Source organism: Mytilus californianus, unplaced genomic scaffold, assembly GCF_021869535.1.
Source record: "Mytilus californianus isolate M0D057914Y unplaced genomic scaffold, xbMytCali1.0.p SCAF_4, whole genome shotgun sequence".
In the NCBI taxonomy this organism is placed as follows: domain Eukaryota; kingdom Metazoa; phylum Mollusca; class Bivalvia; order Mytilida; family Mytilidae; genus Mytilus; species Mytilus californianus.
In genome coordinates this window covers 56,503,917-56,627,198 of record NW_026262690.1, presented here as the reverse complement: position 1 = coordinate 56,627,198, position 123,282 = coordinate 56,503,917, and the positions used below count along the sequence as shown (strand labels likewise).

Genomic DNA, 123,282 nt, shown 5'->3' with positions numbered 1-123,282 from the left:
CTGCTCAAACCAGTGCTAGGTGCGGTCTTGGAATTGCAAATGGGTGTTAGAGTTTGCTCCATGTTGGAAGGCCTCAGTGACTGAGATAAAGAACAACAATAAAAGTAATGTTAACTTGCTTTTTGTTGTGTCAAGTGTGTGCAGTAATTTTGTGTCATATGAAACTGTGGCAAGATATTCACCTAACAAAAACATGTAAACCCAAGCTACATTTGCATGAAATTGTTGTAAGAAAGGGGCTTTCAGGAACACGTCACGCTCCACTTGCATTAAAAATGATATTGTATATCTACTAAAACTTGTCAGAAAAAGGACTTATGATTCTATAATAGCAAAACAATGAAGACTTTTGAAAAAAATAATTGTCTTCCAAGGAAGATATGTGTCTTCTGCTGACTCCAAATAATATAAGAAGAAATGGCAAAAGTCTGGTTTTGGTATGGAAAATTCCCAAAACCACAACAAATCAAAATTCGAAATAGCAGGTGCACAACTTTGTGTCCTGTAGAAAAAACTGTGATAGTTTTGTTAAATTCTGTCCAGCTGTATTACAAGTGTATAGTGGACAATAATGCAAGACGACAGAAGTAATCCCTATGTGTCGCCCATGCTCAATGCTTTTAGGTGTAGATACAATCTACATAGCCTAAATGACTCAAAAAACTGCAAATAAACAATGATTTCAAAAATAGTTTGAGTACCCCATGTGCAGTCTGATTAAAATCAAACCTCTCTATGCTCCCTTTTTATGATATGTCCTGTGGTACGACATATAAATAAACAATAGCAAGTGAGAGGTATGATTTTAATCAGACTGACCCATGTATTGCTGGAATAAGAACAAAGCAAAATATCAACAGCAAAGCAAAAGAATAGCATCATATTAGAATAAGAGTTTATATAGCCCTTAATGTTTTTTTTTATACGAAAAAGGTTTTTTTTTATCCATCAAGTTCATCTAGGCAAAAGCTTCAAGAAGCATAATCATGAATTTTGCTCTGAATACTGTATTTTGGTCTTAACTAAGCTTCTGTCCAAATTTCATAAAATTCCATGAAGGTTTGATAAAGTTCTTGATAAATGAAAAAACTTTAACCACAGACTGAACCTTAATGTTGACGCCGACATCTAGGATCGCTATGTCCCACTTTCGTGACATAAATGTTGCAGGCTCAACAACTAGAGGCTCTCAAGAGCCTGTGTCGCTCACCTGTATTTACTGATGCTTTGGAAATCATGTAAAATAAGGTTAAAATCATAATTAATAGTATTAGATATTAGATATTATAATGATATCTAAGATAATAACAATAAACTGCAAAATTTTTGTAAAATTACTAACTCAGGGGCAGCAACCCAACAACGGGTTGTCGGATTCGTCTGAAAATTTCAGGGCAGATAAATCTAAATCTGATGAACATTTTTGCCACCTATAACTATATGTAATATAATTATGAAAAGAAAAACTAGGGGTAAGCAGGCAAAATTTTGATTGGCACTACATGATAAAACTAGAGGATTCCGAATATCAGGCAAAAAGTCAAAAAGAAGTGTAGTGAACATCCTTTACAGAACATATGATTATGTATTTTATAAACAGATGAGCTATGTATATGTACATAAAATTACAAGGGTGATCCTTTCTAAAGAATTATACAATTTCATCTCTCATTTAAAAAATATGTTAAACTTATTGATAACAATCTTACCAATCAATAGGAATATACAACAACAATAATTGCACTTTTATTCTATTTTCATAACCTTTTAAATATATATGTAAATTAAATATAATACTATTATACATTTAGGGATTTTCCAAAATTTGCACCACAACTATGTATCTAGCACTAAGAAGTTTAAGGATTGCTCATTGCCCAGCACTCTACAGTATCAAGCTTTTCTTACCAGTTTATCACTTACTTGTTATGTCTTATACTTGAATCTAGTACTATAATTTTACCAGTTCCTAACTTATTTGTTATGTCTTATACTTAAATCTAGTACTATGATTAGAACAAAAATTCATTAAAATCCAATCAAATAGAATATTCTATGAGTTCTGATATTTGGTCCCCATGGATTACTTGTATATCTATAGCCACAGGAAATACTTTAATTATATTAAATTTAATGAGGGTAAAGATTGCATTTATTTTACAGTAAGCACTAACTAGAGGCTCTCAAGAGCCTGTGTCGCTCACCTGTATTTACTGATGCTTTGGAAATCATGTAAAATAAGGTTAAAATCATAATTAATAGTATAAGATATTAGATATTATAATGATATCTAAGATAATAACAAAAAACTGCAAAATTTTTGTAAAATTACTAACTCGGGGGCAGCAACCCAATAACGGGTTGTCAGATTCGTCTGAAAATTTCAGGGCAGATAAATCTAAATCTGATGAACATTTTTGCCACCTGTCAGATTTGCTCTAAATGCTTTAGTTTCAGAGATATAAACCAAAAACTGCATTTTACCCCTATGTTCTATTTTTAACCAAGTCGGCCATGATGGTTGGAAGGCGGGGTCATCGGACAAATTTTTTAAACTAGATACCCTAATAATGATTATGGCCAAGTATGGTTAAATTTGACTCAGTAGTTTCAGAGAAGAAGATTTTTGTAAAAGATTACAAAAATTTACAAAAAATTGTTCAAAATTGACTATTAAGGGCAATAACTCCTAAAGGGGTGGACTGACAATTTTGGTTATGACAACTTATTTGTAGATCTTACTTTGCTGAACATTATTGCTGTTTACAGTTTATCTCTATCTATAATAATATTCAAGATAATAACCAAAAACTGCAAAATTTCCTTAAAATTACCAATTCAGGGGCAGCAACCCAAAAACAGGTTGTCAGATTTGTCTGAAAATTTCAGGGCAGATAGATCTTGACCTGATAATCAGTTTTACCCTATGTCAGATTTACTCTAAATGCTTTGTTTTCAGAGATATAAGCCAAAATCTACATTTTACCCCTATGTTCTATTTTTAGCCATGGCGGCCATCTTGGTTGGTTGGCGGGGTCATCGGACACATTTTTTAAACTAGATACCCTAATGATGATTGTGGCCAAGTTTGGTTAAATTTGGCCCAGTGGTTTCAGAGAGGATTTTTGTAAAAAGCTAACGACGACGGACAACGACGACGCCGACACCGACGACGGACGACGGACGCCAAGTGATGAGAAAAGCTCACTTGGCCCTTCGGGGCCAGGTGAGCTAAAAAAGGTTGAAATGTAACAACAACTTATTTTCAACAGGTATCTACAATTGACAATTTAAGCCTAATAATATATGTGTAACACTCAGAAACGTGTCCATCCCCCCAAAAGTGTCCGATTTCTCCAAACGTGTCCACATGACATCGCTGAACTGCAAAACATGTCTAGGTGCTAAAGGGCGCCAAAACCTGTCATTTTTAAGAACGCCCAAACGTGTCCATTTTTTAAAGAACGCCCAAACGTGTCCATATAAAGCCTAAATGCTCCATTTAATTAAGTTAATTTTTGGCCTTCAAGTAACAATAAAATGTCCACCAATATTAAATATATAATTTTGTTATTGTTCTTCTATTGACGTATTCTCCTTTTAATTTACTCTTTCAAACATCTATTGCCCTACCTCCAAGCGTGACTGGAGAACAGAAATATGGTTAATAAGGTCTTCTTCCAACCGACAGTTAAATCCTTGCGAAAGTTGAGTGTCAGTTTGGCTATGTGGGATGTATAAGTACGCAGCCACGTCCAGTCAGAATGGGGATGTTAAACCTGAAACCTCGTGTAGGAAGAGATAGACCTACCTAATGTATTTATTGTTAATATGTTCTAGTCTTGAATATGCATAAAATATTTGCCACTGGACGTTTAGCAACCATCAATCAATCAATTTATTGTCTTAGATATGCATGAAATAATTGTCACAAGCAACAATCAGTTAATCTTTTACTTTTTCCTAGTCGATTATTACCTCTTTCACAATTGATTTAACGTAATGTGACAGTTAAAAGGATGATGCACATTCAAAATTACTTACATTTAATATTGGAATTTACGAATACAGTTTTTAACGTATTTTAACGATACCTTTAGGTAATAACGGTTATGAATTATAAGGTTGGTATCAGGGATGCTAATGATACATGCAAATTTATTCCTCTTGTTTATGTCTCTTTAGTGACAAAAACTTAATACCAGTACATACTTTGAAGAGCTGATTAAAAAAATCAGTGCAATATTCTCAAACATCATTAATATTCATGTAGTAAGACATCACCGGAGTATATTGGTACAAAAGAATTCACCAAGTAAACGATGAATTTAACTGTAAAAACTAATTAATTGCAATTTGTTTATGTTCGCTCTAAATATGCATGAAATATTTGTCATTGGACATTAAGCAATCAACAGTAAAGAGTTAATTGATATGTTTCAAATTAAACTTGCAATTATGCTAAATATGAACAACCGGCGTTGAACAAATTAGTGGTAATAAATTTTGGATGTTCTTCTTTCAACTCTGTTCCTTTTTTAATTTCCGGTTATTGTGCCCAAAAAACTTCAGCATTTATGTCCTTTGAATGCGGCTTTAATCTTTTTTTAGGATCCCAACATCTACAATCGTAAAATTGAATTGCCGTAAACGTTATTGACGACACTGAGGACATAATAGCGCTAAAAGTTTTGAGACGTTCAGGCGTCTTAAAGTAGACACGTTTTGGCGAATAACAATTATCGGACACGCTTGGGGGATGTGAAATCAGACACGTTTGGGCGATTTATGATCTTACGGACACGTTTGGGGGAATCGGACACATTTGGGGGGGATGGACACGTTTGGGAGTGTTACATATGAACTTTCATAATCAAGATTTCTAGGATATTAGTCTCATTGACAATCATACCACATCTACTTACTGTTTTATTATTTTGATGTACACTGTAAACTAGTTTTAATAGCAGTAAAGCCTGACAAATACACAAAAAAGGCCTCCATGTCCCTAAATGCTGATGTACTCACTGAAGTGTACCAGCACACTGATCTACTCACTCAAGAACACCAGCAGCCTAATCTAAACACTAAAGTGTACCAGTACACTGATCTACTCACTTAAGTGTACCAACACACTGATCTACTCACTTAAGTGTACAAGCACACTGATCTATTCACTGAAGTGTACCAGCACACAGATTTCTCATTTAAATGTACCAGCATGCTGATCTACTCCTGAAGTGTACCAACACACTGATCAATTTACAACAATGTACCAACACACTGATTACTCATCTAAATGTACCAGCACACTGATATACTCACTACAACGTACCAGCACACTGATCAACTTACTATAACATACCAGCACTGATCTACTCACTACAATGTACCAGCACACTGATCTACTCACTGTGAAGTGTACCAACACACTGATCAACTTACAACAATGTACCAACACACTAATTACTCACTTAAATTTACCAGCACACTGATCTACTCACTGAAGTGTACCAGCACACTGATCTACCCACTGAAGTGTACCAACACACTGATTTACTCACTAAAGTGTACCAGCACACCGATCTACTCACTTTGGTGTACCAGCATGCTGATCTACTTACTAAAGTGTACCAGTATACTGAACTGCTTACATAAGGGTACCAACGTTCTGATCTACTCACTCATGAGCACCAATTCACTGATCTACTCACTAAAGTATACACTTTTTAACTGTGTTTTCTGAAGGAAAAAACAATCAAATTGGTGAAGTACAGAAGCTTTGTGACTGCCAACAGTTTCCTTGCAATGACTTATGAACCTTTCAACCAGTGCTTTTCAAATTTTAATATGTTGACGCTAATGACAAAATTGAGGTCAAGTTCGATATTGAAAATTTTCACTTTTACTGTTCAGGAGTTATGGTCCTTGATATACTGAAAAATGGCACTTTATTTCGTTTCGGTGCAATTTCCTATGAACCACTTGACCAATGCTTTTAAAACTTTAATATGTTGTTACTGATGAAATAATAGAGTTCAGATTCAATATTGATGATTTTCACTTTTGCGGTCTAGGAGCTATGGTTCTTTATAGATTGAAAACTGTTACTTTATGTCATTTCCATGCAATCACTTTTGAACCATTTAACCGATGCCATTAACATTTTAATATGCTGTTACTGGTGACAAAATGTGGTCAAACTTGATCTTGTTGATTTTCATTTTTGCCAATCAGGAGTTATGGTCCTTGATATATTTGAAATTTCCACTTTGATGTTTCCGTGTAATTTCTTATGAATTGTTCAACAAATGCTCTTAAAATTTTAATATGCTGCAACTGATGACAAAATGGTGGTCAAGTTTGATATTGATGATTTTTGCCGTTTAGGAGTTTGTCCTTGATAGATTAAAAAATATGTATAGAATGTGGCAGGTAAAAAAAATCCTGAAAGCACCTTTCAAAATACAGAAAACCAAGTTTGCTGTCAATTTGACAGCTTATTCCTTGTTTCCTCATACATTATAAAACATAATTATAAATAATTTTATTTTTCAATAGTCAATCACATGTACACATCAACAAAAATAAAACAACAAACACTTACATACATTAACAAAGTATCACAATATATCAAGATCTTTGAATCAATGCCCTTGACTGGATTGTACAATAATATTGTATTGTTGTGCTCTCTCCTTTATTAAGAATGGAGAAAAGAGAGAGAATAAACTGTATAGAATAAATAGTATTGAGTAATAGTCTCTTAACTACTAACCACTTGTATGAAGATCCCAAAAGAAAAATATTACTTGAATTAAATGCACAAGTTTTCCACCTGTGATACACACAGGGTTATCATCAATTAACCAAGGAAATTGGATATATGTATATAGAAACAGTGCTTTAACTGTTATTCTTCATCTACCAGATTCTAATAATACATAGATCTTCAATAGGATAAGGAAGAAATTACAGTGTTGAGTGCAGCAGAAAATTACTAATTTTTTCCCCAATTTACAGTTAGAAAATAAACAGAAAAAAAGTATTATCTGCATATACAACTAAAGCATATAAATAAGGCACATCAGCTTATAGAAATCACCATTATAAATGTGTCAATAACATATCTAAATACTTATAAAAATAGATCAACACTTGTGAACAAAAAACAAGACATTATTGATTACACTAGCAGTGTACTACTTCTCCTTCTGTTAGTATATCATTCTGGAAGGAAAGGTTATCACGAATACTGAAAGTACATGCAGCAAAATTATTAATTTAAAACAAGACTTTTTACAGAGACAGATACCAAATTTCAAAATAAATATCTATTTGCTGTCAGATTACGATAGAAATTTCAAACTCAAGCTGAATCCTCTAAAGGGGCATTAGCTACGAGATATAGAAAAAATGAAATGTGATTTTTTTTTTTTGTTCAATCATTAATGAAATAATAATTCACTTTTAGCAGCCAGTTTGGTTTAGTTTTGTCAAAATAGGCAAAGAAACATCGCTAATGAATTATTCACTTGCAAGTGAATAATTCGACCTCATTAAATCCGTATTCATGTGAACTTCAATTGAACCCCTTAGCCAGAGATGGGTTACGAATGAACTAGGCGTGTTCAGCTATTAAAAGGAAAAGAATGTCAACATTGGAAGTGAAACAAGGGTAAACCTTTTTGTTGGCCGATTCGATCAACAAAAACTCATTCTTATACAGGTAAAAAAGATTACTAACATATTGTTTAACCTATAATATGAAATCAAACAGACTTAGAAAAATCCAATTGCATGAGTTTGCGATCTATTTATATCTATGCTCATGTTTATATCGGGTTATATGACCGTCCAAGTCTTTGGAAGGTCACCTCGATGGTTAATTAGATGGCGTATAGACTAAAATATACCTGAAATGCTACACATACTATCAAGTTTCGTAAATTGATTATTTTTGACTTTTTTTTAATTTGGATAAACGTTTTAGTATGTTATAAGTCAAATATGAGAATTTGAGTCAAATCAGTGAACATGAATTTGACAGCTAATGCCCCTTTAAATGAGTACATTCACTTAGGCACAAACACATTATGTAGTTTGTGCATTAAAGATACAAAAGTATTTGTATTGATACTGCATTTTATTGTTATCATTTTGATAAAGTTTGAACTTGATTGATAAAAAGTTCTCTTTGAGGTCATTGTATTCAATTTTTACATTTTGCAAATTCATGTGACCTCTTTCTCATAATAAAAAAAAATGTTATGAAAATACATATTTAACTCAAAAATACTCCGGTAATTTGAATTAAAAAAACACTCATGTTTAGAAAGACTTATTAAAACACTACCAGAAGGAAAATATATAAAAAATGCCAAAACAATTTTGAAAATACAAACAGAGCAATTTATTGAAAATTTGGTATCATGAGGATGTAGTCATGTGGCTGTTCCCAGTAACATGTGTATTGTTTGAATGTTAAGTAAACTAACCCACACTTCAAATCAAGTTATTTGTTACATATCTATATATAACACATTGGTCATCATAACAATTTATTTTACATGACAATAATTCAAGTTCATATACTGGCTTAAATAGGTTTTAACAAACAAATCAAATGTTGAATTATCATTTCTAACCATAAAAAATGTGTGGATTTTAAAATTGTTTTCCCTTAAACAATCCACTTTTTTCATTGCTATATAGATATTTTCATTTAACACTTTTAAAAATGAAACAGCCTAAAAATAGTACTTTTGAATGTTTCAAGTTTGTTTTTTTGGGGGGTGTTGGGAAACCACTTTTACCATCTATAATGTTCTATACTAAATATATAGCTATGTTAATAATGTCCTAAGTCAGTGACAAAAACTGCCAAGAAAAATAGTTAAAACTTAAAATAGATTTTGACTGTACGATGCTTTGTAATTGAAAACATAAGTGCATTTTGATAAAAAATAACCTTTACTTTTTAAGAATATAAATATTTCATAACTAAAACACAAGAAGTATTACATGTCAGTATTTCTTGTCCACATCTCATATCTTCTTTAATGATTGGTCAGATAATAAGTCTACATCTGATATCTGTTTTTGATTGGTCAGATGATCTATCCACATCTGATATAAACTAAACTGATTGGTCAGATGATTTTCCTAATCTGAGTCTCAGGGATCCATCAGACTGAAAAATATATAAATAAAATCAACCAACTTTTTCTCAAGTTTACTAAAATCTATAAAGTTAAAAGTAATGTGTATTGGATATAAGCTATGGTTATCTGGTTTCTTAATAAATGTTTTTCCCATTATGCAATAAAAATTTCATTGTTATAAGAGTAAATGGGATAAAACACTAATTTTCAGTGAGTACTATTACAACATTTTTGTTCATGGATTTTGTGGTTCCCTCTACTGACAAATAATATTTACATTATATTGACATATTTTCCATACAGTCTAAATGTGTTCATCTAAAAACCAAAAATTAAAAACCTCAACAACAAATAATGTTTTCACATACCGCAACAATTGATACCCACTAAGAAAAGTACTTCCACAGTAAGTGGTAACATCTATGACAATGTGTGCAGCCTTAAATTTAGATATATACTGAGAACTGGTAAAAGACAACTAAAGGCTCCAAAGAGACTATGTTGCTAACCTTCATCTTTGTGGATTCTCAACACTAAAGACTAGTATATAATTCATGACTAAGATCTCTTTTTTGTTCATCTTGTATTGCTGATATTTTTTTCTGTTTTCAGTTTCTCTATCTACTATAGTTTTTGCTCAAACCAAAAAATGTGTAAAAATTGTCATTCAAGGGCAATAACTACAATAATGACAACTCTGCCAGTCATTAGTGATCAAGATTGACTTTCAACAGCTACCCATACCAACTGGTTTGTTACACAGCTACTTTAGTACAAGTAATCTTGAGGTACAGTTCTAAAGATGCATATCAAATGTACATCTGTAAAGCTGTATATAAACTGTACAGCTGTAAAGCTGTATATAAAGTACATCTGTAAAGCCGTATATAAACTGTACATCTGTTAAGCTGTATATAAACTGTACAGCTGTAAAACTGTATATATACAGCTTTACAGATGTACAGTTTATATACAGCTTTACAGCTGTACAGTTTATATACAACTTTACAGATGTAAAGTTTATATACAGCTTTACAGCTGTAAGTTGATATACAGATTTACAGATGTACATCATTTGATATGCATCTTTAGAACTGTACATCAAGATTACTTGTACTAAAGTAGCTGTGTAGATTTATCCAATGTTTTTTAAAACAAACTTTTTGCCCTTTTGTAATCAAAATGGATATCAACTAGATACAATAACCCTTGTGCCAACTAGTGACACTATGTAATATGAACTTACTTTACTGATTCCAACACTTAATCCTCTGTTGTCATCTCCACTCAGATCATCCTCTTTTTCCTCTATAATATCAGCATTAATTACATCCTCAATATCAATGTCATCATCATCATCATCATCGTCATCGTCTTCATCTTCATATTCGTCATCATCATCATCTTCTTCATTACCATCGTTAAACATTACTTCATTCATTTCTGAAGAGAAATTAATTACAACTAAGGTATTACATAACAACATTACTACTATATGGGCTGACTGCTTGATTACTTGATTGATAATTGCTTGCTTAATTTCCAGTGGCAAACATTTCACGCATATTCATAAGATTTACAGAGAGATTTAAAATACTTTGATAAAAAAGTTCCATTTCTTACAACATTGAAATCTTACACTTTTTCCCCCAATAATTTTTACCATAGAACTAACTTACCATTATCGGTAGCAAAGCTACTCTGTGAGACATTAGAAGAAGGACTTACCATCATTAGTATCAAAGCTACTCTGTGAGACATTAAAAGAATGACTTACCATCATGGGTGTCAAAGCTACTCTGCAAGACATTAGAAGAAGGACTCACCATCATCAGTATCAATGCTACTCTGTGAGACATTAGAAGAAAGAAGAAAGACTTACCATCATCGGTATCAAAGCCACTATGTGAGACATCATCGTGTTAAAGCTACTCTGTGAGACAATAGGACTTACCATCATCAATATCAAAGCTACTCTGTGAGACATTAGAAGGAGGACTTACCATCATCGGTGTCAAAGCTACTCTGTGAGACATTAGAAGAAGGACTAGGCTCTTCTATTTTAGATACTAACTCAGCAAGGTCTGTAAACTTAGCAAGTGAAGGCTGTGCCATTGTCTGAAATTAACAGAAATCATTAAACTTAATAATCTTGTAGCTGAAGATATAACTGCCTTATATCTGGTCATACAAAATGTAACATCTTTTCATTGTGTAATCCCTGTTTAGAAACTATGCTATATGAAATGTAAAATTTACATAACATATAGATGTATTAACACTTTTGGGTATTAAGCTGAATTTGCTTTACATGACCGTAGATCTGTTTCTGAATATACTTCTGGAGTTGTACAACAATCACTCTTCAATTATGACGTCAAATGTTTTAAACTGTGACACAAAATTTTACGGGCACATGTTTGACTTTTAAGTAATTGTGGACAAATTTGCAAACAAATGTAAATATGTTTATTTTGGTCCAAATACAAAGAAATATAAAGAGACATAATTTCATTTACACAGGTTAATGAATATATACCATATAATAGAAAAATATTGATAATTTTCAAAAAAAAATTTTGAAAGATTTTTATAGCATTGTGATGTCATTGTTAACCATGTTCTTCCTTATTGTCCCTATTTTGTGGATTCTGTTCTTTCTCATTGACCCTAATTAGTGGAGACTGCTCTTTTCTCATTGAGCCTATTTAGTAGAAACTGTTCTTTCTCACTGACCCTGTTTAGTGGATAATGCTCTTTCTCATTAACCCTATTTAGGTGATACTGCTCTCTTCTCATTGTGCCTATTTAGAGCATACTGCTCTCTTCTCATTGTGCCTATTTAGAGCATACTGCTTTCTTCTCATTGAGCCTATTTAGTGGATACTGTTCTTTCTCAATGAGCCCATTTAGTGGATACTGTTCTTTCTCATTGACCCTCTATAGTAGATACTGTTCTTTCTCATTGACCCTTAATTGAGCAGATAGAGCTCTTTCTCATTGACCCTATTTATTGGCTACTGCTCTTTTCTCAATGACCCTATTTATTGGATACTGCTCTTTTCTCATTGACTCTAATTAGTGGATACTACCATTTCTCACTGACTTTATTTAGTGGATCCTGCTTTTTTCTATTTAACCCTATTTAGTGTATAATGCTCTTTTCTCATTGACCCTTTTTAGTGGTAATTATGCTATAAAAATCTTTCAAAATTTATTTTTTTAAATTATCAATATTTTTCTTTTAGATGGTATATATTCTTTTCTCATTGACCCTATCAAGTGGATACAGCTCTTTCTCATTGATCCTATTTAGCAGATACTGCTCTTTCTCAATGACCCTATTTAGAGCATACTGCTCTTTTGCATTGATCCTATTTAGTGGATACTGCTCTTTCTCACTGACCCTTTTTAGAGCATACTGCTCATTTTTGTTTACCCAATTCAGTGAATATGCTCTTTCAAAGCCTTTTTGGCAAATATTTTGTACTAACCGGTACCCTCTTCATTTGTGGTTGATCTTTGAAAGCTTTTCTATGACCTGGTTTAGGTCTGAATAATTCATCAACCAATCCACCTTTAATCCATCCATTTAGTAATGCTTTACCATGCTGGTAACCTACATCCTAAAGAAAAAGCAAAATTAATCAAGTTCTACTTGGCATAGGTTAACAGAACTGATTTTTATGTATTACTTCTGAAAACATTAAGAAGAAATAACTATCAACATTTTGACTTAGACTAGTAAACTGGAGTGCTCCTTATTCATTTCTGACATTGTAGTGTCATAATTGACAAAGGAGTAGGCCCGGTAAGACCCCTTTTTGGCACCGAAATATAGCGTTTTTACAGAGTTGTTAAACATGTTAAATTTAGCTATTTATTGGAAAGTAGAATACTTTTGTTACATAAATATGGGCTGTTTTTGACAATACAATGGACATGCATCAGGTACTAGCATCATTATTTTATGCAAAAATAATGAAATCTGCACAATTTTAGCCTGTTATTTGTGCTAATTTTAAGACGTTTTTTGTTTAAAATGGAAGTGGCCACACTTGTGTTCAGTCTTAATATTTAGATATATGTGTTGTATTTAATGATAATGCATAACATATATAAATGTTGAGACTGAACACGAATGCGGCCACTTCCATTTTAGACAAAAACCATCTAAAAAGTGACGTTTTATGGCATATTTGATATAGATTTTTCATATTTAAGCTTCGATTTGAGCGTCTTTACTGACCAAATCAGTTCAAATCTTTGACATAAACTAATTGAATCGATTGTAGTAGACACTTAAGTGTTTAAAAAATGTAAAAAAAATCTTTCTTCAGATTAGGCCAAAATTATCCCTTACCGGACCTTCTCCTTTTGTACAAAAGACTACCAGAGACCTACAATGCTAACGAGGTTTCTGGGCCTCAAGATTTATAAAATATACATGGTGTAATTTCCATATAATAAAAATGTTGAAATTTAAATGGCAACATTTCAACATCTGAATTATGGAAAAGTTCAAAGTCAATGTACCACGGCTAAGGGGGCTTGGCAAAATAATCTTCATGGAAATGAGATGTGCCAATGCTAATACAACTGCCTATAAAATATCAGATGTACAAGTCTTTAACATTTTGGAAGTTTACAGTTTCCCTGTATGTATTATAGTTTCATTCAAAAATGGGTAAACAAAAATCATCTTTCAAGGGCAATAACTCCTATAATGAATCAGTTGACTACTTCAGCATTGTTTTTTTTTGTAGATCTTATTTTGTTAAACATTTTGCTATTTACAATTCCTCTCTATCTATTATAGTTTCTGCAAAAATTGGTAAATCATCTTTCAATGGCAATAACTCCTATAAGATGTTAACTGATGATTTGGGCCATGATGACCTATTTGTAGATCTTATTGTTCTCATCATTTTTACCTTTTAAAGTATCTATCTATAACAGTTTTCAAGATAACCAAATCTGTGAATTTTTTTAGACACAGCCATAAACTGCAATTTATACCTAGAAACAGTGGCCATGTTTGTTGATGGATGAAATCCCTAGATACAAAATTTAAACTAAATTCCCCAAGGAACATTCAGGTAATGTTTGGTAACATTTGATCCAGTTTCAGCAGAGATTTAAAAAAAAAATTATCACAATGTATGCCAAGTGTAGGTAATAGCTCACATTGCCCTTTGGGCCAAGTGATCCAAAAAGTTTGATATTATTCTACAGATATAAAGGACTCTCTTTTCCTTCAAGTCACAATGAACAATCATTTCTATCAAATAAGCTGAATATCTCTTAAGAAATAAAAACAATATTTATGTCTGTCAGCAATAACAGAGTCATTTTCATTGCCTTCGTACTTTTGGCAAAATTATCATCTTAAATTTTTGTCAATCTATATTCTTAACAAATTGAACCCTTTTGAATATGTAGAGATTTAAGCATATTAATACATACTATACATCATTTGTTTATTACCACAATAGTGTGTATAGGTAAAAAAAGTTGTGTACATATCTTTTAGCTGGCAAATAGGTTTTTTTATAAATAGAAGTCATCATCTGAAAGAATGATGATTTCTTATGTACCTTTACCAATGTTGATCAACTGATTGTTGGTGTTTTACACCACTTTCAGCACTATAGGCTATTTCTAAGCAGCCAGTTTTCATTGGTGGAGGAGGCCACAGTGCACGAAGAGACCAGGACCTTCAGCAGGAAAACTGACAATCCTAGTCAATTAAGATTGGAGTTGAACACACCTGCCACATGTGGGGTTTGAACTTACATATTAGTTGACAGACTAGTGATACAGTAGTTGAACTACTTAAACCACTCAGCCACAGAGGCTCTCTCTGTTTACAAAATGCAAAATCTTCAAAGTCAAAGAATCAGTAGCTGAGTGAAACAATCTTCAATATTTGCATGTCATATCAGCAGGTTTAGAGCTTGCTTTCAGTTTCTGTGATTTCTTTGATGCAGTATTGTTTTGCTTGTGTCTGGTTACATTTGTAATCTAACATACTGCTACCCAGTAATGAGTACTTCAATATACATCAATGAGTCAGCAACAAAATGATACAAAAAGCCATTAAACATGTGGCACTTCAATACATAATTGATAGGGGGTACCGCTGGGATTCTGTTAACCCACCCTTTTCATGTAATTTAAAATTTTAAAATGTATACCTTTTCATATATTGCATAGGTAAAAATGTAACCTTTTCCTATATTTTTGAGAATCACATTATTATATCACCTTTGTTCAGAGCTCAGATTTCTTATGTAATGTTTACTTACAGCGAGACATTTGGCTGTGAAAAAAATTACAGAGCTTTTCATATAACAAGTAATAGGAACATTATTGACCTTATCATAAATTTCTGATAAGTTTTCCCCACCTATTCACAAGCTAGAAAATGTGACCTATTCCATAGGCACGTCCTTTCACAATTTTTATAGGAAGTCTAAATTTAAATCTTTCAAAATTTTTGCAACCTTTAAGAGCTTGACATGATATAATACATCAGTCCTGTTTACTGTTGAAGACGGTATATTAACCTCGAGATGTATTATTGCTTTTTGTATCATTGGGTTGCTGTCTCATTGAGGTATACCCCTTAAAGATACTCCTTATTTCATATAACAATAAAATGCTTTGCTGAGCGCAGCCTGATACGACTGCAGAGGTCGAACCCTGAACAGTTGGTACAAATTTGGACACAATATTCAAGCTTGATACTGTCTGAATTTGGATTGTGATCAAATTTTTGACATAATATAGATTTCTGACACAATAAAAATGTGGTCAAAGATCTTACAAATCTATTGCGCAATACTGTGCAATTGAAGATTTCTTCTTGAAACTTTTCAAAAATTCAAAATCTGAAAAATTTTGAAAAAAAATATGAATCCTCTAAAAAAAATTGGAAACCCCCCCCCCCCCCCCCCCCCCAACTTTTTGAAACCCTCCTTGGAGCAATAACCCCAAAACTCGATCCCAGCCTTTCCTTTGTAGTATGGAACCTTGTAGTACAATTTCAGAGAGATCCATACACTTAAACACAAGTTATTGTCTGGAAACTAGAAAAATGCTTGTTTTTGGCCCTTTATTGGCCCCTAATTCCTACATATTTGGGCAATTAACCCCAAACTCAATCCTAGCCTTCCCTTTGTGATATGGAACCTTGTGGTACAATGTCAGAGAGATCCATACACTTACACACAAGTGATTGTCTGGAAACTAGAAAAATGCTTGTTTTTGGCCCCTTTTTGACCCTTAATTCCTAAACGGTTGGGACCATCATCCCCAAAATTAATCCCAACCTTCTACTTGTGGTATTAAACATTGTCGTACAATTTCAGAGCAATGGAAATACTTATACACAAGTCATTATCCTGAAACTAGATAAATGCTTGTTTTGGGCCCCTTTTGGGCCCCTAATTCCTAAACGGTTGGGACCATCATCCCCAAAATCAATCCCAACCTTCCTTTTGTGGTATTGAACCTTCTTAAAAAATTTCATGGAGATCCATTCATTAAACTAAAGTTATTGTCCGGAAACCAATGTGTCTTCGGACGACGACGCAGACGACGACATCTTACCATTATACGATCCAAAAAATTTTTTTGCGGTCGTATAAAAATATGATGTTAATTTACTGATTTACACTAACCCGAATAATTCAGTCGTTATATTCCACTGCTCTACGATGGCTACATTAACGCCTGAAGGCCTTGTCAATAAAAAATCGTCAAATAATCATTCGGAATTAGCTCGGGATTTACCTATCTCGATAACATTGAGCTATTAGCTGATTGGCTCTCTCACCCAGAGGGCACCAATCAAAATCCTCCGATTCGTGACGCGTTTTTATTGTATAAAGAATTCAGGCCCTCGCAAGTGGGAGAGTCGATCACGGGGTGGGACTGAATTATTCGGGTTAGATTTACACTAGTTTTTTTTATTTTATAATTTATTTAGTGCTTCCTGTTTAAACCAACCAAAACAAATTTCATTATGTAGAAATTCCAAAGTAAATGGACCATTTCAGTGCATTTAGAGCTTAATAACTTCCTTAATTGGTGTCCTGATGAAAATGAAATATTATTGGCTTATCATAGATATTTCCTGTCTAGCTTTGCTATAATTGGTCTAACCAAAAACTTAATCCTGTAAGCTATGCACAAATATAGAAGTAAACAGACCATGACTGAGGTAAGGGTCTACATAATCTCCACTAAAAAGGGATTTGCAGATGCTAATGAAGCTGCATACCAAATATGATTGACTTATAAGTGGTTCCTTGGAAACTGGCTATCACTAATTTCCTAAAGTATTCTATTTTTGTTATTTGGTAATGGGTGTCAATTGAATTTGTGATAGTCTGTGTTCAATTAATTGACAAACTGTTGTAGACCCATGACAAGCAAGAACTGGACATACTGTATAAACACCTGTTTGTTGTTGTATACTGAAAATGTTGACCTCTAGATATTTGTTTTGTGATTGTGTTGTTAGGTTACTGTCCAATTGACAATCATCAATTCCTAAATGTACATGTATACTAATGTTATATGTTTGGAGAATTGGTAGACAATGGCATAACTGTGATAGCCTCTGTTAAATTTATTCACATTTGAAATAAAGTTCAGAACCAGCAAGAACTTTTAGTCCTAGATACATTTTTTTATTAGCTGTTGTTGGCTTTGAATTAGCTTTCAGTAACTGTGAGTACTCTCAGATCTGTACTTTGTGTTTTTTGTGCTTTGTATGGATTTGATAAGTTAAGCCCTTTTTAACTGATTTTTATATGTGTTCTTATGTTGAATTGTTACACCACTGTCCCAGATTAGGAGAGGGTTTGGCGTTAGCAAACCTGTGTAACCCTGCTACATTCTGTATGTGGCTGTCCCAAGTCAGGAGCCTGTATTTCAGTGGTAGTTGTTTTTTGCTATATATCATAATTGTTATTCGGTTATTGTTTTGTACATAAATCAGGCTGTCATTCTCATTTGAATTGTTTTACATTTGCCATTTCGGGGCCTTTTACAGCTTATTATGCAGTATGGGTTTTGCTCATTGTTGAAGGACATACAGTCACCTATAGTTCTTAACTTCTAAGTCATTTGGTCTCTGGTGGAGAGTTGTCTCATTGGCATTCATACCACATATTCTTATTTTTATATTGACATAATGTATAGACAACTGCTTGTTATAGCACATTAAATGTTGACCTCTGTATATCATTTGAATTTTTGTGTACCGGTAGTTGGGTAACTGTCTAGAAAATTACTAATTTTTGAATACATACAGGTACCCACTATTTTTTTCAATGTATACCGCTACTATGTTTTTTTTTGTTATTTGAAAAACTTGGTGTTGATGGCAGATCTGTGATAATCTCATTTATTCACATTATTTGTATACCAAGACCATTTTGTATAGACACCTATTCACATTATTTGTATACCAAGACCATATTGTATAGACACCTATTCACATTATTTGTATACCAAGACCATGTTGTATAGACACCTATTCACATTATTTGTTTACCAAGACCATATTGTATAGACACCTATTCACATTATTTGTATACCAAGACCATACTGTATAGACACCTATTCACATTATTTGTATACCAAGACCAAATTGTATAGACACATATTCACATTATTTGTATACCAAGACCATACTGTATAGACACATATTCACATTATTTGTATACCAAGACCATATTGTATAGACACCTGTATATTGTTGCAGTCTGTATGCTGACCTCTCAATATCTTTTGATTTTTTGTGTTGTTGGGTTACTATCTTATTGACATATATACCCTAAATCTCCTTTTATTCATTTGAAACCAAAATTTCAAACACTGGACCCTGACTAAGTGACAGGACTAAAATGAAAATGAGATGAACTGATAGCAGTGCATACTAAATATTGCTTAATCATTAATAATATATTAATGTCAAATTCACCTAATTACAATCAAATGTATAATTTTCAAGAATTGACTGAATGGAAGGGCTAAATAGACAAAATTAGAAGTTATGAAATGTCATTAATCCTCAATATTTTCATGACATGTACATCTATCACATGACTTTTGTTTTTAACTTGCTCAAAGTTATCCACAAGAGTATTTTTTTTGCTGTGTACCTTTTGTACCTTTTGTAGGTGTCATATAAAATATTTCTAGGCTATAGGACAACAAACATAATTTCATAAATAAATAATTTAATTTTAGAACAGTTTATACATTTTCTACATATTTACATTTTCATACACATAAAAATAACAATAAGCTTGAACTTAATTTGTCTTCTTAAATAAATAATATGTTTTATACATTATATACACTCTTTATACATTAATTGTATTACACATACTTTACAATGACCTATTCAATTATTATTACAAATACATGCACCTAAAAAGAACTATTTTTTACAGCTTTATTGCAGCAACCCAGCCTTAAATTCTTTTATTTACTCAAATATACAAAAGAACTATTTCATTTTATCCTAAAAAAAATCTTAAATTTTGCAAAGAATATTTTTTTTAAGGTTTTTATTTGGTTTTTTAAGTATTATATTCACTTTCTCAGATTTTTGACTGACTTTGTGCTTACTTTCAATTCTATAACTAATAAATAGGTCTATCAGTTAAAAGAGGAAAAGACCTGTTTCTGTATACTTGTGTAAATCCTAACAAATTCTTTTCTTCAAACAATTCTATAGACTTTGATTGAATTTTGTAATATTTGTCAATAACTACAGTAGAACACATTAACAATTAACAATTGTAATCTTTTCATAAAAACTGAGAAAAAAAAACAAGTGAAGTAACTTTCTTGAACTTTCAGTAATAAAATGAGAGTGTTTTCATACAAATGTCTTGTTTAACACAATTTTTTCAACATGGTATTGTTTAACATATGTTGTATGCAAACTATTTATAAATGTCTTTTGAAATATATCATATATTCAATCAGAATGTTCACCTTGTAATTTTCTGATAGAAAGACATTGTCACATGAAACTAACACACACTCTGCTGAAGTAAACAAAGGAATACTGGATGACGGAGTTTATGCTGGAACAAGTAGTTAATGCTGTTGTGGATGAAGGGAACACACTTCCCCTGCCAGTTACGATCTGTGATGTTGTACTGTTCAATAGTTGCATGTTGTACAGCAGCAATTATGTCTGAGCTGAGGTTATCTGTCTTACCACCATACAACTCGGCTAAGGTGAACAAGCGCCAAATAAGGTTACGTGCAAAAATATGGGACCTATTAGTCTGTGTGCAAACACAAGAAATCATCTGCTGTGAGATCTGCTTGGTAGCTGGGTTATACCCTGGTAAGTCACTGAAACTATATCTGTTGTTGTTGATCAGCTGCAATAGATACGGTAGTGTCACTTTTCCATGTATGAGGTATGGCTTAATGTGGCAAAGCTTTAACATGTTCTTGCGACCTTCAACGGATGAATGACCTTGGCATAGATGATTTAGGAGTTCTGGCTCTTGATGTAGAATGCTAGTGGCTGTTGCAGATGTGACATATGGTGTACTCTGAACAATGGATTTGACAGGTTGATGGTATGGTGTGCTTGATATCTTCTGAAGCTTACGGAAGGTTGCATAACTCTGGCTAACATCAAAACTACTATCGTCGTGGAAACTGTAGATACTTTCGCTGGTAGGGCTTGCATCCAGTTTAGTGTCAAACATTAGACGCTTACGTGTTACACTGTCATGGTTAGCATCTATTGATACTGTGCTTATACATGGCTGAATACTACTGGAAGCTGGTGCTGGTGTTGTCTCAATCTGCTCAATATCAGAAATGGCTGATATGCTGTCTAGAGATGGACGTGAAATAAGCAGAGCATCAAATCGACTAGAAGAAAGTTTTGCTGGAATAACCATCTTCAAACGACCTGTCTTAGGTTGGCTGATGAAAGACTGGCTTTTGACTGGAAAGTTACAGGCTGAATGGTCTGACATTTCACAGTCTGAAGAAGCTGATATGTTGAGATCTCTTTCAATGGTAGCAATCTGATCATGTAGGGAATTGTATGGAAGACTTGTAGAAGACGTGAAGGTCACCTCTGCAACTGTCTTAGCTATATGTACTGCACTAACTGAACTGTTTATCTTGTTGAGTGAGGTTTGTGTGTCTTCAGCACCTGAAACAGTAGACAAGTTGCCAAGTGTGTCAGCTGTTGTGTTGACAGGACAAGTGTAGGCATCATCATCTGAGAAGTCGTACTCGAAAAAATGGACTTCTGGAGGACTGACACGGATTGAAGTAGGTGATTTTTTAACTTCTTGACCACCCCAACTCTTTCTACTGAATTTTTTGGTGATGAAGTGCTTCAGCTTATTGGCACGGACCAGTACGGAACTCTTGGACTTCTTCATCTTTCTTGGTTTGTTGTCAGGAAAAGTTACACCAATTGAAGTATTGACATGAAGCAATGGAAGATGTGGCTCATCTGGTGTCTGGTAAACCTCAGCCATCTCATGTATGGTGGAATAATGATCTAAACCGCTGAACTGCTGTATGGCTGAGGCAGGATGGCTAATTGTGTGAGAACGTTTGCGGAAGTTGTCTTTACTGAAGGTGCAGTCATATTGGTTTATGGAACTACTACGTCTACGCTGATACTCTAATAGCTCTGGCATGGGACTCTGTGGTACAGTTCTGTGGAGCATATCTGCTGTGGTGTTTGCCGATGGTTGCTGAACAGTTATCTCTGGTTTGACATGGACTATAGGCTCATCATAGATGTTGTCATGGTACAGGGTTATGTTTGGTTCAGAACAGAGGCTGACCTCAGGTGCTGGTGGAGGAGATTGCTCAGGAACTTGACTCATAGAAATACTGTATGACCCTTCTGTTGTTGACAAGGATGGCATGGTTGGGTTGGTAGACTCTTCATCACATGACTGACCATCTGCTGCATACCTAATACTTGGTTGATTGTAAATACTACTGGCAGACTGATTCCAGTTAACTGGTACAAATATCTGGATGCTGGAGCAAATGGAAATACCTTGTTGACCTAGGCCCTCTAGACGACTAAAACTGTTGGTAACTGTCTGTTTGGCTTTACGTTTCTGGGCTAGTTGTATCATAAGTTCTTTTTCTTTTTCTTTCAGTTCTGCCATAAGTATTGACTGGAGGTTGTGACACTGATCTTTTAGGGACTGGACTTTACTGCATATGGAGTCACTGAACCATCTCAAGGCATTGGCACAATTTCTACAACATAAGCATGGTGGACTAGGTTGAAAGTCTGGTGCATCTTGCAAAGACTCTGTACTGCAAGTTGAGGGGTTCATCTGCTGGCTTACTGATGTTATGTCATATAAGTGTGACTGAGACAAGTTCAGAACCTTTGGTGATCGCTGCAGAACTGGAAGACTTGGATTGGTGCGAATCTTACAGCGACTTGTAGAAGATGAGCGCATCAGATGAGACTGAGAGGTTACTATAGAACCTGTGTTGTTTGTTGATGTCAAAGGCATAGCATTTATCTTTTCATAGATGTAGTTAACATACTGCACATGACGGTCAACTTCCTTCTCTAAGGACAGGAGAATGCTGGGTAAGTTTGGAATGCAGGAAATACAGTCAGATGTGTTATTAGCAGATGCATGAGTCTTGGTGATTTCAGCAACAACTGGAAGGATTCCTGTCCAAATTGGCATCTTGCTAGCTGGCTCCTTGAAGAAAGGTGGTGTAACAGTGTTATGTGGCAACTGATGGTTGGCAGGTAGACATTTATTGACCTCTGAATCAATGCTGGTGAGATCTAGGTGAACATCATTAATAACTGTCTCTAAGCAAGTGAGCATGGACTTGTGGGTATTGCAGTGTGGAAGAACACCTTGGTGATGATCCATCTTTTACAAATTCTGTAATAAAGAATGAAAATTTAAGTATGGTATATCAAGTTTTCAAATTAATGTCAATTACATATAATCCTTCCAATAAATACTATAACAAATTGCTGCATGAAACTATGCAAAAATACACAGTTTCTTTCAACCATGTATCAGAAATGTGTGTTCATGGACAAAACCTGTTCACTATATTGTTTTTGCTCACAAACTGTTATATTATTAACATCATTCAAGCATTAGTTAAGTGAAATTCTTGGTCTTTACTTAACTAAGTAAATGTTAAATCCGAACCTTTCTATGTGTTAGCTCATTGCATGTACTTATCCACGTAAAAGTTTGTTTTGATTACATGTATCAACATTGTAATTACAATGGTGTTGTGTGTTATTGAATTAAAAAATACGTAACTAACTAAAATGTCCAAACAAATGTCAATTTGGGCATAAGAGAAAAGGTTATTTTGATAGAAGAGCATGGGAGAAAAAAATATTTTAAAAGCAATTTTTCCCCCTTCTCTTATTCATGAAGAAAGAAAGGGCTTGTGAGAAAAAATGAAATATAATACAGCATATATACAAAAATGTCATGAGGAGAGACTCTATAGAATCCAAAAGAAGTGGAACAAGTAATATACATGGGGTGAAACCACCTATTCACCTTTCATTGATGTTGCTCGTTGGAGGGGCATATATTTTTTCGAGACAAATAGATATTTCAACCCGAACAATATCAAGATTATTTTTCGTAATTTTTTTACATTTTTTTTTTTTATAATTTCCTTTGAAATATTCTTTCTTATAACTTCCCTTCTAAAACAATTGAAAATTTTTAAGATCAATCTTCATGAATTTGTTTCACACCAGGGACATTTAAAAAATGAATGGAGAATGTGTCTATGGGCCACAGATGCCCCCTCCTTGTAAATATGCATGAGTCAACTTTCACATACAGATGCAGGATTCATGTAGTTAAGACTGTTTTGTGATTATAAGCATTGTGTATATAAAAGTTTCATAACATTTGGTTGAGGCAAAGTTAGAGAACAGAAACAACAGATTTAGCAATTTTTTTCCATTTATAATGAACATAACTCATGAACGGTAAAAGTGACACCACCCAATTTTAAACCTGATCTGTGTTTTGTGGTAATAAGCATTGTGTGTAAGTTTTAAAACACTTGGTTGAGGCAAATTAAAGTTAGAGAACAGAAACCAATTCTGGGACGTACACGACGGACAGACGGACGGACAAGGGTAACACTTAATGCCCACGACGCCTAGAGAAGACAGCATAACATTGGTGTCGCGGGCATAAAAAGTCCTTTAATCTTTTCTAAAACTCACAGTATTTTGATTAAAAAAATGTCTAATGCATCAAAATTACATAAAACTCCAATTTAAATAGATCTTGCAAAAGTATGAGCAATTGTCCAAAAAAATTTGAGAAGGACTTCCTTAACCAATACTCCTTTGAAACTTATTACATAAATTGCCTTTCAGATACAACTTCATTTATTTCTTTAGATGCTATGCAATTGAAAAACAACCATGCCTCCCCAACACCCCTCCTAGAAAAAAAAGATTTGGCCTTCATACAGATTTTCATAGCTCCTTCATACTAACATATCATCCTAAACATGTATGAATATTTGCCACTGGACATTAACCAAACATCAATCAATGTAAAACATTAAGCATTTATTTGAACAATATAACATTAAAGGTTACTTATATTAAGCATGGATGTACAAATAAATCAAAAGAAAAATAATAGCATGAATTTCTTGCTTGTACAAATAGTGAACACTTTTTGGAATACACAGTAGTGATTTATTTCAGCACTATTGGCTATTTCATGGTGGTCAGTTGTTATTGGTGGAAGATGTCTGGAGAAAACTGACAATCCTAATTAATTGGAGTCAAATGCACCTGCAATGTGTGGTTTGAACCGACGACAACCACTGAACTACAGGCTCCTGACTTCGAACAGGCACATAAACCTGTTTGTGAGCGCTCAACCCTCCCCTAACCTGGGACAGTGGTGTAATTGCACAACATAAGAACAAGCTGTAACTAGAGGCTCCAAAGAGCCTGTGTCGCTCACCTGCATCTTCAACAATGGCCACTTTTTAGTAAAAATTATCATTAAAGAGGAACACCTCTATTAAGAGTTAACTGACAATTTCAGTCATGTTGACATATTTGTAGATCATATCCTGCTGATAATTTTTCTTTTCTAAAGATTCATTTTATCTATTTATTTAAAAAAAAAATATGAAAAAATTTTCATTAAAGAGTAATAACTCCAATAACGAGTAGACTGAAGATTTCGACCATAAGGCTTATTTGTAGATCTTGTCTTTCTTTCTGATCATTTGTGCTATTAAAAGGTTCTATCTATTTATTACAGTTTTCAAGATAATAGGCAAAAATGGGAAAATTTGGCAAAAATCGTCATTAAAAAGTAATAACTCTAATAAAGAGCCATCTGACGATTTTGGTTATTTTTGACTTATTTGTAGATCTTGTCTTGCTGATCATTTGTGCTATTCAAAGATTCTACCTATTTTTTACGGTTTTCAAGATAACAGTCAAATATGGGAAAAAAAGGGGGGAAATCGTCATTATAAAGGGCAATAATAGAACAGAGTTCCAATGTCCCCCGCGTTGCACATATCTTATCTATCCAAGGAACAAGGGTAATAACTAAAAAAAAACTTATTTTGTTCTTTAAAGCAATTTATAAATATCTGAGAGAAAAAAAGGCTTCAGAGCAAATGCAATGTGATTTCCATTAAAATTAATATTTCCAAGGGCAAAACTCGTTAAAAATATTTGATCAGCACTTATTCTCGAAAGTGTAAAAGACATTGCTGATATAAACCTATGATATAAGTTTCATAAAATTCTGGCAAGAATTGTACACATGAGAGCGCTAACAATGCAGTTTTCAATATAATCAATATTTCCAAGAGGCATAACTCTTTTAAAAATAATAGATCGGCACTGATTTTCGAACTTGTCAAAAACATTGATGATATAAACCTATAATAGAAATTTCATAAAAATTTGGAAAGAATTGTACACATTAGAGCGCTCATAAGTCAATTTTTCTTATAATCAATATTTCAAAGGGCATTACTCTTTTAAAAATAATTGATCGGCACTGATTTTCGAACTTGTCAAAAACATTGATGATATAAACCTAAAATAAAAATTCCATAAAATTATGGCAAGAATTGTACACATTAGAACATTCATACAATCGATTGGGACTTATTTTTCGAACTCGTCCAAGACATTGCTGTATAAACCTATGATACAAGTTTTATAAAAATCTGGCAAGAATTGTACACATGAGAGTGCTAACAATGCAATTTTCCATATAATTTATGTTTCCAAGGGGCATAACTCTTTTAAAAATAATTGATCAGCACTGATTTTTGAACTTGTCCAAGACATTGCTAATATAAACCTATGATATAAGTTTCATAAAAATCTGGCAAGAATCGAACAAATGAGAGCACTAACGATGCAATTTTCCATTTAATTAATGTTTCCAAGGGCATAACTCTTTTAGAAATAATTGATCAGCACTGATTTTCGAACTCGTCCAAGACATTGCTGATATGAACTAATGATATAAGTTTTCATAAAAATCTGCACACGTGAGAGCGCTAACAAGACCAGACGGACAGACCCCCCGGTATTTCTATGTCCAAAGTGACAATAACTTCAATAAGGAGTGGACTATTAATATTAGTCATGTAGATTATCTGGCTGATCTATTATAGTTTTTAAGATATAAGGCAAAAATGCAAAAAATTTTGGGAAAAAAAGGACAATATCTCTAATAAGGAGTTGTCTGGTTTTGTTTAATTTGACTTATTAGTACATCTTGTCTTACTGATCATTTTTTCTATTTAAAGTTGCTGTGTATTAATTATAATTTTAGATAAAAGGGAAAATGTTTTAATAAACTGTTAACACAGAGAAATTTCTCGCCTTTTTGTACTTTTGATAATGCAAATGTTGAAATTAAAATAGTAATACTTTGACATGTAAGTTATGCAAATATTCAAAGTCAATGAACCATGACTGAAGGTACATGGCAAATGAATCTCCATGGAAATGAGATGTGCCAATGCTAATGGTATAAAACCACTAATTCATAGCCCCATTGCTTTCTATGTTAAATTCTGCAATTTCAAGCATAAATGGCTACTTTGTCTTAAGTTCAAATAAAGTGGCAGTTATTTCATGTAAAAACTGTACCTTATGATGACTTGTGCTGAAAAAATCAACATACCTTTAATTGCATATTAGAGCGTACTGGTTCCTTGAAGTTTGATAGTACAAAAACAGGAACTTCTGATCTGAACAACAGGCCAAATGAGCCTTCCTATTAAAATTTCATATACTTCTTTATAATTCAAATAAAACTTTCAACAAGGGTTCTACAGTGATCCCAAGTCCCCAAGCTTTCATTTGATTCGAAAACTACCCAAATATTCCCACTATTGACAAAGATACAGCTATGCGTAGGAACTATTTTGTTTAAAATATGTACTACTTTCTTGTATGTTCTTTCCGACCGGGCCTGAATTAGTGGTTCTATACCTAATACAACTGCATACCTAATACCATAGACTTATCATAAGTCGTTCCCTTTCAACAAACCTAAACACAAACATTGACTTGTAAACTATGTAAAAGTTTCAAAGTCGATGAACCATGATGAGGGGCTGGGGTTAATCAATGGAAATGAGACTTGCAAATGCCGATAAATTTGCATACCAAATATCATTGACTTAACATTAAGGGTTCATCTTAAACTGATCTAATCAAACTAATACATGTAAACTAAGCAAAAGTTTCAAAGTCAATAGACCATGACTGAGGGGGCAGGACCAAATATTATCCATGGAAATGAGATGAAGTAATGCTTATACAAACGATACCAAATATCATTGACTTAACATTAACGGTTCATCTTAAACTGACCTAATCACAAACTAATACATGTAAACTAAGCAAAAGTTTCAAAATCAATAGACCTGGCATGACTGAGGGGGTAGAGCCAAATGATCTCCATGGAAATGAGATGTGCCAGTGCTTATACAACTGCATACTAAATATCATTGACCAACCACTTGTGGTTCACCTTAAACTAGAGCTAATCACAAACTAATACATTGTTGACCATGCCGACGCTGGAAACAGCATACCTATGTCTCACTTTTTGACTCCGTCAAGGCGAGACAAAAACTGTAAAATTCGTCCTGTAAGAAGTTGTCTGACAGTTTTAACATAAATGGATAATAGTTAGAGCTTAACATACTAAACATTTTTGCTTCCGTCAAATTTCTCTATTTATAGCGCTTTTCAAAATAATAAGAAAAACTTGTATTTTACCCCTATGTTCTATGAACCCATGGTGACCATCTTGGTTTGCAGGCGGGGTCATCAGACACATTTTTTAAACTAGATACCCCAATGATGATTGTGGCCAAGTGGTTTCAGAGAAGATTTTTGTAAAAGTTAATGGACGATGACAGATGACTGACTCTGGATTCAAAGGGTTGAGAAAACCTCACTTGGCCATTTGGCCAGGTGAGCTAAAAATCAGTTGCTTAACTCAAATGATCAGTATGACGCACAAAACCCACTAACATCAAAAACAAGACACAAAGCACCGATATAAGAGTATTAATCTTAATTTGGTGAACATGTTTGCTATTTTCAATATCACTTTATGTATTATGGTTTCTGCAAAAATTGATAAAATCAGCTTTCAAGGTCAATAACTCCAATAAGAGCTCAATTGACAATTTGGTTGTGTTGACTTATTTGTAGATCTAATTTTGCTGATATTTTTGTTTTAAACAATTTCTCTCTTTCTATTATAGTTTCTGCTAAAAACACAAAAAAAATTAGTACAAAATGTCAAGGGAAACAAACATTCTGAGAGTATTGCATGGCAATACATAGTCCCCTACCGGGTAAAAATTATTTTACTGGAACAAATGCTAACTTGTTCTATAACTTGTCATGGTGTTAACAAAAAGTAAATATCATGTCAATATCTTCAAGCATGACTAAAAACAGTGTGGAAAACTGATTATATGAGTGAAAAAAACATTAGATTAAGATATGATTAATAGTTCTCTAAAATTAGATATGATGTAATACAGTGTATATCTATTTTCAAATTATAATCAAATATAATTAATAGTTCCAAATATTTTTTCCTTCATTTGTCACAAACTAATATAGATTTGTAACTTATCTATAAAATGTCAACAACTTTTATCTACACAATGTAACGTTGTGAAATATATACATTAATAATAAAATGCTCCGCAGGGCGCAGCTTGATACGACCGCAGAGGTCGAACCCTGAACAGTTGGGGCAAGTATGGACACAACATTCAAGCTTGATACAGCTCTGAATTTGGATTGTGATTAAATATTTGACACAGCATAGGTTTCTGACACAGAATGAATGTGGTCTAAGAACTTAAAAATTTTAAATTGGACATTCACCTATTATGGTCCAATATCCAAATTCTAAATACATGGTTAGATTCAGCATATCAAAGAACCCCAAGAATTCAATTTTTGATGAAATCAAACAAAGTTTAATTTTGGACCCTTTTGATCTCAATGTGGACAAAGTTGATAACGGGGCCCAAAAATCTAAATACATGGTTAGATTCGGCATATCAAAGAACCCCATATATTCAATTTTTGTTGAAATCAAACAAAGTTTAATTTTGGACCCGGATTTGGACCAACTTGAAAACTGGGCCCATAATCAAAAAGCTTAATACATGTTTAGATTCAGCATATCAAAGAACCCTAAAAATTCAATTTTTGTTAAAATCAAACTAAGTTTAATTTTGGACCCTTTGGACCTTAATGTAGACCAATTTGAAAACAGAACCAAAAATTAAGAATCTAAATACACGGTTAGATTTGGCATATCAAACAACCCCAATAATTCAATTTTTGATGAAATCAAACAATGTTAAATTTTGGACCCTTTGGACCTCAATGTGGACCAATTAAAAAACGGGTCCCAAAATCCAAAAACTTAATACACAGTTAGATTCAGCATATTTAAGAACCCCAAGAATTCAAGAATAAAACCCCATTGAAATTGATCAAGAAATAAGCAATTTATACGAAGTATCTTCTTTTGCACAATACTGTGCAATTGAATATTTCTTGCTATTGCGCAATACTGTACAATTGACAATTTCTTGCTATTGCGCAATATTGTGCTATTGGATATTTCTTGCTATTGCGCAATACTGTGCAATTGAAGATTTCTTGCTATTGCGCAATACTATGCAATTGAAGATTTCTTCCTATTGTGCAATACTGTGTTATTGAAAATTTCTTGCTATTGCACAATACTTATTATATAATAATTTACACATCCTGTTTGGTGTGTATCTCCTACCATATCATTATTATTTGCTTTTAAATATAAATCAGAAATAACCAACTTAAAATGGAAAATTTTAAAAGAAAAAAAAAAGGAAAAAAAGAAAAGAAAAAAAATCCCCCCCCCCCCAAATTTTTTGAACCCCCTTATGATTCATCACCCCCAAACTCAATCCCAGCCTTCCCTTTGTGGTATGGTACCTTGCAGTACAATTTCAGAGAGATCCATACACTTGAACACAAGTTATTGTCTGGAAACTAGAAAAATGCTTATTTTTGGCCCCTTTTTGGCCCCCAATTCCTAAACGTTTCGGGCAATTACCCCCAAACTCAATTCCAGCTTTCCCTTTGTGATATGGAACCTTGTAGTACAATTTCAGAAATATCCAAACACTTACACACAAGTTATTGTCATGAAACTAGAAAAATGCTTGTTTTTTGCCCCTTTTTTGGCCCCTTATTCCTAAAATTTTGAGGCAATTACCCCCAAAATCAATTACAGCCTTCCATTTGTGATATGGAACCTTGTGGTACAATGTCAGAGAGATCCATACACTTACACACAAGTTATTGTCTGGAATTTACAAAAATGCTTATTTTTGGCCCCTTTTTGGCCCCTAATTCCTTAACTGTTGGTACCATAACCCCCAAAATCAATCCCAGCCTTCCTTTCGTGGTATTGAACCTTATGGTAAAATTTCATGGAGATCCATTCACTTAAACTAAAGTTAGAGTGCGAAAACCAATGTGTCTTCGGACGACGCCGGACGACGACGACGACGCCAACGTCATACCAATATACGACCAAAAAATTTTAAATTTTTGCAGTCGTATAAAAATAGATTATTATCTAATTAAAGGATTTCTCTTCATAATTTTTTTTATATCTATAGCATTCAGAAAATTAGTTTATACTAAATAACAAACAAACCTGCCAAAAAGTTCTTCAAATAATTTAACAAAGAATGTCTTTTTTTTTTTATCTCCCTTTGTACAGAAATATGGCTTAACATAGTACTCTAACATTAGAGATGGTCCATAACTCTGGACTAAATTATCAGACCAGAACAAAATTTGAACTTGATCTATAACTTGTCATGATAAAACTATACACAAAATATCAAATCTATATCTTCAAGAACGAAGAAAAAAAGTGTGGAAGTCTGATTTGCCAGACTGACGGATGGACGGATGGACAGACGGACAGACGGACGGAGTGCAAACCTAAAGTCCCCTTCGATTTTGTCAGTGGGGGACTAATAATTACTATAAGGGGTCAATTGACAATTTCATTATATGGAACCGATAGTAAGATCTTATTTTACCGAAAAATTTTACTATGAAAGATTCTGTCTATGTACTATAGTTTCAACAAAAAATGCACAAATGGTTAAAATCATCAAATAAAGGCAATAACTCCTGTAGGGGTCAACTGACAATTTCTGCCTTGTTGGCATTTTTGAAAATCCTATGGTTTTGGTCATTTTTTCTGTGTAAAATTTTCTCTATCTGTTATAGTTTTCAAGATAATAATGAAAAACTTCAAAATTTGCACAAAATTTATATTTCATGAGCAATATTTTCAATATCATTGTCTGATCATTATTAAAGTGCCAAAGGAGATAGATCTTGATCATTTTTACCCATTCCAGTTTTGCTCTACCTGCTTTAATATTAGAGGTATAAGCCAAAAACTGCTTTTTTTACACCTATTTTCAATTTTTAGCCAGTGGCCATGTTTTAAGATGGATTATATCTGCTAATACAATTTTAAGTAAGAACAATTTTGACAGAGAAACAATTACACCTTGCTATTTTCAGTAAGAACAATTCTGAAAGAGAAACAATTACACTTTGCTATTTTTAGAAGGAACAGTTTGGAAAGAGAAACAATTGTACTTTCCTATTTTTAGAAAGAACAGTGCAGAGAGAATCCATTACATTTTGCTATTTTCAGAAATAACAGTGTGCAAAGAGAATAATTACATATTGCTATTTTCAGAAAGAACAACGCAGAAAGAGAAACAATTACATATTGCTATTTTCAAAAAGAACATTGTGGAAAGAGAAACAATTACATGTGCTATTTTCAGAAAGAACAATATGGAAAGAGAAATAATTACACTTTATTATTTTCAGTAAGCACAGTTTGGAAAGAGAAATAATTACACTTTGCTATTTCAAGATGATTAAGTTGGGAAGAGAAACAATTACTTTCTAATTTTCAGCAAGAACAATGTGTAAATAGAAACAATTACACTTTGCTATTTTCAGCAAGAACAATGTGGAAAGAGAAATTATAACTTTTGCTATTTTCAGTAAGAATCATACGGAAAGAGAAACAATACACTTTGCTATTTTCAGAAAGAACAATGTGGATAGAGAAACAATTACACTTTGCCATTTTCGGTAAGAAAAATGCGAAAAGAGAAACAATTGCATTTTGCTATTTTCAGTGGGAACAATGTGGAAAGAAAAACAATTATACTTGGCTATTTTCAGAAAGAACAATGTGGAAAGAGAAACAATTACACTTTGCTGTTTTCAGAAAGAACAGTGTGGAAAGAGAAACAATTACACATTGCTATTTTCAGAAAGAACAATGTGGAAAGAGAAACAATTACACTTTGCTATTTTCAGTAAGAACAATGCAGAAAGAGAAACAATTGCATTTTGCTATTTTCAGTGGGAACAATGTGGAAAGAGAAACAATTACACTTGGCTTTTTTTCAGAAACAACAATGTGGAAAGAGAAATAACTAGATATCATTGAGATGGGAGCCATCTCTGTGGGCCCCACTGTGAATAATGTGTGGTAAAAAATTTGTTTCTTTATCATTGGACATGGGGTTGTCAACTGAAACCAGTTTTTGACCTTGACCTTTGACCTAGGAAGTTGTACATAAATTATGACACACCCTCTGGTGTTGGTTTATATACATGTCAAGTATAAACTTTGAAATCATAACGATTCTCAAGATATAGAGAGGACACGATCTTTACCATTGGACATAGGGTTGTCAACTGAAACCAAAGTATTTGACATTGACCTTTGACCTAGGAAGTTGTACATAAATTATTACACACCATCTGGTGTTGGTTTATATACATGTCAAGTATAAACTTTGAAATCATAACGGTTCTCAAGATATAGAGCTGACACGATCTTTACCATAGGACATGGGGTTGTCAACTAAAACCAAAGTTTTTTACCTTGACCTTTGACCTAGGATGTTGTACATACATTATGACACACCCTCTGGTGTTGGTTAATATACATGTCAAGTATAAACTTTGAAATCATAACGATTCTCAAGATATAGAGAGGACACGATCTTTACCATTGGACATGGGGTTGTCAACTGAAACCAAAGTTTTTGACCTTGACCTTTGACCTAGGAAGTTGTACATAAATTATGACACATCCTCTGGTGTTGGTTTATATACATGTCAAGTATAAACTTTGAAGTCATAACGGTTCTCAAGATATAGAGCCGACACGAACTTTACCATAGGACATGGGGTTGTCAACTAAAACCAAAGTTTTTTACCTTGACCTTTGACCTAGGAAGTTGTACATACATTATGACACACCCTCTGGTGTTGGTTAATATACATGTCAAGTATAAACTTTGAAATCATAACGATTCTCAAGATATAGAGAGGACACGATCTTTACCATTGGACATGGGGTTGTCAACTGAAACCAAAGTTTTTGACCTTGACCTTTGACCTAGGAAGTTGTACATAAATTATGACACAACCTCTGGTGTTGGTTAATATACATGTCAAGTATAAACTTTGAAATCATAACGGTTCTCTAGATATAGAGTGGACACAATTTGTTACGGACGGACGGACGGACGGACGGACGGACGGACATACAGACTGATCACTATAGGGCGGCCGCCATTCGGCATGGCCCTAATAACACTTTGCTATTTTCAGCAAGAACAATGAGGAAAAAAAAAACAATTACACTTTGCTATTTTCAGTAAGAACAATGTGGAAAGAGAAACAATTACACTTTGCTATTTACAAAAAGAACAATGTGGAAAGAGAAATAATTACACTTTGCTATTTTCAGTAAGCACAGTTTGGAAAGAGAAATAATTACACTTTGCTATTTCAAGATGATCATGTTGGAAAGAGAAACGATTACTTTCTTATTTTCAGCAAGAACAATGTGTAAATAGAAACAATTACACTTTGCTATTTTCAGTGGAAACAATGTGGAAAGAGAAACAATTACACTTTGCTATTTTCAGTAAGAACAATGTGGAAAGAGAAACAATTACACTTTGCTATTTTCAGTGGGAACAATGTGGAAAGAGAAACAATAATACTTTGCTATTTTCAGAAACAACAATGTGGAAAGAGAAACAATTACACTTTGCTATTTTCAGTGGGAACAATGTGGAAAGAGAAACAATTACACTTTGCTATTTTCAGTGGAAACAATGTGGAAAGAGAAACAATTACACTTTGCTATTTTCAGTAAGAACAATGTGGAAAGAGAAACAATTACACTTTGCTATTTTCAGTGGGAACAATGTGGAAAGAGAAACAATTACACTTTGCTATTTTCAGAAACAACAATGTGGAAAGAGTATTAATAACAGTTTGCTATTTTCAGCAGGTACAATGTGGAAAGATAAACAATAACACTTTGCTATTTTCAGTGGGAACAATGTGGAAAGAGAAACAATTACACTTTGCTATTTTCAGAAACAACAATGTGGAAAGAGTATTAATAACAGTTTGCTATTTTCAGCAGGTACAATGTGGAAAGATAAATAATAACACTTTGCTATTTTCAGTAAGAACAGAGTGGAAAGAGAAACAATTACACTTAACTATTTTCAGTTAGAACAATGTGGAAAGAGAAACAATTGCACTTTGCTATTTTCAGAAACAACAATGTGGAAAGAGAAAAAATAACAGTTTGCTATTTTCAGTAAGAACAATGTGGAAAGAGAAACAATTACACTTAACTATTTTCAGTAAGAACAATGTGGAAAGAGAAATAATAACACTTTGCTATTTTCAGAAAGAACAGTGTGGAAAGAGAAACAATTACACTTAACTATTTTCAGTAAGAACAATGTGGAAAGAGAAATAATAACACTTTGTTATTTTCAGAAAGAACAATGTGGAAAGAGTATTAATAACAGTTTGCTATTTTCAGCAGGTACAATGTGGAAGGATAAATAATAACACTTTGCTATTTTCAGTAAGAACAGAGTGGAAAGAGAAACAATTACACTTAACTATTTTCAGTAAGAAAAATGTGGAAAGAGAAACAATTACACTTAACTATTTTCAGCAGGAACAATTTGGAAAGAGAAACAATTGCACTTTGTTATTTTCAGTTGGAACAATCTGGAAAAAGAAAAAATTACACTTTGCTATTTTCATTAAGAAACTGTCACAAGGTTTGTATTGGTCCAGTGTTTTAGGGAGTAGTTATTTTTGAACTTTTGTAACTTTTTAATGCAAAACTAACTTAAAGTATTTTAGGTAAGTTTTAAGTTAACATTGTAATATATAAATTTCAAAATAAACCATGTTTTAAATAAATTTATTCTAAAAAGTTACTGATTCAACACTGTTACTAGTTCTTTTCAATACAGTTTTTATTGGTATAAATATTGATATTGTTATAAACTAAACCCAACTAAATATCAATGTTTTACACATTCACGGTCCTACAACCTGTCAATACCTATATTTTGGCATTGAACAAGGTCATAATTTTCTGTAAATGGAGTATTTACACTTAATCCATTTGAAGTTGGATGTGTACCCTTTGATATTTTAGTCTTAAATACATGAGTTTTTTATTAGTTTTTATTAGCTTTGAACAAACTTTCAGTAACTATGAGTACTGTCAGATCTGTACTTTTTTTCTGTTCTTTTTTGTTAGTTGTTTTAGTGCTATAATGAGTTAAGCCCCTTTCCACTGATTTTTATAGTATGTTCTCATGTTGTGCTGTTAAATAACTGTCTCAGGGTAAGAGGCAGGTTGGTGTGCCAACAAACATGTTTCACCAAGCCACATTCTCTATGTGCCTGTGATTCAGTGTTTTTGGTTTGTTGCTGTTTATCATATTTGTTTATTGTTTTGTACATAAATTAGGCTGTTAGTCTTCTATAGTCTTGAATTGTTTCACATTTGTCATTTTAGGGTCATACATAGCTTGCTATGCAGTATTGATTTTGCTTATTGTTGAAGGCCGTACAGTAACCTATAGTTAATATCTTTTAACCTCATTTGGTCTCTGGTGGAGAGTTGTCTCCTTAGCAATCATACCATATCTTCTTATTTTATTTTTATATTGCAATAACCTTGCCAGAAATGGTTTGAACTATTTAAGAGGTATAAGTTGACAAATGCGTCAATCGAAATGACTTTAACTCTCAAATTTTATTTAAGACAAACTTAAAATGTAAATCAGGTTTATAAGAACTGTGCTTATGCACAAAAAAGATGGCGGCTAATTTCATTCCGAAAAGAATTTTCCACAGATGTTTAGTTCAGGAAATATCATGGAACACACACTTGAAAAATGTCATTTATGTTATCCAACCTTCATATCATAAAACTAAAAGTTATTCATGTCACCATCTTCTAACTAATATATTGGAGCACTGGTTCGACCAGTTTGTAACAGCATTTCACAAAATGCCTGCCAAACAGAAAAAAAAAATGTGTAAAGAGTGTGATAACTAAAGCTGTCTGCATAGCAGAACTAATACATGCATTTTACTTTCTGCTGTTAAATTCAGTATTGAAACAATAACGTTGTGAGATTTGGCTTTTAGCCATTCATTTTATATAATCATTGTCTCTGCATAAGGTTGACACATGGTAAATGATAGGTTAATCTGACAAAATTATACTGACTCAGGGGAAAAAGTCTGTGGTTTGTATACTGTAAATTCAGAAATTAAAAGGTCAAATTCAAGGTCAGTATGATACTTCTGCATACAAAGTTTTGTAAGTTCTACATACACCAAACACAAATCAGACAATATTTTACTCTCATAGAGGTCAAAGTCAAGGTCAGAGTGACCTGACTGATGTATTTGACACAACCCCATCCCATGATACATCCCCATACCAAGTTTAGTGAAACTAAGTTCTATGGTACAGAGTATTGTGCAGGACACGAATCAGACAAGGTTTTACTACCATGTGAGTAATAGGTCAGAGTGACCTGACTTATGTATATGACACACCCAAGCCCATTATACAACTACATTCCAAGTTTGGTCAACCTTAAGATTACAGTACAAAAGTTATGAGATAGACATGAACTGACAAGGATTTACTATCATATGGGTTGATTTCAAAGTCAAGGTCAGTGACCTGAAGTGGACAAACAGACAGAACGACAAGGTGATTCCAAAATACTCGCAAACTTTGTTTTTTTTTTTGGGGGGGGGGGGGGGGGAGAGGGGGGGGAATGTATTAAGATCAGATAAGGCTTTTTGTATTTGTGTTAGCGTACTGTAAATCATGCAAAGGTGTGTCACAAAAAGTTGTAGAAAATGATTACCTTGTACATAAAAGGCAAGATGAGATTGACAAACAATAAGTAGTGTTGGCACTAGCATGAAAAATTGTAACAATAAACTTGAGTCAAGCTGAGAAAGTAGTAGGTTTGAAACAAGTCGAATGAGTTGAAGGACAATTTGCCTACACTTCTTACTAAGAAAATAGTCTACATGTTAGAGGAAAGGAAGATAAACTCATTGAAAATAATTCAGGAAGATGTGAGTTGTATAAAGGAACTTTTTATTGAGTCCTTAGGGTTAGGTGATACTTGTATTGTTATTAATGAGTTGCAGAGATAAGAGGCAAAGCCCAAAAGTGAAAAGGATAGACATAGCGGTGTGAGAAACATACTGAAGTCTGATAGATCTTAATCTAGTAATGACACAGAAATAGTAGATGTACTTTTATTAATACTTTCTTTAGTATTGTATTTACTCGTACAAAGGACTTAAATGAACAGCCAAATGTGAGAAAGATGAATGATGTACTTTTGGATATTTCAGTTACTGCAGATGATATTTTCAAATAAAATGCTCCGCAGGGCGCAGCTTGATACGACCGCAGAGGTCGAACCCTGAACAGTTGGGGCAAGTATGGACACAACATTCAAACTTGATACAGCTCTGAATTTGGATTGTGATTAAATATTTGACACAGCATAGGTTTCTGACACAGAATGAATGTGGTCTAAGAACTTAAAAATTTTAAATTGGACATTCACCTATTATGGTCCAATATCCAAAATCTAAATACATGGTTAGATTCAGCATATCATAGAACCCCAAGAATTCAATTTTTGATGAAATCAAACAAAGTTTGATTTTGGACCCTTTTGACCTCAATGTGGACAAAGTTGATAACGGGGCCCAAAAATCAAAAATCTAAATACATGGTTAGATTCAGCATATCAAAGAACTCCATATATTCAATTTTTGTTGAAATCAAACAAAGTTTAATTTTGGACCCTTTTGACCCCGATTTGGACCAACTTGAAAACTGGGCCCATAATCAAAAATCTAAATACATGTTTAGATTCAGCATATCAAAGAACCCTAAAAATTCAATTTTTGTTAAAAACAAACTTAGTTTAATTTTGGACCCTTTGGACCTTAATGTAGACCAATTTGAAAACGGAACCAAAAATTAAGAATCTAAATAAACGGTTAGATTCGGAATATCAAAGAACCCCAATAATTCAATTTTTGATGAAATCAAACAAAGTTAAATTTTGGACCCTTTGGACCTCAATGTGGACCAATTTAAAAACGGGGCCCAAAATCCAAAAACTTAATACACGGTTAGATTCAGCATATTAAAGAACCCCAAGAATTCAAGAATAAACCCCATTGAAATTGATCAAGAAATAAGCAATTTATACGAAGTATCTTCTTTTGCACAATACTGTGCAATTGAATATTTCTTGCTATTGCGCAATACTGTACAATTGACAATTTCTTGCTATTGCGCAATATTGTAGTATTGGATATTTCTTGCTATTGCGCAATACTGTGCAATTGAAGATTTCTTGCTATTGCGCAATACTGTGCAATTGAAGATTTCTTGCTATTGCGCAATACTGTGCAATTGAAGATTTCTTGCTATTGTGCAATACTGTGCAATTGAAAATTTCTTGCTATTGCACAATAATTATTATATAATAATTTACACATCCTGTTTGGTGTGTATCTCCTACCATATCATTATTATTTGCTTTTAAATATAAATCAGAAATAACCAACTTAAAATGGAAAATTTTAAAAGAAAAAAGAAATGAAAAAAAGAAAAAAAAAGAAAAAAAAAAATCCCCCCCCCCAAATGTTTTGAACCCCCTTATGATTCATCACCCCCAAACTCAATCCCAGCCTTCCCTTTGTAGTATGGTACCTTGCAGTACAATTTCAGAGAGATCCATACACTTGAACACAAGTTATTGTCTGGAAACTAGAAAAATGCTTATTTTTGGCCCCTTTTTGGCCCCCAATTCCTAAACGTTTCGGACAATTACCCCCAAATTCAATTCCAGCTTTCCCTTTGTGATATGGAACCTTGTAGTACAATTTCAGAAATATCCAAACACTTACACACAAGTTATTGTCATGAAACTAGAAAAATGCTTGTTTTTTGCCCCTTTTTTTGGCCCCTAATTCCTAAAATTTTGAGGCAATTACCCCCAAAATCAATTACAGCCTTCCCTTTGTGATATGGAACCTTGTGGTACAATGTCAGCGAGATCCATACACTTACACACAAGTTATTGTCTGGAATTTACAAAAATGCTTATTTTTGGCCCCTTTTTGGCCCCTAATTCCTTAACTGCTGGTACCATAACCCCCAAAATCAATCCCAACCTTCCTTTCGTGGTATTGAACCTTATGGTAAAATTTCATGGAGATCCATTCACTTAAACTAAAGTAAGAGTGCGAAAACCAATGTGTCTTCCGACGACGCAGGACATGGACGACAACAACGAAATTTTTAATTTTTGAGGTCGTATAAAAATAAAACAATTTACATGTAGACAAGTCTGTAGAGCAGAATAATCTTCACCATAAAGTATTATATAAGTTATCAATTAGTATAATTCTAAATAAATACACCTACATATTATGCACAACAACTGTGCAAATTTCATTGGCTCCTACCTATACTTTTGGAGTTTTTATGCTTACAAAAATTGTTGATGGACAGAATGACAGACAGACAGACTGACTGACAAAGTGAAAACTATAGGGCTATGCGGGGCCATAATAGTTTCCATCTTGGAAAGAGGGGTCCTGAACACATATGATATTCTTATAAAATTGAATACTGTAGGATTTCTTGTCCATAAGAAACCCTATTTGTAAACAGTAGTGTTACATGTCAATGCTCTATTTCTATAACTGATGCATTTATCATTGCTGAAAAGGAATATGTACTGATCATTGCTTAAAAGGAATATCGGACAAAATTCAGGTTCTATGAAAAACTGTGTTGGTTGTGGAAACAAACTTTGAAAGAAAAAAATATTATTATTTGTAGCTTGTATCTTGCTGTTTACAGCTTCTCTCTATAAATTAAACTTTTCAAATTAATAGCCTATAAATGGAGAATGTGTCCATGGGACACTGATGATGCACCCGCTTGCATATAACGTTATAAATGGATATAACTCCAGAATGGTAAAAGTGATGCCACTTAATTTGAACTTGATCTATGTTTTGTGGTAATAAGCATTGTGAATAAGTTTCATAACATTTGGTTGAGGCAGACTTTATTTAGAGAACAGAAACCAATTTTGGGACATACAGACAAACAAGGGTAAACCTTAATGCCCTATACTACAGCAGGGGCATAAAAACTTTCACAAGAAGTATGGAGTAAATCTTTTCTAAACAGGCCATGAAAAGTGTGGGGGGAAATTCCATGCTGTATAAAACAAAAACAGGAAGTGACTACCAATCACACAGAAAGAAAAAATTGCTAATACAGTAAAACTCATCATTAAAGATTCAATATTTATCTAATAACTCCATAACACAGAAAATAGTAACATATAAAGAAAGTAATGAAGGGATGAATGGTCAAATGGAAAAACAGATAAGGTTAATTCATTATAACACACACCCCTTGAATCAGAGTATAATATCTGTGATTTATACCCTAGGATTGTTGAAAACTGTTCAAATTAGAAAGCTGATGTGTGAGGCACAGTAGCAAATAACTTACAGGTAAAACTGATGCAAACAAATCAAAAATTGGTTATCAATTTTCAGGGATTTCTTGTAACAAGTAAAGCATGAGATAAATATTTTCTATTATTCAAGTTCTAATGTATTTATCTTAAAACCATTCAATTTTGAATATGATGACCAACACAATATGAAAATGTGTGTAGACTTAACATTTTTCAACACCAGATGGATATTTTTTTTACATTAAAATTGAATTCATGATATCATGTTCTAAAAAGATATTAAATTTTGTTGAATTCAGAACCCTATGAAAGTTAACTTATTTTTGTGGTCAATTTGCAATTTTTTTTTCCAATTTACACAAACAATAAAATAAAATGTTTATCCCAATTTAAAAGCACAACAACTGTACAAAATTGCATTCCAGTCATCCTTATACTTCAAGAGATTTTTTTATAGATTAAAAAAAAAATAAATCCTCCATAAATTTACAAAAAAATAATATGCACAACAACTGTGCGAAATCAGAATCTTAAAAAAATTTACCAGTAACAGACATACAGTAAAGGCTATTACTATAAGGCACTCAAATTCATGATGTGGGGACTTCATTAAACAGTTCTTATTTTGGTGTATTTTAATCTAAGTAATCTGACTGTTTTGTAGAAGCTATTACTAATACATTTGTAGAAAAGTCCACATTTTGCAATCTGTACCCTTTTCAAAAACTTTTGTTGGAAAAAATCAGAAAGGAGAACATTCTGACATTCTTTCTTTTTTTTAATTTTGACATGATTGGAACTAGAAATCTTCAAAGGGAGGTGTAGTATATTATTTTATTGACCTAATAATTTCCAGAAAGCCAGGATTTGAAAATGCCCTTTTTCAAAAACAACAAAAAATAACTTATTTCAATTTTAATTGGAGTTCATTTTTCATTGAGATTTTTTTTCCTGTATTCAAATATACATGTACAAATACCTTACACTGTTGGGTAAATGGCAATATAATGGGAAATAACCCCAAAAAATTGCAGAAAATGTCCAGGTTAGAGATCTGCAATTTTGTGTATTGTTTCAATCAAATTTATGATAATTGTAACTTTAATCAACATAAGTTATTGACTAATATCAGATAAATATAACACTCATTTTACAAGTAAAATAGACCTTGTTTCCATCTTTTATACCAATTTTGGTATTTCGTTTTAACTTTGATATCTTTGCAAAAAATGCATCTTTCTAATCCTCAATCATTCATTTTTGAGACATAATTTACAGAACAATTTTATGTAGCGTAGATCAAAGGAGATCAAAAAAGATCCGGAGTGATCACAAAAATCTAGCATGACTGGATCAAAAATAGTTGATCACCACTTATTTTTGAAAATGTCTGAGACTTGCTAATATAAATCTCTGATATGAATTTCATAAAAATCTGGCAAAATTTTTATGCATGACAGTGCTTACAAGCCAGATGGACAAACACACTAATGGACAGCCGGTACTTTTACTTTGAGCACAGAAATAATTTACAAACTTTATTATGGGTAATATATTTCTCAACAGAAATGGATCTATAAAAAGCCTGTCAACTGAAGGTCTCTGAATTATAGTTTACCTTACGTAAAAAAACTTTAAAATATATTTTTTTTACAAATTGATCTGCATTCCCCCATATTTAAATTTTTTCACCAGTCTACTTAGCATTGGCAAAGGGAGACAACACTAATTCACTGATTAACAAAAACACATGGTCTTTAAATTTAAATGAGAATAAGATGTATGCTTGAAAAATAACTTACTTCATAGGAAGCTAAATGAAAGACAGTATTAAGTTTTTACAATAAGTGAGAATTAAGTATTTTATCTCAGTTCGAAAATCCATGTTCAATATAAATGGTCAGTGTTATTAACAGTCTAAATAACAGGTAAATAACTTAATTATTCCATGAACTATTTGACTGTATGCTTTTAGATTGGCATGTTATAGAGAAGAAGACTACATCCCATTTCAGATCGATGACATAGAGATTATTGTACCAAACTTTCCAAAAATGTAAAACAATGCTGGATGTTCTCCATTCTTTACCTTACAAGACATCAAATATCACAAAATGTACAATTTTTATATCAAATATAATTATATGATACTGTCTTATTATAAAAATCTAAAAATATTATTGAGCACTTCTAAAAAAATATTATTGTACAGTGAATTTGCCAAATCTCAGTAAATTTTCATTTTAATTAAACAATGAATCGAGGTAAAATTAACATTGAATTAATGTGATGTGGTACGTGACGAAATTACAAATACTTAAATAAAAATATGAAATATAATTTATCTGCTTGTTAAACATATAAACCATAACTGATTAAAAGATATTCTACTTATACACTTAAAATTACCCCAGGTCTTATATCTATTATTTTATGTGTCTAAACAACTGCTATGCAGATTCAGAGCATAGACATATGGTTCAACCTTCTATATAAATATACATTGCATATCAAGAACTTTTACTTTATTTGAAAAATCTGATCAGTGTTTCTTCATTAAAATCAGATATTTGTACTGAAGTTCAGCTTTTTAAGACTGACGTTGAACTTATTTGTAATTGTATCAAAGACTTTAGCAAACATATCTTTTTCCATGGTTGTTTATGCAATTTTACAATACAAAGCTGAACAACAAATACTGTCAACAGAGCTCAAAGATATTCCATGCTCCTCAATTTGCAAAAATAAAGCAATCAATTTTTTATGTGAATTCCCAAAAATATCAAAGATAATAAATAAAACAGGAGGTGCTAGATAGTACTTTTTAAATAAGATTCTGTGGAAATTTGATTAAATCCGATCAGTGGTTTAGAACTGTGGATAAGATGAGGAGTTGTGGATACAAGAAAGAGTTTTAAATACAAGGGGGAGTTGTGGATACAAGGAGGAGGTGAGGATACAAGGTGGAGTTGTGGATATAGATACCTTACCCCCTTATGCAGATTTGACAACATCCATTAATAAAAAATGAACTAAATAAGAAAACAGAAGATGCTCAATAGCATTTTGAAAGAAAATTCAAAGAAATGTAGTCTGTGGTTTAGGATGGGTTGTGGGTACAAGATGATGCATATCTTCTTGTTTCATAATGCAATGAGAAACAAAAAATATCATATGGATCATGAAATGAAATGAGAATTTTACTATGCCATTATGTAATTAAGAATCTTTGATGGTGTGGACAGAAGAATGCAGAAAGAAACAATTGAACAGACCAGTCAATACATACATAGATCATCAAGTAGGTCATCTTCATTAATAATAAAACAGAAATAAATTTCCCATAATTTCATTCTGAATACTGTTATTAAACCTTCTTTAAGGCTCATTTTTTTATTTTTATTTTTAATTTTTACAAAGAGTTATTGACATATCTGAAATATCGAATATTTATCATGATTTCAAGTTTAACGCACATACAAATAAAATGAAAATTTTCAATTTATTTAAATGCAAACAGGTACAAATGTAAATTCTCAAATCGGTGACATCTTTGGGAACCATACTCATACAGTAATGTGTTTTTGATTTGGATACTGTTATAAGGCAAATTTGTTTTTCACATTCTATATACTACTAAGAAAACATTCTTATTTATACTTTTTTACTTTACAAATCCTTGTTTACGACATGATAAATATACACATAGATAAACAATCTAAATGAATTGGTTTCATTTTTTGTATATATAAGTTGAAAGTTCAGTATATTACAACCCATTGCTATCAACAAGAAAATTTCCAGTTCCTTAACTTGTACTTTTCCAAACAGGCATATAAATTCGATCACTCACATTAACAAAATCTATTTCATTAATTTATAGTGCTTACAGAACAATTCTTAAAAAAAACAAAACATTCTTATAAATTTTAATTTTATTCTTATTAATTAAATCTATTGTTATTCAACTACTGTTTGTGTTTTTCTGCAGTTGTGATTGAAAGTTATTTATAGATCTACATTACATGTTAATAACAGATATCAAAAAGAATCCTCACAAACTAATAAAACCTCATTGAAGTGGTCAATTCAGTAACACTCATGGCACCTTAACCCTGACCAGGAAAACTTTTTGTATACTCTTTAAGTCACATGTTAAATTTACATTTTCTATCTTATCTAAGTAATGTGCAAATTCAAACCCTTGCCGTTAAACCTTAAAGCAACAAAAATCACAATATCAACAGCAAAAATAATAATTTAGGAAAAACTAAGTTACATACAAAATAACTGAAATCTGGGACCAATTTGATAAGCATTATTTCGTATGTATTAGTTCAAGTTCAAATAAACAAAAAATTACCATCTCTTAATTTTGTTGTTGTCCTTAAATGATCTCAAGGGAAGTTAAGCGACACCCTCATTTGTTGTACCAAAATTTCATAAAAGTAGTGCATTTTTAGTCATTGCATAAAGAAAATATCTTAAATTCTATGGTCAATTTTACATGGCTTAGAATTGGAGTTTTTGTATTGGGCTATACAATAATATTGTCAATCAGGCAAAATGAATATATTCAATGCTTTATTATATCACAGCTAAAGATAAAATAGAAATAAACCCAGTGTGAAACATCTTCAAAATGTTACTTTATTCTGTTTACTATGAGAATAATTCTGTTTACCATGTACATTTGAATGTAGGACAGAAAGTCACAGATCAAAAGGTCATGATTAAGTTTTGAGATAATGTTTACTTTGATAAACAAAACACTTATTTTCAAAATCATTAATGTATTTTTCTTTGACTTTGATATATAAAATAACTTTGAAAATTAATTTTTTGGCAAAATTTAATAATAATCAAACAATTGTAGTGAAAAGAGGCTGTCGAGTTGGCTTCTTAGTTCACTGGCTTCATACTGCCAAGAAATATATAATTTGTATGATTAAATTTTTATTAATATGCATTTACCAATACTAAGAAATACAATTTTTCAAAAAATGTTCTCTTTTATATCTAAACAATCGTAAACTTTAACTTTTTGTCCTATCAATTTTGTGACTTTTTGGTCCTGTAACTTTCTGATAGTTTACCACACAAACATTGTATCTATCATATGTAAGACTTAACAGTTTGGCCACAATAAATTAATCTTTAAACTTAATCTTCTTTATTAATTTATTGTAGCCTTCTTAAAATTAATTAAATATAAAAACACCTACCTTAATTTTCTCTTTGATCTTTACTGGATTATTACTTGTTGACTTGACGTACTTCAAGATGCATTTGAATATGACCAGTAAGGTGCATAAGTTTCTTTATATAACACCCCCTAAATCTTCACACTTCCTCCTCATCAGATGAGACATCCAATATTCACAATAAACAGCGTCAACATTTTTCAAAAAGAACAAAAGACAGGATTTTATAAAACAATAGTTTTATTGCTTTGTGTAATGACAATATATATAATGTCTTAGGACCATTTTCTTAAATGGGAAATTGCAATATACAAAGTCCATGGAAGTGGCATCTTTTCTTAACACCTTTTGTATGGGGATTAAGTTCTATTAATCATACAGGTAAATTTGGTGTATTCCTTGAAGACTTTCCAATTTTGACACCTAGTGACCACCTGGTCAGGTAAAAAGATAACTTATGATTAACTACATAAACATTTTAATTACTGATAATAATTTTAAAGACAAACTTTAATTATTGTTTATTTTATTAATTCAAAAAAATAATTTTTGGATTTTTTTTATTTCAAAAAGATGATAAAAATAAGAAAGATAATACACCATTTAAAATGATTATTAATTCCAATGTTCTGAGAAAATAGATTTTTAATAAGATTCAGGTGGAAATAATAATAAGAATAAGGGTTAGCAAGTGATCTCATTTGACAAAATAGGAAAACATTGGGAAAATAGAAATGCCTAAAGATTTCATTGAAATGACAGGAAAATAAAGAAAAATTACCATTTTAATTCTTATTATAATTACTTAATGATATAATAAACACAGATTCCAATCTCCTAAAAGTAAAAAACAATTTGGTCTTAGATAATGTTTTATGAATATCTATATCAGTAGTTTTCACACTCTCTACTACTATTTTACAGTGTAAATAAGCAAAATTTTTATGCCACAAAAAAAAAAAAGAAAAAAAAAGGAGAAATAAATACCTCAACTTCTAGACTTTTGGGGTTATTGAGTGTTATTTGTCGGTAAAATACAATTCTATACTTCTCCTCTTATTTATAAATATTTTTCATTAAATAAATAGCATTTATTTGTTATTTCTGTTGTATATTATATAAGATTGTTTGGATTAATCAAATTATTTCATATTCTTTATTTATATATTCAAATAAATGGAAAATGTGTCCATGGGACACACTGTCAGATGACACCCCTCCCCTCTATTGGATTTCATGTTATAAAGGGACATAACTAAAGAACTTTAAAACTGACGCCACCCAATTCCAACTGGATTGGAGTTTTGTGGTAATAAGTATTGTGTATAAGTTTCATAACATTTGGTTAAGGCAAACTAAAGTTAGAGAACGAAAACGAAAAATTCAGCAATTTTTCCATTTATAAAGGGACATAACTCTAGAACAGTAAAAGTGATGCAACCCAAATTTGAACTTAATCTGTGTTTTGTGGTAATAGCATTTTGTATAAGATTTTTGTAACATTTGGTTGAGGCAACATTAAGTTAGAGAACAGAAACTAATTTTGGGATATACATACAGATGGACGGACAAGGGTAACACTTAATGCCCCTACCGCCACAGCAGTGGTTTAAAACATAATTATATCATGTTCTTCATAAAAATTTCTAATACGTTTTGTCTTTTTTTCCCTATAAGACAAACACAATAAATTCTAAAATTTATTTTTTAGCAATGCAAAAGAGTTGGGACATTAAAATACAGTAGATACAATTACATTTTCTGTTTTTATTTGTGTATTTGAGTTGTTAAAACCTTATAATTTTGTTCTCAACTCATATTTTTTTTGTTAGCTAAACTTCCCAATTGTATTTAAACCATGTTATTTTGTCACATATCTCTATGAATAATATCTTACAGCTATTTCATCAAAGCTTCCAAACTGCAGTGTGGCATATTTATCTATTGGTGGCCTTATATATTCACAATAGTCACTGTTTTTAACATGGTCCAACTGACGTACACATGATACATAGGCTAAGCGAGACTGGATTTCTGCCATATCAGGTACCTTTACAAGAAAAAAAATACATCTTAAATACCACAGTGCTGTCAAAGTAAGCAGACAGAGAAATACAGTACAAGTCACAGGACAGAAAGTCTCACAAATTCAATAGGACAAAAAGTCACAAACAATTTGTTTATAACTGTTTGAACATATAAGAGAAAGTTCATGAAATAATTTCTTTTTATTACATATATTCATTTAACAGTTAATGAAATTATTAATAAGCCTTGATAAATGAAGATTTATCAAATTTCATATTTTTTGGCACAATGAAGCCATTTAAGTACCAAGCCACTTTGACAAATTGTTTTCTTAACAACTATTTTAACATTATTGATTTTTTTAGTATAAATTTTGTTTACAAAGATGCTTTATGTATAACTTTAATTCAAGAAAAATACACTTCTTTTTAATAATAAGTGTTTCTTTAAAGAAAAATAATCTCAAAACTAATAGTGACTTTTTGTCCTTATTTTTTTGTCCTGTGACTTTCTGTCATACATTGGCTGTTAAATGACATATTTTCTAAAATCAATTCAACACAACAAAATACAGTCAAGCCATGCTCCAAAAAATAGAATAGTTGACCTATTATAATTTTGTTTGACGTTAAAGAAAAGGATCTAAAAATGTTAAAAAATATAACTGTGGATTCATTACTATCAATGGGATACCATTTTTCGTTGATTTTGTTGGTACAGGGTACAGGGTACACAAGACATTGAAAACGAACTTTTTGTATATTTTAAAATTTTTCTGTTATTGTATGCAGATGATACAATACTACTTGCTGAATCTAGCCATGATTTACAATGTATGTTAGATAAGTTTTCAGAGTATTGTAAACAATGGAAATTGAAAATTAATATAAATAAAACGAAAATTATGATATTTTCAAAAGGTAGAACACACCGAAACTTGACATTTAATATAGATGGAAATGAATTTGAGATAGTCAGTAGCTATAAATATCTTGGTAACATATTTTCTAGAAGTGGCTCATTTCTTTCCACCAGAAAATATCTACATGACCAGGCGATTAAAGCAATGTATGCTGTAATAAAAAAATCCAGATTAAATAACTTGTCAATCGAGTGCCAACTAGATATGTTTGATAAGGCTATTGTTCCTATACTAACATATGGGTGTGAGATATAGGGATTCTAAAATTAAGATATATTTGAGAGAGTTCATTTGCGTTTTTGCAAGCATATATTACGGTTAAAAAATTCAACCCCCAATTTTATGATCTATGGGGAATTGGGAAGATACCCTATTTCAGTTACCGTCAAGTCACGTATGATTAGTTTCTGGTGTCGCTTACAAGAAGGAAAAGAGAGAAAAATATTATGTTTATTATATAAGCTGTTATATGTAAATCTCAATAACTATGGTTATGATAGTAAATGGGTATCATATATAAAGAAAATTTTTGATCACTGTGGAATGTCAAATATATGGCAAAGTCACAACTTATTTCAGAAACGTTGGGTCGTATTAAGTGTTCAGCAAAGATTAAGAGATCAGATCATTCAAGAATGGTCAACAGAAATGAACAATTCGCCCAAGGGGCTGTGTTATAGATTGTACAAAAATGTTTTTATATTTGAGCACTATTTATCAGTACTACCATTTAATTTATTAATAACCTTATGTAAATTAAGATGTGGGAATAACCATTTGCCCATTGAGACGGGAAGGTGGCGCAACATTCCAAGATCTGTAAGATTGTGTCACTTTTGCGACTCAGCTGACATTGGTGATGAATACCATTATATCATGTCATGTAATTTTTTGAAAGATGAAAGAAGCAAATACTTACCACAATATTGTAATAAAAATATAAATGTTATTAAATTCAAACAAGTATGTTCAACCCAAAATATTGTTGAGCTTGAGAAACTATGTAGATTTATCAAATCTATCTCTGTGAAAGTCTATCCTCCTGGTTAAAAACAACTATATGTTTATTTATCTTTTGTGTAAATATTTATCATATTAATTTGTATTTCACACATGCTATATTTAATATCTGTTATTATTGTAATATCTTCTCGGTAACTATGTATTTGGTTTATGAGAATAAAGATCATTCATTCATTCATATATTTCTTTTTTAAATTCAACAAATTACAAATTTTCTATAGGAATGTACGTATTAATCTTTAAAATCACACAATCAAATATCCACGAATATGCAAGGTCACCTCAATCCATGAAACTTTGTATCCACAGTAACCAATAATTTCCACTGCACCAGTTTTAATGTAAAAAAAAAAATCAATCTTTGTGGAATATTTATTGGTTTTTATAAAGTTCTATTATTTTTGGAGGAAATCAAGATGAAGCTAAGTTATGTTGATAGGAAATTAAGCGAACACTTTCCACTGTCATCTAATCAATATCAATGTTACATTTAGTATTGCCATGGTTTACTATACAATCCAGTAAGCACAGGGGTGTCATATCTTTTAGAGATATTGATATCAAGATTTCAATAAAGCAATAATGTTGTGGTCAAATTCCGAAAGAAATCTGCAAAAATATAAAGGATCCCTAGCAATCAATTGATTTCTTCATTGGATCTATTTATGGCTTTAAAAAACATAAAAACTTTTATAGTGAAAATAATGATTGTAAAATCAACTAGTCAAATTATATACCTTAACTGTTTCTGACCATGGACTCCATTTGTTAGCCAGTAACCAGAAACCAGAGATTTTATCTCCATAGTTATAAGACTCTGTAGAATCTCGACTACCAACATCTACAGCAAATATAGAGTTGGCTCCTAATTGTTTCATAACATCAGCTGTTTAATAAAGAACAAAATTGATGATAAAATTATTCACAATACAAAGGCAAAAACTATATTCTCTATCTTCTTTGAAAAAGGTTATAAATGACTTTTTTTTTGTTTTAGTTGGGAGTATTCTCAATGGAATTTATCCCAAAGCTCTTTTCTAAATCTATATTACAGTAATTTTTTGCTTTAAAACAGAAAAACACTTCTAACTTAAGTTGAAGTCTAGGTTAAGAATTCGCAAACATTCGAGGGAATAGTTGATGAACTTGTCGTGGTTACCAAAACTGGACAATGTTCATATGCTTTAAAATGGAAATATTTCTTGTAAATATGACAGAGTTTTTAAGAAATTCTTTAATGTGCTTGCTGATAACAGAATAAAAGGTCTGTTAATATTTCATCTATTAAATAAAGATATAACAAACCAGGCAAGTTGTTGACATAGCCTCCATCCAGTAAGTAATGGGCATCTATAGGATCACACAATGGTGGCAAATATCCAGACAGTGACATACTGGCTCTCACATATCGCCACAAACTGCCTAAAATGTAGCAATTATAATACGTGTTAATCTGATCTTAAAACAAAAACATCCTGTCTGAATTTGGAAATTTTAAAGTAGCATATACCCATACAGTGAAATACTGGCTGGGACAAATTGCTATGGATTTTCTGTTTAAAAGAAATAGATATTCTATGTCAGAAATGTGTGAAAAAGTTTAAAATAATGGCAAAATGAAATGTATAAAAGACTGTCCAAGTACTTTGTTTTAAAAATTCAGTAAAACAGCTATGCCATGAAAAACATGAAAAGCATGCCCTAAAACCTTATTTCAAATATTGAAGTCATACAACTCTAGAACAACACATCTGAATATGCCAAAACAAACAAAAGAACATTTAATCGGTTGTAAAATTGTTATAAACTTCATTGATTAAGGTGGGTGAAAAATGGGTTATTAATGATGTCTTTACATTTCATCCATGTTTGATATGTAGCAATTGATATATTAGTCTTAGACACATGATAGATGAAAAATGGACTATAATGACGTCTTTACACTTAATCAATTGGATGTTGGATGTGTACTGATTGATATATATGTCTTAGACACAAGATTTTTTATTAGTTGTTAATGACTTTGAACTAGCTGTCAGTAACTGTGAATCTGTACTTTGTGTCTTTTCTGTTTTTGTTGGGGTTTTTATGTACTTTGTATCGATCTGATGAGTAAAGTCCTTTTCAGCTGATTTTTATTACACCACTGTGCCAGGTTAGGGGGAGGGTATGGCGCCAGCAAACATGTTTAACCCAACCACATTCTGTATGTGCCTGTCCCAAGTCAGGAGCCTGTAATTCAGTGGTTATTGTTTGTTGCTATATATCATATTTGTTTTTCGTTTATTGTTTTGTACATAGATCAGGCCGTTAGTTTTCTCCTTAATCAACATTTTAGAAACAAAAAATCAAAATGCAAATTCTATCCACAGAGTAAAAAGTTTATTAAGATCTGTTAAACACACACTAAATTTATCATTATACAAACTTGACAAGGATTAAATAATAATACAAACTCAAGTGATCATGAGTTGTATTCAGAATGTGATCTATACCAAGTACACACTCTTCTTATGTATATAATCATATCTTAAAACATATTTAATGAATAAATGCATTCAAATTAATCTATAATAAATACAGTACCGTAATGTAAAATCCTTTGGGAACTGAAGGTGTGAAAGCACATACAAGACAATTTTCAACATGATTCATATTTCAATGACTTATGACAAGAGAGTACTTTTAAGACATTTCCCTTGTAACTTTCCTATGGCCACAACTCCATATAAAAGTTTTCAATTGGCAACTATTTTGAAACTGAAATGAGATATTGTCAAAATATAAAGCTTTCAAAATTTCAAATATCATATCTCAATGAAACTAATCTTTCAGAATAATTTTGACACTCATTCATTGCTAATACAAACCTTGCACAAAAATTTTAAAGAAATTTAACAAGAAATGTTGCTGTGAGAGCACTTACAAACATTTCTTTGTCCTCCTCTCTATATTACACTGAGGGACTAAAATCAAAGTTAGAGTGGAAAGTAAACGAAAAAAATGTCAACAAATTTGATATATGCAACAAAAAAGTCACACATCTGGTAGAATATAATGTCCAATGTATATGTAGGGGAAAAAGCCACAGGAAAGTTATTTACAATATCAAAAGATACTTCTTTATAGAAAAATATAGAAAGTTGCAAATAATTCATAAAGAATCATTCATACCTATAGGCTAATTGCTATAAAGATACATTCTGGTACATATGAATACAAAGGGTTAATCTTACCATGAGTATGTATTCTCATTGAAGAACTTGTAATATCAGTAGTTATACAGAAGTATGGAATCCATAAATCTTCTATTTGTCGGTCTTTGAAGGTTTTCTCTAATGTCACATTAAACGATTTACCTAAAGAAAAGGACAGTACATATATATTTTTAAAATCTATTTCATTATTAATTCTTTACATAATTCAGAGCAAAACCAGTAAATTATCAGCAATAAATTGTCTTCACCTGTAAGAGATATTGCATACATATAGCATAAAATACTTCATATCTAATTTGTAAGTTTTCAACAAACAACAAAATATTTTATAAAAATACAAAAAAAAACTTAAAGTTTCTAGAAAAATATATAATAGCTGTTGATAGATGACACTTTATAACTGTGAGGGAAAACTGACAGATTTTAGTCAAAAAGAAGAATTCATTTAATGATCATTTAAGCTGTTATCAGCAAGAAGATCAGTAACAAAAAGACCTTCTGTGTAATAATTTATTTTGGCAATTATTGTGCTGTTATGCTGTATATTATATTTTAGGACGTAAGTGTCAAATGATCAAGTTCATGCATCGCTTGGTTGTTTGACTTAATTTGTATCATTTCAAAAGACTGCATAACTAATAAAAAGAAAATCTTTATAGAATAAAAGAAGAATGTGTCTGAGGACATGAACGCCCTCCATCAAGCTTGCTTTTCAATCAAACAAGAGGCTCTCAAGAGCCTGAATCGCTCACCTGTATTTCAGAGGAGAAGATTTTTAAATGTTAGCAAACTTGATGAACAAATTGTGTAAAATTGTCTTTAAAGGGCAATAACTCCTTAAGGGGTCAATTGGCAATTTTGGTCAGATTAACTTTTTTGTAGATCTTACTTTGCTGAACATTATTGCAGCTTACAGTTTATATCTATCTATAATAATATTCAAGATAATAACAAAAAACTGCAAAATTTTGTTAAAACTACCAATTTGGTGGCAGAAACCCAACAAAAGGGTTGTTCGATTTGTCTTATAATTTCAGGGCCGATAGATCTTGACCAATTGAACAATTTTACCCCATGTCAGATTTGCTCTAAAAGCTTTAGTTTTTGAGATATAAGCCAAAAACTGCATTTGATCCTTATGTTCTATTTTTAGCCATGGCGGCCATGTTTGTCAATGGATCAAAACTTCAGATACATATTATAAACAAGATACCCTAAGGAACATTTATTTAAGTTTGAAGGTAATTGGCCCAGTAGTTTCAGAGTAGAAGATTTTTAAATGTAAGCAAACTTGATAAACAAATTGTGTAAAATTTTCTTTAAAGGGCAATAACTCCTTAAGGGGTCAATTGACAATTATGGTCTTATTAACTTTTTTGTAGATCTTACTTTGCTGAACATTATTGCTGTTTACAGTTTATATCTATCTATAATAATATTCAAGATAACAAAAAACTTCAAAATTTCCTTAAAACTACCAATTTAGTAGCAGCAACACAACAATGGGTTGTTCGATTCGTCTGAAAATTACAGGGCTGATAGATCTTGACCAATTGAACAAATTTACCCCATGTCAGATTTGCTCTAAAAGCTTTAGTTTTTAAGATATAAGACAAAAACTGCATTTGACCCTTATGTTCTATTTTTAGCCATGGTGGCCATGTTTGTCGATGGATCAAAACTTCGGATACAATTTATAAACTAGATACCCTAAGGAACATTTAGTTAAAGTTTGAAGGTATTTGGCCCAGTAGTTTCAGAGGAGAAGATTTTTGAAATAGTTTACGACGACAGACGACGGACGCCAAGTGATGGCATAAGCTCACATGGGGCCCTTCTGGTCACGGTGAGCTAAAAATGGGACGGACGGAAGGACGGTCAAGGGTAACACTTAATGCCCCTTCACCTTGCAGCAGGGGCATAAAAATAAAAATATTTTATTAAACTTTAAAGATCAAAAATATTATTCCGTAAACTGTAGAATCAGAGAGTACATTTATTTTAAGAACCAATTTGGTCCCAAATCACATCATCTTTTTCCCAGTACTTTAGTACTTAATCATGTAAAATCTTTTACTTAACATGTGAAAAGCTAATTTTTTTTAGAGCATTTATCTGTTCAGACATTTTATCAAGAATTTTTAATCTGTTTCTTTCTATACTTTTTTAAAGTTTTACTTGACCTTATCTTAAAAACAAAAGATGCAAACTTAAAGGTATATTGTTTAGCATTTCTCTATATCAATATATACCTGTAAACATTGATGTAACAGGATAAGTCAGATCTAATACTTTCTGCCATATTGAAGTCATGTCCTGCAAAATAACAATTGTTTCATGGAGTCAAAAATCTATATATTTGTAACAGGTACCCAGTATAGAAAATTTCTTTAACATACTGCAAATAATTTTTATAGGGGTCTCATGGGTGAGTTGTCTATGTAGTCCAACTACTGAATCATTAGCCTGTAAACACTGAGATTGTGAGTTCCAATACCCAACATGGCAGGTGTCCTCAACTCTAATCTTAATTGACTAGGAGTGTCAGTTTTCCTGCAAAAGGTCAGTGGTTCTCTTGGGGCACTCAGACTTCCCCCAACAATAAAGACTGACCACCACAAAATAGTCAATAGTGCTGAGAGTGGTGTTAAACACCAATCAATCAATCAATCTTTCTGTTTCACTTTCTAATACTGATATACTTCATGAATGAATCAATATATACTAATTTAGATCTGAAAATCACTTCATTTGATTTCATCTTACATTGCCAAAGAGGAGGTGAAATACATAGATAAATTTGAGTTATAATGAATATGCAAAAGCACTTATTTTTAAGCCAAATTACAACAAATTTATTATTGAACTAAAAAATAAAACTCAAATCCTATTTTGATGAAGTCCTTTGCATTCTGTGCATGGCAAAAACACATGATTATCCACTGTAGTTTGACTTAATATTATACCAACCATGGACCATTCTCTACACCTCTGTGTAAATCTGGTTATATTTCTATCTTCACACCATACAGCACCTACGAAAGAGCCCATACTGGTTCCCCCTACCATATCTATTGGAACTTCTGCCTCAAGTAAGGCCTTTACAATTCCTATGTGTGAAAGACCTCTGAAATGTTAAATTTTGTTTATCATTTTATAATATACCTATAGATCTGCAGACATCAGACACAAACTAAAAATTCTTTAAATAAATTTCATGAGGATCATTTAAATGATTATTCATAACTTTAAAACTATGTCCAGCTTCACATGTGTAAATACATTTCTCTAATTCTTAGCCAATTTATCCTTCTCTTGACCTGTTGATTATTTTTATCTAATCAACCTGTGGTTTGTTTAATCTCAGTTCTTCATTGGTCAAAATTCAATTATGATGTCAGATTTTCTTGCTTTCCTCTGAATTTCCCATTGTGACGTCACAAAAAAAAAGGTGACCATGCCTGATGACGTTACATAGAAAAAACACATCTTTTTGCAGATCATTCTAAAAAAAGGATCACACATCGTCTAAAAATCATTAGAAAAACTGATTAAACCACCAAATCTCGTGCAATATGATATTTCTCCACTCTCGACAGTTAAATTTTAAATATTAAAGATGCTCTCCGAGCCTCGCATTTTAAATTTGAAAATTTAACTGTCTCGAGTGAGTAAATATCGTATCACACTCAGTGCAGTGGTAGAATCTATATTAATTCAGTTTTTGAGAAGTTTATCACTTATGCTACATTCAACAAATTGAAAATGAAAAAGGACCAATCTTACTACCATTGGAAACCCTAACAAAACCAAAGTTGTCTGTATTTCTTTGAAATATGGCTTTTGAATGCCTCCTCCCATGAAATCTTCTTACTTTTTCACACTGTCTTGATCTAGCTATGTGTTGGTAAGGAAATGCTTTGGTGTCATGTTGGCTAATTTTTAAGAATCTAACAGTCAAGTTTTACTTCAAGTTCACAGTAGAGTAAAACAAATGAATTCACAAGTAGTCTGATTATAATTTGTATCTGTTCAAACATACTACCTAAATTGTGATTGAATTTCTAAATTGGAGTTGGTTTGGTAAAGAGCAGGTGGAAAGGTTCAGATAGAACAATCTTTTCCTTAATTTCTGTTATTTATTATAAAATTGGAAAAGATAGATTATCACACTTATGGAAGACATCCAAGATCAAACTCAAATTAGAATCTTTTATCTTACCTTGCTCCTCCACCACCTAATACTAAGCCAACAGATGTCCCCGTCAAAAATCTTGCAAGACGTGAAAAATCTGACAATCTGTCAGGCTTTGTTTGATAAACCTTCTCATAACTTTCAACCTGTAAGAACATTGTGTATAACTTTATCTGAACAAGTCAAAAAATAAATGTCATGCACTGAGAAGATTTACAACTGATTTATTATGTTATTTTTATAGTTTTTTTCCATTTTAGTTTAAGACCTTATTGTGTTGATTTTTCATCTTAGGAATTGCTTACATATGAAGACTATTCAGTCTTCATCACAACCATGACTGGATGAAAACTCCTAACAAACAAGACTTTTATATGTCTGTGGGATATACTGGTAAATAATGTGTAATCAAGAATAAAATCAAGTGTAACAGTTTGAAAGAAATTTTATTACAATATACCACATCCCCCCTCTGACTTAAGGTAGATTTGATTCAATAATGACAAGGAAGCAAAAGCAGTTAAAGCGTATGTCTTTTTAATCCATATTTTAATTCTTGTCTTATTGAGCTCAAATATTACATTTCATTTAATAACTTACTTGTAAAATTTGCCTACAAAAGAAGCTTCTATTTGCACATCCTATACCTGGTATTTAAGTTACAAAAGTGATAAATTAAATAAATAAACAAGGTTATATTCCTACCACTCTAATTTCAGATTGTTTTTTCAGAACCCTTTTAGGACATCTGATATGATGATGTGAGGAGCACCAGCCCCTAGCATTTAACCATTCTATGGTCCCTTTAGGTGATTCTGCATCCTCATCATGTAACAAAACCAACTCTTTCTGAGCTCTAACTGCTATGTTCTCCATCTGTTGCTCTACCTGTAAGCAGTAATTATCAATATTAATCAAGGTGCTTTCTACATCATCAGAAAGACATTGACAGAAATAAATTACCTCCCATGTAGAAAGATCACTTCAGTCTATAATATGATCAGTTCCTGATCACCAAGTTAGTTTAGAAGATACATCATATTTAAAATTTGTATGGAATTATAAATCTCAGCTTAGAATGTAAATTTCAATATCTAATGTTTTTTGATAATATATTTCCTCCAGTATTTATAAGCTACATGCAGTACTCTTATCAAAGTACTAAGGAATGAGTGGACAATTAGTTTGAGAAATACTATTATTTAGAGTAACTTATTTGTTATGAAGGTCATTATGTTTAATAAAACAACAACAAGAAGTTTGTTGATCCGTGCAAAAAAATTAGCATAAAACAAACAAGAATGCCTATATTGTTGTGCAAATCATACCCCACTCATAATTCAAAGTACAGGAAAACAATAAGTAGGCTTCTGATTTGAAAAGTGTACAGACATTACAACTCATCAATGCCAAGCTACTGACTTATATGAAGTCATTCTGTTTTGAAATCTTGGAGAAATGTGTAACGGAAAGTTTAAAAGTTCTTTCAACATATTGAAAAGTTCAAAGTATGATGGAGTCCGGTAAATCCGCCCACATAAGGCTTTGATCGTATGTATTTCTGCTTAATTATATACAAATAGTATCATATTTAATATAAATCGATTCACTGACAAATCAACTTTGAGTAGTTTATCTCATTTTCCAAAAATATCTGAAATAAATTTTGAAAATCAACAAAACAAGTGGGTCATCTGTGATTTTATCGGAAATGTGTTTGTCCGGTAAATCTGCCCATGTGCAGTAAATATGTATGGAGGGCCAGTTTATCACATATTTATGGAAGAAAAAGGTGATCTATTTATAGAACACTTATAAAGGGATTCCAGACAATCCAAAAAAAAAAAAATTCAAGTCAGAAACGAGTTTTGTAAGCAATACTATGAATATTGTTAGCTTTAGCAACTGTATTATATATATCACTAGATATTTTCGTAATAAAGGATTTTTCTTTAAAATTTGACATGCAGTGATGATAAGTACAGCTCCTATGAATAAAATAGCAGACGAAATATTCACAGAAATGACAATAACGGAAGTAAATGGGAGAGGGCAGGTTTACCGGACGGACGGAATTACCGGACACTACTGTATAGGCAAACAGACAGATATAATAAGTACTCTTCTACATTCAGGTCCATGCACTCTGTAGAGTCAAATAGTAAACAATCATATCATTACAAAACTTCAGCTTAAGGCCTCTCCTAAACATTTGAAGGTACCTAGAATGTATTGGTTACTGAATCTACACAAAAAACTGTTAAATATCATTTCATCTCAGCCTCTAGATAATGTTCTAAAACTAACTTTTAGAGCTTTTAACTAGTTCCTTAACTACTATCAAAGAAATTATTATCAACTTTTGTAATAAAGCCTATGAAAATAATGGAATTGTCTATTTTAGGAGTATACAAAATTCTTTGGATGTTTTACATTACTTGCTTTCGGTGTTTCTTTTAATTCAGTTGAAGACTCTTAATTTTCAACTCTCTACACTACACTTCAACACAATGTTATCAAACAAAAGTTTTCCTTTTTAATTAAATGGTTGTTTGAAAAATCTGAGTTGAAATCCATTTGCTGCAATTAATATAAAGCCTTCTTCTGTTGTGAAAAAGCTAAATATGCTAAAGATACTTACTGTAGTTGATATGAGCTGATTAAAGCTGTTGATTTTTTGGAAGGTGATGTGTCTTTGGCCCCATTTTATGATGTTTATATATCCCAACTTGATAACTATGCCAGTGTTAGTAGTGATATCATAAATTTCAATAAACCTAATCTATGTATCACTGGTAAATTATTAAGTCAGGGATTTCATTACCACAAATTACTTAAAACCTTTACTAAAATTCTTTTTCATAGATACAAAGAATTGGTTTGAAAGTTTGGTTATACTTATAGAAAACTTAAATCACATCCTAATTTTCATGACAATATTATTTATAAAGCCACTAAAATTCGTTGAACTTATCAATCCTTTAAATATTTTTTTTCTAAAAGGTCATCGATTCAACACTGTATTAAGATCTTTGAATATTATTTTTATCGGTACAAACATTGATTTTGTTATCAATAAATTAATACACTACTAATTATTATTGCTATATATCTATGATCATTTACTGTCATACATTCAGTTGATACTTATATGTTGTCATTGAACAAGATCATGTTTTCTCGGACTGTTTATGAAGTCTTTACACTAAATCCATTGGAAGTTTACTGAATGATATTTCAGTCTTGACAACATGATTTTTCTATTAGTTGTTATTGGCTTTGAACTAGCTTACAGTAACTGCGGTACTCTCAGATCAGTACTTACGTCTTACTAAGTCTTTTTGTAAGTATTTTTTGTGTGTTTTGTTACAATCAAATGAGTCAAGCCTTTTTCAACCCATTTTCATAGTTTGTCCTTATGTTGTGCTGTTACACCACTGTCCCAGGTTAAGGGGACCATTGAGTGTCTACAGTCATGTTCAACCATGACACATTCTGTATGTGGCTGTCCCAAGTCAGAAGCCTGTAATTCAAAGGTTGTTGTTTGTTGCTGTATATCATATTTGTTTTTGGTTTATTAATTTTTACATACCATAACTCAAGATGTTAGTTTTCTTGTTTTATTATTTTTCATTTGTCATGTCGGGGCTTTTTGTAGCTTGCTATGTGGAATGGGTTCTGCTCATTGTTGAAGGATGTATGGTGACCTATAGTTAGTAACTTCTATGTTATTTGGTCTCTGATGGAAAGTTGTCTCATTGACAGTCATACCATGTCTTCTTATTTCTATATCTCATGTCACAACTGAGGACAAAAGATTTTGTGACAAACTGACAACAGATGGACAGATATAGTGAATGCAATATATGAGTTGGGGACTGGGGATAAACTATAATATAATGATAGTGGTTTTATAATATGCATATCTATGTCAATATTTACCTCCCCTACTGCAGGGTCATTTTTGGCCAGACCTACAATTAATATACAGTCAGCTTGTCTGATACAATGTTTGGTCCATCTTGTCATGCTATAGTCACACTGATATAATGTTATTATGTTCATGTCCTCTTGTTGACCAAGCCAGTTGAATAGTCGGAACTCATTTATACTGTAAAATAAGGATAATTTTTGTATCTAAAAATTGGTATTGAATAATATGAAACATATGATATTTGTATTAAAACAGAAACTTGAATGATTTAGTTTTTGCAAGTTGTTCTCTTCCTTCATGCATAAGAGTAAATCAGTAATTTTTTTATTATAAACCTGTGAATTGAGAACTTCCGTATCATGTTGTGCTAATTCTCTTATGGTTGTGGCCTTTTATCTATTTCTTGCATGAATAGATATTTCTCCTATCACACTGTACGGAGTGTGATACGAAAAAGTGATACGAAAAGCTGCATTACTTTGATTGGCTTATCCAGCATCATAAGACGATATCACAGCATTTCCATTGGCTATTCTTTAGGTCATTAATGCCTTTCAAAGGTTAAGATGAAGTACATTTCGTCCATGGCAACGGACATCAGTGATTTCTTCAATAATATACAAAGCACTCACACTTTTCACCCGACAATCTTCTTTTTGTCAAATTTTATTACATTCTGAAGCGTACAAAAAGTCTTAAAATGTCTGATGTTAAAGTTTGACACCGGAAAAGGACATATGACGTCATACTGTCATGTGCAAAAGACTAGATGAACAATTCGCAGAATTTTTTATTTAACATAATGAGAGTGTTGACCATAAGAGAAATAGATTAAACAACTTGTGAGAATTAAATATTGCTTGATATCAACTCTCGTTATTTAATTCAAATTGTAATAATAAACTCACGGAAGGCTAGTTTATTATTATATTGAAATTAAATAACTCGAGTTGATATAAAGGGATATCCCATTCTCACTCGTTATGAAACCTATAAATATAAATGAAATGTTTACAAATAATAGCTGTTTTTAGGCTCTTCAATAAACATGAAATGTCATGTTATTAACAGTAATGACTTATCATATGACACTTTCGGCCTCTCAATTAATACTATAATTACATATCTGAAATAATTCCTGAGATTTACCTGTCAAATGCACCAGTTCCTAAGTTTTGTTTGACAATATCACTGGTTAATCTTGTTGTAAGACCTGCAATTAATAATAAATGTTTTTTTTCTTTTAAAGCATAGGATAGTTTTTTTTCAAATATTGAAAGAACAGGATCAGAACAGACTGAAAATATCGACATTTTCAGAAAATTACACAATAATCCCTTTTTTCATGAATAAAACCCTGTAACTCGGAAACGTAAAATCTAAAATTTATAAGAATCGAAAGGGAGCTTATGTCAATAGATATAAATAATTGATCAAAATTTCTTGCAAGTTGGTGAAAGCATTCTTGAATTATTGTCGGAAAACAGGAAAATTGCCTCTTTAGTAATGAATAAAACCCCAAAACTCGAAAACGGTAAATCTAAAATTTATAAAAAACGAAAGGGAGCTCACATCAATAGATATAAACAATTCACCAAAGTTTCATGCATACTGGTTAAAGCTGTTTTGAGTTAATGTACGACATGTTGACAACAGACGGACGGACAGACAGACTGACGGACAGACGGTCAACGGTATACCATAATACGTCCCGAAAACGGGCGTATAAAAAGCAAAAAATTGTCAAAATTTGTAAATCAATGGCAATAACTCCTTCAAGATGTCAAATAATAATATTGGTTATTTTGACTTATATTTTTCAAGCTTAGGTGGAGCACTCATAAACATGTTTAACTCTGACATATTCTTGATGTGCCTGTCCATATCAGGAGCCTGTAGTTCAGTAGTTTTTGTCTGTTGCTGTCTGCCAAATTTGTGTTTAGTTTATTGTTTCTAGCATAAATATGTCATTATTTTGAATTGTTTCAATTTTTGTCATGCAGGGATTTTTTATAGCTTGCTATACGGTATGTGTTTTGGTCATTGTTGAAGGCCAATGTCCTATAGTTGTTACGTCTATGCCCTTTGGTCTCTGGTGGATAGTTGTCATATTGAAAATCACACCAACACAAATATCTCCTTACTTTAACATTATTTACGGATTTTTATTTTTTTATCATTCACAAATGCTAACAGTTTCTGTTCTTTTATTATAGTTTTACAAATAATTGCCAAAAAATGCTAAAAATCAGCAAAATTGTCATTTAAGGGCAAAAACTTCAAGTAGGGGTCTATTAACAATTCTGTCAGGTTTGATTTATTAGTATGGTAGGTCTTATCTTACTGGTAGATTTTGTTGTTAATATTTCTCTTTATCTATTAAAGTTTTAAAAGCAGACAAAATGCCAAAAATGCAAGGACAATAACTCATGTAAGGAGTCGATCAACAGTTTTGGTAATGTTGACTTTTTGCACTCTTGATTTCCTTATAATTTTTATTGTTTACTGTTATATGATATGTTATCTTGCTGATTTTTTTTTGTGGTTTACAGTATCTCTCTATCTTATATAATTTTAAAGATAATTGTTAAATATGTTAACAGTAGTTATCTATGTATGAGACATCAGAAATTCATTTATTTCTCATAAATGTTTACTAACACTTTTTGTTTGTTCAACAATTTCATTTTTTTAGTTTTATTAACTGGAGCAAAGCAAGTGCCTACAGAGCAACATCTTTAGTTTAGAAAAGAAAAGATAGCAGGCTTGAGATCCTTTCTTTTCTAAAAAGTTGAGCTTGTAAATTTAATATTGCAGAATTTTCATATGGTTAAATATAATTGCATTAAGTCTTTTTCTTTAGTACATATTGAAATCAATCTTCTCTTAAAAAATACAATTGTAACAATTATAATAGCACTGGTACAAAAAAAGTTTGTCTGATTGTTGTGTGTTTGCACTAAAACATAGAAGATTGTCTGATTGCTGTGTGTTTGCACTTCAACATGGAAGTTTGTCTTTTACTTCATTTTGTTAGATTTCAATACCAATAAAAGAAGAATGTGTCTGAGGACACAAATGTCCCTGCTCAAGCTTTGCAAGTTGAAAAGGCATAACTCTAGAACAGTAAATGACTCGCTGCCCAAATTTTAACTCCGTCTGCTTGTTGTGGGTCTTAGCATTGTGTACGAGTTTTATAAAATTTGTATGAGGCAAATTTAAGTTAGAGTGCGGAAATGAAAATGGGACGGATGGAAAGATGGAAGGACGGACAGATAGACAGTCAAGGATAAAACTTAATGACCCCTTTGCCTACGGTAGGGACATACAGGGTAATTTAAAATTGATTGAGAAATATCTGATGTACATTCTTATTTGTTCATTTATTTTCTTTAAAGCCTCCAAAAATAGGTACAAAAACTAATTGTATAAACACCTGTCTATTTTTGAAATCTTTGTTGACCTCTAGATGTCTTTTTTAATTTTTTTTGTCTTTTGGTATCTACCACATCTTCATTTATTCATATTTGTAAGTATGTGAAAACTTTCTATCTCTAATGGTTGTGGCCTGTTATCTGCTTCCAACATGAACAGATATTTCTTGTATCACATTGAACTGAGTGTGTTAAGAATAGGTGATAAAAGTGCATTGATTCAGTTGGCATATCCTAAAAATGTTACAAAATTGCAACATTTTGTTGGCTATTTGATTGGTCAATTATGACTTTCAAGGATGACAAAGGATTACTTTTCACCCCTGACAACAGAGATTTGTGACTTCTTCAAAAATGTACAAAACACTCATATATTTCGACTGAAAATATTCTTTTTGTCAAATTTGATTCCATTCTGAAGCGTACAAAAAACTTGAACATTTTTTATTCTAATTTTTGACACTGGAACATGACTTATTGGCATCAAACTGTTTAGACACCAAAGACAAGAACAGTGTTTCACAGAATTATCATTTTTACAAAAAGATCATTTTTACCATAAGAGAAATAGGTTTAACAACTCATAAGAATTGGATATCTCTTAATATCAAGTCTTGTTATTCAATTTCAATGATAATAAACTCACCAAAGGCTAGTTTATTATTATAATGAAATTAATTTACTGAAGTTGACGTCATGCGATATCCAATTCTTACTTGTTATAAAACCTATAAGAGTACATTAGTTTGTGATAAAATTATTTGATCTTTAGCTTGTAATTAAAAGTTGTTCTAAGTTACCAATAGCTTGTAGATTATGTTGTCATTCCATAGAACATTTCACTAACCTATAGCTTGTAGACTATGTTGTAATTCCAAAGTAAAACTAGTTAAAGGCACATCTTGATTGGAAGCTAATACTGCAATTGTAGACAAATTACCCACAGATACTTTTTTGTCTATACCAGATACATGATCAAGATCTGAAAAAATAGTTTAAGTTCATATACATCAATTCAATTCACATTTAAGGGGGTACAGAACACCTAAGGGAGATAACTCTTTAAAAATCAGCTGAAAGTTTTAATCACATACTATTAGTAATAAAATTTATCAATGATCAAAATTAGTGTTTGTCAAACTCCTATATATCCAGTGAAATTATTTCTATAAATTGTGTGGTTCAAATTTCTTGAAATTTTATATTTTTTGTCAAAGTAAATATCGTCCTGAACATGCATGAAATATTTGCCACTGGATGTTAAGCAACCAACAATCAATCAAAGTAAATATTTGGTCAAAATTTTATGAAAATTAAATGACCCAAATTTGTTTCAGTCAGAGTGTTGGGTACCCACTTACATTATCAAAATTTGTTCAATCTCCAATATTTTGGTTGACTTTTATCCATCAGAACACTCTCAATGTTCATATCAATACTTAAAATCAAAGAAGTTTAAAATTTTATATCTATGATTGGTTTTGTTTCATGAAGACTAATTAAAGAGAACAGTTTTTTATAAAACACCATTAAAAATTTTTTTTTTACTCATATAAAATTTGAAGGAAACTTTATACAGAAAATTCATTCAATATTTCTTATTTTCATTTCACTTAAAACTTATAACTTAAAACTTGAGGATCATAAGCCTGAATTGCTCACCTGCCAAAAATATGCTATTTTCATATTTATTTTCGCCTTTAAATATTTTCAGAAACAAATATTTATGTGTTTATTCATTTTATAATACACTGCCTTTCTAATTCAAGTTAACTGTAACTCATCATAGTAGACTCACATACTAAAATTCAGCTCAATATGTAAAGGTATTTAGAAAAAAAGTCTGTATAACTGTTATTTTCACAAAATGTTCAAAGTCTAAAGCCCATTGTTTCGGCAAAAATCAGCAGAGTGGAACCAAACATAAACTCCATCTGTAACTCATCATAGCAGACTCACATACTAAAAATAAGCTCAATATGTGAAGGTGTAGTAAAAGTCTTTATGACTGCTTTTTTCATGAAATTTCAAAGTCCAAAGCCTGTAATTTTAGCAAAATCAATAGAGCGGAACCAAACATAAACTCGATCTGTAACTCATCATAGCAGACTCAATTACTAAAATTCAGCTTAATATGTGAAGGCATTTAGAAAAAAATATCTGTATAACTGCTATTTTCATGAAATTTTCACAGTCCAAAGCATGTAATTTCGGAGAGGAACCAAACGTAAACTCCATCTGTAACACATCATAGTAGAATCACATACTAAAAATCAGCTCAATATGTGAAGGCATTTAGAAATAAGTCTGTATAACTGTTCGTTGCGGAATGACGGATAAGGGCAAAACTATATGGCCCGACAACTTTGTTGCAGGGCCATCAAAATAAATTTATAAAATCTTCTAGCCCCTACCCAAATCTTATCTAAAAAGTCATCATAATAACAAGATTTGTATATCTTAATTTGATTGTTTCTCTATTTTGCAGTATGCAGCTTTCAAGATAAGATCCAAAAGATTATTTGTTCATAAAAATCATCAGTAAAGGGCAACAACTCCAATAAACTGATGATAAGACAAAAGTCAAGTGAACAATTTGTATTTTTGCCTAGATGATATCTTTTGATGTGTACAGTTTCTGTTTATCTATTATTGTTTTCAAGTATAACAGGCATTACTGCAATATTGGTAAAATAATTGTCATTCCAGGTGATTACTTCTTTAATCGTCAATTTAATGGTTTTAAATCAATAACATTTTTGAGGATCCCATATTGCTTATTATTTTTGCTATGTACAGTTTCTTTTCATCCATCCAGATTTTGAAGATAATGAGCAAAAATACACAAGAATTTCTGGTTAACTGTTCCTTTGTTGTCACTATTTTTGGCATTTATTTTAGGATTGAAAACTAGTAAATGAGGAAAACATCATTCATTTTTCAATTACAATGTTTATAACTTACTCATGTGTACTTCATCTCTTGTTTCAATATGACCAAGAATTCTTTGTCCTAACAAGTGTATCAGTCTTGTTACAATTTGCGGGTACTTTCGTTTGATTAGGTTCAGTAAATCAGCTGGCAAATGGGCACATTCTGTGTCTCTGTAAAAATTAAATGTCTATTATTTGAAGATCTTTGTTCAAAAATTTAGTATGTATCAATAAATACAACCTTGAACTATGTATGACCTACTAACCAACAAAATAAAAAGCAATTATAATTCTTTCCAAACAAACAGGTCATTGTTTTAAACTTAAGTAAAGGCTAAAAATATTGTTTCAATAATAACGGCCAAAAACATTTTAAATTTTGTATTTTTTGTCACTGCAACCTTAGCATATGACCTTAAAACCGAATGATCAATATGATTATTTCTTTATACAAAGGCCAATACTGACCAAATTTAAAACATAATTTTGATGCCTGCATGCTTTATATGCATAACTTCTAATGAGTACAATACAACACAGCTTATCATTTCTATTATCTACTGGGAATGATTTTTCTCACAGAGTTTTATTCTTATACTTTTGTGGCTCTTTTGTGTAATGACTACATCAGTTAATACTGACTTGCAACAAACCTGTATTTAAAGAGCATAAATGGGAAGAAAAATATTTTTAACCAATAAGCAGGTGTTATCAACACAAACATTGAAATTATAATCTTTGTTCCTTTGATATACTCATTTTATCAATGGCTACCAACTGGTAGTTCAGAGTTTATCAGTGTTTTGAAGAATCAATACTAGTTGTCCTTGGCAATATCTGACTTGAATATACTACATAATAAGCTGACCGCCATGATTATGGTAAATAGTGCCTTTCAACTTGCAATTTTACCTTGAGCACTGTTACTCTAACAAATCATACCAAAAACCCTCCTAATCATGATTTTTGTTTTCGCGAAATACAACCATTCCTGACTTCTTCCCTTACCACTTACCTGACAGCCATTATAGTGGTTGTTCTAGCAGTGTCTGTAAGTACTTCCACAATGCCAACCAGCTCTCCTCGACCATACTCAGCAACCAGTGATTTTTTACCATTGTGATGTGTTCTTACAGATCTCAGACGTCCTGTAAGTATGATATATACACTGTCTGACTGGTCCCCTTGTCTGAAAATTAAAATAAACAGGAATGCATTTCTGCTGGAAAAGTATGTACAGATTTAAATTTAGAATGAGCAAAAAGGGTAAAGGTGAACCACTAATTCAAATAATCAACAAATATTGGGTACCCACAAAAATAAGTGAAATCTACAGTTTACTAAATTACAGATAGGATAATTATGTTTGGTTAATTGGAAAAAAAAAATTCTAGCCACACACCAGCAATAAATTAGTTTAAAACCCAGATCAAGTAATGGTCTTATTCATTTGTTGGTTAGTTTTACAAGTGAGAGTAGGTGGTCTTACTGTTACAATATAATATCAAGCCAAAATAATTACAAAAGGCTGTCTCAAAATGATAGCAAAGCAAGTTTGCCTTACATTTACTAGTATTTTGTCAAAGCAATCATGGGTCATACTTTAAAATAGCTATAGGGTAATTTGTCCACTACAGGGATCACTAGCATGTCAGCCCCAATGCTATGAAATTCAAACCCTGCTTGTGGCAAGGTGCACATGACACTTTTATTAACTGACTAGGATTGCTAGTTTTCCTGCCTATGGTCATGGTTTTCTCTGAGTACTCTACCTTCCTCCATGTTTAGAAACTGGCTGCCATAATACAGCTTAGTGTGCTGAAAGTTATGTTAAACAGCAACAATCAATCAATCAATTGATCAAAATTAAGCTCAACCTTAATGTTTGTCATCAGCAACAACAAATCAAAGTTTGAGAAGAATTGATTGAATGGTTATTAGACAGAAATGACATAAAGCCACATTCATCCATCAATCAAGGACCATAACTCATAAACATTAAAAGTTTTGAAATTAACCTCATCTCTGTTATCAGAAACTACATATTTAAAACTGAAAAAAAGATTGGTTGAGTGGTTTACATGTTATTGCACAGAAACAGTTTACCAACCATACTACAAATAGTAGGTTTTTTTTGTCAGGTTTAAAATAGTAACCCATATTATTTGCTGGTGAATAGAAGGATCTTAAAATGTCTGTATTGGGCCCCAAACTAATAATTTTGTAACCCTTTTGTCTGTTAAAAATATTTTTCAAAAGAATATCAGTTAAATGATAAAATTATAATTTTAAGGAAGATTCTGCATATTTTTCTAATTGATATTGGACCAGTAGTACTATATTCTAAAGTAATGTTGTTTCTAGTGTAACTAAACAACAGATAGGATTCTTCCTGGAAAATGTTATTTGAACACTGTTCTAGAATTTCTGTTGTGTTGCATGACAAAAGACATTAAATATATCAAATTTCATTTTAATACTCTCCCTTCCTTTGTTAATGTAGTACTGAAATTTCCATGTATAAATATGCTTTGACAGTATTGAAATGTTATCAATTGCTTGAAATTATCACAGAATTGTGAAAAAATAAACAACACCATGAAGATGATGTACTGCATTCCTTTCCTGGCTCTCATCTTGCTTGGAGAGCTGGTGAAGGGGTCATGTGATTTGAAAATAGGTAAATATAATTATAATTATCAATTGTTTTGACTTTTTATAGGTAGGTTACATCCTTTTATTTATATATTTTTTTTTAATTACTGAATCTAAGAAAACTAAATTATTTTAACCATCAACTTAAAATTATACTAATTGTGACTGTAGTAAGTGAATTACCAGTAGCTTACAGAAATGCTAAGACATTTTCACCTAAGATATTTTGAATGAGGATTTAAGTACTGGTACTAACACTCATGTACAACAAAATAATAGTTTTGCACGCAAATCTTTGAATTAACAAATTTAAAAAAAATATTAATCAAGTCCCCTTTTTCTTTGCTTTCAGAGAATTCCCTTCTAGGAGATCTCATTAGAACAGTGTTGAAACTCAAAGGTTCAGGTATGTTTACAACTTTCAAGTTTTTAAAATTTTGTTTTAAGAAATTAATTACACAATAATACCTCATTTCTATCACTCACTTAATATATATATATGCTGGAAGTACTATTTGTTTCTTTTATCATTACTTTGAAAATTCCTGAATGATAGTTGTTTTGTGACTAATTAAGTTTATGGTATGGTATATTCTTATTTCATTAGACTTTAAATTTCTTGATATTGTTACCCTTAAAGTTATAATATTTCAACAATATCTATATTTTTCAATATACCATAATATAAGAATAAATGGAGATACAAGGTATATGTCAATAAGACAGCAACCTAAAGACAAAAATAACAAAAAGACAACAGGAGAGCTACATACAGTCTTATAAAAAAAGATGTCCATACAATATGTCAAGCTCTGAATCTATAGTCTGAGTTGAGAATAAATCTGGCAAAAACAATAACAAAATTAAATGCTGGCTTACAGTAGTTGTCGTCTGTTTATGTAGTTCATATGTGTTTATTGTTTCTCGTTTTTTTTATATAGATTAGACCGTTGGTTTTCCCGTTTGAATGGTTTTACACTAGTAATTTTTGGGGCCCTTTATAGCTTGCTGTTCAGTGTGAGCCAATGCTCCGTGTTGAAGGCCGTACCTTGACCTATAATGGTTTACTTTTATAAATTGCTACTTGGATGGAGAGTTGTCTCATTGGCACTCATACCACATCTTCCTATATCTATTAATAAGAAAATTAGTAAAATATTTACATAAGTAAACAATACATAACAATATATAAATCTGATTTGCTAAAATCAAAAATACCGTAAGAGATATCACCGATTGTTTGATTAATGGTGGCTCAACATCCAGTGGCAAAAATAAAATGTATATTCATCACATAAACATGAATAAAATACAAAATAAATAACAATGGAATTTTGATATTTACAGACAATGGTTGTCTCTGCATCAATAAAAAGACAACTCCAGCCTTTTCAGCTATTCTGACAAAGCCGCAATCACTTGGAGTAAAAGATACCATTAAATTTGACAAAGTTGTAACTAATATACAGAAAGGTTACAATCCAAGTTCTGGTATATTCACTGCACCACTGGCTGGTGTTTATCAATTCTCTTCCACAGTAATGACTTATAGCGGGCAAAAACTTGTTGTCCACCTTTGGTACAATAATGTAAAGATGTCAGGAGTGTGGCTTAAAGGGAGTGCTCATGAATCAGCAACAATTAACATGGTATTACAATTACAAGAGGGAGACCAAGTTACCATAAAGTCACGTGAAAGTAACAAAGTTTATAGTGATAGTGATAATTTCACCTCTTTTTCAGGCTATCTGATTGCTCAATAAATACATTAGTAATTCATGACTTCATAATACATCATATATAGATAATAAGTTTGCAGGTAATTAAAATTTGTGACCTAAGAATGATGACAGTAATTGAGTACCTATGATAAGATGGTAAAAAAAGTATTAAATGAAATAGTTTTAATATCTTTAATATCCCTTATAAGACACTAGAAATGGTGGTCCAAGGAGGGGTTGATGGCAATAAAACTTTGTATTGTGTTACAGGGGGGGGGGGGGGAGGCAGGTTATTCAGTGATTAAAAGTTATACACTCATGCAAAAAAAAAGGAATAAGAAAACTAATGGTGTTAGATTTCAGTTTTTTCTTTACTATATGGTCTATGTTCTGAAGTCCCATAGTTCAAGCAAGTCCCAAAATGGCTATCAGATGTCAGAGCAATCTTGGACCATGGAAAAGACTAGTCTGGTTTATCCCAAACAGCCGCAATGTACTCTTGTGTGACATAACAGAAGTTAATTCATAACAAGGAATGAAAATGGATTCTTTTACATCAGATCGTTATAGCTTATACTATTTGAAATCAAAATTGTCCAAGCCAAAGTAATTTTGATATCAACTTCTAAGAGTTTTTTAAAAAGCTTTAGAAACAGTGAATCTAAATTGAACAGGAAACTTACAGGAATATTGCTCTCACATATTTCCTTCTAAACACATATTCACTGTTTTCGTTTAGGTAGAAAGACAAATCTGAAATCTGAAATCCTCATTTTTAAGATATTATTTATTTGTTCTTTAAATTATTTAAAGATAATTAAATCATTTTATCCAGTTTTGAGTAAAAATCTATAACCTGTTTTACACATTTGGATTGCCTTATTCTTGGTCTTGAGAGTATCTGATGAGAGTTATTCAAGAATCATGTGTCATGCATACTGAAATATTGAGTATCTATGAGAAGTTGGATTAGGTGGATATTTGTATTATCCAGGAAAAATTTAATAAATACATGGATAATACAACTATCCACCTAACCCATCTTCAACCCCAGACAGTCATTTCACTACTGCAGCAGTTTTTGTTAGAAAAATATGTTTTTAACTGTAAAGCTATATACAAATAATTTAATTTTGGATGTAACACGTCTTCTGATTGGCTGAAAGTGTTTTGTCTATCAGCTCATATACATAATTTTGTCATGTGACCGTGACATCACCAACGTTTTTTTCAAAATTTACTCCTTAAAAATGGAATTTAGAATTAAATCATAAGGAATGACTGTAATATTTTTTCTGTCTATTCGAAATAACCTAAAAAATGTGGTGCACACTTTTAAATAACCCGCTACACGGGTTATTCAGTGTGCACCACATTTTTGATGTTATTTCTTCATAGACAGATAAAATATTACAGTCATTCCTTAAAGATATGAAAGAAAATGCTATACCTCAGCATTATTTGTCATGTCAGTAAACAATTTCATCAGCTTTTTTCATATTAAACTGATTCCTTCTCCAGAAATATCTTTTAATGAAATCTTCTTATGGTATAGTTTAACATTTATAAATTTAGTAAAATGGCAATTTATGTACTGTAATATCTCGACATCGGGACTCAAACATGTTGAGAAATAATATGGAGTGCAATCAGAATTTTGTCTGAGTTTATTTACTGAGATCATTTTTAGTTTGCCTCAAACAACATTAAAGTCTATATGAATTTTACAGTAAAATGCAGTTCCGAAAATCTTTGACTGATTTAGATTAGTGGGTCAAAATTAGATTAATCACCTATATTAGGGGGCTTAAAACAATGAAAACCAATAATATTTTCTTCCCTATCAATTTTATAATAGAATAACCATAGATGAAGAAAAACTTCAGGAAAATAGCATGCTGTAAAGTTGGGCTAGGTGAATAACAATCAGTCCAGGTAGCATCAAGGTAGAATCAACTCTAACAATACCAACTGGTCAATTTAAATGTCCCAATTGTTATGTCAATTTTACAATCCGGTTGAACAATAGGTAAAGGTAAACAGCAACACTGATAGTCAAGTCATAGTAAATTTCTACAAAAGTTTCTGCAGTCATTACTGTTCTGATTGAAATTAAATTCATCTACCTGAATAATGCTTTTCCAGCTTCAATCATCATCCAGTCTAATGCAAAGTCAATCTGTCTGACAAATGGTGCAATTCTAACAGCAGTGGTATGGGCTACATTCAATACTACAGAAGGCTGTTCCCTCATAATACTAAAAAAAAAAAACATAAAAAGCAAATCTAATTGATGTTACAGCCCTACATTTAACTCTGTATAAACAGCTAAAACAACAGTTACAGCACTATTCATTTGCTTTTGTTTTTTTTAAGTGTTTGTAAGGAATGTATATGTCATGAATTAATATATATAACATCATATCCTTCCTTTTCTATTAAACTTTGGTTTGTAAAATTTATACTGGTACAGAATATATAACTATAGCAACAGTAGTAAAATGATGTTTGTTATAAAAGCCTTCAATTTAATATTTTTCTTGTGTTTAGTCAGACTTTTTCAAAAAAAATTGGACCAATGGGCTAGTCAGCATTGCCAACTCAATAATTATTTAGCCAGCTAATATAAACAATTAACCTATCATTTTATGAGAGAGGAAACAGAACTCTTTCGGCAGCCAAAATTGAAAACTAACAACTATTTCCAGACTTCTTGATGGCATTCCATTTAACTCTAATCAAGCTAGTAAAGGAGTACATGTAATACCACCATTGATTTTCCCCTATTAGTCTTTGTTAAATTGGCACTTTTCAAAAATTTGTGCAGAATTTATCTTTGTTTCAAATAAAGAAATACTTGGCATGAGTAAATTTTTATCCTGTCCAGTACTATAGACAAAATTTCACATAACATTTCTTTGCATATCAGATAATAACCATCACTGGAAGTTAACCAATCAAATTTTCACCCCTTTTTTTCCCGTTTACAAGCTTTAGTAACCATGTAACCTCAAGTTTCCAAAATATTTTATAGAAACACCAAATAAAAAAAGAATGGTACTTTGAAACACCCAAGATATATGTTTATGACTCAGAAATTTTTTTCTGCAATGAAATGCAGGGTTAACTTCCAGCAACTGTCAAATTCAAGGCAATATTTTTGTTGACCCTTTTTCCTATGAAACCGGATGTGAATTACTATGATTTGGTGGTATTACACCTAAACCCTGGTATCACCATGACATTTTCTGCCAACCATCACTTTATAGATTTTCATCTGAAATGGCCTAGCGCAGTGCCAACTGCAGGATGATATTGTTCAAAACATTACTATGCAATTGTTAATAGATTTTCTGCAGGTAAATCAGATTTTCTATTATCTGTCTGATTGATTTGATGAATGCTATTAATATTTTTGGGTTATAGTAACTTCAACCTTAAAATATTAAAAGCCTTCACAAGAGAGGTATATAAAGGATAAGTACTAGATCTTAAACTCTTCTTGTATTTCCTAAATAAAATTGAGAAAGGAAAAGGGGAATGTGTCAAAAAGACAACAACCCGACCAAAAAGCATAAATTAGCCCAAGGCCACCAATGGGTGTTCAATACAGTGAGAAAATCCCGCACCCAGAGGCCAGTTTCAGCTGGCCACTAAACAAATGGGGAATGTGTCCATGGAACACAGATGATGTCCCCTCTTGCATATCATATAAAGTTATAAAGGGACATAACTGAAGAACGGTAATAGTAACAAAAATGTGTACTAGTTCAGTGAAAATGGATGTCACACTAAACTCAACAAAACCTAAAGAATGCCTAGCTGAAAACTGATCAGAATTCTTGACGCTTCTAAAACCAATAATGAGATAGGGCTGCGTTTTCTAATTTACAGACTATATATACTGATATTTTGTTCTTTGTTTTGGGTATCAGAAGCCAAACTTTTAAAGAAGGATTGTCCTTACCTATAAAATTCTACTTTAGATATAGTAACTACAATAGTATCTACTTTGGCACGCATGGTAAAGAAGGACGGTTCTCCTGTCAACACAGCAAGGGAACCAACAATCTCTCCAGGTAAAGCTACAAACAGCAGTGTCTGAAACATATATAATAGATATATACATATTTTTCATTGATAAAATTATATGGAAACTGAACAAAGGAAGTTTTCTGTGCTCATGCATTACACATGGATTTTGCTCATTGCTGAAGGCTGCACTGTGACCTATAGTTGTTAACTTCTATGCCATTTGGTCTCTGGTGGAGAGTTTTGTCATTGGCAATCATAGTGATACCACATCTTCTTATTTTTATATTACAAGACACATGCAATTGCATTATCAATGTTATAGCTGGATACAATTTAAATACCCGTCAAGCAATAAAAGTATCTCGCAATAGACAAATCTCCTCTCATGAACAGTTTTGACCAAACTTTCATGTGACTTCCAACTTTTTAAAAAGTTTACCTGTGTTTTATACACCTGACTAGCAGTCAAGGACATAAAGACAACATATGGTACGGTTTGCAAAATTACAAACATATAATAAATCAACAATAATATCTTGAAATTAATTTTTGAATAAATTTTCTTTTAAAACATTTCTTTACTTCAGGATTGCCATGGGATGTTTTCTTATTCCTCCAAATACATTTGTAAAATCTGTCTCATGACAGAATAATAATTTGACATTTAAGTGAGTTAAAGATATAGAATGGATATACCTTGGATTAAATATACCATTGATGTTAATGTAAATAATAAACTTTACTTCTGATTTGTAATACAGTTTATCATTCTACAAATAAATATAATAGGTAATTAGCTTTTCAAAGTAAATAGTGCTTTGTGTCACTAAAGGACAAGTTGCAATAAAAGTCTTATTTGGCTTATATTTTGACTTGAAATCTAACTTATTAGATTTACATTTACATGAATTTTAAGGTTGTGGTATACAAATCTTTAAACAAGTTGTTCAGGATCCATCATGTCAAAATGAATGCAATTATGATACATAAAAAGACCACTTCTTCACACTCCAATGAAAAACACACATATTTTGGTCAATTGTCAAAATATTTTTGGATGCACAAATATAAAGAGAATGCACTTTCCAACTAATTTATTTAACACCATGTATCTCTATAGGAACTACAACTCTTATAAATATATCTAGTTGTCATTTTTGTAGTTATCTTTTATCTGATGAATATTGGTAAATATATACAATATTTAGATGACCTTAAAGTTTGAAAATCACACATATCAATCATTATTTATTTGTGAAGATCACGTAATTTAGCAATATTTCATCTTTCTAGGCCAAATAGGACCCTCAGTAAACTTCCTTTCTTTTCTACACAATCAAGTTCCTTCAATGGTTATTTTTACAGAGAAACAATAGAAGAATGTTGAGCAAAGAAGTACAGTGCAATGAAGTATATCATTAGTAAAATAAACCTCATTTAGACTTGTTCCATCTGCATGTTAGGGCAAAATACATCATGCTTGTGTTACATAATTATCCTGATTTCTAAATTCTTATAACATCAAGAAAATATTACAAATACTGTTTATTAAATAAGATATTGCATTATCAAATACATAAAATTCAAAGGACAGATATCAAATGAGAATAAACAAAAAATTTTAAACTTCCTTATTTGAATTATAGGAATATTTTTTTTATTTTTTGAATTCCAACCTTTTAAAGTTCAAAATGTCCCACAGGATATTCAATCTGAGATAAAATTAAGCTTTAAAAGACAACAAGAAGTTGCACACAATGCCCTACAAAGTGATTTTTTTTTATTAGACTGTGACAAAAAGTTTCATGCTCAGTCAGTAAAAGAAAATGAAAGTATCTCAAAACAAGAAACAACTGTTTTTCTAACAGAAACTCACAAATATTTAGAAGACATAAACATAATAGATACTTGTGCAGATAAAAGGGGGAAACTCTAATATCTAGACATGCTATAGGGTTGTTTAGGCTTCAGATACTTCTTTGAAATCAGGATTGTGACATTTACCAAGAAAGAGTTTAACATATATACAGGTTGTAAATACAAGTATGTTTCAACTCACTTTTCTATTCTGAAAAAAGTATTGAATAACTATAAAAAATTAAAACGGTGAGGCAAAGCAAAACTGAAATAAAGCAAACTTAAAGAGTCTAGTTACCTAGTTACCATTTTATAAGACTGTTTGACAAAAAAAATGAATTCATGTGTTAGTGTGAGTGCTGAGGAGAGGGATGATTATAACAAAAGGTTTCTTAGTGACTCGGTCAAAATATCTGTTCTTAATTAAAATCTGACTTTAAAATTCATACAATTTTGGTTGGTGGGGGGGGGGGGGGGGGGGTCAAATTCCTTACAATGGAGAAAGTATGATAAGGCCAGTTTTTGGTCCATTAAGCATGTTAAGTTTTAAAAATCAAAAAGTATAATGTATCTATTAAAAACCTGCTTTAGATGTTCCAAAGACATTTAAAATTAGTCTGTCATATATCAACATCACAAATTTGTTTTGTGTCTTACATATTTTCCTTGGGGTTTCAAACTTCATTCATTTCAAAAGGATTGAAGAATTTCATTATGGCAATTTCAAGGACGCACAGACATACGTACATATGGACGTACAGACGGACAAGGGTAAAACTTAAAGCCCCCTCCGCTATGGTGGAGGCATAAAAAGGACTTTCAGCACTTGTTAAATGAATTTTGTTAAAAATATCTTATCCTGTTTGTAAGAGAAATAATGATTAGTAAGTTGTCAGAACATTCACTATCTAAGAAAAAATCATATTATTTTATAAAAATCATTTAAACTGAAGACTTTAAATATATGGTTCTGTCTACCTAAAACAAAGCAGGCAAATAAAATGAAATCATATCATCATGGCTATATTTAGCATCATACCTCCTTCTTTTCATCACCAATCATCTGCTGTACAACATTCAATGATCCTGTTACCACAAATATCAAACTAGCATCCTGCAAAAAATTAATTAAACACTTTATGTTTCTAAGGATAAATCAGTTATCATGGTTATGAGTATATGTTTCAATAGCATGAGATTTTTGTCCTGAAAAATCTTCTCATAGTAAGGTACTTTTTTACAGGAAAAGTATGAAAATAAACTTATCTTTGTTATGCAGTGAGACTGTTCAAATATTTTTTTATCATTTATAAAACAGATAACTCTAATCATTTTAATATTATTTATTACCAGTTCCCATATGTTGGTTTCATTTATTTTAAGGTAGTAAAAAAAGAAGAAAAAAAATCAAATGAAAAATTACAGCTTATGAAAGGTAGTAAAAAAATAAAGAAGAAACAACAAATGAAAAATTACAGCTTAAGTCAACATCTTAGAAAATCTGTAATATTCATTCCATGTACAAATCTTACCTTTACCTTCATTTCCGCATTGTGTCAACCACATAACCAATTGGTGTAAATTCTTCTGAATCCTAGATATAATTTTGCTTTGCTATGGTCATATCAAAATTATGTCTTTGAATCCCAAATTTAATGGTGTTGTTTTGCCTGCATGTAGCAAACTAAATATTGGATTGTATTTAACAAAGCTTCCAAATTTATAATCAAAGGTTTGTTTAGGTTCTTTTTTGTATAATCCAGTCCAATGGTTATTGTTAACCATTAAATTTGTGCATATTTTTGACTTTACATTTAATAAATGGACTTACTGCACAAACAAAATAACTGTCAGCATTGAATAATTCAAAAGAGAACTGGCAATATTTTAATTTACCTGATCCCCTTGTTTGATTATTGACTGTCCTCCTTTCATTCTTCTTACTTTCATCTTGTCATCTAGTAAGGATTGGTCCTATGAAATAAAAAAAAACAGTTCACACTTTTCTATCATTTTCCACAAAAAAATTGCCTTTTATACTTTTCGACATGACAGTACCTGACAAAGGTCAATCAAGAAAGGCACTTTGTTCAAATTTGTAATAAGGCCATAAAGAAACCCATTTAGTCCTCATAAGTAAAAAGGTCATCCTGGAAAGGCAATTTGTCCTTATAAGTAAAAAGGTCATCTCAGAAATGGACTTTATCTTTATAAGTAAAAAATTCATCCCAGAAAGGCATTTTGTCCTTATAAGTAATAAGTTCATCCCAGAAAGGCATTTTGTCCTTATAAGTCATAAGTTCATCCCAGAAAGGCACTTTGTCCTTATAAGTAATAAGTTCATCCCAGAAAGGCATTTTGTCCATATAAGTAATAAGTTCATCCCAGAAAGGCACTTTGTCCTTATAAGTAATAAGTTCATCCCAGAAAGGCATTTTGTCCTTATAATAAATAAGTTCATCCCAGAAAGGCATTTTGTCCTTATAAGTAATAAGTCTAATTCAGAAAATGTACATTCAATAAATATCTGTTGCTAAGCCTACTAAGATCAATGAAGGCTGCAAATATGAACATTCTGAATTTTATACCTTTATTAAACTGAACAGGTTTATTTTTACAGGTGTAAAATTTCACTGTTTAAAAGGTTAATTGTATATGATAAACATGATACATTTCTATGGAACATATTGGCGTTTTTTTAAGTGAATCATTTTTATTGAAATCTTACTGTAAAAGAAACTCAAATTAGCATCTCAAGAAAGTAATCCACCATTATAGTATTTTCTTACACAACAGTATCACATAATTCATAGAACATTTTAAACTGTTTGAAAAAAAGGATTTCTGAGCCAGCTGCTATAATTGAGTCAACTGTTGCTAAGATTGGATAACAACATCATGCCTACAAATGCTCATTTCATAAAACAACAATACACCAGAATAGTTAGAGAAACTGTTCTCCAATGACAGCTGTTCCTATTGACTCTATGGTTCAGGTAAATGCAGATCTGATGGTCAATAAGATCAGGTGTTTTCAAAATCCTAAACAATATATTGTATACTGTTTTACAGCTAACATAAATGATCAATCTGTATAGACCACCAATGATTACTGTCCTCCAGGTTTTTGTGTTTACTTTCAGAGTGGGATCCTTTGGTTAAAGCATGCTGGAATGCCCTGGTGTATATTTAAACTTTTTTATAATATCAAAGTTGACACAAAGTATATAAATGATTGATTGATTGTTGGTGGTGTATAATGCCATCTTCAGCACTCTTGGCTATATCATGGCAGCTAGTTTTTATTAGAGGAGGAAGCCAGATTGCCTGGAGAGAACCACTGATCTTCAAAGAAAAATGTCAAACCTTGTCAATTAGGATCGTAGTACCTACTGAGTGTGGGATTCCAACTCACAACCTCAGTGTTGACAGGCTAGTGATACTGCAGATAAACTGCTTAGACCACTTGGCCACTGAGGCTCCCTAATATATACAGATGTAAGAATTGAATATTAGCAAATAATCATAATAGGCTCTGTCTTTAATCCCATTCTGTAACCATGTTTTTTTTTTCTCTGAAATTAATTTTTAACAAAATTATACCTGAATTTTGATAATGTTAACCAAATCTTTCTTTGCCAACTGTAAAATAAGGTCATCAGTTATTTCCTGACTGGTATCTGAATGTTGACTCTTAGTACCAGTATCAGCTGGTACCTTAAGCTTTGGGGTAGGTTGTCCATCATCTACAATTTCAGAGGATCCTACATTCTCTACACCGGCTCTCTCACAAGCAATGTCAAAATCTGTCCTAGGTTTATCAGCTGAGTTATCAATAAAAAACTTTGGAGTTCTGGGAGCTAAAATCAAATATTAACTAAGAATTGTATACTTTCTCTATATAATCTCTATTGATAAATAATAAATGATTGGAGATTATTACATATTTCATGAAAACACCAAGTTGAAATCGTAAGAAGCTAAAGCACCTGAATTATAAAGTGCAAATGGATACATCATATTAGTATAGAGATTTTTGAAAGTATACAATTCTTAGACAACATATATGACTGCAAATTATAACAGCTAACTTTAAAAGATGTATGCAAACTTGAAAACTTATGTTTTACTTAAAAAGATCTTATGACTTAAATCCATACTAAAGGTTAGAAAGATCTACAATAAAGTAAAACAAATGGTGTATGATAGGTGTTAAAGGGAAAATTCGCAATTTTTTAATTATCATCTTATTATGTTCATAATACCATAAAAAACATATTCACCAAGTTTTATCTGGATATGAACACTAATAAAGAAGAAAATTGGGAATTATTAATTTTATTTATTCGAACTTCCTGACTTCTGTGACGTAGTTTAAGTCTTTTTGCATGCCGGGAGTGGATTAATCTCATTTTAAGTCTTGTTCGTTAATCATCTTATAACGCGATTTAAAGCGCATCGACGACTTTTGGCGTAGCTATTAACCAACTAATAATTCAGAAAGAAAAGTGATCAGCCGTGCAACTTTTAAAATTAAAATGCACCTTTTATATTTTAAGGATTTCTAATATGATTGTAGTAATAAAAGTAAATCATACAATAGAATGTTTTTATGATTTTTTTTCCGACGGATATGTTGAACAAACATATATAACTGATAGTGTAATAAAAATGCATGTTTGTATTCTCACTATACAAATCCTTGCTTCAGTCTAGTACTGTGTAAATACAATGCATTTGTATTATACTGACACCACCTGGTAAAGGCGTGGTTAAATTCACGGTTATTAAAAGATTAGCATTATGTAATTTTAATCTTTTGATCTTCACAAGAGTTTTGTTTGGCCTCAAGGGTTCACCGTTGTAAGTATGAAAAACATGGGGAAAAAAGGATAAAACAGAAGTGCGGGTTTGAGACAGGATATTTTTTATTATTATTTGGGGAGGAATATGGTGGCAAAATAACTGAATCACCGTTTTATATTTTTTATAGTTTGCGTTAGCTCAATTTTTTAATAAATAAGTGATCATTTTGTTGTAACATCGAAATTCTTAATTACTTTCAATTAAAAAAATTTATAGATAAAAATGGCTCACGAAAACGAGCGTATAAATCAAAACTGTACTATTTCAAATTATCATCGGTTATCTTGAATATTTATTTAAATGTGCAGAGAAAATTATCAGTTGCATTAATATAGTTTGGTCCGTCCAAAGCGATCTACATTTACCTAATCGGGAATGCCCTGATTAAAATATTCTAAATCTCACAACGTATAAATTCTTTAGCTATTTGACCAACGATGTTTTAAAAAATTAACAGAATCAATCTAACGTCAACTTTCCTTTTTTGAATGGAGAAAGACCGGTGGAATCAATTTTCAATGTGCTTTATATCTTGTACCTTTGCAAGACTTATCATTCATTCATAAACCCACTCTAAACCAGAGACATATATACGTCTGTTTAAACTGACAAGAAAACTCCTAAAACGGACAAGCAGTATATTCTTCAAATTTCTGTGATTTAATACCAAGAAAGAAAAAAATCCCGAAATTAATTTGATACTCAATATTTTCCTGGAAAATATTCACATCCTCTTCGGTCTGAAAAAAAGATAAGAATTTGGTATACAGAACATGCAGAAGTGTGAATGTCATAAAACCTAATTGTTATATCAGAAACCATTATAAATGTGAACCTGTATACGTAAGACCTCATGGGACGTCACCTAAGATCACCTAACCACATACAGGTAATATACAAGTAGCTCTGTTATACCAGGAAATGTCAAGGTTAATCACTACTGATACAGAATATACCAATGCAACGAAAATTCTGATGATTGTGAAGCATGATCATTCATTATTTTAGAGGCGTCTTAGGTGGGGGATTGCCGGAACGATTTAATTTAAATTCTGACTAGATTTTTTTTTCTCAATTTGAAAATTTAAATCACTGAACTAAAAAAAGAAGAAAACTACGCCCAAGAACAGAATTCTTCTTGTAAATTCATAAATACACCGTTCTTATTTTGTAACTTTCGATAGACATGAACTCCAACCCCTCCCCAAACCTGGGAACAGTATATCTTACAATGTATATATTCCTGCCAAAATAACAAAAAAAGGAGAAAAAGAAAGACATGAACGGTAAATCACATCAGATTCAGATATTTATATAGTTGATTGTCGTTAGCTAGAGATGTATACATGTCTCTGCGTTAACTTATAAAAATAACAGGAAAGTATAAACTTGAAATAGATTTATGATGAATACTTTGGAACTGCGACACCCCTTTTTATCACAGCGTACATGCATGTATTTAAATGACTGTCCGTTATTTCGATGACAATCGTACGTAAAATCCTATAGTTCATGGTGAGACCTTTTGTACCAGATATGCGACTTTTCGTATTTATATTTTCTCTTATATTACTCTCATTTGATATTTTATGCATAAGTGCAATATTGGGAATGGTTTATTACCACCACAAGCTAACTAAATAAATTAATCAACCCTCTAGCTGACCAGACGTTAATACAACTACTATCAGTCTATCCGCAGTGAAGTTTCTTTATTTCTTCAAATAGGCTTTTTGGGGATCATTAGTGTACGTCCAGTGGCATATATATTACATGCATGTCGGAACAGGAAAATTGACATCAGGTACTTTTTGAATCATGTTCACATTATTATACATTATACCCAACAATTGTGATGATGACGAATTTCTTAAACTGTTCAAAATAATCTTATTGAAAAATAAATCTGTGATTTTACTATGTCCATAACTTCGATGAACCAAAGCAAGTAATATATCGAACTGTATTTAAATCAGATTGGTTCTGGATGTTTCTCTCGTATATTCAATTTACATGTATATATTCTAAATTGCGACTATCTATAGTTCCGTAACCTTCTATCTAGGCGTATAAACCAATGATCGACAAGTGCGTACATTTTGTTTATGTTTCGAGATGTCCATACTTATTGACAACGAGTATATACTTACATTTTCCCCAAATTACCTTTGGAAAATATGTAAATAGATTTTTTATTTTATCAAATCTTTTTTTTTGGAATTATTTAGATTTTCATAAATATCATTCTTTACACCAGAAAGGTTATTTATAAACAAGCGTATGAGTTTAGTAATGACTAGTATATCACTATCGGACACGCAAGACAAAGATGTATATTACACCTGATAGTTTCAAAATGGAAAGTTACAAGTTATCGGCCGTGTACACTGATCAATACCCTCAGAAGTGAAGTAATGCACGAACTTGTTTTACGTTATTGTGTAATAAGAGTTTTAAAGCCCGACAGGAAATCGCTTGAATACCTGGACGTGTCACCTCACAATACCTCTGGGATTTCTTAAGCCATGCTAGTGATCAGATAAGGCAGAGACATATAATACATAATGTATTATATGTCTCTGGATAAGGGAAGGTCTGAATTTATTTAAATAAGTTTATTACATAAAAGAATTATGAACAAACTAGATTTTCGAAAACAATTTTACACGGAACACTTATTTATGACTTTGAACTTTGACTATTAACTAATTTCCATTAAAATTTCTTGTTTCAAAAACTCAGTTAAAAATAAACAGTTTTAAAACGACAGACCATAGTACTAGTTATTTAAAAAAAATATATATAATTACATTTTCCGTATCAAGTTAGTTAGGAAAGGTTGCACAACCATGTCTATTATAATCTTTTTTGTGACCCGGGAAACTGGTTATGCTTTCCTTGTCGGATAAAACAACCGTACGCTTGACAAGATATCGACACTCAATTACGGCTACGTTAGGTTACTGCTTGTTTTGGTACTTTTTGGTTTATAGATATATCGTGGTTTCTATTCAGACAGGATGTCAAAATGGCCGCATGCGGAGAATTGATACTCTAAATTTAAAATCGATGGTGATCTCTTATCTAGCAGAATAAAACTTTAATATTTATGAATTTGTGCTTTTTTATACACAACGAACATAATATCAATTTTTCATTTTTTTGCGAAGTTTCCCTTTAAAATTAAGCAAAAAAGAAATTTATAAAATAACATCAATTTTAAAAATTAATAAAAAAAATATATCTATATATTTTGTTGAAAGGTCAACTATTTATACCCTCTAATGACTTCTCTATGTCTACACTTCCTCTGTATTTACGTGGACTAGTTGGCCAGTTGTTAGGGTTACTAATGCTGGATATTGAAAGTAAACTTGGTTTATCTGATTGCTACAATGTAAATCAATGCACATGTTAAGTTAATATTTGTCAAACAAAAATAATAGCCAATGTTGTGTAAGATGATGTATTTGTTTAATCTTATGGATAGATTTTTCCAAAATGAGACCTATAAAATTATCAAAGGTACTTTCTAAAGCAGCTACTGGAAAATTCTTTGTTTCAGTAATTCTGCAGCAAGAACTGAAATTTATATTTTATTATACTAATCCTTTCTGCGATAATATATATTCTACATTGAGATCTTAGTTCATACTGTGAACCAACTTATTTTTGCAAACAATTCATTTTTGCAACTTTAGCGAGTTTAAAAATAATGTGAATATAAATCGTCCTGAATTTGTTTAACTTTGAGCTTCTCTTATTCAAATACCTCAAGAAAATAAGAAAATCCTAAAATAAATGGCAGCAAATTCTGCTAGAAAGGGCACCACACAAAATAAAGGATCCACTAAAATCAGTTGGTTTACAGTGTATAATACACATATATCATTGTAGACTTGTTGATATAACTATAATTGTGAAGCCAGAAGGTTTAATTTCAGGAAATACTAAGTAATCAACGATGACTGATTCCGTAATGCTGGACACAGAACTAAGTAGTCAGTTAAGGCTTACTGATTACTGAATTCAATCATTCTCAACTGAGAACTAAACAAGGTTAAGACTGTTTGAGTTGAATAAACCTTCAAAATTATTCATCAAAAATCCAAATTTTTTACATAACAAAACTATTTATGTTCCACCCTTTCCTTACTGCTATAAAAACTAAGACATTTGAAAAAAATATGCACATTAAGTCTCCATAGTAAGTTGATCTCTGTTTTATATTCTTCTGTGTAGCAATTTTAAATAGTTTTCCTAATATAGCTAGGTCTCAATGATTAATCCATCAAAATGTGTGTCAAAAGCCAATCATACTCTGATTGGCCAAAATTATTGAATTGGCTGTAATAAGAAAGGAAAAATATGGGGTCTACTGAAAATCAGAAAATTTGAAGATGTTGTCAGGGCTGATTGAAATGACGATTTATTGACATATGGAAAAATAAGTGAAGGTTGATTCAGTGTTAACTTAGCGATTTACTTAAGCAATTCTAAGTTGACAATTTAGTTGTATATCATTACTGATAACTAACTGATTTATGTTACCCTAAACTGTGAACAAAGTAGTTAGATATTTACAGACAACTACTGATTTATATTATTTTGAGCTGTAAACAAAGTAATCAGGTAATTACTGATAACTTACTGATTATGTGATTCAGATCTGAAAACTAAATAGTCAGGTTATTACTGATAACTTACTGATTATATGATTCAGATTTGAAAACTTAGGAGTCCGGTAATAACTGATAACTTGCTGATTATGTAATTCTGAACTAAGAAATAAGTGTTCAGGTAATCACTGATAACTTACATATTATGTGAGTCAGATTAGAAAAATAAGAAGTCCGGTAATTACTAATAAATAACTGATTATATACTTCTGAACTAAAAATTAAGTAGCCAGGGTATTACTGATAACTGATTATGAAATTTTGAACTAAATTGAACTAAAAACTGAGTAGTCAGGTAAATACTGATATCTAATTGATTCTAGTAATTTTGAACTGAGAACAAAGTAGTCAAGTAATTACTCATAACTTACTGATTTAAGCAACTCTGAACTGAGACCAAGGTAATTATGTAATGCTGTAAATGTTACCCTCTGTAATCTGATCATGATGATCTGAAAAAAAAATATTTCAGAGTTAAATAAATTGATTAAATATAGATCTCACAGAAATCTCTTCCTGTAAAATATTTAATAAAAATACTTGATAAAAATACTTGAACAAATCTAAGATAATGTATTTCCATGCCATCCATGCCATCCATGTCAGCTTAGAACATAAACAATAATACCGCCATCAATTGGAACATGGTATTAAATCTAGATGTTTTGTTCAATGTTGAAGGCTTCACTGTGACTTTAATATAAAGGACAGTAATACATGTGCTGTTCCATTGCTTTGTTTTTTTCTTTCATATGAGCATAGTAATTTTTTGTCATACATTGATACATCATATTCTTTTTTTTTCCACTGTGTTTAGAGATTTTAAAATAATTTTTCAATTCTCTTTAAAAATGGATAGTAAAAACTAATGAAAAGATAAATTTTAGCAATGAACTCATCTGTATATTGCTAAGTAAAAACTCATAAAAAAAACTGTGACTAGAGATTCCACAGCATTAACTTATCTGAACTAACTTGATTATAGATTATAACTCTATACATTACTGATTTATCTTGGCTATAGATTCTTTAACTCTTAACTTAACTGAACTACCTTGACTATAGATTCTATAACTCTAGACTTACCTGAACTACCTTGACTATAGATTCTATAACTCTAGACTTAACTGAACTACATTGATTATAGATTCTATAACTCTGAACTTACCTGAACTACCTTGACTATAGATTCTATAACTCTGAACTTAACTGAACTACATTGACTATAGATTCTATAACTCTAGACTTACCTGAACTACCTTGACTCTAGATTCTATAACTCTAGACTTAACTGAACTACATTGTCTACAGATTCTATAACTCTAGTAAGACTTAACTGAACTTCCTTGACTATAGATTTTATAACTCTGAACTTAACTGAACTTCCTTGACTATAGGTTATATAGTTCTGAATTTACCTGAACTACCCTGACTAGAGATTCTGGGAATCTTTCAAACAAGGACTGAAATGCTAATGCTGGTAGTCTGAAAATACAGGGAATGAAATTATTATATAAATCTTTGACAATCGCTTCATAAAAATCTGTAGGCATAAGAGCACGAGATATGTCTATATCAAAAACTATATAGACTTACTAGTAACTGTCTGAAGTTTCAGTCATCCATTGAAGCATGCTTCTTCATTAGTAAATAACACTCATAAAGGAGTAAATTATCATGATAAATGCAAAGTAAAGGTTTATGTTATGCTCGGCATGATATGACTGCATCATGTGAACAAAGGAAACTTAAATAAACATATATCAAAAGCAAGTGTATTGCTACTGTCACATAAGTTATGTTTTACACACAATTGGTGGACTCAGTGATAAGCTAGAACCACATCTTAAAACATTCAGAGACAAAGCAATTATGCAAAAAGATACAAAGCAGATTTTATTCTGGGGAATGCAATTGAAAACTATGCAAATCTGCCATACTATTAATCTTAGAAACCTTAAGATTTAGGTCAAATCTTTTTTCACAGTTATATCTGGCCTAAGCTATGAAAGGGTTAATTTTCTAAAATTCTTCAATAGGATTTGCATTAAAAGACTTATTTTTCTGAAAAATGGAAGGACTATAAAATCATATAGTAACTGAAAGATAGGTAAAAAGTTGTATTGGAAAATATATTATTTAAGTTATATATATGAATATTTTAAAGTAAAAAAAATTGTCATAAATTTAATTTTCTTTAGAAAATGACAAAATTGCAAAATATTTATCCATGAAAATTAAAACATGTTCAATTCTTATCAAATTTCCTGATCTAAAAAAATAATTTTACAACTGACTAACTGACTAACTGATTACCTGAGGACAACTGTGTCTACTGCTGCTTTGGCACTGACTGTTTTATATGGCCGTACATGTCCCTATATAAAACATCAAAATTGTGATTAATTTCAAAAGATTTAATATATCATAATTATAATTATATATTTTTCACGAATTTCATCTGGATAAGAAAATAATAAATTTCAGTATCCTTAGAATATGATTGGCCATTGATGGAAAAAGCAAAATGATAAAAGCAAACAGTGGAAAGCATTTCTTTTTTTAAACTAATATCATTTGTTCGATTGAAGATTACATTATGACAAGAGCCTCTTAAAAATAGTAATGCAAACATTATTAGTTGCTCAGAAGTAAACTTAACCTATCAATAAATTCTGACAGAAAAATTAACCAAAACGATTTGTGTTTTGTTTCACCATTAGCACAATCAAAATGACCAGAGTTTACCAACTACTTTGCCTAATGTTTTCCTTAGCTTAGAAAGTCATTGAAGCCAATGCACAGATTTTAAACACAGGAAAGCCTATAGCAATAGAAAACAGGGTATACAAGTTAACTTGTCACTGATCTATTCCAAGATCAGTATAACTAGAACAAATCCTGTTAGACATTTTTTTAATTTGGACAATAAAATGTTTGCTGTATGTTTGACTGGGGTATATAAACAATGAACTTAACATTCACAAACACAACCATTTAAAGAGTAGTCATTTTCCTGTACTAATTCAAAAATATTACATTGCTTTGTCTTTTTTTTTTTTTGTAACCTAGGAACCACCTTGAATTATTCTCATAGTCAACAAGGTTGGTCAAAAACTTACGAAATTGAAAACCACTAAAATTAAGATGGCTACAGTTTATTTAATAAACTGTGAAGACTTTCTTCTGTTCTCACAAATAAATAGATATACAAAGCATATCAACACTTACAGTTAAGACATCAAGTATACTAAGTAAACTATGAAGACTTTCTCCTGTTGTTACATACTTCACCAGACATTCTGTACTGTCCTGTTATATAAATCATTGAATAATTACATCAAATTCATAATTTTTTTTTAACATCTACCCGTTAATTTAGTCACATCAACTTAATGAATATAAAATTGCTACTGATCTTTTAATTTTTGTCCATTTGTATTATTTATTCATAATTGATAGAATAAAACTGTCTGCTATCAATATCAAAAAAATGTTTCATTCTAAACATGTGAATTTTGCCGTTGATGTAAGGAAAAATTATGTCAACTCAAATATAGACATCAGCACTACACAAATGCCATTGTTCCAAAACTTTACTTTCAAGGCAAGTGCAATTATATCATATATATTTAATTATATTTATCATTATTCAACTTATATTTTGCAGCATACTACTAGTTAATCTTGAAATTTAAGAAAAAAATACTTTCTGAAGTATATGAGGCACAGAGACATTATATCCTTTTTTTCATTTATATTTTTACCTGTTCCTTGATTGTAACTTTGAGCTTTCCACTCTGTACAACATAAATACTATCATCTTGGTCCCCAATTCTAAATAAATAAGACCCAGCTGATATGTCCTTTGTTTCCATGTGTTTTACCAACTCCAGGAATAATGGCTTTTCAAAATGTCCAAATACCCTATTAATGAAGAAATTGACAATAGTAAATTAATAGCCATGACATCATTTCAATATTAGTTATTAAGAAAAGTTCAATATTTTCCTTTTGTCAATCATACTAAGATAAGCAAGTACAATGTACTGCATTAAATCAGTATTTATATAAAAATATGAAGATGTGGTATGATTGCCAATGAGACAACTCTCCACCAGAGACCAAATGAAGTAAAAGTAAGGAAATATAGGTCACAGTATGGCCTTCAGCAATGAGCAAAACCGATACCACTTAGTAAGCTATAAAAGGCTTGGAAATGCACTTTAAGCAAGTTCTACTCCTTTATGATTTCAGAAATTTTTAGCCTTTAATGCAATAAAATGTATAATACTAGAGAAGGCCACCAAATTTTAAATTATTTTTTATTCAAACAATTATCATTACTGTGGACAAAACTATGTACCGTAACAAACATAAATGGTCATATGTGGGTCTGTATCTGATTTTTAAACATGGAAAGGACTTAAGTTATTATTCAGAGAGAAAATAAACCCCTTTAATGTTTTAAATTTGAAAATAATGATACTTTGTGTTCATTTCAATACAAAATATTGATGGTTAGGATGACTAAGTGCTGTCCTAGTACAGTTTAGTTTATACATGTATTTTAACGCTCTTTAGTCTCATATGCAGGTAATATTGACTATAGGCATTATAATGAATGGATGGCTGCTTAGGTCCAGCAGCAAATTAATATGCATATTCAGGACGAGAACATGTTAGTGTAATTTGAATATTAACCCTGCTTTGTACTAAACCGAAATGCTGAGCCGGATTTTTAACATGCTAGTTCACAAGGTAACAGTCCACAGGAAGACATATCACCTTACCTGGACACATTATTCTGACTCTGAGCAGACCAGTCTTTGCTCTTACTCCTTTATGCCTTAATGCTTAGTGGAGAAACAGCAAATATAAAAAAAAGTCTTTGGTTTGACCCGGCCTGGGTTCGGATCAACAACCTCCCGCACTCGAGTTGAACACGCTACCACGAGACCACCAAGGCGGTTTTTATTCTTTGAAATTAAAGAGATTTACCTAGTGCTTCTTAGCATATATAAAACTTCTGGGGGTAGCCTGTGGTCTGATTCGTCAATCTCTGATGAATCTGTTTCTAGGAAAGACTGTGGTGGTTCTTTATGTCTCAGCTGGGGTAAAGCTGAATGTCTCCTCATCTGTAATAACCTACAAACAAAATTGTATATTACATAATTATATTACGTACTAAGTAATAGAAGATTGTACTTAATGGCATACAATATTATACAGTTACAGGGGAGGTAATGACGTCGCTAACGTAAAATGTTATTTTCAGCAACCTCAAACTGTGAGATATCATGAAAAGATGTATTTTTTAAATGATTTTACTCGCTAGTTCGAAAACAAGTATATGGACCCCACTTTTTATGATGACATTTGGATTGATTATGTATAAAGATTATTTGAACTAATTTTTATGACAAAATCACTGATGATTTTTTTTTAAATTAGATAAATAAACAGCAAAAAATGCTATTGTAACAACATAAAGAAAGAACACATCTTTTTGCAGATCAGAGAAAAAGAAATATAATGTTTGTTAATTATTGTCTAAAAATCATAAGAAAAACAGATTCCACCACCAAATTTCATGCCTTACAATATTTCTCCACCCTCGACTGTTAAATTTAATATTATGTCTTGGGGTGTGAAATATCTGTCACATTTGATGCAATTGTAGAATCTATTTTTATACCTGAAATGAAATACAACTGTCAAAATATAAACCATTGTATCTATCTTTATATTTAAACTTACTTTCTGGCCAGTTTTAAAACAAGTTGTTTATTCTTTATCTTTCCTCTTCCTTGTGGCAAAGAACCAACAGTGTTTTTGGTAAAGCTTTTAACCTGTAAAACCCAACATTTTATGAAAATATAAATAAAAACAATTTACCATTACATATGTGAATAAAGAGCTGCGCCATGTGTGCATGATACACCCATTGCCTTCTTAGCTAGAAAGTCCCTTCCGCTATGTCATATTAGAAATTTATAAAAAACAAAAGGGAGCTTATTTCATTAGATATAAACAAGCAAAGTTTCATGAAAACTGCTCAAAGCAATTTTGAGGTATTGTCTGAAAACTGGAAAATCCCCCCTTTTTTATGAATAAAGTCCCAATACTCAGAAATGTAAAATCTAAAATTTATAAAAATCAAAAGGGAGCTTACGTCAATAGATATAAAAAAAAATTCCCCAAAGTTTCATGAAAGTTAGTGAAAATGATTTTGAGTTATTGTCCCAAGTGTTGACGACGGACGGACAGACAGACGGACAACAGTTTACCATAATATGTACGTAAACGGGCTAATTCAAATACCATGTCTAAAAGAATACGAAACAAAAATCAAAAGGTACTTTGACTCTTAAAATCTGATTCCAAAATTTTGTAAGTATTATCCAAACCATAAATTTTGGATGTGACATTGGCAAATATTTGTTTTATTGGTTCAGCTCCTTGTCACCAGTAAATATGTCTTTGCTACTTTCAAATTCAAAATTAACCACAGCAACTCTTCAAACACAGTACAAGTGTACTGATATTCCTTAAACAGACAATGAAAAACAAGACAACTGTACACCATTATCATTAATCAGTACTATGATGATTGACTGTAAATTAAACAATTGCATAAAAGTGGAAAACATCATTTGGTCTCTAGTGGTTAGTTGTCTTATAGGCAACCATACTACATTCTTATTCTAATAGTTCAAAGTTTGGTATTTCATATGGCTAATTTGGACTGCAACTATTTCTGGATAAATAGAAAGAACAAGGCAAGAAATAATTTAGATGAAATGATGTGCAACACTCTATAAATTCTGTAACAAAAGAAGGCCCTTATCTTATTTTCCTTTTTTCATTTGTTACAATATCTTCTGTAAAAGAATGATCATGGTTTTTCTCTGCTCATTATGCTTTATTCCCAGTACAAAAATTGTAACAAAAATAGCCTACAGAAATACATCTAAAAAGATATACTTCATACTACTATTTCATATTTTATACCAAAATTTCTTTTAAATAATGCAATAGTATGACCATACCAAGTTAAAATTTGTAAGTTAAGCAGAAAAACAAACTTTTTTCTTAGCCTTCCTAGCTATATAGTATATCAACTACCCATTACACATATGTATTTAAAAGTCTTTCATAAATTAGATTATCATATTATCTGATTAACTTAATTCTCAAAAGTTAACATTGGTACCCCCAATTGTATTGTCATTCTTTTAAATGATTTACTATAAGTTGACCCCATTAGATATATTCTACTAAATGATTTGGAAACAAAAGAATGCATTACAACTGTTTCAAATACTCATTGGCTGCTACTTTGATAGTCTCAGATACATATAAAAAGATATTTCTCCTTTTTAATGCAGAAAGTAACTACACAATTAGGAAATGATAATAAATGTTTATATAACTAATTTACTTTCTTGTGCAAAGTAAACCTTTGTTTCTAGTTGAAGTAAAACTTATGCAGATTATTTGCGATTCAGGATGCCCGTATACTCCCATACCAACTTACTTTATGTTCAAGCTACCATATTTGGTTAAAACATGTAATGTCTTCAAAACGTATGAGTGTCTCACTTCTGTGGCCTTTAATTTCAATTTAAAATTTTTATCTTTTTCATCTAACACATTAGGAACAATGAATATTGAAACATTAAAAGCTGAATTTCAGTGAAAAATATAATAAAGATTTTGTTTGTTTTAAGCAATATAATTCTTATATGATTTGCATATTAGAGAATACGTTGATATGATTGGTTGAGAGGACTTCCGGTAGTTGTTCTTGACGTTGTTTATTTTTCAATAGACGACGTTGACCGAACTTCTTTTCGTAACCAACGTAAACAAGATGGCGGCGATAATGACACAATAAATTCCTTATCTCCAATTTTAAAGAATTATAAGGATTAAACGCCTTTTTAAAGGAATTTATTGGTGTATAAACTGTACCAAGTCACTCACAAACATATCATAAAAGTCCTTCGGACTTTTATTTGTTTGTGAGTGAATTGGTCGAGTTTATACACCAATAAATTCCTTTAAAAAGGCGTTTAATCCTATAATAAATTCAAGATAAGGCACTTAAACCTCACGTTGCTTTTTGCTTAAATCTTTAATCTATATATCTTACATGTATGACACCATTAGATATTACAATAATAATATATTTATGATACAATATACAGATATTCCATTATTTATCAATATTACAGTTGTAACCTGATTGTTTGGCCTATAATCATAAATTCTCCTTGAAACTTCAGTCAGCAAAAAAGATGTTAGTTTTATTTTCACACTTTCCTCACTTGTTGTTAATACCATTCTTATTTTATCTTACTGGTAATACCACAAGGGAGTTAACTCACTCATGTTAATCACAACTAAAAAGGTGCATGTGGAATCTGTTTATTTGATATTATATTTACCATTAATGACCAAAAAGTTAATCTTTTGAAAGGTAGGTAAAAGGAGTTGTGATGTACAAATCAATGATGGAACAACTAAAACTTTAATACATCAACAATAATCTTGTTCTTTCATCAACTTTTAATCTTATGTACTATAAAGACATTTTAACAAACAAGTTAAATAAAGACCCATTTCTGTTATCTGTTGAGCACATTTAAAGTAGTCCCCTGCCATTTTTTTTTAAACTTAAGTGTGGATATCCACTCATTGTTGAGAATGGCAAATGGTGACCTGTTTTTGTTCATCTTTAGTTTCTGAAAGTTGTTGGGTGTCTGTTACATTTGGGCTTATCTGTTTACTTTCTCCTTACAACTGTTATGACATCCAGTTACAATTTTATAGTTTATATACTAGTAGATATCTTTAAACAGATTTACATGCAGAACTTTTTTCAAACCTATAAATACTAGGTCATTACTTTCAACATAGACATAACTAATCTATACTAAAAGTATAAAGTAGCACACAGAGAGATAATAAGTAGTCAGTGAGCGGAGACAATCCAGTGATATATATTAAATCTAAGAAACTGAATAATGTGACAGAGGCAATCTATACAGACAATAGCAGGAACTTGCCAAATCAGCCATTTCTGTAGCTACTAAGCTGCCCTGTTATAAACAATAAAATTAACATCATGATGAGAGATAAGCAAGGAATACACAAACTAGAAAAATATTAGCAAAGCTTTTCTTAGTTAATACACCTCCACTTCCACTCCAAATACTTGTAATAAGTTTTGTTATGTAAAACACTGAATTCATGTGGATGAAAAAACAAATTAGATGACTCATTCGACACTGAAAATTATGTATGAAATAAAGTTGTCTTCAGTCTAGTCAGCTGTGCAAGAGGGATGTGAGATGTGAAATGCCTTGATAATAGAAAACTTTATCAGGGGTTTGCTCAATAATAATAATAAATTTGAATCTATTATCAGCCTGATAAATATGTGATATACTTAGAATAACAGGTTGTTCCATTTATGATACTGACTATACCATGTGGTATATCAAGTAAAATACCTATTATTCTAGATGTTTATCACTAATTCATTTTTCTGAAATATATCACGTTTTTAGATAATTTTATTGTGCACTAATTTCCTAGAGGAAGCAAAATAGGAAAATATTAAGCAGAAAAATCAAAGGAAATAAGCATTTGTTTATATGTTGTTCTGTTACACCACTGTCCCAGTTTAGGGGAGGGTTGGGCACTCACAAACATGTTTAACCTCTTTAATAGCTGACTATGCAGTATGTGTTTCACTCATTGTTGAAGGCCATACAGTGACCTCTAGTTGTTAACTTCTGTCATTTGGTCTCTGGTGGAGTGTTGTCTCATTGGCAATTATACCACATCTTCTTATTTTATATGAATAAAAGATACATAAGTGTTGTTTTTTTTTCATCAGTAAACCTCTTTATACAAATAAAACATTTGTTTAAATTAGATGTTATCCAGGTTATATGATCTCACAGGAAAAACAACTTAAAATAGTGAATAACTAAGACAAGAAAAGGGAAAGGGATGTTCCCTATACAACAGAATACTTTTATGAAGCTTAAAATTGTATATTTTACTTTTAAAAATGAATGAATTCTATTATTCAACAAATTCATTTTTATAATTCAGCTCAACCAAACAGAAATCTGATCGAATGCAATGCAGTAATTATCCTTTTTCACAAAATAACAGATGAAATGTTTTTGATGATGACATCAGCAAATAAGATATGGGATAAGAAATTTAGAAAAAAGATTAATTTTCTATAAATTAATAAAAAAAAAAAAGTTTAAAAAATAATCTATGAGAACAGGATTTGCCATGATAACATGAGGTCACAGTCACAGAGTAAAATCTTTACATAAATAAGCCATGCATGATAACATGATCCTTTATCTAACAACACTATTTCTTTAACTATTATGTAAACTTTTATATTTTGATAAATCAGCTAGTTTTAACTGATTTTTTGACAGTCATATAATAGTCATATCAACATACCATTGATCAAGTTGATTGAAAATTCCTTATCCAAGACACATGCATAGTTTCTATGGTTTCCTGATATATTGGTCTAGACTCTAAGAGACAGACAGGTAAGCATACAGAGAAAGGGTGTTTCCCTTGTAAGCTAACATTATGCAGTACCCTCCGTTAGGGCCATTTATTTAAAATATCTATTCTTTACCTTTCTCAACATTCTTCTCCCATAAAACAGCATCTTATCTCTTTTTCTAAATCTAGGTTTTCTCGGCATCCCAGTCCGGCTTGGCAAAACTGCAGATAAAAATAAGACATTACTTAACCTCGTGATTGAATAGTATCATCTTTAAATGTCATGTTATAAAGTATATTTTCCGTAATTCAATTCCAACTTCCAAATTACTGAAGGAGCTAACAGATCTTCAGTAATATAACCACCCTTTTGTTCACAGTTTCCATACTCCAAAGAACAGAACTACCAGGAATGTTATAATAGCTACACCAATGGCTATCATTAACTGAAGGAGCCAACAGATCTACAGTAATATAACCAACCTTTTGTTCACAGTTTCCATACTCAAAAGAACAGAACTACCAGGAATGTTATAATAGCTACACCAATGGCTATCATTAACTGAAGGAGCTAACAGATCTACAGTAATTTAACCAACCTTTTGTTCACAGTTTCAATACTCCAAAGAACAGAACTACCAGGAATGGTATAATAGCTACACCAATGGCTATCATTAACTGAAGGAGACAACAGATCTACAGTAATATAACCAACCTTTTGTTCACAGTTTCCATACTCCAAAGAACAGAACTACCAGGAATGTTATAATAGCTACACCAATGGCTATCATTAACTGAAGGAGCTAACAGATCTACAGTAATACAACCAACCTTTTGTTCACAGTTTCCATACTCCAAAGAACAGAACTACCAGGAATGTTATAATAGCAACACTAATGGCTATCCTTAACTTAAGGAGCTAACAGATCTACAATAATACAATTCAACCAACCTTTTGTTCACAGTTTCCATACTCCAAAGAACAGAACTACCAGGAATGTTATAATAGCAACACTAATGGCTATCCTTAACTGAAGGAGCCAACAGATCTACAGATATATAACCAACCTTTTGTTCACAGTTTCCATACTCCAAAGAACAGAACTACCAGGAATGTTATAATAGCAACACTAATGGCTATCCTTAACTGAAGGAGCTAACAGATCTACAGTAATACAACCAACCTTTTGTCCGCAGTTTCCATACTCCAAAGAACAGAACTACCAGGAATGTAATAATAGCAACACTAATGGCTATCCTTAACTGAAGGAGCTAACAGATCTACAGTAATACAACCAACCTTTTGTTCACAGTTTCCATACTCCAAAGAAAAGAACTACCAGGAATGTAATAATAGCTACACCAATGGCTATCATTAACTGAAGGAGCCAACAGATCTACAGTAATATAACCAACCTTTTGTTCACAGTTTCCATACTCCAAAGAACAGAACTACCAGGAATGTTATAATAGCTACACCAATGGCTATCATTAACTGAAGGAGCCAACAGATCTACAGTAATACAACCAACCTTTTGTTCACAGTTTCCATACTCCAAAGAACAGAACTACCAGGAATGTAATAATAGCTACACCAATGGCTATCATTAACTGAAGGAGCCAACAGATCTACAGTAATATAACCAACCTTTTGTTCACAGTTTCCATACTCCAAAGAACAGAACTACCAGGAATGTTATAATAGCTACACCAATGGCTATCATTACCTGAAGGAGCTAACAGATCTACAGTAATACAACCAACCTTTTGTTCACAGTTTCCATACTCCAAAGAACAGAACTACCAGGAATGTAATAATAGCTACACCAATGGCTATCATTAACTGAAGGAGCTAACAGATCTAAAGTAATACAACCAACCTTTTGTTCACAGTTTCCATACTCCAAAGAACAGAACTACCAGGAATTTTATAATAGCAACACTAATGGCTATCCTTAACTGAAGGAGCTAACAGATCTACAGTAATACAATTCAACCAACCTTTTGTTCACAGTTTCCATACTCCAAAGAACAGAACTACCAGGAATGTTATAATAGCAACACTAATGGCTATCCTTAACTGAAGGAGCTAACAGATCTACAGTAATACAACCAACCTTTTGTTCACAGTTTCCATACTCCAAAGAACAGAACTACCAGGAATTTTATAATAGCAACACTAATGGCTATCCTTAACTGAAGGAGCTAACAGATCTACAGTAATACAATTCAACCAACCTTTTGTTCACAGTTTCCATACTCCAAAGAACAGAACTACCAGGAATGTTATAATAGCAACACTAATGGCTATCCTTAACTGAAGGAGCTAACAGATCTACAGTAATACAACCAACCTTTTGTTCACAGTTTCCATACTCCAAAGAACAGAACTACCAGGAATTTTATAATAGCAACACTAATGGCTATCATTAACTGAAGGAGCTAACAGATCTACAGTAATACAACCAACCTTTTGTTCACAGTTTCCATACTCCAAAGAACAGAACTACCAGGAATGTAATAATAGCTACACCAATGGCTATCATTAACTGAAGGAGCTAACAGATCTACAGTAATACAACCAACCTTTTGTTCACAGTTTCCATACTCCAAAGAACAGAACTACCAGGAATTTTATAATAGCAACACTAATGGCTATCCTTAACTGAAGGAGCTAACAGATCTACAGTAATACAATTCAACCAACCTTTTGTTCACAGTTTCCATACTCCAAAGAACAGAACTACCAGGAATTTTATAATAGCAACACTAATGGCTATCCTTAACTGAAGGAGCTAACAGATCTACAGTAATACAATTCAACCAACCTTTTGTCCGCAGTTTCCATACTCCAAAGAACAGAACTACCAGGAATGTTATAATAGCTACACCAATGGCTATCATTATACTCTGAAATAAAAAAAAAGACTTGTTGTCATTAAAAATTTTGAATAATAATTCAAAATGGTTAATTTCATGATAGAATACCTGTGGGAGATGCACTATTTGTATTTTAAACTAGTTGGGCTGGTCTGCTACAAAACTGATTAAAAAATTTTGCTAGACCAAATCTATTGAACTAATATTTAAGTTTCTAATACATTTACATCAAATTTGTCCATGTCTCTTCAATGGTAATATATTGTGACAATCTAGTGACAGCAAATAATGTTGTGTAGTCAGTTAAATTTTCAAAAATTGTGTATTTCCAAATGCAAACCATAGTATAACATTATTGTACAATTTTTCATTTTAAACAAAAAAGCATGCATTGTCATGCTAGGCATACCCCACTAGCAACTCATCACTATTGACCAAATATTAAGTCATTCGATCTGTTCAGTATACATAGTTTCTGATAAAAGTGTGAAGAAAAATTTAAACTTCATTCAAAAAATTGAAAAATTCAAAGTAAAAATGTATTGGCAAACAGGAAATAGGTTTCTGACAGATCTGTCAAGTGCTCACATGTTACAACTCATCATTGCCAAACTGATGACTAAATATAAAGCTGTTCTTTTTAATAGAGAAAAGTGACCAAAATATTTGTTGGACAACAGATTAACCAACAACAGGATGGACAAGGTGATTTCAAATATAGCCTGCACCTTTAGAGTGTGGGTATTATTTTAGAAAGTAATGAATATTTGTAGCTGTTAACAATGCACCTTTAGAGTGTGGGTATTATTTTAGAAAGTAATGAATATTTGTAGCTGTTAACAATGCACCTTTAGAGTGTGGGTATTATTTTAGAAAGTAATAAATATTTGTAGCTATTAATAATGCAGTGTTCCCAAATTTTCAAAAGAAATATTGGAATAGAGTAAGATTTTGAATAGCATCTTTTGCTGAAAATTTTGTAATAAAACTATAGGAAATTTATTTCTGAGTGCATAAGGGTAAAACTATAGCATCAGAGTTCATGTAAATCAACCAAATATTTCTCCTTTTCTCATATTAGACTAAGGTCTGCAAAGGCTGCAGTTTTGTTTCCAAAATTTGTGCATCAATTTCTGATCATGAGACAAGAAAAGACAGACTAAATTTTTTGTCAGTTTTCAAACATTTTATCATTCTTGCCAGACATAACAATATTTTTCAGTCATTGAGCAAGAGAATTAATCATGCCATTAATCCATGCAGTTTTTTTTTATTTTAGTCAAGAAATGATAAAAAAAAGGCCATATTATCATAGTAATTGGATAAAGCAAAATACCCATAATCTAATTACCTTGGTGCAACCTTGAAATTTCTAATTAAGTTACCAATACATCCAGAGATAACATGTTCCATTAAGCAATCACACATAACTGCAATTTTTACATGTATTCCCATTGGTAAACCAGGATGACAAATTATAACAATATTACACAGTATTATTGATCTGTTCAGAAAATCAGATAACCATGGATATGTTTCAAAGATTTGAATGACATGAATCATACTGGATGAATCTACACTCAAATTTTTTTAAGAATTTGTGAAAATTCATCAAAACAATCATACAACAAGATAGGATTACAATTTGTCAATTATATCAAAACCAAAACAAATTCATCTAAAAAGCAGGTATATCAAAACCAGACTTTTTTTTCTTTTTACTCCTCTAGAATAGCTATAAATGGATTAACCAAACTGCTAAATCATACTGCAGGTAAACTCTCTTGAACTCCAAAATTCAATAAAATCCATTTCAAAGTCCAATTTAAAAAAATGCGATCCGCCTGGAGCAGCTGGATACGAATGCAGAGGTCAAACTCTGAACAGTTGGGGCAAGTATGTTTTGCTTTTATAAATTTTGACTTGGATGGAGAGTTGTCTCATTAGCACTCATACCACATCTTCTTATATCTATGGACACAATATTCAAGCTTGATACAGCTCTGAATTTGGATATTGATTATATATTTGACACATTATAGATTTCTGACACAGAATAAATGTGGTCAGATAACTTAAAAATTTAAAATGGGACATTTAATCTACTTAATGGTCCAATATCCCAAATCTAATTCCATGGTTAGATTAAGCATATAAAAAAAAACCATGAATTCAAACAAAGTTTAATTTTGGACCCTTTGGACCTTAATATGGACTAATTTTAAAACAGGGCCCAAAATTAAAAATCTGAATGCACAGTGAGATTCAGCATATCATAGAACCACCAGAATTCAGTTTTTGATGAAATCAAACAAAGTCTAATTTTGGACCCTTTGGACCTCAATGTAGACCTATTTAAAAATGTCCAAATATCCAATATAGTAATACATGGTAAAAACCTCAAACAATTCAAGACTTTAAATTAATCCTCATTGAAATTGCTTCTATGACACATTCCCTGTTTCCATTCTCAATTTTATTATCAATGCACAAACAAAATACTTAGGGCACAATTATATATGAAAGCTTAACAAATATTCAAACCATAAACAGGCCTGTCTTTCAGATACTCAGAAATGCAGTGAATAAGTTCAGGTGTGATAAAGAAGAAAAACAGAGCAAAAATAATGTCTCTAAACTTCATTTGGGAGACTTAATATTCTTCAAAGAACCTTTCAACTATTTCTGAGTTACAGCAATGGTATACTGTATACTCTAAAAGCATGCAAATAATAAAATATTTATACTTTGATGCTAGAAACCTCAGAATGTCTCTGGCATAGTTTGGTCCTAGGTAAAATGACCTATCAGTAGATAGTTGGGATTAGCATAACAAGAGTACACACGCTAAAATGTCTCGCCTACTTTACTGATCATGATTGAATCTATGTTGAAAGTGTGATATATGAAGGTTTTACTACAATTATCACATAAACTTAATCTATCAATGATCAATGATAATGAGGTCAAGGTCAGATGAAAAATGCCAGACAGACATATACACCAAATATAGTGGCACTTTTACTCATAGGATCAGACAAATATACCAAATCAGAATCAAAGTACTGAAGTACTGAACATCGGATGACAACAAGTTCTTGAGGATGGTCAAAAGCACTTGTCTCAGAAATAAACAACATATCTCTTTACCTGAAACTGAGGTTAATGTACAGAGATATATTTTTTTCTGAGACAAGTTCGTGCGTGAATGATGAATAAATGACAGGAAATTCAACTTCACCGTAATAACTATTATATTGTAGTGATACAAATCAGTATACACTGATTTGTTGTTATATATTATATTAAAATAACAGTTACATATATATATATATATATGATTTGCATGCATTTGTATATCATTCTATTCTACTATTCTTATAATAGTGCAATGCAAGTGCATGGTGGACACTTTTCTGTAAAAATTCGATTTTTCTAAGATTGGATACGAGTAGGCATTCATATTTTCCCGCAAAAACAATTACAGAGTTACCGGTCCTTTCTTTGAGATATTCTTCCGCATGCTTTAACACAATTTTTCGGTACGCGTGCATTGATATTATCAATGATTTTTTACTTATATATATATATCTAACTACAAAACATTTTCATGTTATTAATTTATGTTGTAAACAAAAATATTTTTATCAGTATTCATTGAAGAGATTTATTTATATCAAACGATAAGGAATGTTATTTTGCACTCGTTTATGTGCGCATATTTATCATGTTTCTAGATCGGTTACAAACCCAAAACTAATTTACATAATGGAAATCTAGGCGATAGCAACACATCCGAATGACCTCAAGGTCATCGCGATGTAAAAAATCTATATTGACCAATGGGCCATGAAAATACAGTCAAGGTCAGATGAAACCTGCCAGTGAGGCATGAACACCTTACAATCATTTCCTAAACAATTAGGGCAATTACCCCCAAACTCAAACCCAGCTTTCCCTTTGTGATATGGAACCTTTCAGTACTATTTCATAAAGATCCATACACTTACACACAAGTTATTGTCATGTAACTAGAAAAATGCTTGTTTTTTGACCCCTTTATGGCCCCTAATTCCTAAAATTTTGAGGGAATTACCCCCAAAATCAATCCCAGCTTTCCCTTTGTGGTATGGTACCTTGCAGTACAATTTCAGAGAGATCCATACACTTGAACGCAAGTTATTGTCTGGAAACTAGAAAAATGCTTATTTTTGGCCCCTTTTTGGCCCTTTATTCCTAAACGTTTTGAGCAATTACCCCCAAACTCAATTCCAGCTTTCCCTTTGTGATATGTAACCTTGTAGTACAATTTCATAAAGATCCATACACTTACACACAAGTTATTGTCATGAAACTAGAAAAATGCTTGTTTTTTGCCCCTTTATGGCCCCTAATTCCTAAAATTTGGAGGTAATTACCCCCAAAATCAATCCTAGCAATCCCTTTGTGATATGGAACCTTGTGGTACATTGTCAGAGTGATCCATACACTTACCATGAAACTAGAAAAATGCTCGTTTTTTGCCCCTTTTTGGCCCCTAATTCCTAAAATTTGGAAGCAATTACCCCCAAAATCAATCCCAGCATTCCCTTTGTGAATGGAACCTTGTGGTACAATGTCAGAGAGATCCATACACTAACACACAAGTTATGTCTGGAAGTTATAAAAATGCTTATTTTTGGCCCCTTTTTGGCCCCTTATTCCTTAATTGTTGGTACCATAACCCCAAAAATCAATCCCCACCTTCCTTTTGTGGTATTGAACCTTATGGTAAAATTTCATAGAGATCCATTCACTTAAACTAAAGTTAGAGTGCGAAAACCAATGTTCTTCAGACGACGACGACGCCAACGTCATACCAATATACGACCGCAAAACTTTTTTGCGGTCGTATAAAAATGTAGCACTCACACTATAATTTGCCATGAGTCTAGTGTCTACTTAAGTGTATGTACAAAAATCTTGCACTCACACTATAATTTGCCATGAGTCTAGACAAGTTGTGAATACCTGGCCTCATTTTGTCATCAGTAACAACATATTAAAATTTGAAAATCAATTGTTGAATGGTTCATATAAGTTATTGCATGGAAACAACATAAAGTGCCATTTTCCAATCTATCAAGGACCATAACTCCTGAACAATAAAAGTGAAAATCTTCAATATCAAACTTGACCTACATTCTGTCATTAGTAACATATACATATTACAATTTAAAAATCATTGGTGAAAGGATTCATAAGTTATTGAACGGAAACAAGTTAAATATATCAAGGACAATAACTCCTCAACAGTAAAGGTGAAAATCGTCATTAGCGATCTTGACCTTAATTTTGTCATCAGTAACATTATAAAATTTGAAAAGCATTTGCCGGGACATTTCATAGCTTTTTGCAAGGAAACAGCAGCCCCCCTGTCCACCACATCTCACCAAATTAATAACTGGATTTTTCCTTCGGAAAATTGGTTAAAAATGAAAAGGGTTAATCTTGTCATGTATTCGGATAATAGTTCAAATCTATGATCTATACTATCTGTTAGATTTGTTTGTACAGGTGTGCAAGTTCTGCAGATATGATCTAGTGTTCTCCACAGGCTCATGGTGCTATATTTTTGTTGTTTGGTACTGTAAGATATATCTGTCCCGTGGTGCTATCAATTTCGGTCAAAAATTGTATAATATTGGATTAATTTTATCCCAGCAGTATAAAATTCCAGGTAAAATTTCAGCTGCACATTGATTGTTTACAGAACGTGATGTGATGGTTTGATCTGGTGATGGTAACCTGCTGTTGATTGGATTAAATCAGATTAATTGATAGTCATAACCTCATTCTTTTATGTTTTAATTGATTTGGGGATTTTTCATTACTTGGGATAACAATGTATGGCTTCACTGATCACCATCCAAGTGCTGACCAATTATACTTTGGAAATTTTACTTGAGTTCACCGTTGGACACAGGCCAATAAAGTGGTAGTTCGTTACAAATAATTCATAATTATTTTGATTTTTTAAATATAGAATCTACCACTGCATCTAGTGTGATATGATATTTATCCACTTGTGACAGTTAAATTTTCAAATTCAAAACACGAGGCTTGCCAAGCTTTTTAAATATCTAAAAATTTTTCATGACATCAGAATAGGATATTCAGAGGAAAGCAAGAAAATTTGACATGATAATCAAATTTTGACCAATGAATAATTGAGATCAAACGAACCACACCTTGATTTAAAAAAAAAAATACAGATCAGGAAAAGGATAAATTGGGTAAAAATTAGAGAAAGCTTTTTATCTGATGCTTGGTCATCAAACTTACTGTTAAAAATGTTCTGTCATCTCACCCCAAGGTATTATTTGTATTTTTTACAGCCCAATAAAACATTTGTTATAATGATTCATTTAGATTAACCTCCCTTGTTTCAGTATATTTTTTAATTTTCAACCTGGAAACTATGCTTATGGATAAAATGATTTTACATGAGAAATTTGTTGCAAATTTTATGAAAATGTCTTAATATATGACGTATTGTTACAGAATAAACAAGTGAAACTGCGAGCTACTACTCACTGATGATACCCCCGCCCAAATATTTCGGTAAACAGGAAGTTGTTGAGTGATGAATCTGAAAACGCATCACAGGGTAAAGCTGACTCATATAAACCCTGAAACCAAATTTCAAAAATCCTTGTAATGTAGTTCCTGAGATAAATGTGACGAAAATTTTCAACTACTAGGATGTAATGTGTAAAATGATGTAAGTGTTTGGTAAACAGGAAGTTGTTGAGTGATGAATTTGAAAACGCATCACACAGTATAGCTGATTTATATAAACCCTGAAACCAAATTTCAGAAATCCTTATGATGTAGTTCCTGAGAAAAATGTGATGAAAAATATTCATGAGACGGACCGACGGACAGACAGAGGTAAAACAGTGTACCCCCACTTTTTAAAGCGGGGGTAGAATAAAAACAATCATAACAGATGTGCATGGCTTGTATATTTTACATGTATGGTTTGATATGTATATTAATAATGGGACATTTTTGTTCTTTACATCAACATAGTACATGTATAAGAATAAATACAATAGAGGTATGCAGCATATATACTTCTTTATCTCTGTTCTATAATATTAAATAATTAGAATGATTTAAATGCAAACTTGGGAGGTGACATGTTGTCACACATTTAAAAAATAAATAAAGCTAAAACAAATTTTTGTCTATGTTAAATGTTTGTGTTTTCGATTTGTTTTATTTGGTATCAATGCTATTGTTGTATTCTATGCGGATAAAATATCTTATCTTATCTTAATACTTCAAATAATTTCACACCTGTATTATGTATTAAATAAAGTTCAACACATTGCCCTTCACAGAGCAATAATTCCTCTGCCACTATGTTCACTACTGTTTAGGTGAATTATAAGAGTATAAAAAGAACATTACCTCTGCTTAAGATAACTCTGGATATTTCATGAGACACCTCAAAATAAGAGTTGACTCTGAAACTTACAGAGGGCTTTGAAGAGTTTTTTCAGCTGAGTGAGAACACTTTGCCAATACATAGAGAGGCAGAAGACTCACCTGTGGTTGATTTTCACCAAGAAAAGACACTCACAGTTTATTATAAAACAAATATTAAAGAATAAGAGTTCCATTGATGTATTTCTTTTTTATTATTTAGTTACTGAATAAATTCACAACACATTACACAAAACTCAAATAGATAAAGGTATACTACATGTAGTTAATTATAATTTAATCCAAAATCGTTACCATTATTTAAACACAAGTTGTACTTGCCCATTCACACTGTTGTTGAGTACATTACGAATGTAAAATATATTTGTTTAAGAGGGAAAATATTTTACAGAGGGGTGGCTGCCATTAGTTCTTTCTCTTGCTAATAGGGAAAGCATTTAGAATGTTATTTCTGTCAACATGCAGTGATATGCACTATCTACAGCTAAGATGTCCAAGCAGGTTTAGCTTTTGAGTATAGTTACAGTTACAACAACAACCACAAATACAGCACTTAGGTTTAATATACATAGTGAATCTAGATCTACTCTAGCAATGTCCTTTGGAGCACATTTAGCATACACAGACATTATAAGCAGGTATGATATGCGTTCGGATGCCAGGGCAGTATAATTCGTGAAGAAATGCTCTAGCATTTCTGGATCTTCATAACAAAGCTGACATGTGGGATCCACTTGATTCTGATTGAATGCCGCTCTTGTATTTTGTAGATGGTAGGTTCGTTCCTATCACCAGCTTTATTTCACATTAGTCTAGCAACATCTTGGGTTGATGTTGATACAATAGCTAGGGTTGGATGAAGAGACAGGACTTCCAATACTGAATTATCATAGTGGACTGTTTTGTGCCAATATAGCTTAGCCTATTATTATGTTGTAAAGCATACAATTTTTACCAAATTTGTATCTTTTTTGATTATTAAAAATAATACCGACTTTGACCCTTTACACAGGTAACACCTGCCTCATATTATAATTAAATGTTGTATGTCAGACTCATGATATCAAATATTCAATGTGAATAAAAGAATAAAAGAATGAAACTTGACTGTTGCAATCAGGTATGGTTGGAGCATAAAATCAGAACGATGTCAGATAATTAGGCCAAAAAAAAATATATGTCTGTTTAAGGTTACATACATTTGTACTTTAAAAAAATAGGGTAGGTAGGTCGGTATTTCCATTATATTTTTTTTTTTGTGACATGATTTTGATTCATGCCGTTTTGTCTTGTCGTGGTCCGAGTTGATCATGGGCCGAGTTTACCCGTATTTTTAATGATTGGATTATTTCCCTTGGAAAAAATGGCGGCAGAGTTTTTATTTCATCACACGAGTTGCGAATTTCCTTAAAACAGCTGTCATATTCATGATTGTGAACATTAGGATGTATCAGGCAATTGATTTATATTATTTGCAACACTAACTTTGCTTTTGACACGAGTTCAGTTTATTTTTCACTTTACAATGGAAATAAAATGACTTGGGGTCGGCGCTCAAAAGTAGGGACGGTCGGTTAACCGTATACAGACATATATTTTTTTTTGGCCTTATACACTTAGAACTTCTAATTTCTATTGGGAAATATTTTACACTTTTGCCAACAATTTTAAAGATAGTCAAGAGTCAATAATACCAACTTTTGTGGGGAATGATTTGATTATTCTAATAGAACACTTTCAAATTCGTGCACTTTCCCATACATTTCCTACAATGCTTATGTTATTACCTCACAGGAAGAACATGTTGTTCAATGATGTCATTTACCCTGATTGAACTCTTTGTCAACTGGTCTAACCGCTGTAACTCATTCATAAAAAAAAATGAGATTGGTGTGTATACTATAGATTATCTGATCATGACCCCTTGTGGGATGTCTTCAAAACTTACATGTCACAACGACAAGTCTAACAGATCTGATTCTAAAGTTCTTCAACAATTCACTCGAATATTTACTGCTAAAACCCTACAAAATAATATATATTGAACCCTATTTTGACCACCATACATCTTTATCAGATAATCAGACTATAATTTTGTGGTCTCTGACTCTGACTGACTTGTATACACTTTTCCTAGATACATATGAATGCATACTAATTGCTAATTCAATTTCAAAATCGTTTACCGTCTTTACTTCTGAATTTGAAATGTCTGAAATACGCTTTTTCCATTCTTCTGCAAACTTATCAGGAGGAGTGAAGTTCATGACTTTGTTTTGATCGTTTCTGCTTTTTCTGACTTAATTTTAGAAGATTGGTAAGCAAGGGAAGTAATTACATAAATCCAATCTTTTCACAATCTGGTCATATTGATTCATATATTATTCATATATTTATAAAATCAGATTGTTTTGGCAAGTAAACATAGTTATTTCTCTCCGACTTAAAGTTTCTTTCTTGACAATTTTTTTGTTCGTTATTGCCAAATTTTACACAAGTTGTCGGCATTCCTATGGGAACGAACTGTGTGTGCCTCTCCTTGCCGACCTCTTCTTATTTTCACATGAGTCGGAGTTCCTTCAGGCATATGTCAAAATTAAGAAGGTAAAAGAAACCAGATCATTTAATTTCACATTCAGATGTATTGATGATGTTCTTTCCATCATCAATCAGGCCAATTTTTTCTAATTGGGCCGTTCCATTAATATATCCCCCAGAACTAGAAATTACAGAAACAACAGACACGACTTCCTCTGCCTAGTTTTTAGACTTATACCACTAATTTGACATAAGCGGTCATCTCAGAACCATAATCTATGACAAACGAGACGATTTTAATTTTCAAAGTTAAATTATAAATCCCTCTCCCACTGTCACGGAATAGGAGTTCCTTCATAATATAAGTTCCAAATGGAAACAATATTCTGGAATATTATTTCGACTGGAATAAATATTTCATTAAATGTTCCTAACGGAATAAATGGTATAGAATATTTGTTCCAACAGGAACAGATATTATGACATTGTTTATTCTGACAAAGTTTCCAGAGGAACTTCTGTTAAGCGGAACAAATATACATTGACACAACCGTTAAAAAGTTCATCAGAAGATGCCAAGACCCTGTTGATAACAATTCCGTATTCAAAAATAATACATGATGGTCTGAAGTATAGATTCTAGGTACTGACGTTGTTTATCGTCTTAATTACGTGTTGTTCTGTTCTTTTTATTTGTCTTTGTATATTTTTAACCTTGACTGTTTAGTCCATTTTTGGTAATATCCTTTTGGTGTGGCTCGGTATATATACCTTTGTGTTATTGTGCGATAGTCATTTTTTTTTGTATTCCTGTCTTTCATATTTTGCTTATGTGCTTTCAAAGACGGTCTATAGTGCCAGAATCAATTTGCGCTAATTACAGTTTTGAAAGGATATTACTTGCGCCAGTCTCTATTTTTCTTATGGTATTAATTGCGCCAATAAATGGATTTAAATTGCGCCACATTTACCTGAATATTTTTTTTTACCTATTATACATGTCACATGTACTATGATTAATTACATATCTACTAAAATGAATACTCATCAAAATTAAGAAAACTCACCAATAAATAAATTGTTCAGTAATAAAATAGTTTTTTCACTATAAAGAGAAACCTATCATCTTTGTAGAAGATCACGAATTCCGTCAGGAATTTATTAAGAAAAGTGGGGAGATTAGATGGAGATCTTGGGAAAACAAATCATTTTGCTCTAATAAAGTACAAAAAAATAGTGAGAGGAGAAGTGAGCAGAAAGGAATATGTTTCTATTTTTAAGTTACAAATAACCTTTGGTTTATGTTAAACAAAGACATATGATGATAGTTTTGACTGCAAGTTGTATATATGAGTGAACGTTTTAATTCAGTGTATTTTTTTGTATAAAAACTGCCGGTCGCAAGCCGGAATAAAGGAGGAGGGAGTCAATCAGTAGTAGTTATATAAAAGTGAAAATAAATAAATAAAATTGGCGCAATGGTATGGTTGTTTTATTGGCGCAAATGAAGCCTATATTTTTCTTAATGGAGTGGCGCAGAAGTAGCTTTGGCGCAAACAAGTTGTGGCGCAAATGATTTCATTACTGGCGCAAATTGATATCGGTCGTCTATATAGTGTCTATATGCCATTTTGTTTATCTTTGTTGACATAGTTGTTTGATTTTATATAGTGATTAAGATTATAACCGTGACAATGTCGACTGATGTACCCCAATTTTTGACATTTTCCCCTATTATGTCTATTTGTTTTGCTCACACATTGTTGTCAATATGATGGAATTCTATGCGACTGTCATACAAATGAGAGGACTAGCTAGCTGTAAAACCAGGTTTATAAAGGAAAATGCCCGTACAAAGTCAGGAATATGGCAGTTGTTTTCCATTCGTTTGGTGTGTTTGAGCTTTTGATTTTGCCATTTGCTAAGGACTTTCCGTTTATGAGTTCGGTATTTTTGTTATTTTACTTTTTGTATTGTAAAACTATATATATATATATATGGTAGTATAAATCAGGACCCCAATGGTAACTATATCTACCGTGGGACCTAGGACTGTCGATTTTTTTCTCTACTGTTATGAATCTCCCTTTAAGTCATGGAAAAACTTCAGTAAGAGCCTTTGAAAATTTCGGCAAATTAACTGATATTTTTGGTGATAATAGCCAATATGTCTTTGTCAACTACTCATTGAAACATTTTTTTTATAGAAAATTAAAGAAATTAAAATAAAAAGAGGACTAATGTATGTGTGTTTTTTTGCTTGTAGTTTTGTTTTTGTTTCATGCTTTTTGTTTGTTTTTTTTTTTTTTTGCTTGTCACTTTCGAACAACTACTTATTGGTCACTTCGATCTCCTTCCGACATGCAATAAATTCCTTGTCAAAGTGGGGCGTCCGTTTGGCAGTGATGGATGTTCAAGTACGCAGTGACGTTCGGTCAGGACGAGGAAGTAAGTCAATGTCCTCTTTCATTATGCCCCCGCGACAAAATGTCGAGGGGCATATTAATTTACCCCTGCCCATCCGTCCGTCCGGATTATGATACATTGTTTGTCCGGCTATCTCCTCCTACAGTTTTGAAGGTACAGCTTTAATATGTTGTAGGATGTTCATACACATAATAGAGGTGTGCATGGCCACAGGATTTTGATTTCTTTTAAATATTCCTGAAAATGACAAGTAGTTGGACTTAGTCATTTTTTTGGTATCTGCATAAAGAGATCGTGGTTTGTGCGGCTATCGCCTCCTACAGTTACATCATCATACATAGTGTTAAATTTATAATTTCCTATGGTCAGGCGGGGGCATCATTTGTGTCTTACAGACAACGTAACAATTTCACTGTTTGTCAAAGATACAATATGTGGATCTATACTCATGCATATGACAGAGCAGAAAGGGGGGGCGGGGGGGCATTGTCCATATCTAGTTTTCCTTTTATTTTTGGCCAAAAAGTGGTTGGGCAAAAAATAGGTTTGCCCTGACACCTAAGGCGCTAACAGAAAATTACAAAAGGATACCCATGCATACGTAAAAACTATAAAGATTCAAGAAAGAGAGTTTTACCTTTCAAACATCGATTTTTGCTATTTTCATAAACCAAAAAATAAAAAATTTGACGGCAGCCTCGTAAATCTCTAAGATATGCCATTGAAAGATTGACTGATCGATAGACACCTAGTGACAACTGAAAATGTAATTGGTCGGATTATATCTAAATTTAAGGCCCAAATGTTGAGCAGAGTCGAAGCACGACACTTATATTTCTTTATAGAACAAACAGCTACAGATAAAATAACTCGGGAGTTATATCGAAACGTCTAGTTTGTATAATCACAATCTTCAAACGGTCTTGCACTGATTATTCTGATTTGAGGCTATTACTAAAAACCGTAATTACCTTTAACTAATTTAAAGTAAGTATAAACTCAATGCACATTGTTTCCAAATTGAAAAAAGGACGTAATCACATACTTATAGAGTGGGGTGCCAATATTCGCTGTATAAATCGTCTGCCTACGACCACTCTACATTCAAACTTTGGCAGCTTATTATGCAATTCTCCAAAAGTTAACCATAAAACTAACACGTCTGATGAAGGAGGATCTTCAAGACATGTAGGTCTAGGTCGGCAATCCATATCAGCATACGAGGCATGAAGGAGTATATGACTTTATCCAGTCTTCCTTGTGCGACCCTGATAACCCTGTACAACCCTTTGTCAGCCTGGGTCTGCTTAATTCCAGCTGTATTACTGGAAATATATATGGAAGTGCAGATGCCTCAGTTATAAACTGATTGTTTGTTTGTTTTTATTTATACTGGAAAAGTCATGTATTAATCTGTATGTAGATGTTTTGCATTGTCTGATTAAAATGTAATGCTAAATTATCATTTTTAGTTCAATGCGTATCCAATATATCAAACAGTAAAGTTCTGAAGAAATCTGACATGTTTAACTCGTAGTTAATATCTGTCTAAAATGTTAACGAAAGAACGCGGTAACAATTTAGGGAAAATACTGTTTGCTTCCGAAAAACTTCGATCACTCTTAAATTTGGTGTTTCATGCTCCGCTTCACTGTTTTTAATCGATAATATCTTCTGATAATGATTGCCCGTGACTCACTATTGGCCGTCTATGCCGTCCCGGGTCTAGATGGGGTTTATAGAATAGAGAATAAAAGATAAACAAAAAATGAAAAGAGAAAAATGGGCAAAAAAAAATAAAGAATAAAAAATTATTTGGTGCTAAAATATGAAAAAAATACTTATGCAAAAAAAACGATTAACTAAAAACCACTGATTATACAGACTGAAGTAAATAATTTACAGAATAGAAATATCGTGCACTTTTTGTACATAAAATAAATAATTGATCATAGTAGAACCTGATACTTTATGTACAGTTTTTGAATCAGTGGCCAAGTTTACACACAAATAATCTCTAAAAAAGATGTGTTTAACGTTTGCTATTTCTTTTCATCGAATTTCAACTTTCTTGGAATCCTAGGATCCAATTTAGTTGTCGTCACACATACATATATCACAGTGAAATTTATAGTGTTTATACATAAGCTTCGATTGACTAAATAGATATAAGAAGATGTGGTATGAGTGCCAATGAGACAACTCTCCATCCAAGTCAAAATTTATAAAAGTAAACCATTAAAGGTCAAAGTACGGTCTTCAACACGGAGCCTTGGCTCACACCGAACAGCAAGCTATAAAGGGCCCCAAAAATTACTAGTGTAAAACCATTCAAACGGGAAAACCAACGGTCTAATCTATATAAAAAACGAGAAACGAGAAACACTTATGAACCACATCAACGAACGACAACTACTGAACATCAGATTCCTGACTTAGGACAGGTGCAAACAATTGCAGCGGGTTTAAACGTTTTAATGGTACCAAACCTTCGCCCTTATCTGAAACAATAGTGAAACATCACAACATAGAAAGACACACTATAAAATATCAATTGAAATGGCTTAACTCAATCAAAAGACATATTAACACCAGTGAACATACACTGAACAAATAAATTTGATCTATGATACAATGTAAATACAAAATAAATAAACTAAGGGAAGAATAATCAAAGTAACATGTTATACCGCTGTGAAATGTAAAACAATTTAAGAAAAACAAAATTATGCTTGACAAAAATATCAGCCATTTGCAATTACTTTAAACACAGGTAAATGAAAAAAATTTTGTTGTTAGGTATACGTGTACAGTTCAAATAGAGAAAGGAAATATTTTTACAAAATAAATAATTTTGATGTTCATAGTACGAAGTGAAAATTTATAGTATTACCAAACACTTATCAAAGCTGGTATATAGACCAGATATAACCCTGAATAACATTTAATAACAAAAAAGCATTACAATTAGTATCAACAGGTCAAATAAACAAGAAAGTACGATTTGAGAGTACTCGCAGTTACTGACAGCTAGTTAAAAGCCAAAAACAATTAATAATAAAAACTCATGCATCAGAGACTAAAATCAACTAAAACAAATCCCAGGGATTTAGTATTTTAACGTCATGGACAGTCAAAGAAGACATGACTTGTGCAATGCCAAAAATAAATGTATCGACAGGCAGTAGGATAGTTATATATCTTTATAGATCAAAATGAACGTAGGTGTGTCTTTATACATCCCGTTTGAAAAGAATACAAATTTAGTTATGTTTTAATTTGCTGATGACTAAATCGATATTAGTGCCAATGTAAACTATATTTAAAGATCTAATTACAACATTGGAAAGATAACCTTCACTAATAAGTTTGTTTAAAGGTTCGATGAGTTTACACGGATCACATAGTGATTTCCGCGCTTTAAGTACAATATTATCGTAAAATGTAGGATGTGAAATACCGTTTTTAATCAGTTTTCTACAGGTACAGCCAAATTTACTTATCAAATCTTTGTATCTATGAAAGAATTTAGTAAAAGTTTTACGTAATTTATGGTAACGAAATCCCTGACTTAATAATTTACCAGTGATGCATTGATTACACTCGTTAAAATCTATGACATCACTACACACACGGGCATAACGAACGAGTTGGGGTATATAAACACCGTATGATGGAGCCAAAGGAACATCGCCGTTGAAAAAAAGGAAAATTAACAATAGGGAATGAAAAATCGTCTCTTTTGTCGTAAATTTTAGTATGGAGTTTTCCTTTAGAGATTGAAATGTCCAAATCTAGAAAAGGACAACTACTGCTGTTTATGTTAGATTTAGTTAAAGTAAGTTCTTTTGGGTAAATTTCGGTAATATATTTAGAGAACTCTGGATTATTTAACGAAAAAATATCATCTAGATAACGGAAGGTATTGTTGAATGTATCTTTGTAAAGTATTTTTGTAAATATGGTCGATCGTTTTCGGGGTTGAAGAGGAGGGGTCTTCATTTCTGTATTCATCAATTTTTATGCTTTTTTCTCTATTCTTTATGTTCTTTTTGTCCATTATATTTTCTATTCTTTATATTTTAGCACCCCGAATTTCGCTAGTATTTAATTTTCTTTGGTAGATCAGCTATTTTCAAAGGAGAATTAATACTTACATATGTTGTCACATGAGTTTGTTTTTATTTTGCAAATATAAATATACTTCTAAATATGTGACAACTCTATGACTGCATGACAGTCTCCATCGGACAACCAAGCCTTAGATTATGTGCAGTATACGTATCTCTTGCTCAATTATCATTTTCTTAATTATTCTTAAATCGAAAAATCTCTAATTCCCTTTGGAAACTTGCAATTGAATGACAACTGGATAATTTTTTGTTTCAAACGGACTAATCCCTTATTCTTGCTAAGTGATGCATTGAAGTTTCATTCATATGACAAGTTACTAGTTCAGACCTCTCGATATCAATGTAAAAAAGGGTGCTTCTTATGGTCATTTACCCTATACGACAGTTGTTTCGCACAGATTGTGGTTATTCAAATTACCTTGGTTTGAACCCTATTTGACAAACAGAAAACAGGTTGTAAGTGTAAATGGGTAATGTCAGAAGTGTGTAATATTACATGTGGGGTCCCTCAGTCAAGGCAGCTTACCGTCTGGGTCCACTATATTTGTTTTGCGTGAGGTTACATATCAAGCAAACACAATAAAAACAGCATCAAAATTTATAAAAACAAACAAGCTGTTAAGAGTCCCCTGCCCTCAGTTCTAATGATTTTTTCAAGAAGGATCCTAACTTATTTGTTTGTAAAGGCGTTGATGGATGTAGTAAATAATGATTTTGTTCTTCTTCATTTAAATTATTAAACTTATTATTTTCAGTACATATGTGTTAAAAAAAGGCATTTCTTAGTGTTTCATTATAATCACAATAGAATAAAAAATGTTTCTCATTCTCTAGTATTTTAGATTTATGACAAAGTCGTTCCTCTCTTGGGATTTTAAAATCATCTCCCCTTTTCAATTAAGAGGGAGTGATCACTTAGTCTAAATTTAGTGATCAATCTCCTTATCTGAAAATTAGATATATTTAGATAAGATTCTAGTTTGCAATCTTTTTTTAAAGTTTTTTATATAGATAAAATTTACATTTATCATCAATGTTTTCAAATTTAGTTTCAATTAAATCTTCATATCTATTTTTCATTTTTAACTTTATATCGTTTTTTATTTTATTTACATCTTTTATGTCCTTACAATTAGAAAGAATATTAAGGTCAATATTAGTCTCTTCAACAATATTTTTTGCATATGTATACCATGAATAAGTTCCAGTCAAATCTAGAGACTGTGCTAGAGAAAAAGCTTCCTTTATCAATGGATTAATATTATTATTATATAGTCTAGCTATTAGTAAATATAAAAGGGTTTGTGTTTTAATAAAACATTCTATAGGCAATCTTCCTAATTCAACTCTTGCTCCTAAATTGGATGCATTTTTTCTTATTCCTAGAGTAGATTTACAAAATTTAAGATGCATATTTTAATAAAACACACGAGGTAAAAAGGGAATGCATTCTTATTGCCTATGATGAAACGTAAATGTAAACAAATATGATCATTGATAATTTAAAAGAAACAGTTATCAATGCAGAAGAATAAATTGACACAAACGAATATCCTTTAAAGATTCTCAACAAAAAAGATTAAACTGCATTTGTTTAATTAATTCTAAGAAACAATAAATTTGAGTTTTAATGGAAAGTTATAGAAACAAGTTATAGGAGCGCCCCCTCCATATGTGGTATATTTACACCATCATGCACATATCTACATCTGTCTGTCCTATTAATAAATATCTTAGATAAAGTTCAAATGGAAAGAAAACATCAAATTCCACTGTAAATTTAGAGATGATGGTTTTATGGTCTTCACAGGCAAAATAGAGCAAGTTGAAGATTTCTTTAACATAGCGAACAAAATTTCCCCTATACTTAAGTTCACATATGAGGTAGTAGTTGGGAGACTTTTGAAAAGGGACCCAATGCTTCAAAAGTTAACTTTAAGCAAAAAAATCCCAAAACACTGTTAAATTTCTGAATTATAGGCAACAAACATAAGTTAGCAAAAAACAGTGTTAAGTTTTGAGATTTATTACGTATGTTGATTGAAGGAACCGCATTTCATAATAATCGAATTATCCTGCGACTGATATGATTATATAATATTTGGTAAACTATGCTTGCCAATGAGAGAACTTTTCAATAAACATGGCGTTGAATGTTGAGACTTAGCAAAGCGAGCTAAATGACATCAAATTTACCAGTGTTGTACAAGATATAAATCAATGGCAATATTTTTATACAAAAAAAAACGAAAAACAGACACGATAATAAGCAAACAAAAAACAGGCTCCAGATTTGGACAGGTATATTAAGTATACATGTATAAGCAGCAAATTGAATGTATTAGCTGGATCCAAACCCACTTCTAAGGTGGAACAGGATATTACGGCACAAAATAAGATGGTAAGCAAGTAGATTTTGTCTTATTTGGTAGGAATAAAACTTTCACATTTTATGAAACAAAATATAGTTCTTGCTCTGAAATATGTATTTTAAAAAGAAAAATATATAAAATTACTGAGGGATTCTAGGTGAAATATTACCTCTACCAATAAACACCCTAGAAGTGTCATCCATTGGTAATAGTTTCACCTTTCACACTGGTAAAAATGAAAGCTAACACCATCCAGAAATGAACTATTGAAATAAATACATTCCTTATCTCCCTACTTTATATTTAACACCACTCTCAACATGCCATAATTGTCCTGTTTTACAATAAAAAGAAAATATTATCCTCCACACACATGGTAATGAAAATACTGAGATATAATTTACAATTCAGTTGAAATAATAATTAGCATAAATACCCTGGGGTCATCTCTCATTAATTATCCAGAATGTTGGAGTCATGCCATGAGTGGTTAACTGACAATAAATTGTCCCTACATTTGGGAAAGACGGAGAATATAATGTTTGGTCCTGGTCGAAAACTTAGGTCTCTAATACCGGGTGATTTTGCTATCTCTTGTAATGGTATTAATATTGAATCCTAAAATTTTGTAAAATATTTGGGAATTTGTATTGATCAGTTTCTGACTGGTGATTTTATTGTCAATTCTATAGTGAACTTGCTACCGGAAATAGTTAAAAGTTGCTCAAATAAATATAATTTAAAAGTACAAGTCAAAAAAATATTTGATGGTTATAAATTTAAATCCATCTTTGATAGTGAATTTGTTTTATTGAGGCTTTATCTGTGATAATTTTAAATGATTTTGCTATTTATATGTGTCAAGCTTGGTGTGAACTGTTAGTCTCTTCTTAAAAGGACCCCACTGGAAATAAGTTTCATTAACTTTTGTTGGTCATTCTAGGGTATTTGGCTGCAGTGGAAATCTAGTCCATTTAATTAATTATTTACAGTCTAGTCAAAAATTAAAATAATGAAAATTTCAATAATTTTGTCTTTTTAAATTATTATTTTTAGTGATCATAACTAAATCATTTTAGTGTGTGTAACTGTAAAATCCTAGTCATGTCTAGTGCTATATCTGTATGTCATTTTACTGTATTGTGTCTGTCAATTTCATGCCTTTTATCTTGAATAAATATATATATATATGCTGTGTCTTATGATGTCTTATCTTAAGGCCAGGAGAAAATATGAATGTAAAGCTTCAAGCAGAAGCCCGAAAACATACTTCAGGAAGAACCCGATTCAGTTTGGAGGACAGTGCTCTGACAAAAATTTCAATTTAAAAAATCTAATATTATGGATTGATGTTTACTGTCATATATGAGATGTATCAAAATATTATACCATGTATAAGATATGAAGCTAACTGATTTCTGTTGGTTTTTTAAATTGTGATATTGGCGTAAAACGTTTCAAAATTTCTACTTAATCGAAAATTTTGAATAATTGTGTGATTAAAAGAAGTTATAAAGTTTTAAAATTTGAATTTCTTTAAAACTTTATTTGATATGTTGATTATGGCTAATTTTGCTCGTGATATTCTGCATGCACGGAACGACACGAATGTCACCTGCAGCCTAGTTATTTAAGCCTGTATGTTGCAGTACAAATTGGAATTCATGAGTAGGAGCCAGGATCCTCTTGTACAAATTGGAATTCCAATATCTACTTGTAGAAATTATAATTCTGGTTTACACTGATTAAAATCCAGTTAGTCAAATTGAAATTCTAATATCAGCGAGGAGGATTCAGAATACACGTACTTCTGAATTCTGATTTGTACTGTAACAGTATAACGTGTACATTTGAAAGATGAGGTGTACCAGGGACATGCACTGACAATACTGTGTTCGTGACTTATACGACAAAACTTCCATCATACGGAGACATATATACTGTATATTTATGTCTCTGCATCATGTGACGAATTTTAGTTACTAGTTTTGACCTCTCGATATTAATGTAAAATATGGTGCAAGTTAAACAATCTTCTGCTGCCTATACGACAGATATTCCGCAAAGATTGTGCATGGTTATGTACGTTTATGATGTCTCGACGTATATTAAAGCCGGGGGAAATGTAAGTCTTATTAAGCGTCCAGCAAAAAAAAAAAAAAAAAAAAAAAAATGACTCTAGGGAGCATTCGATTCAGTTTGGAGGAAAATCTTATATTATATATGGAATGCTGTTAACTGCCATATATGATATGTGTCAAAATATTAAATCATGAATTAGAAATGAAGATAACTGACTTAAACACCAAAAAACTTCAATTATGCACAAATATATGTCATCCTAACATTGTTTTATTTTGACTTTACGTTATGTTTCTATAACTTAAC

General features: G+C 31.7%; 2 protein-coding genes across 2 annotated transcripts; one reads left to right on the top strand and one right to left on the bottom strand.

Annotated features, from left to right (window-relative positions):
* Positions 1–6,532: 6,532 nt before the first annotated feature.
* LOC127698446 (patatin-like phospholipase domain-containing protein 7) lies at positions 6,533–111,709 on the bottom strand. Its single transcript, XM_052201899.1, has 33 exons — positions 111,611–111,709; positions 101,879–101,960; positions 99,184–99,272; positions 94,254–94,345; positions 93,495–93,641; positions 92,261–92,420; positions 91,725–91,805; positions 90,810–90,871; positions 89,912–89,978; positions 88,865–88,945; positions 87,093–87,204; positions 82,552–82,808; positions 80,845–80,922; positions 79,988–80,062; positions 77,024–77,157; positions 75,183–75,314; positions 69,696–69,869; positions 68,712–68,851; positions 66,595–66,729; positions 63,463–63,526; positions 62,322–62,490; positions 59,085–59,267; positions 58,407–58,525; positions 57,155–57,311; positions 56,437–56,500; positions 54,203–54,325; positions 52,272–52,388; positions 51,704–51,852; positions 48,891–49,043; positions 12,659–12,790; positions 11,168–11,282; positions 10,411–10,607; positions 6,533–9,193 (listed from the first exon to the last, which is right to left on the bottom strand). The coding sequence occupies exons 1-33, from the start codon at positions 111,689–111,691 to the stop codon at positions 9,140–9,142; spliced, it is 3,975 nt and encodes a 1,324-aa protein (XP_052057859.1). The 5' UTR covers positions 111,692–111,709; the 3' UTR covers positions 6,533–9,139.
* On the top strand, positions 71,035–73,114 carry LOC127698508 (collagen alpha-2(VIII) chain-like). Its single transcript, XM_052202018.1, has 3 exons — positions 71,035–71,360; positions 71,688–71,741; positions 72,683–73,114. Exons 1-3 carry the CDS (start codon positions 71,279–71,281, stop codon positions 73,096–73,098), a joined length of 552 nt encoding a protein of 183 aa, XP_052057978.1. The 5' UTR covers positions 71,035–71,278; the 3' UTR covers positions 73,099–73,114.
* Positions 111,710–123,282: the final 11,573 nt, after the last annotated feature.

Bases quoted from the DNA above. Each gene is read 5' to 3' on its own strand.
- LOC127698446 (XM_052201899.1), bottom strand. From the start codon at position 111,691: ATGAACTTCACTCCTCCTGATAAGTTTGCAGAAGAATGGAAAAAGCGT. The intron at 51,853-52,271 runs GTTTGTTATATC...TTTATTAAACAG, and splicing joins CTATGTCAACAACTTGCCTG to CTGATGTTATGAAACAATTA. The intron at 12,791-48,890 runs GTAAGATATTAT...CTTTTTCTTTAG, and splicing joins GAAGCTTTGATGAAATAGCT to GATGTAGGTTACCAGCATGG.
- LOC127698508 (XM_052202018.1), top strand. From the start codon at position 71,279: ATGAAGATGATGTACTGCATTCCTTTCCTGGCTCTCATCTTGCTTGGA. The intron at 71,361-71,687 runs GTAAATATAATT...CTTTGCTTTCAG, and splicing joins GTCATGTGATTTGAAAATAG to AGAATTCCCTTCTAGGAGAT. The intron at 71,742-72,682 runs GTATGTTTACAA...TGATATTTACAG, and splicing joins GTTGAAACTCAAAGGTTCAG to ACAATGGTTGTCTCTGCATC.